We start from the raw sequence: 109,401 nt of genomic DNA, 5'->3' as shown, positions 1-109,401 counted from the left end.
CCCCAATGCAAATCATGAGCTTTTAAATGCTTTATTGGGAACCTTCTGTTTGGGGAGCAGCCTGTCATTGTGGGATTCTTTATTTGTTTTTAAATATGTCTTTTCAAAACATTATTGTTCAAGGCACTGTAATTTACATCTACAGATTAGCAGTGCACTTAAGAAAAATCCTAACAAAACAACCCACTGCCTTTCCAGGCTGCATTTGCCAGTGTGGGAAGAGACTGCCACCCTGTGGGCTCCATCCAAGACACAACTGCAAGCCCTCACACTCAATACAAAATTGTTGAAAGTTTTATTTTTAAGAAAGTGAGGTTATTTTTAGGATTTTCCCCATCAATATAATAACGTTTCAAATACATAAATTCACTTGTCATTCTGTACTGCACCTGAGAAAAATCAACATTTCATGAAGGCACTGTACATAGAAAATTTTTGGAATTACAAGAAAAAAACAATCTACCAAATCAAGCGTTGACCATAGTTAACTAGTGCAATCACTCAGTTCACAAGTGAGTTATGTTCTAAATGCAGCTTGTGCCACCCTTGGGAAGGTTTAAACACCTGTATTATGGCAATGCTGAATCGCATATATAGATAGTTTAACACCTCTTCAGGTCTGGAGTTCATTTGTATTTGTAAAATCCTTCTCCAGTCTTTTTACCCAGCTTCTTTTCTTCTACCAGTTTATTCAGGAGTGGGCTGGGTGCAAAAAGAGGATTGTTGGGCTCTAATGAATGCCATCCTGGAAAGGAAGGGAAGTGGATGAATTAGTAACAGTTCTCTTTAGATGAAAAGATAATAGAGATTTGCATGTCCTCAGAAAAATATTCAAAGGTCAGAAAATTGAAGGAGGACTGGAACTTATTCTAGGCTCTCTGAGACCCAGCAGTACAGCTTCTTAAAGCCCAGGTCAGTACTGATGATTATGCACAAATCTAAGAATTAGTCTTCAGGCCCAGTGCACTCCAAACACCTTATAATCTCCACAATTGAGGATTTTTTAAAACACAGTTCAGTACAAGGAAATAAAATAAAGGCTCTGCTGAAAAGAAATTCAAGTGCAAAGAAATTCCAAATTGAATTTCTACCTGTGAAACACACGGTTACTCAGAACAATATAACACAACTCCACAGCACTGACTAAGAGCAAAAGAGGTTCCACTGAAAATGCCATTATCAAAGTGACATTCTGCCTCAGAGAATGTTTAAGCTCCTCATTCAACAGAACACAACAACCATCAACAAGCCATCACCAGTTATGTATGGTTTTGTTACTGTATTGACATTCACCCACTTATTAACTGAAGTGACAGGGAGATGGTTCACTTACATCTTTTGAGACATTTGCTGGGTTTCCTATTAATTAAGAATGAAAATATGGCTGGTAGAAAAAGGATAGGGAGTCTCAACATTTGTTGATTTTCACAGAATTTCTTACCTCCAGTACATGTCACCCTTCCCACTGATTCTTTTTAGTAATATAAAGTACCATTAATGTTAATATTATTATTATTATTTTCCAATAGCACTTGATGAGGTCAGCAAAGCCACCACTGTTCTGTCCCCATGTACAAAGGGCACAGGCATGCAGTGCAAATGCTGTACTCACACAGCATTCTGAGCTGAATCCTAACTCCTTTCTCCTCAGCAGTTCAAAGGCTATACCAGAAACATTCAGTTTAAATAATTAAGAGTCACATTTACATTAAAACATCTACAATTTAGCTAGAAAGTGGAAAGGTAGAAAAAAGAAGCATGCAGTACCATCTATAATGTATTTACTGGTATCCAACCCAACATAGTCCAGCAGTTCAAATGGACCCATGGGATAGCCAGCCCCCAGCTTCATAGCAACATCAATATCTTCCTTTGATGCATCTCCTAGAGAAAAGATTGACAGTTTGATGAACAGAGAAGATTCCGCATCTCCTTGGCACCACTTATAAATAATTAACAGGGTGTTATTTCACCCTGGTGCAGCTCTTCACAGAAATCTCTGCATGTTTCACAGCCACAAAAACTGGAGTCAGCATACACATGGTGGAGCATACAGCTGAACCTCTCACAAAAAAAGAAAAAAAAAAGCAAGCCCTGCAGGCCTGCTTTCCATTTTCCTGGTTTCCTCTTGCATTTCAATCAGAGCACTGCACTGCTGATGGAGCCACAGCTACCATGCTGACCCTATCAGAACAACTAAAGGAAGAACTAGTCACTATGAAGAAACAAGAGCTTCTTTTAGAGGCAGCAGGACAGGGTAAGTAAGGAAACAACTCAATTTTCAATTTCAGCTTCATGAGATCAGCAGCAGCTTTTGAACGATGCACAGGACAGAGCTATCCTTACACTACAGCTGCCAGAACACAAGTGATATCCAGCTGATGGGTAAGGCAGGCATGAAGAGGGGAGCAGGAGCATCTGAGTAACCTGCTTAGCTACAGCACCTATCACCAGAGGATATCTGCTGGAATCAGAGATGGCAGATAAGATAGACCTGAAATGACTGCGCAGGTACAGCTGCATTCATGAATTCCAAAATTATTTTAAAAGAAATAATCAAAATTATCAGAAATTTGTTACTTCTACTTCAGTCTGTGCTTATAAAAATACAAATCCTGTGCTGCCACATCGTCACACTTAACTTTAACCTCATTCTTTAGCTGGGAATACATATTTTAGACTGTCATCAAAGCAGATGCACCTCTATTGCATATCTCTAACCCAAATTTTGAGAAAGGCAGTGCACTTTCTCTGCAGATGCTACAAAAAGGATGAAGTTATACAAACCCCAGAGGTCTTGTTAAGTAACCTCCATGCTCAATGCATACAGGCACACACGGTGTCCGGCAGCTTGGCAGACACAGCCTGTGCAATTGATATGTCTAAGATCTGAGAACCCTAGAAATAAATTTACAAAATCTCTTGTAAAGGTAACAACTTCAGTGACAGTTCTGTATGAACTAATAATTTATATAAACTGCCTTTTACTCTTTAAAGCTGACAATGTTTTTTTTAAGCCACATTTTATTTCTGAGAAGCTGCGGAGACTAGCCTTACCTAATTCGAGCATAATTTCAGTTTCCCAAATTCAAACACAGCTAAATCCTGAGCTCATTTTGAGCTGATGCAGGTATACAGACTTGTTCTCTCAACAGATTTGTCCCACTTTGTCAAACTTGGGACTTGGCCACCTGACAGTTTAATTACAACACAATAAAAAGCAGTAAAAGGGCAAACAAGGGCTATATCCCTAGCTCATTCTAGTCTGTCCTAGTATAAAGCAGACTTCCACAGAAACTTAGTTGATTGCTTTTTAGTTTATCCACTAAGGACAGAGCAGTACAGACCACTATATATTAATATTTACAATACGCCCCGTTTAAGTCATTGTTAACATACTAAAGATATAGTGCTTATGCAAAAGTGCACCTTTAAGAGAATGAGATTTTGTACAAATAAAAATGCAAGGACTAGTCCAATAAAATGGCATTTTCAGTGCTTGGGGTTACCAGGAAAGAGACACAATTTCATTTAATGTAGATGACAATCTGGCTCAAGTGTCTACTCTGAGAATAAACACAAAAGGATATTATAGAAATTTAACCTGATTCACTGGAACATATGAATTAAAAGACAGCCATCAATCTTCCCAAGACATCAACTAGCTTATTAAATAGATTTCATTAAAGTTAAAAAGTCACAAATGAATTTTAGCAATTTTGGAAATATCATACTATGAGAGAAGATACGAAAAGAATAAAGATTAAATCAAAATATTGTTTTACTCAGGCAAAAGCACTCAGTTTTAACATACAAACTCAGTAACTGTTTTCTTCTGCATTTAATTAAAAGTTCTGTTGTCTCCTGAAATATGCACAATGATACATGTCACTTAACAAAGACACCTCTTTTAAACACACTGAAACACCCATACACTTTATTCAAAATTGTGACTTTTTCTAAAAGAATAATGTCCCCTCACATTCATGCCTTTGCCTTTCAAGTCACTAAATTTGCTCTTTTCTCCCTTTGAGATGTAATTAGGTACATCTGTTGATGGATAAACAAGTAGTGTTGTTTTAGGTTTTTTTTTTAGAAATCAAACCATCCCTTCCATGTGCTTTAAAAGAGATTTTTAATATTTAAAGCATACTTGGTGGAATCCTGAAAATGGAGTGCTTTCATCTGTAAAAAGGCAGTGATTTCAAAAACAAAATGTTTCAAATGACATTCTTAGTAGCACAGAGCTACAAGCAGAGCACTTGAAATAAAAGCAATTATAATCTGTAATTTCATCTTTATCCACTACATTCATTATTGGCTTCTTTTCAAAACAAGCATCAATGCTTTGAAAAATTCAGTGGTTCTTTGGGGATTCATAATTATTTTTACCTACATATTAATGTAAAAGAGGCCAGCAGTGAGACTGGAGTTCCTGAAGAACCTATGTTCTAAAAATCAACACCACTTACCTCAAAACTGGTGGTTTGTTTCACAAGCTCCATGTAAGTGAACTCAGCAGAACTTTACTAATGGTCCCATTATGGGACTTTCAATCACTTTTATCAATGTCTCCTGGGATAGAGAAAGTTCCTGAATAGCTGGCAATGGATATTTTTACAATGGCACTACACTCACCTTGTCATCTCCAAGCCAGAAACATTTTACACCATCAGGAATTTCACACACAAGTATCTTCCAACTCTGCATAACCTGACATTTCAAAATGAAGGCAAGGCCTTTCCAGCTACACATGTTGGCTCATATTTAACATTTTCTATTCATTTCCAGCCTTTAATGTCTGAAAATTTTGAGGGAACTCCATGGCTTTTCTGAAGCAAAGTAACATTTAGTAGTGTTATGTGTCAACATCCCTTGAAGTCAATATCCCACCAAGTACCTCGCTCAAAAAGACGAACAGCTTCCATCATATATGGCACCAGGAGACGGTTTACAATAAATCCTGGGGTATCCTGTGAAAAACAAAAAAAGGGATCCTAATAAACACTCTTTACCAGAAGAGTAAACTACACTCAATGCTACGTGACAAATAAAACAAGTGGATGAAGACGTATCATTACTTAAGATACTCTCTGAACTGTATTTTTCATCTCATTTATCTGCTCAATATTAAAGCATAAAACATGGTGAAATTCAAACAAGGAATGTCACATAAACAGTCATCATGACTGAGAACAATAAGACTACTACAAGGCAAAGCAATGAATCTGGCTAGTCTTTTCTTTAATATGGCTAGTCTTTTCTTTATCAAGTCTAATGATACGATTTCCTGAAGGTTAGGAAAAAAGTAGTTCTTCCCTAGAAGGTTTTTTTTATGTGTGTGTGTCCACTACCAGAAGCGCTCCTGACTAAATAGTCTGCTTTTCCCCCACTGCTCATTGGTGATCCATACTTTTGAAAGTCTGGATAGATTTAACAGCAAACATCAACACTAACAATGAAAAGATAAGACACATGCTGCAAGAAGGTAACAAATGAACACAAAACTTCTTTTGCACAAGCATCAATCAAAAGCACAATCAATCAATCAAACACAAGAGAGTTTTGCAAATATAGCATTATTTTGAATATTATTACTGTTTCAGATGTTTATTATTTATTCCACTTTATCTCAATATTTCATCCAGAGAATCCCAAGCAATGTTTCCCCTATAGGCAAGAATTAAAAATAAAGAAAAGTTCAGATGTGAATACTGCATTACTCTCTATCCAAGCTAATTTATAACAATTCACCACATATTCTACATATTGCATAGGACTAAACAGGAAATAGGAAAAAAGTGACAGAAATAGGAAAAAGTCAAATAAGGCCACAGAACAATTTGTTCAGAATTTAGAGAACATAGCCAGAATTAGAGTCCAGCATCCAGAAGCTGAATTAATTAATCCAGTAACTACCGGATTGCAGGCCCTTCTTTTTATTATCAACTGTCTCCTGGGGACTGTGAAACCCAAAGCAGTAGCTTGCATAAAGCTATCCAGACCACAGCTTAATGGATTCAGAAAAAGTGAGCTTTCAAAGTAGGGTGTTTCTCTAGAGAAAAAAACCCAAAGCTGAGAACAAATTAAGATTAATATGTGTCTAGTTACTGCAGTCTTAAGAAAAACTTGCAATGAGCACACACCATGGAGGATTCAGCCAACTGCTTCACAGTAAAAGAGGCAGCAGTTTTGTTTCTGGCATGGCTAAAGCTGAGCTCCTACTTAAGCTCTCCAGTCTATGCTTCTGCAGGACTTGAAAAAAATACTCCTTAACAGTAAGCCCTGATACCTGTGAGTTTTGCTGCTCTAGACAAGATGACTACAGTCACTGGACTTTGAAGAATTTGTGGTAAATGTGGGTGTTTTCTTTGTCAAATTGCTCTTAATTATGAAGACAAACAGGACAAGAAGCAGCCTGGAAAATTTTGAAGTGTGCTGATGCATCTACTAAAACCTACCACCTTAAAATTAACAGCCTACAAGGACAGACCCTCTGAACACTATACTGTCAAAGCATACTCACCTTACAACTGACTGGACTCTTTCCTACTGCTTTGCTGAAATCCACAAGTGATTCAAAAGTCTTTTGGCTGGTCATTGGAGTCTTGATGACCTGGGTACAGGGAAGGTAGAGAGAGCATAAGCATATTTCTGAGACTCTCTCCCATTTCCCCATTGCAGCAATGCAATCCAGAACTCTTCCAGAAATTCACAAAACATTTTGCAGAAAACCAACTTGAACGTAGAGATATGTAGCAGACACAAAACACTAGTTGACACATAGATACAGCATTTTGCAATGTTGTGTTTCTTTAAGACACTTTCCCACTCAGCCACTATGGAAGGATGGTAAAAGGAACCATTCTTTGAAAGCACACTTAAGAGATTATAGTGTATCAAAATAACTCTAAAAGCTACATAGTCTCTTGTCTTGGGAAACACAAAGACATCACTCAAGAGAACCATTTAAACAGCCTTAATTCCTGATATAGGAAGTTCTAGCAGCTACTCCACCTCTCTACAACCCTCTGTCAGGTAATTTTAGGGAGTGATAAGGAGTGGCCTCCTTTTCTCATGCTAAACAGTCCCAGCTCCCTCACTGCTCCTCATGTGAGTTACTCTCTGGACTCTTCACCAGCTCTGTTTCCTTTCTCTGGACACTCTCCAGCACCTCAATGTCTTTCCTGTAGTAAAAGGCCCAGAACTGGACACAGCATTCAAGGTGTGGCCTCACCAGTGCTGAGTTCAGTCATGGCCCTGGTCATGCTGGCCACACTATTTCTGACACAAGCAGGATGGCATTGGCCTTCTTGGCCACCTGGGTACACACTGGCTCACATTCAGCAGCTGTCAGTCAGCACTCCCAGATCCTTTTCCTCTGGTGAGATTTCCAGCCCCTCTTCCCAACCTGTAGCACTGGAAATATTGAAACAAACACAACTGACTTTGTTTCAAAAGCGACAAGGCAATAACATTTCATCTCCTGACATTTTCTATTTATTTCTACAATGGTATCAGCAATCCTTATGAATGAGCCTCCCTGCTTGAAATGATGGCTCTAAACAGCACCTCTGTTGGCAGTTCAGTGGAAAACTCAGGAGCCCTGAGACTGAAGGAGTTCCCTCTGCCTCTTAAAGCCGCCCCTCAACAGAGACTGCAGCACCCTCTAATGATTAGAGGTAGCAAATTCCACAGCAGAACAGCTGCAAACTGAGATCTGCTCTGTCAATCTAACTGAAATCCCACTGCTGACAATTGTTCCATCAGTTACTGCTGGGCTACAGCAGTAGCTGATGGAACATGATGGCAGCAGCCCCTGTAAGGCGTGCCTAAGACACTCACCTCCACGAGCTTCATCATAGGCACAGGGTTGAAGAAATGCAGACCCCCAAATCGGTCCTGCCTGGTGGTTGCGTTTGCCATCTTTGTGATCTGCAAGGATGAAGTGTTGCTTGCAAATATCGTATGCCTGGGAATAAGAAATATATAGACTGCATAAAGGACAGTAGGAGACTGAGGCACCAAACATAAATAGACACCCATTGGCTAACCATCCAAGAATCCTCAGAAAATTTCCTGCAGTTTATCACGGTCCTTTTTCTGAGGTCTAAGCAGAGCAATAATTAAATAACCACTGCAAAGAGGTTTGTCACTGTGTGACTTTCTGATTCTTGAGGAATTATACTGAATGCTTCTATTAGGGGCTAGAAAAAAGGACCGTGCAATTAGAAAAATTGATTGCACTCCCCAAATCCATTCTAGGTAATTCCTTCAGCAATCCAGGATTGCTGAAGGGTACCTAAAAATACCTAAGGGTATTTTTGTTTGTTGTTAAACACATTTACACATTTATTGAAACCCAACCATATGCCATGTCAAAAATGCACTTTGGAGTCCTACAGAAAATTTGCAATCTACTTTGTTTTAAAATTATCAATGATAGACATGATGAGCAAACCTACCACCAGAGGAAAGATTTAATAGGGAAAAAAAACCAAGAAAATTTAAGACCTGCCATGCATAGGACACTGCAAAAGATCTACAAAATGCCAAGAATTTTAACATACATGAAGTCCTTCTCCAGACATAAACCGCATTTACTAACTGCAAGTTATAATGGTTTGAGTTTCTTTGTTTTTTCTTTCCAGAAATATCTCAAAACCTCAACAGCTCTGCTATCACACCATAACCTTAGAGAAATGGCTTTTTCTTCAAATCAGAAACTAAATTAGAGATTAAAACCTACCTTTCATTTTGGGCTGCATCCAACTACCCCTTCAAAAAGTTATCATGCTGGACCCAGCAAATGTTTATCTATGTTGATATTTTGCTTACATTGTACTAACATGTAACAGAGCTTTACAACAGAGCTTTCAGAAAAGTTATGTCCAAGTCATGGCAAAATTTTACAGTGGCATTAAAGAAAACATTTCAAGACAAAAACACTCACTTTGCTTTCCATATTTATTATGTTTTCTTTTTTGTTATAGTGAAGGAGAGAAAAATTCCTGAAAATTCTTGTTTACTCTTCTTACAAATATTCTTTTACTATCTCCCCATCATAAAGTGGCCTTATGCTGTTCTGAGGTGAGGTACTAAAAGGAGCATTTTGCATTTCACAGGTTTGACCTTGCAAGGTCAGTGCATACAAAAGTCTCACCGAAAATTTGCCATTGTATATAAAAATTAAAATATTCATATAAAAAGAAACACATTGATTTGTGAAATACAGTCATTGCTAGGTTTATATCTGAGTTCACTTAAGAGATTTTACCTCAGTACCTCTTCCATAGCCTCACACAATAGAAAGTCTTGGAAAAAATAAAATCATTGGATTTGCACGTGAACAAGTGCATTTTAGTTACACTTTATTCTCTGACCAACCACTTGATTTCAGTTGAGTTTAGAATAAAATTTTCATGCCTCTGTGACTTAGAATGACAGAATCCATGCTTCAGATGACAGCAGAGTCGGGAGGCTTTGGGAAGCCAGAACTAGTGAAGCCATAGAAATGGCTTTCCCAGCAGCAGAGTGCTTTTTCTTGGTGCCATCTAGTGGCTCAGGGAAAGATGTCGAAAGCAGAGCCCAACGCAAGAGAAAGGTTAGTAAATATTTCCAATAAATCCCACTCTTAAGTCCAGCTGCCTTACACAGCAAACACTGAACAATACTTCTTTTATTAACAGTTTTATAACACATCCATTCTAACACAGTGAACAGCTGAAAAACACTGGCCAGGTCCGAGCTGAGTTTCCACACCCAAAGGCAAATCCTAGACCGAGGAATATTGATGGGCATTTCCTACATCCCAGAAAAAAACAGAAATCAAGTACAGAAAAGTGCTTAAAGTGGATACGCAAAAGTTCTTTTGTCATATTCATTACAACCCTCTTTGGAAAAGTGCTGCAGTGTCTACAAAAATCCTAGCCTGACCTTTTTCAAAACTGAAATGCCAGACTAACCCCATTCAAGAAAAGGAAAACAGAATGAGGAGTGGGTAGCAATGCTTTACTCTGCTCCAAAGATGATAACCATGTAACACAGTAATAAATATCAAATATGGTGAGTTTAACACTGAGAGGAACAGAACATACAATTCTGCCTTCTACATTTTGCAAAGTTTCAAGAACATAAATTTTTGCAAAGTTCCAAGAACATAAGCCAGTATGTTCTCAGACTAATGTCACCCAAGAAACAGCATTCAGTGTTTCACCTGCACAGTTATCCAGATGAGGAATACCTTGAGTTTCCAAGGTGCTCTGGAGTTGCCAAATGCTCCTGGCTTATTTTATTTGATTTGAACACTTAGGAGAAATTCACTCCCCACTCACAAATACAACTTCTCTGAATAAAATAATAGCTTTCCCATCCCCTACATGTTTAGATCCATTTTCAGAGGAATTACAGTTACTTTATAAGAAATGGAAAAGGAATTAAGTTAACTGTGCTATTGTAATATTTTAGGTTTTTTCAGTTCCCAGACTTAATTATTTTCCTTGCAGATGTCTCCATAGTGCAAAAATGGGAGATGGACAAGTACATGTTGCAGCTGAGAAAATGCACGAGACATGAAATACATCACAAAAGAAGAAAAATGCAGGGTTTCACACACCTTGTATTTCACAGACACAATTCATCATCTTGTCAGAACAACTGCAATACATAGCCCCTCACATTTCAACCTGCTATCATCCACCCCTCTGGGAAGTCCTGGGATTTGAAAGAAGCCAAGTCATCCCTCCACAGCATCCTGATCTTTCCTGATCTCTCCCTGTAACCCACACTTCAGAGGGCCTTCAATGCTCAGAGCCCCTCAGAAGCAAAGCTCCTCCTGAGACTCAGAGCTGTCTTTAAACAAATCCTGTCTTTGTTACCAATTAACCACAAGTCTACAGCCCCTACTGAGCTGACACAACAGTTAGTCCATACAATAGGTTTATAAATTTTGAACTATTCAGCCTTAGAAAAGGCTGTAGAATGCTTGCACTGACAGGGAGAGCTTTCCATTGCAGCACAGTGCCGTGTGGGATGAGTAAAGCTCATGCTTCCTTCTAACACAAGGCAAAACAATCACTACAGGTTCCACCATCTGCAATCTATTCTCTCTCACAGTTACAAATTACCTTTTGTATCCAAAGCTAATATTTTAAACACTTGCCTACTAAGTGTCACTATTTTACCAGTTTTTCATCTAGACTTTCTACACTGCAACCCATTTTTTTGCCATCCACTTAACCTTCTTTTATCCTACATATAAGATATCTGTATGCTTATAATAGCCTCCAAATTTCCTCTTAAAAGGAAAGGCTTCTTGTCTTAGCCATTTTTTCCCAACTCTGCAAAATCATCCCTTTTGCAATGGGCAGGAGCATATTTGAACAACCCCCAGTATCTTTTAACACTGTGATGTAAAATTAGATGTTTTACAGCAGCTATGCTAACAAACAGCTCAGTCTTGCAAAAAATAGCCTCAGGTGTTCCAAACATACACATTTTTAAGTGAGGTTCCAAGTTCCCATACCCAGATTTCCTTGCTGACTGGTTTTAGACAGCACATTTAGTACACTCCAATTTGATCAGTAAATACTCAGTCAACCAATGATCTGTTTGCACAAAATAGGCACAAACCAACCATAACAAAGTACTCTCATAAATGTCGAAGGCATCTACTTACTTTTCTGTGTCAGGACAATGGCAAGTTACCCTGTGCTCAGTATGTGGCTGCTTGTGATCATTTACCATTTTCAAAATTACCAGGTAATTTTAATTACTGACAGGAGGAGAAAGCCTGAAAATCTCCCCAGGCTGAAGTCAACTAATGATAACATCTTTTCTCCCTTCACATGATATTCAAGGCACAGCTTGCCCACTTGACAGTCTAGAATCCCTCTTAGTCAATATCCCCAAATTTACCTGCACTAGTTAAAATCTCAACAAGCAGTCAAGGTCTTGTGATCCTGACTCATCAATTACAAGGCTCAAATTTCTGAGACTGCAAGCTCACATTAACAGCATTTCTGTGTTTGGATACAATTCAACAGTAGCTTCCAGCAGTTATCAAATATAGTTCAAAGACATTTCCAGGGACTTTATATAACTGAATGAGTACTTACTAAAATCCTATTTACCCTTTTACATCACACACAATAACCAGCAATGGCTGTTTCCTAACTCTGACAAAGCAAAGTTAGTTCACTTAAGACATTACTGAGCTGACTGAGACTTCTTAAAACTTGTTTATGACAGGTGTGCTGGAAACAAACACTTTATCATTCCAATTCCCTATTTAAGTATGGGAACACAACATTAACAGCAACCCCTGTCCACTGGAACATGTCAATTCTACTGTTCTGCATTTGTAGTTGGATTAAGATTTGAAATTGCCAAGTAGATAGGCAATCTTAATGACTAAACACACCTGGAACAACAAATGAAGCAGTGCAACAAGCAAATGAAGCAATGCAACACACCTGAGAATGTTTATAACATATGCACCTGGCATAACAACTATTCCACACCAACATGATAGTCTGGAGCTAGTCTAAGACAGCAAAACTCATTCTTAAATAAAGCAGCAAAGAAAACAGAGAACTAACTGTGAGTGTAAAAACAGAAAATAGTCTAAGTTTCAAAACGTAACAGGAAAAATATACATACTCTGGAGCAAACTTATCCAGCGTCTTGAAGAGGTTATTTTTAACTTCCAGATTCTCCACAATGGCTTCTATCACCAAATCCGTGCTGTGGACCACTGATGCTGCATCTGTGCTTGTTGTGAGGTTCTTCAAGGTCTTCTTAATGAACTCAGCACCATCCTGAAACATTTTCAAGCAGCTGTAATGTCTATTTACAGTGATTTAATTTACTTTTATATGAATATCCCCTTATGTTCTCTGGTAGTTTTGAGCCCCCCAAAATGCAGGCAGGCTGCCACATTTCCAAATCAATAAAAAAGTTTTAAGTATGTAGAGGTACAATGCTTTCCACTGACAAAATTTTCCTAGCCAATCAAATCTGTTCTGAAGTAAAGAGAAGACCTTTAAAATCAATCTTTTAGGAAGACCATTTGCTGCAGTCCAACCTTCAGCAGAAGAGTCTGGGTGATCACCTGGTCGGTCAATCAGTAGCTATAGTTTCAGTAAAAAAGTGGGGAAAAATGTTTCCTCACTAGTAAATCTGTTGACATAGTTTGTGAGGGCAGAAATCAAACAGAAACACAAGACTTTTAGCCAAGGGTAAATGGAGACACAATACAAACAAAAAAAACCAAACCTATATGGTAGAATATAGTCATACAAAAAGTGCAAGTATTATGTGGACAGTTTTCTTTTTATTAAAAGGCTCTCCATAATTATATATGTGTGCTCTACTTATCCTGGCACTTCCATACCCCTGCAAACAGGCCCTTTTTATTTCCTTGCTCTGCTGCATCATTTTCTGGCAGTCATCAATACCAGTATACATTGTATATGTTAGTATGTATCAAAAGAAGAAATTAATCTGCTGTGGAATTTAGAGAAACAAGCACAGCAACAGTAACCCTTAGGATACAAAGCTGGACTCATCAACTGCACCACGGTGGCTGGCTGTATGCAAGATTCACTCAGCAATGGAACTGCTAAGCTAAACATCTAACACGGTCACTTGCACGCTCATTTCATTTGCAATAATCCTGTGCCCAAGGGTTAGGAGGAGAAAAAAGAAAAAAACACTCCTTACTCAGGTATTAAGACAATTTTGTTACTATTTGCTTTTGGACAAAACGGGTGCATTCCCAGGTAAGCATTCAAAGACTGCTTGCTTTTAAGTTGTGATGAATAATTTTATTCCATTTCACACTTAGCATCTGTTCTTAAAGATTGCTAAGTTGGTTTAAATCTTTAGCTTAAAGCTGAAGTTCATTAAGGAAAGAAAATGAAGTAACACATCTTTCAACCTCCCTAAATTAAAAATAAAAAACAAACTGAAAGTCCAGGTTCTTGAGCACACTGGGAAAAAAAGTTTCTTTTTAAGCAAGTATCATAACATGCTCTATAATGCATAACTGCAATACCATAATTTCAATATGTCAGGTTTTATTCTTCCGAGTTTTCCTAGAGGAATAAAGAAGGAGGTGTCAACCTCAGGCTTATCTGCAAACTTCTTCTTTATCACTCTCTTCAAACTCTCTTCAATTCCTTTTGTAGACTTTTTAAGGATTTCATCTGACTGGTCAACTAACACCACAGTGTGACCACTGGCTGCTGCAACCTGGAAGATAAAAAAAATAAAAATTCAACATCAATGTCACAAAACAACCAACCATACTGATTTGTGTTGACAGACAATATGCCAGGCATTTAGGCAAAAGAGAGCTAAAATACATTGAACTAAATGCACTTGACTAGAAAAATCATAAAAGCCTGTATACAGCTGGGGTGATGCTAAAGGGATAAAGGTCTCAAAAAACTTGAGGGAAAAGGAAAAAGAAATCTCTCCCTTACACTGTCTGGAGAATCTTTTGTCTGAAGGCATCTGAATTCTGTGGCTGTGGCTACAGAATAAACAGCTGTTCAAAAGGAAGTGTTTTAGCTGAGAGCCTTGGATCTTGTAAGGAAAAAGGGCTGTGGAGACCAAAACAGGAACACTGGCAGGGTGAGCAGGTGGCACAAGGGATGGCCAACCCTGTGTCATCAGAACACAGCTCTGCTGTCAGGCCATGAGCATGTCCTTGCAACAGGAAGGTGACAGTGAAGCTGGGAGCAGCAGTGGACATTTGTCACCCCAGGATTCCACAGAGACATGAATGGCTGCAAAGTCTCCTTACTCTGCACTTGGCTACACAGTGCAAACACTGGCACAGCACTACTGGATTGCCTTTTTGGTTGGTATTTAAATTAATTTCAAACACTTAACGTCACTGCCTCACACTGCATCAGCACATTAAAGATCAGCTGCTCATTACCTGTTACTTCACTTTATGTATGTTCCTCTTGTTAGTTAGCAATAACCTATCTTCACTTCCAGAATCCCTGAACTAACAGAGTTGTGGTTTAGTAACTGTGTAAAACAGATATCAAAACACAGTTCCACTGATGGTTTTAAAGAGACTCAACTTCAGAGCTTCCCTTCTGCAATCTTTTACCTTGCATATAACCTTACATGTGACGACTAAAGACTCATGCACCCACAAGACCTACTCCAACACAACTTGCTGAAACGGAAAGTACAGCTATCTCATGAAGAAAGCATTATGATATCCTCATCCAATTTGCCTCACTAACCCAGCAAATAAAGAAACGCCAGACACAATTTCTTAAGTGCTCAAAAAGGGATGAAAACCAGCTTTGTTAACAGGGTACAGGGGAGACACCACGTGTCTAATGTGTTATAATGACCTCTGCTTTGAGATAAGTTTGGATTGATATATTGGAGGCAGATGGTCAGCAAAACAATCGTGGGTCCTTAACAGTGGTAGAGGTCTGCAACCCCTGTTACTGTCAAATACCAGACATGTTTCTCTTAACAAGCTGCTCTCTGAAAATGTGCAGTCCACCAGAACAAGATCAGTGCACTCACCTGGAAAATTATAAGCTTTGCATAGTCTGCATCTTCCTCAAACACAAGAACAACTTTTTTCTAAGTTGTTCTTTGATGGTTCTCCAGTGGAAATCTCAAATATTACAATAGAGGCATGTTTTTATCAGAAAAGAGAAGAAACAAGGATTTTCTTAGCAAAAAAAAAATAAATTGCCTCTGTATTCCATCTGCAAGAGATTTTCCAGGAATGTAAAAAGTCTCAAGTTCTGAGAAGCAAACCTATTAATTAATTGAAATGGAGAACTGCTATTCATGAGCTCCAGCCTCACTGTCAGTTTCCGCTTGGATGTTTGCCTATCCCCCTTATTCTTTGTGAAGTCTGTGAACTACCCTGGTATCCTGGGCAACAGGTTCTTTCTCTGAATTAACTAAGTGCCAAAATTTTCAATCACTGAAAGGACACTCCAATTTAATGTCCTAAAGCTATCAAGTTAAAGGTGAATTTAAAAGCCAAAGGCCTGAGAATAAACTCTGGGAAAATAAGTGCTATTTAAATATTAACTACTTCATAATTCTGAAGATGACTGACAGCTAAATGCTGATTTCAGCTGCTGCAAAATGTATAAAATATCACTAGATATGCTCCCTTGCCAAGTTAGAAGAATCTTCTTTCCAGCCAACATTTTCCACAGACCCACCATCTGTTTACAATTAGTCCACGCGCTGTCTTAAGAACCACCTTAAACAATTTAAGTCATCAGCCTTGGTTCTTCTCGCCAAGCGGTCTGACCTGAAGGTGGGCGGATCAGCAGCAGAAGTGTGAGAGTTGAGCAAGCAGAGAGGAGCGGAGCAGCAATACTCTGCACCCCGCCTCGGCAGCAGCAGAACACAAACCCGCGGCAGTGTGCAGGGGCGCGTCCCGGCACGGCCGAGCGCCAGCGCAGCCACTGCTTCCCACACAAACGCAGCCTGCAAAAGCAAGCGCAAAGGAGTTTGGCCACGGAGTGTAACACACTCCGAGAAGCGCCAGGAGGGTGGTTACGCACAGCTGTGGGTTTTATTAATGCTGGTCTGCCAGCAGACCGCTCGCTCTCCCTAGAGCTCGCCCTTCCCGCCCGGGGACAGCGCGGAGTGCAGCACCATGGCCGGGCTCAGCTCCGAGCGAAGAGCGCGGGCCGCGGGAGCAGCAGCCCGGGAAGGGCCGCAGGGCTCGCCCCGGCCCCGGCCGCCATGGCGCCTCCGCCCCGCGGCCCGGCCGCCGCACCGCACTCACCTGGGCGATACCGGCGCCCATGAGGCCGCCGCCGATGATCGTGACATGCTTGATGAGCAGCTTCTTGGCGGCCGCCGTGGCGGCGTCGGAGGAGGCGGCGCGCACGAAGTGGCGGGTGGCGAAGGCCATGGCGAAGGCGCGGAGCGAGCGGCGCGGCCGGGACAGGCGGGGCGAGGGCCGCGCTCCGCCCCGGGGGAAGGCGGCAGGTTCCGGCTGCCCGATCCCTGCTGCCCGCAGTGGGGGAGGCGCGTTGGGTCTTTCACCTTCGCTAGCTCTGATTCCTTAAGAGCCAAGCAGCAAGGGCAAGGTCAGCATGGCCGGAACGCCCGGCTGGCGCGGGGCCGGCGGCCGAGGCTGCGCTGATGCCCGCCCTTTGCCTCAGAGGTCACCGCGTCGCCCTCAGCGCTCACCTTCCCGCTGCCCGTGCTCGTGGAATCAATGAGGCTGGAAAGACCTCCGAGACCATCGAGTCCAAGCCATGACCAAACACCACCATGTCAACTGGGCCATGGCACCAAGTGACACATCCAGTCTTTCATCAAACACCTCCAGGGACGGTGACTCCACCACCTCCCTGGGCAGCCCATTCCAGTGCCAAACCACCCTCCCTGTGAACACGGGGTTCCACCTAAACCTCTGCCGGTACAGCTCAAGGCTGTGCCCTCCTATCCCATCATTGGTTGTGTGGGAGAAGAGATCTACCCCCACCTGGCTACACCCTCCTGTCAGGGAGTTGTAGAGAGCGGTAAGATCTGTCCTGAGCCCACTTTCCTCCGGGCTAAACAGTGCCAGAGCCCTCAGCCGCTCCTGACAGGACCTGTGCTCCAGACCCTTCTCTGGACACCCTCCAGCACCTCAACCTTCTTCCTATTCACATCATTAGAAGCTCTCTCTCCACAACAAAAGCTTCCTGACTAGAAGGGGATGTTATTTCCAGGCTAGCACAAGATACATAATAAACAACTAAAATTTAAAAAAAAAAGAAAAAGAAAAAAATTCTTCCATTATAAACACTAACAGCTGAATAATATCAGATGCAGACTGCCCTGATTTCCATCTAATTAATTTATCACCAGAAAGACCTGCACTTCAGCAGCAGCTGACAACACTGCAAATACTACTTGAGTCAGCACCAGGGTAAACATTAAGCAGCTTGTTTTATTCAAATAAAGTGTTGTATTCTCATATCTCTGCACTTTGTACCACAAACTTACTGCAAAAAAATTCACCTGGATTAGGCAGGAGTAGGAAGTGGCTGTGGAAAGAGTTTTATCCAAAGACTCACCCTTTAATGATCTTTGTGTATACAAATGACAGCTGAGTGGTAATTAATGAATTTCCCCTAAAAACCAAATAAACCAACAAAAAATAGCAGTATGCCAAGTGACCTGCAATGTAACTCCAGGGCATAAGACACAAGATTTCCGCCTACAGCTCTTGTTGCTAAGTGCCAGCTCCTGGTTAACACCAGCGCTGTTACCCACCCCTCCCCACAAACACTTCGGTTGGCTCCTGCTCAGCCCTGCTCTTCCATAGGGAAGGATCTCCCACATTCCCCTCGGAGGCTCTTTGCCCTCTCCCCCAGACTCCCCCTTGGCACCCCTTTCCCTCTCTGCCCTCTGTCTCCTTGATGCCAGGAGTCGAAAAAAACTACACCTCAACTTCTGCCCAGGCTTTTTTTCCTGCAGACTGCACACCTCCTGCTGACAATTCATTTGCTCTTTTATCTTCCTCATCTCCCACCCTTCCCTCTTCTTCTATTCTGGGCAACTGTTTTTAAAAAAACCTCTATCATTTGATCTTCACATGCCTGGCAATGTTATTTTCCCAATTTCACTTTGTTTCCCCACCTCCTTCACTCCTCATCCAAAGCATTTTTAACATTTTCTCACTCAGAAGCTTTTTCTGCAAGATGCAAGAAGCCAAACACCACAAGTTTAGTCAGTAAGTGGAACTCATTGAAATGACTTTGCAAAGCTGTGAAACACTTACTTGGGAATTACTTTATTCAAAATAAAAATACATTGAAGCAAAGTAATTTTAGAAATAAAGATATTTGCAGCATTCAGAAACAGTCATCCACTTATCTGAGCATACATTTTTCAACAAGGCATTTGAGATGCTTCCTCTGCTAAAAAAAGGAGAAGGGGAGGATACATTTACAAAAACAAACCAACTTTGCTACCACTCTTTACAGTTTGCCAAAGATGGCAACACACCTTGAAAACCACAGATTTTGCTGCTTTTATGCTATTGTTTAGTTACTTTTATGGTATCCTATGAAAATTTCAATGCACCTGGAAGGTATGAAAGACAGGTCTTTATTGTCATTTCCAACAGAATCCTGTATTCTAGCACACCTTGACGTGGTTGGAACTTCCAGTAGTTTTAGCCTGTCACACATTGCAGCATTTGATTACAGGTATCACCAAAAAACACATTCTCAAAGTAGTATTTGTAGAAGGCTAATTCTCAAAGGACAGTTTTCAAAGGTGACATTTTAAACTAAACTCAGCAGGCAAAACAAGCACAAATATGTACAGTTTCACATACCAGGGGATTATGTGAATTGCATCTTCTTTGGAATCTGTAAAAAAATACTAAAGTGCTTTTCAAATGTGTCCTCATTGATGAAAAGGACAGGTATTTTGTACAAGTGATCAGTTGCACACCATCATTATGTTGTTTAAAAAGGCATTTCAACAGAAAGATAAATATTATCAGCATTTAATTTTAGCTTCTCAATTAAGCATAATTTTAGGATTTCCAGACAAAAATCCCAACTCTACAGAATCTATTTATTCATTGGAAAATACAAAATTAAATTAAATAAAGTGCTTAATTCTCCAGTACTATCTGGTTTTAGAGCAAGTTCACTGGCATTGGTACCAAAATCAACTTTTTATTGTACTAAGTTTTCAAAAACTTCATACCAAAAAACCAGACCCACAAGCCTATACAGTCCAAAGTTAACCTAATTAAATTGAAAAGAATTGAAAGTTCTCACACAAACAGTGGGATACCTGACCAACCAAATACATAATTCAAAAATTAAGGCACTCTGTTATTCAAAACAGGTAACAGAAAACCTTAATTTGAATGCATAATAACTATCTTACAGTCTTTGTTAGGCACTACCTGGCTTATAAAACTTCAAGGTTAAAAGTGACAAAACCATACATTAATTTAAAGCTGAAAAGTTGTCTCTTCTTTTACAATTTAAGTTTTGTTTCAGCTATAAAATACCGAATTCTAAATTACATTCAAATTCACATTCCAGTCTTGTAAACTTGACATTAGGAGGGCTCCGGGTATTCTCTAGATCTTCAGTGAGGGGGAAAAAAATATTTAGAAGAGTATATAAAAACTCAATTAATGTGATATGAAATTCTGATAAATCAAAAGGAGTGTTAAGAGATTGAAGAATGATTAAGAACAACCATTTAAAGGTTAGTTGTTATACAGTCCCCCAAAAGATCACTTTCCATGTTTGAAACACAAAGCAAGACTGAGTGCCCTGTTCTGAAACAATTAATGAGGTTTCCTTGGCAGCTGGTTTGACAGTGGTTAATTGCACTAAGATTCTTCGTGTGAAAAAAGTACTGATACACTAATGCTGTATGAACTACAGATCCTTTTAGTCTGTATGGAGATAATAAGGAGAGAGCCATTATATCCAAACCTCGAGTTTGTCAGCTTCCTCCTGTTCCTGGTAAATGTATAAGCAGTACCTGTACTGCTGCAGTGATGCCGTATTTGAAGACTCCAGTTCCCAAAGCCAGAGGTTGTGGCAGTACTGTCCACACTGCCTGTGGATGAAAAACCTGAGCACCAGCCTCCACTTCAGAACTACACACTGTAGACTGTAGTGTTTGTGTTTTCCCAGTGAGCAGCTGCTGGTCCCGTCCAGCCTGCAGCCACTGCTGCCATGAGGTAAACAACGAATGCCAAGAGGCAGCACAGACGTCTTGAATATGTTTGGCACCAGAGAGAACAGAGTTCTGCTGATTCTTGTTAGAGAAGTCTGCTCTTGTTTGTATTCTGAGAGAAAACATCTGCATCCCGATGCTGCACACTCATTTCATGCTAAGAATATGGCATATTCAAGGATTTGGCCTCAAATCCTGGCTTTTCCAGCTTGGTACCTGCTTTTTTATAGCGAGCCCTGAAACTCAAGGATATTTGGATCCAATCGACTACACCTATAAGTTAGTTGCAAAAAATTATTTAAGCCCAGTTATAATCTTGGTTTTCACAGAAAATGCTAACAATCAATTAATTAATACTTTTAATATTACACAATGTGCTTCACTCCTTTGGTAAATGAAATGTTTATGTGTGGCTTTCACAATTTTTTACAATTACTATTTGCCAGAACAGTGACAAACGTTTTGGACCATTCTCCCATAATCAACATTTGACAAACTGACCATAACAGACAGAGGTTAAGCCCACCAAGTTTTAATATCAAATTAAAAACTATGCTGTCAGTTCATTTGTGGAATGCAACAGATGACAAAAAAAATCTTTTTTCCAGAAGGCTAAATGGATCATTCTCACTGACTAGGAAAGCCTACACAGCTGGGGTTATTTTCTGGAAAGAAAGTAATAAAATAAACTGGAAATAGTAAAAAAAAAAAAAAAAAAAAAAAAAAAAAAAAAAAAAAAAAAGCAGTATTTTAAAAGTGCAGTACTTCTTTGCTTAATCTTTTTGATACTGTATCATTTCTTCAAAGCTATTATGTTGAATGGACATGGAGCTAAAGTCAGACCAAACCTTCCCTCCATAGATGGTTTTGCAGCATTTTCAGGGTACATAAAGGTAAAACTTTGCATAAGACTTGAAAAAATCAAGAACAGCTCCATTTTTGCCAACTGCTCTCCCATGCACACACGTTTACCTAAAGAACAGTTAGAAGAGAGGTATTACTGGCTTTATACAGTTGACCTATTTGTTAACACACATGTAATTCCTGTGTTCCTGTGCTACCATAGTCCAGAAAATGCACAAACTACTATTTAGCTATGACCTCTGAAGCTCTGGTCTCCTGTATATGACTCTAAGCCTTGCTCAGCTGTACTCGTTCATATTAACAATATTTACATCCACAGCAAAAGTAGTATCAAACGACAATTCATAATTTCTGTCTGGTGACTGGCTGTTTAGGAACCCAAACCATTCTGCAAGCCACCAACTGTGATAATAAATCTACTTCTATAATTGGTCCTATGTGCAACTTCTACATCTCTCATCCCCAAGGCCCTACACTTGAAACATCACCAGCCACCCACCAAGCTAATGACTCCATGTGGATTATCTTACCCATTCCAAAAGGAATGAATGACTCTTTCTTTATTAGCTGGCCATTTTCATCCAGAAATCTTGATGGTTGAAATTCATCTGGCTTCTCCCAAATGTTCGGATCTCTGTGTACTGACCACAGGTTGGGCACAATCACACTACCCTTAGGAATAGTATATCCCTGGAGCACTTTAAACAAAAGCAGAGACACAGATGTGACAAGTTACTAGAAGGAAACATGGGGAAAAATAGCAGTAAAAAGACAACAAGAGTATGTCACAAAAAATTATTTTGATCCCTAGCTGTGGGCTGCAAATGTGGCAAAAGCTGAAGGCAAAAGTGAGCTCTGCTACCCTGCCTGAGTCATAATCACACAAGCCTGAGCAGCTGGAAAGACACCAAGATACACCAACAGCTTCTGCAGGGAGAAGGAAGCAGCAGTTGTCAGAAATGCACTCTGCAGCACCCCAATATTGTGACCCACTTTCCTCCTGCTCCTGTGCTGTCACAGAGCCCCACCACAGTCAAAGGATGGACTTTGAACTGTTGTGACACAAGGGTTTTGAAATGACTAGTCTCATTTCAGCTTGCTGCATCTCACTCTCCTGCAAATCAAAACATTTGGGAAAGCAGATCAATTCAGTAATAGGTTTTAAAGCTGAGTATTGCTCTCTCACACCAACTTTGGCCAGTCTCAGCTATGTCTATGAAAACACACAGATGAGTTGGAAGACTCATTTCTTAATATTTCCTGTATGTGTGGAGGTCAGTGGTATAAGACTTTAGCAAACCAATTACTCTAAACTGATGCTTTCAGACCTCTGTGTCAGAACACCAAGAACAGCTCTGCTCTATCAGGTACAAAGCTGCAGTCTCAGCTGCCAGCTATGACTTAGCACATTAGTCAGTACAAGCTGATCCCCAGAGAAGACATCACTTGAGATTAGAAAAACTGCTGGATGTCAGGTCAGACATGCTGCTTACATAGAGAACTCTGTCAGGGCCTCCTGCTTCCTATAAAGGACATTTTACATATTTGTTTTATGGCTCTAATACGTAAATGAGGTCTTTGTAAATTATCACTAGATGTCCCATCAGATTTTCAGCTCCAGAGGAAACGCTATAGTAATGAGTCTCTAGAAATGCTTACCAGCAGTTTCTGAGGCCATTCGAGGAATAGAAAGGGGAACAACTGCAGTCATCCTCTGCACTTCCATAATGGTTGCCTCTGTGAAGGGCATTTGAGCCTTGTGAGCAAGAGAGGGAACTTTGTCACGTCCTAGAACTGCTTCAATTTCTGCATGTACTTTCTCTATTCAAAGGAGCAAGAAAAATAAAGACATAATATGTGAGAAGACATCATCTCAATTTCATCTGACTGTACTTGCTTCACTGTTTACATAGATTTCTCAAGACTTACTTCAAGATGTGATTCCTAGCTGAAACACCTATGCCAACATTAGCCTTAGGAACAAACTCAGGTAAGAAGAAAACAACCAAGCACAATCTTGACAACACTCAAGAAAGCTACTGAGCTGACAGACCTTGCTAGCACTTCAGTATTGGAAAAGTCCTGCTGCTACTCCAAACATATACATAACCTTACTTTAAGAGTTTAATTATACAGTCGTTTGAATGACGAAAACACCAAGATTCTGCTCTGCAAATAAAAACTTGAACAGTGAGAGAACTGCATGCAGTGTGTGCCTGAGTGTGAAGAGATGGGAAAGTTTTTCATGCAGTTGATTTAGATACTTCATTCTGGAGCAGGAATTCTGGTGCTGTTACTGCAAACGTTGAAGCCATTTAACTCATTCTTGCTTTTTCCTACTTTCTATTCACAGAACCTAAACTCAGCTATTCCCCATTTCCCCCAAAAGCAGCAGAAGATGCTCCTTTCCCTTTGCAGCCCTCCTGCAAAGTCAAAAAAATTCATGAGCTTATCAACTTCCTCATTCATGGGGAGAAAAAAATATCAAATTATTTCCTTGTCCCTTTCATTTCACTGAAGGCTCAGCACACAAGTAATTCTCTTCATAGAAGTTTCCAAGATTTGCTTCACCTATATACACACAGATGATGCGCCTCTTCTTGCAGGTAACTTGCAATCTGGCTACACCACAAAAGACAATCTTGAAAAAGGAGACCTCAAAACTAACCTTTATTCAATAATAATAAAAGACAGTTTTTATGTTTTACCCTTTATATCCTGCATACTTTGTGGTTGTTCCACTTGTCTTTTCCAACCAGGCTGCTGCTACTCTGAGTTTTTTCTCTTTTCTCTCTTTAGCAGTGATACAAGATTAAATAAAAGCTCAATGCAAAAAAACTGTCCCAGTTTCCCCAGCAGCATCCCCAAGTGCTGCCTGAACTGTCTGAGGAGCCACTGCTGCCACCTACTGGGTTTGCCCCAGAAGAAAAGCCCATGCATGAGGAACATTAAAAACCACAAAAAATACAGCAAGAGATGTGCTGACAGAGTGGCTCTCCAGTACTTTCGTTGTGGGGGTTTGCTACTTTTATCAGGAACACATCATAGCCCTATATTCAGGCATGTATGTTCACAGTAATCTAAACAAATAAATAATTTTTTTCAATATTAAAAAAAAGAGACTGTCTCAAACCAAATGTCACACCAGTGCTTTATCCTGAACAACTCATTTGTTCAGCGTTTCTAAAAATACAAGGAACTATACAGAGAGCAGCCAAACAGCAGCCTCTGCAACAGCATGTTAATTGAACTGCTATACAACTTTTCATATATTTAAAAATCTCAATGATCTTCAGAAGTCAAGGACCAAAACAAAGTCAGGGAACAGAACAAACCAAATACTACCCATGGCTTCAGCACCATATTGTCCATCCACATCATTCTCTATTTCCGTGTAAAAAGCAAAACTGTTTCCAAAGAGAAAAATATTTTTTTTTCCTCTGATAGCTCTTAGTTTCCCTTCCATGACTGCAAGCAACTTTTGCTACTTCTAAAGGATACACAGTTCAGGTATTTTCTGTAGGGAGGAAATACATTTAAGAGAAATGTATTACCTAGAATAAAAAAGGGGGCCCATACATAGCTCCAAGGCAATCAGGATATAAGGAATGGGATACTAAAACTGATACAGTCTGGACTACTGAGCATATTTAGATTGCTTGACAAGAGCCACAGTGTAAGGGGAAATCAGAGAGAGGTAATAAAGCTGTTAGAGATCAGCAGAACAGTGAAAATTGACTAGCACATACACATACAGTACCAGGCAGAAGGAAAAAATGTTAAAAAAAAACAAACACAAAACTCCTCTGGATTCCATTTCTGTAATTTAGAATACATCTAATCCATGTAACTGCATATCAAGTCAAGCAGTGATAACACGCAGCATTAAAACAGAAGAATAAGCCTGTGCAATAAAAGTTTACTTTACATTTGTCCCCAGTGAACTTTCTCCCATCTACTGCACTGGGGCCCAGTTTTGCAGTTTGTTTGACTTTGTGCAATAAACTATGATCTTGACCTATTTGAAGAGATTTTTCCAAACAGATCCAACTCAGTGTAGGTGAGACTACTACCAGTCATGACCCACTTAGTTTTGAAAAATTCCAAAACCAGAGATTCTGTTAACTCTCAGGGCAATCTGCATCACTCCTTTGCTATGTTGACAGGGCAATTTCTTTTCCTGGTATCTGATCAAAATTTTCTTGTTGTAGGCTGTTTCCACTGCTTCCCTTCCCTTCCCTGCACACCTCAGGGGAGACTGCCTCCATTTTCTTAGCATCTTTTGATCAGACAGTTGTAGACAGCATAAGGTCATCCTTCCCTAACACTGGGCCAATTTGTTCTGCCTCTGTTTGTGTCCCCCCATCCCTCATCCTCCCCCACCTGACTGCTCTGAGCACTCCAGACTGATGGGGAGAGGCCCTCTAGCAACACTGGCAGCTGGTGCTGTGCATTTGTGCAAGTCCAGTTTGCTTAAGCTGTCTCTGATGTGATCCTGCTCTACAGCAGGCAGTGTTTTACTTCCCCAGACTCTGCTACAGAACCTCCCTGCTCAGGGGAGCCATAAAAGCAGACCTTAGCACTTTGGTCTTCATACATGTATCACTACTACATGCCTGGAATGTTACAACTGCCAAAGTCTTTCAAACGTGCTAAAGTTCCCTGGAATTGCATGGGAATGATAAAGTTGTACCAAACCAGAAGAAATTCACAGATTAAAGAGCCATTTAGCACTTAATACACAGCACTAACCCAGAAATCATCATAGAACAGCAGGATAGAAGATGTCTGATTACATACCAGCCTTTCAAATCACACATACAACATGAACCACTGGCTCTCCAAATGATTTCTTCACTGTCACTGCTTGCTTCTGTTTCTGAGCATCCATCTGGAGCTTTACAGTCAGGAATAAATCACCTAGAAGAAAAGTAATCATACCTTGTACTTCAGGGTAAAGAGACATGTAGAGCAGGCACCACAGCAACGTGTTGGAAGTAGTATCTGTGCCAGCGATGAAGAGATCACCAATGATAAAAAACAGGTAATCATCATTAAAACTGCTCTCCTTGTTGTTCTTCTCTTCCTCCGCGTGGATGAAGTACATATCAATGAAGTCCCTGGGATTTGCTGCATCCAGCGTATCCCTGTGCTGGGCAATTATTCTCTTCAGAAAAGCAGTAATGTCTAACTCCGTTTGCCGAAGCTCCCGGAAAGGCCCAAAGGGAAGGTAGTAGAGCCACGGGCAGATGTTGACCAGGATCATGTAGCTGTTCACGCTGAGCTCCAGGGCACGGGCCATGTTCTTCAGCATCGTCTTGAACTCATCATCCTCGTAGTTAAAGCGCTTGCCAAAGGCCATGGAACAGATAACATTGGACACTGCGTTGCGAATGATTGGGAAGGGATTAAATGAATCCTTTCCATGCTTCAGCATTTCTTCCTTTACAAAGTTCAGCTCCTCGATGATTTTAGGCTCTAAGCTGTGTCTCCCTACTCCAAAATGACGCAGTGTTGAGAGAGAGAATTTCCTCTGTTGCTTCCAGACAGGGCCATAAGGTGCAAAAATAACACCTGAAAGAAAAACGGAGAGACTGAAAGCAAAATGCCAACTTTCAATTAGAAATAGTTAGCCATGCCTGCAACCCAAGAGCAAGAAGAGAAGGAAATCATACACACGAAATCTCTTCCAAGCACCTGTCTAGGATCTAAAGGAAAATCACAAGGTTCTTTATTAAGCTTTTGGGAAATCCTGTCTCTCCTTTTCCTCATCACTGAAACAAATATCCAAGTTACATCACTAGTTTCACTAGACTTTGCAAGACACAGATGGAGAAGAGGGAACAGTTAATCTGGGATATATGTTAGACATAGCCTTTTCTCCCCAATGTCCTGAGATATGAACTTCTTCAGCAAGGTATAACAGAAGTCATTAAAACACAAACTGATTTGTGTTTTTTCTCCTTCGTGTTATACAAACTTCTCAACACTTTTTGCAAGTGTGTCTATTACAAGAGAGCTTTATCTTTAAGTTATAATAAAAATACAGGACACTCACACTGCAAGAAAACTGGGAAGGTGAAAACAGGTTCAGAGACACTTGGCAAAATCCTGCTTGATATGCATCTCAACAGTTTTGATGCCTGTAGGCAATTGTTATGCATGACTGTGTCATTATGAAACACCATTTAAATTAAATCCCTATTACTCACTTTCAAACAGAAACATCTCTTATGTTGAATTAGAAGACCACACCAAAGACACCATAGGGTAACAAATACACAACCTGCAATTTCTAATGTACTCCATGGTTAACCTGAGAAAGTTTAGTCATCACACATGATCTGGTTCTGGATTTGTTCTTCTAGCAAAACAACACCACTTTTTATTTTTATTTTTTTCTGAAAACAGAAAGTTACTTTGTAAAAGCAACATCAATTCCTCTGTCAACTGTAAACCTTAAAGTTGAATTTAAAAGGAGAAATGACCATAAGAAAACAGAAGTAGTACATAAGTACTAGAAGATGCATCATATTTCTATATTTTACTTTTCTATATTTTACAAGCAACACTTGTTAACACAAACACAGCATTGCAGAGGCTCAGTCGTCTCCTCATGCCAACATTTCTATTACAAGTTAATGTTCCTAGCCCTTAATGCTAAAATAATACAAACACATGACCTAGCTTCAAACATCCTAAACAAGAACATTAGGAAGAATCAGGACAAGCTCAGAGTCAGCTGAATTTCATCTTCTCTGCATGAAGACATTCCTCAGGCAATCTATTCAAATGCCCACTCCCTGGCCCCTCAAAACACAGAACCAAAAACTTTCCAGATTTCCTCTCTCAACTGTTTCCTGTTAACCTACTTGAGGACACCAGTGCTAAGTGAAAAAACAGGAGTATTTGGGGCTGCATTTGGCCAAGAACAAACCAGACCTATTGTCTTGAATGTAAAAGAGACTTGCCTAGGCCCACAGAAAAGCTAACACCAACAACAAATGTCCCCACACACAGTGAGCCTCTCCAGCAGTCCTGCAGAAAGCATCAGTGTTTTCTAATGTCCCCAACCCCAAACTACTGCAGAATACTAACAATTGATCTGTAAATTGGGAAAGAATTACATAGAAGACAGATTAAGGAAGAAGAAGAAGAGCATAAATACAAAACAACAGAGGTAAGAGAAGAGAGCAAACTCTCAACTGCATCCTGAACAAGCTACAATAATGGAATAGTCCTTTGCTGATTTCAAAGAAAATCTGCCTGCCCTAAAAAGTGAAGTTACTGAGCACAGACGTCTCTACTCTTAAAAAAAACCCCAAACAACAAAAACAACCTCTCTTGTAAAGAAATTAAAGCAAAGCAAAACAAAAAAAAACCTGAAGGCCATACAATAATAAATTCTGAAGCAACAATAACTAGGACCTCATGCTCACTACAGAGGCCTAATTTTTATGAGCTGATAATGAAACCCTTTCAATACAACCAACAAACTCAGAAAACCAGAGAGTTTGTTTTATTCCCCCTTTTTACACAAAAAAATTCAAACCCTCACAAGTGGCAAAGGCTTACTTATTCTTCATCCCCTGCATTTTTTACTGCTAGCTCTAGTGCTGCTACAATCCAGAGAACGTTGACAAATACAGCACTCATGACATTTAATAACATTCAGCTTCTGTGTTGCCAGATGTCCACATGTGGATATGCACAGGGCAGGGCTATAAAGGCAGACAACCACTCTGACTCCACATACTCTGAAGATTCAGTCTTTGCTACCTCTCATAGCTATAGAATACAAAAAAGTAAAATACTAAAATTAGACCACAGAAATATCTTGTTTCTCTCCAATCTACTACCTCTCGTTCTGCAAACATATTTGATGATGAATTAAGACTGAGAATTGACTACTACCTTCTCCCTTAAGGTCTTATGGCATTTTCTATCCAGCCAAGAAGGCCTCCCTTAGTTGCTAATCAAGTTGCTGAAATGTAGTATTTGCCATTTCTGATACTTCTACCTGCTCTCCCCCAGGCACAATTATTTTCTTTGCATCTTACTTGCAGCAGAACCACACAGCTGACATAAGCCCCTCTTTCTTCTATACCATACCTGGCAGGGCAGCTCAAGGTAAAGACAAAACTATTCCAGCAAATGTAGCTTACAAGAAAATATCTCTATAATAGCTCACTTATAAAATGAAGGAACCCAAAATGGACACTAAACCTCCCAGAGCTGTAGTACCCAAATTGTAAGTGGTAGAGCTGAAGTTACCCATCATCCTGCCCTGTTTCCTTTCCTAGTACATACTAACACAACTGCTGCTGTCCTGACCTGCAGAAACACCTCACCCACAAACTCCTGAAATTATCACCCAAACCCATCTTAAGAGGCCTCCAGTTTGAGCGCTGTAACCCATCTGCCACCCCCACGAACCACAGATGAAAAAAGCAACACTTGTTAACACAAACACAGCATTGCAGAGGCTCAGTCGTCTCCTCATGCCACCACTAAATCCAGGGCTGCACAGGGACAGCATCTGCAGCTTCCACTGGCATTTGGAGAACCAGCTTGTGGGGGCAGTGGCCCCACTCCCACATTGACCCTTTGTGCCCTCAGAACACACCAGCCCTGTGGTTCACTCGACAATACGCCTACATCTGGGGCAATCCAGCATGCTGCTAACATGAGCACTATGGAATAGCTGGGGATGTTCTATGGACCACTGGGCAGCCCTGATGCTGCAGTCCTCACGCCTGAGCACAGCTACGGTGACCCTACAGATAAAACCAAAGCCAGAGCAACACAATGTCCCTGCCACAGTGCAACACAGACAGGCACAGTCCCTGGGCTGCTTGCAGCATGCTCTGGCTATGGACATCAGGTTCCTGGCATGGCCAGCTCTCCTGGAGCACCCACTGGTGAAGCTGCCAGCTGCCCTGGCTACTCTTTGCTTCACCATATTCAAACGAATCTGACAGAGAACAAGAAACATATGAAATTCACAGCATTCAAGGAGAAAGAAATCTACCATGAGCCTGAACATGAGGTTTTACAGCACTGCTAAAATTATCTAACTCCTCTTCCCCTTTCCTCCTCCAGTTCTTGCTGAAGTACTGTACCTAAAAATACTCATGCATGATAACAACGTGCCAGTAAGATCTGTCTTGGAACAATATCATTAAACCAACAAAATTAATTTTTTTTTTTTTAATTTTATTCTTTAAACTAATTTCAGCAATGGTGCCTGATAGCATTTTAATAAACATGATCTAGCTCACTCACTTTCTTCTCTCTTTACTAGGGCAATTCTGGTATAGGAACAAAAAAAAAAAAGAAAAAGAGATAAATGTTTCATGCACTTAAAAACCAGATTTCCCTGTCCTTGGAAAAAAATAAAAATAGGGAAGATTCACAACAAGCTAGCACACTAAGAAGCCTTCTGGGGTCCACCTCCTAAACTCAAAAAGGGTAAGTATATTTCCATAAACACTGAGATCAGTAATGACCTAAAAACTAAACATGAAGAAATTCTACCTGCAGTATTGTCAGCATTTGTTTAAACCCCTCATGCCTTTTTCCTGCAAAAGCTATTAACTCTCCTTTGGACTCTTAAGAAAAAAAGACAACCAAACCCAAACAGGCTCAGTAAGTTCTGACAAGCAGAATAACACATTTGCAAATATCTCAGCAACAGTAGCTTGTACATAGGCAGCACGGACTGTGCAGCCATGGGACTCCTAAGCAGTCTAATCTCTGCCACCCCTAGTAAGACCTGGGGGAGTGAACAGTTTTGTACCACTGCCCAAGTACTTGAAATTTCTTCTCCTCACACAGCCAAAATCAGAAAGCCCGCAGGTGACAGACCAGCTGTGCCTTAAATCCCTGCACAAATGCCAGTCACAGAAACAACGAGGTTGGAAAACACCTCTGAGACTGATTCCAACCCATGACCGAACACCACCTTGTCAACAGGACCATGGCACTGACTGCCACACCCAGCCTTTCCATGAACAGCTCCAGGGACGGTGATTCCACCATCCCCCTGTGCAGTCCATTCCACTGTCAAACCACCCTTTCTGTGGAGAAATTCCTCCTAATGCCCAACTTAAACTTCCCCTGGTGCAACTTGAAGCCATTTCCTCTTGTCCTATCCCTTATTACCCAGGAGACCAACCCCGCCCTGGCTACAAGCTCTTTTCAGGCAGTTGGAGAGAGAGATAAGGCCTCCCTCCCCTTGAGCCTCCCCTTCTCCAGTGTAAACCACCCCAGCAGCTCCTCAGTCCCTTTAGAGCACACAGAGCCAAAGGCATCGGGCGCTTCAGTCACCCAGAGATGCTCCGTGCTGCACCGCCAGCTTCGCGGGGATGCTGCACCTCAAGGCAGGGCGAGGTTCTCTCTGTCTCCTTTCTGTCAGCAGCAGGGCGAGGGACACACGCGAGGAGCAAAAAGCAAGCAAATAGTTCAGTCCACAATTCGTGGGAGTTATTTATAAATTTCGGCAGAGCAGCCCTCGGTCCTGAGCACCCTGGTCCCGAGCACCCCTGGCCATCACCGGGCGTGCGGCAGCTCCCCGGGCAGGACTCGGGGTGCCCCGGGCACTTACCCTTGTGGTGGGTGATCATGAGGACGATGGGCACGGAGGGCCGGTCGCTGAACACCTCCGCCTTCTGCACCAGCGCCTCCCGCACCGCCCCGAAAGTGTTGAGGATGATGAATGGGCGGCTGCCCACGAAGAGCCGGAAGATGCTGCCGTACATCTTGGTCAGGCCGGTGAGGAAGACATGGGGCGAGAAGGCGGGGGAGATCCGGTCGCCCTTCACATCCATGGCCCACCTGCGCAGCAGCGGAGGCGGCAGAAGGGCGAAGGCGAAGTTGCCCACCAGCGGCCAGGGCGCGGGGCCCGGCGGCAGCCCCGACAGCGCCCGCGGCCACCGCCGCAGCAGCCAGTAGCAGCCGAGCCAGCACAGGGCCACCAGCAGCAGCTCGGTGGCCGTGGGCGGCCGCAGCAGCCACGTCCGAGCTTCCGTGCTCGTCCCCGCCATCTCCGCGGGCAGCGGCACCGCCGGGCTGGGCCGGCCGCCGGCGCGTAGCGGTTTAAGATGGCGGGGGCGGGCGGGAGGCGAGGCCGCGGCGCCCTGACCCCGGCCCGCCGGCTGTGGGCGGGAGCGGGCCCGGCCCGGCACCGCCCCGCGGCCGGCAGCGCGCCGCGGAGCCCGGCTTCGTGAGGGATTGAACGTAAACCCGCGTGTCCTGCTCCTGTAAATAAACCAACAATAACAACGAAAGTGAGCGCTCCTCCCCACCCCCCCCGCAGGACTTGCTTTCAAATGCTCCTCACGCAAATAGCTATTTTTTTTAGCGGTTTAGAAGGGAAGGAAATGCAGATGACCTTTTTTCCCGTTTCCCAAACACAAAAACCCGCAGTTCGAAACTTTCTGTTTCCAGGCCAAAGACGAACCTAGAATCATGTCCCAGCTCTGAAATTTTAGAGGAAAGGGCACTTGAAATTTTTTTTAGGGCACTTAAATTCTAGAGGAGAAAGACATGTAGCTCTCCTCCTTTCTCTCCAATAAAATAGCAATAAAAACCCCCCAAACACAGACACAAAAACCCAAAACACACCCAAACACCCCAATCCCCCAAACCCACCCAGAACTGGTTTTGAGGGTAACTTTCCCCTCCCTCTAGTAAACACCTTAGTGCACTTTTCCCAGCGGATCAGCAATATAAAATTTAACCCCTAGAGAGGTAATTAGATGTCAAAACCTGCCACTGTCTGCTCTTCCCAATAATTTACTGCAGCACCAGTGGGTTTAGTAAGTGCTCTTGATATACTCTTACTAATAGAGAAAAGTATTCCTGTTTTGCCCTCAGTGCTCCTTCTATAAGGTGATCCCCAAAAAAATGGACAGAATAAAGGGAGTTTTCCCATTAAAAAGGGTTTTGCTAAACAAACTTTTTTTTTAAACAGTTGAACATTCAGTAAAGATAGTGACAAGTTGCTTATAAAATAGTGGCTGAACTGTATTAAAAAGGTTTTATTGCAATTATACAGAAGTTACAGCAATTTCAGAAATACATAAAGCTTTAAATGGTCAAGGTCAGTTTTCCTCTGAGCAATTAAGGCAACTGTCTCTTTAATCTAAACAGCAAAGGGACATTTTACCAGCCATGGATTGAACAAAAGACAAAAACTAGGAACAGATTTAGACTGGCAGAATAGAATACAGCGTTTATTTTGTCCATATTTGGCAGAAATTCAGCAGCTAATTACAATGTACACAAATAAAATGCATCTATTAGAAAAAATATATAAAAACAGATCAAAATTTAGCTGAACTAAAGATATTTTAAATCTGAGTCTCCAGAAAAGTTTAAGTTCTGTAGTGTGAAAATAAGAAGCTAAGGTATTCAGCACAGCTGAAACACATAACTGTTTTTGTCTGTTTTCTTTGTACAAGAGTAATCTAGCCTCACTTCCTTCTCAGTCTAGTCAAGAAGCTGAACTAGATTTTAAAAATGCCTTCCTTCCCTATCTATGCAGCTGAAAGTTTGGTTTCAGTGGTATATGGCCAGGATGTCCAGAGATTAAATTGCACATTAATTTTGATAAGGAAATATGATAAATTTCAAAATTTTAAGTGATAAAATAACTTTTCCTCTAACATACCAGTATATAAGTGGATATTTCAAGTTAAAATAATAGCTGTTGCAACATTAAAATCTGTTTCTTCAATTTAAATTAGAACCAAGTAGCCTCTTTTTAAAGCATTAAATTAACAGCAAAACATATCCAAGTACTTTACTAATATTCTGCATACCCCTAATAACTACATATACAAGCTTTAACACTACAGTATTTTCCATGGAAATCCTTCCTGTTCAGTCCTAGTAATAAAAACCACACCCCCTTTAATTCTGCATTTAAGGAAACACCATTCTTCAAACTCTTTTACCCCTAACTAAGTAATCAAAGAATTTGGTAACTCCACTTTTAACAGGTCAAAAAATAGCTCCACATAACAAGCAAACAAAAATTCCCACCAGAGTAAAGACTATAATGAAAAAAAGCATTAAAAATAGAGTAGTTCAAAGGAACTAATTTTTCCTTAAACATAACCAAGTTACAGAGTTAAGGCCCAAGAAGAAGCATTGGAAGTTTAATTAACAAAGTAAACTCTCAAAAGCAATATCATATTCTTTGCTCAAACTTTATCTTAATCTTTAAATTCTATCAACACTTAGGACTATTGACCAGCTGTTCTCTGCAGCTGCTGACAGCACCCATTCTCTTCAAGTATGGGCTATGGTTTTATATGCTTTATTTGAGCTTGCAGGCAACTTAAGGATTTTTACTTCCACAGGCACTTCATTCATAAAAACACACTCCTCACCAAAAGCACACTGAAAATATTTTAAAGTTCTGAGTTACACTAGTGCACTGAAACATGTTTCTGTAAAGCTAAAAATCTCCACTTTTGGTCAAGTGCATGTCACATGCTCATAAAGGTTTTGTTTTTGCAGGGCATTGAAACATGCAGCCATTTGCCTCTTAATATTTCTGTAAGTATTGCACTTTTTGGAAATTAAAAAAATACAGTCCATTTTCTCTGAAGCATCTAGTAATTAAGACAGGAAAATTATATTTCAATGTGGCTTAGAACTATTATGGATGACTTTGTTCAATCTTTGGCTTTTCCAAGGGTCCTACTATAAAAACAGGCACAGTGAAAGTAGGAAGACAACCCAGACTATTGTTCCTAGACTATCCACCTTCACACAACAAAAACCCCACCCAGCCCTAGATAGTGGGCTTGTTTCTGCTTTAAATTAAGTTACTCTAAACATGGAATATTCTTTGCACTGATACAGAAATTCCATCAAACAGATCTTAGGGAAGCCCATTTACTTCTTGAAGTACTAGGTGGAAGTGGTTAAAGAGAATTTATTCTAGTACATGAAGCATAGCAACTTGGGGTACAACCACTTCAGAGCAGAGGGGTGTGCTGCAGTGCCACCAGTGCACCTGGGCATGGCACCCGCTCCGCACGCTCACGTGTCCAGGTGAATGCAGGGCATCATGCTCATCTAACAGCTGACTCCAGCAGGAATGCCATACCTACCACAGGCAGATACTTTCACAACTGTAAGCTCTCAAGTAATGGCCTTTAACAAGAACTAAAGGCTCAGTGTTCTCTGTGGATAGAAAGTATAGGTACTGCTGCCCAAAAAACGCCTGTTGGAACCATCTGGAAGTGCACTGTCCATTATATACAATAAAATCACAACCAAAGGCAGGGGGAAGGCAACAATAACTTCTGCAACAGAAGGCACAAGATAGTTTTCCTTCTTAAGAAAAAGTTGCTTGTGAAACTTTCAAACAAAGCTAGAAAATTACTTTGTTGTTTCACAATCTAAATAATCTAGTTTAAGGTTCTTTCACATGTTTTTACAATGTCCTACTGCGAACTGCCTTGACAATTATGTTGTTTCACTTCTGTTCTTTAGACAGCTACATGGTCATATCCATAACAAGTTGTTTGGGGTTTTTTAAAGTTTCAGCAAATTATACATCTACACTGTATAACCAGTGTCCTCCTAATACAGCTTTGTCCATTTCACATCCGCTCCCTCTGTCTCCTAGGCTTCAACAGTGATAATGAAGTCAGAGAATTATTTTATTAAAACTACCAGCCTGTCCCTTAATCCTACCTAGTGAAATTCTTAGATTTTCGACTGAGTTTCAGAAGATTAGCTATCCTAAATGTATGAAAATTTAGAATTGGACATATAATTTAGAAAAATGTACACTCCTAATGTTTTCCTGCATTAAAATACTATTTTTTGCCATTTTTATATATAACAAATAGAAAAGTGTTGTATTTATATAAAAAACATTTAGAGCAGGCTTAAAACGTAGAGAAATTTTATTTTATTGAAAGGTGTCACAACTTTCCTTAAGTGTTCATGTGTAATAAGAGAATACCAGCTCTTTATAATAGTTGAGATTATTAGCACCATAAATGGATATAAGGTTTTTGATTTTTAAAGATGTGGGTGGTTATGTAAATAGTCCACCTGTATTCATTAGTACACAGGCTGACAGTAAAAAATTTCAACTTGTATGTGACAAGTAAACCACATAGGACAATTTCTTCAACATGTTTTACCAAATTCACAGTTGACAGTGAAGTGACCATGACAGCACCTCTGGAGGGGAAAAGCTACAAGATGCTCCCATTATTGCTTTTTTTTAAAGTACAGCTAGTGCAATAGTTGGTTTTGGTTTGCGTTTTTTTAACAAAGTGAACAGATTGCAGCACAAATCACAACTCTAGCTCTAGTACCTTTTGCATACATACAGCAAACTGTAACACTCAGTTACCTGACAAAGTATCAGTTATAAAGTGTCATCCTGAAAGTTTTACAACATAAAAAGCCAACTCTGGCTAATTGTGAAGAATTTCCATGAAAATGACACACCCAATTTGCAAAGACCAAGTAGAAACTACAGCACCAAAGGTTTCTCAGTTTGCCAGTGTAATAGTCTGCTGCATGGTGTTTGCAGAACTGGACCCTGAAGCTACAGAACAAAGCCATTTTATCAGCTTCTTATCATGCACACATTACAGCGTTCTCATATTGCCTTGTAGGGTTCCTCAGCAGCCAGTGTCTTTTCTTGCCTAGTTTTTCCAAGGTTGGATATACAGCTCCAATTGACATATAGAGCCTATGGATACCAGGGATCCAGCCTAGGAGAAATCCTGCAAGAAAAGCTGTCAGCTGACAAGGATGGAACCCTGTTGCAGCCAAAGTGAAGTCCTGTGCTGTTTTTAGGGAAGTTTTGAGTTTTCAAAGTCATGTGGAAATCATGAGAACCACAGCCATCAAACCATTATTTCTGCTTCTACTTTCAGGTTCCTTGGTGTAACCTTGACCTCAAAAGCTAGCAGAACCTTTTTCACATCTCACACATGCTCTCCTTAATCATGAAAATGAACACAAACAAATGTGCAAAACATTTAAGATGCAAGAATTGATTCCTGAGGGAAAAGAAGTCCTAGCATGTTAGGTATTGCAACTTGCAATTATTTTCAAGTACTAATTGTGCAAAGATGTGTCTGACAAGAATGTCTTTGGCTTTAGAATTAATTTTGAAACCTTTTCAAATGTAAATTCTACTCTTTTGTATTGAGCCATTTAGAAAATACAATAAGTAGAAGCAGATGCAGTTAGACGGAGTCTAAAGCAGCACAGGCTTCAGCAGAAGCAGCATTTTGAGCGGCAACAAACTGAAACAAGCAGAATGCAAACCAAGTTTCTACAGAAGTAACAAAACACTGCTAAATTACTCAAAATGTAAGAGGGGTTAGAGTTCAGTAATATTGTTTAAGGTTCATACACAAACACTTCAATGGCAGAGGTAAAAGTAAGCAGGGAAATAAATTTCCTCTTGGTATTCTCAGCACACCTGCCATCTTTAATAATAAAAAAAATGTAGAAAGCAAACAGTCCCACTCATCTTAAATGCACCTTATACACCTGAAGTAATACCCAATTGTATGCTCTGCTGAATTGGATCGCAGCTCTCTGATGAGTGGTTTTACTGCCTTTTCAGCCCCATTTATAGTTTTGATTTTTAAGTGCCCTTCACTTTTTAACTATTGCCATCTTTAGTACAGCACTGTGAGTCCAAAAGAAGCTCAAAAGGACAGGTAGAGATGGCTCACAGCCATCTGTACTGTACAAGTACAACCTGGTTTGCCTTCCTAGGGAAGCTGCTGTGCACTGAATCCAATATTGCTTATGCCAGAGAAACCCTTTCCACACCTGTATGCCTGCGTGGTGCCTGACCCCAACTGCTTGAGATGCTTTTATTTCAGACTCATTTCTGACCACTTTTTCTCTTAATTAAAAAACAAAACAAAAAACCCAAAAGTCATCTTCAAGCATATTTCAAAGATACATGGTTGGCACAAAGGTTCTTTTGTAGTAATTCTGTGCAGTGTCACAAATGCTAACCTCCTAAAGACCATATTATTCTGAGAGAAAATGCAAGAGCTAACATTATAATTTAGGCACAGCTTGAAAGATTATTTCCCCTAGAAGAAACCCATGCACAGACACCTCAAAACACCTTATGTACTGTATCCAAGGGATCTGCAATTTTTGCATTGACATTTACCAGAACTAAAACCAGTTATATTTAACCATACAGAGAGCAAGTAAAGGACAAAAACACTCACTCCTCATCCAGCAGAAGGGCTGGATCAACCACTACAGAATAATTTTTAAAAGTGCAAACACTAACAATAATAGTATAATACAGCATCTTTTTTCAACTGTAGTATAGTTAAGACTACACGTAACATGCAGCCAGTATAATTTTAATTCAAAAAGTCACATACTGCTCCTCCCAGTAAGAAGTGGTCTGCCTCTCTTCCCACCTAGTTTGCATCTTAAAGGTTAGTACACAGCCAAGTGCCACAGAAAACAAACAGCTAGCTATTTGCTCAACTCCAAGTCCTTCGCAATTAAAAATTTTCACTGAAAATTTTGTGGTTTTTTTAATCACTGATTTACAGTAGAAAGAAGAAATCCTCAACACCAGTATTTCATATACATGTTAGAGACTGCACAGTAGTGTTACTTCATCTTTAAAAATCCTTCAGGCATTGAGTGTTTAGTTAGGAAAGATGAGTTCAGAACTGGAAAGTTTCCTTGAAATACATGAGCTACCTGTATTCAGCCTGACATTCTTATGTGCTGCTTTCTAGGTTAAGAGGATTTAATCATATGGTTAAATCCATGGAAACTGAAGCCAACTAGAAAAAAGCTTCAGTATGTTTTAAGCATTGCAGCACTTTGTTCTTGTTTTAGAAGCTATTAGTGACAGCTTGTAGGAACAACTGATAAAAGACTGCTAATAATATTTAAGTTCTTTAATATCCAAGCATTTCTCACTGAGTTGGGTTTTCTTTTTATATTGTAAGTTATGGATGAGAGCCAGCACAGATCCACAGCTGTACCATAGAATGATGTGCTTAATACTGCTGCTTCCTTATAGGTCTGGTTTGTTGGGTTTTTTTGCAGAACTATTAAATAATTTAAATCTACACTTTGTGCAAGTTAGGTGTAGTTTTAGCTCAATTTCATGCAAAAAGCAATATATGATCACCATCTACTTCAGTGTTTTCATCTTCCTTCCTTTTCTTTATAAATACTACAACAAATGCCTTTGTCTCTATTCTCTGTTTCACAGCACTTTTCTCTGGATTCCAAGAAGCATCATAGAGTGGCACATGAAAGCTTACTTTTAAGCAAAGTTACTTGAGTGGCATGCTAGGATATTTTTCTCATGTGTACTTAAGCAATACTCATTTGAATTATGCCTAACAGTAGTATTTACTTTTAAGATACCTCTTCTCAGTAACTGAATTTAAGACCTTGACTTTACAATGCCTGGAGAATTGAATACGTCTGTGTTGAAGTGTTCTGTCTCATAGCATCACACTAATTTTGTGTGCCCATATAAGAGTTCTAGGTAAGTCCAAGACATGTATATTGTGAAAATATCAAGATGACAATGGAGTTTTACAACCATTACATCTGCCAGTACGGCAAAATGGTTCCAATCCATCTGGCAGCTTGGACCCATTTTCAAAATAACTCATTTCAAAATAATTCATTTCAAAATGAATCTTTAAGATTAAAGGTTTATGCATTAAAAAACAAAACAAAAAAACCCCAAAAAACCCAAAACCCAACAAAAAACCCCCCAAAACCAAACCAACAAAACCAAAACCACAAAAAAAACCAAAAAAAACAACAAAACCCACCAAAAACCCCACTAACAAAGAAAAAAATCCCACAAGCAAACATGAAAACCAACATAGAGCCATGGGAAAGCTCATTTAAAGTTAATGGAAAGACTTCACCTTGCACTGAAGCTAATGGATCTGTCTCTAGAACAGTAAATCCCATCTAATGAAATGAGAAAAAGAATTTGGGTTAGTACCAAACAACTCAGGATAAACTGTCTAGTCAGATAGTGCTGATAAGAGAAAGCCAGAGATTGAACAGATTCTGAATTAAGACCCTAGTAAGTGGATTTGCAATAATCCAATTAAGAGAATGGTCTCTCATCTCTTTTAAGACTCCCCAGTTCTCTCTCTGTTGCTGAGCTTTATTTCTCTATTACCTGAAGGTAGTGTATTTTAACATAAACTTTTTTTAGTTTCCTTCTCTCCCAACCAGTTTTTTTTTTAAGGAGGGCAGCAAATCCGGTACCAGGGCTCATAGCAGTGTTTAGCAGAGCTACTTTTGCTAGTACGCCACCTGTGGCGATCTTTCCAAGAAAACAGCAGTGAAGGATGACTAACAGTTAGTACCTTTTATGTCCACATGGGAGTGCTAAGCACGTACAGAAAAAGATGTTCATTTACAGTGCTTCCAAGTAGACGTTAACAATTTCTGGCATTAGGTGTAAGCATCTGTAGCATGACCACTTAGCAGCATACTTCTTTAAATGTTCAAGTTAACGTTTAAAATCCAGATTTAAATTTATGTTAGGCATTTTAAGAAAGCCCATCAGCATTTAAGTCATACTGATGGGTTAGGTATACAAATGTAGTGGATTTTTTTTATTAAGTGTCTGTAAAGCTCAACATGTAAATGCTCTTCAGTCGAGAGAAGCATGTTATAGTCACAGGAAAGGGGCAGCTCATGTGACATCTGAGAAATATTACTGTAACTAGGAAAAAATAATTAGTGACACACTGCTAAGTATTGGTCATATACAGACCAAATAATATACCAACCACTTGATGGTAGGCCTAAGGAAAAGTCCAAGTTTCTCCTTTTTACCTCCTGCAATTTCTTGCTTCTTATGATGAAATTATACTTTAAGCTTCATGGTATTTTTATACAATGATCACCAAGATATTACAATTATTAATTATTACATAGCAGTTGTGGTTTGTATTGGATAAACTACTGTAACAGTAATAATTAGAATATACCATTACTTATCCCATTTTATCACCTTGCATATAGGTCTAAAGAGTCATCAAATACAGCTATATCATCCAAGTTTGTAAAAGCACTTGAAAGCTATTGAGAGCATAGAAAATTGGGGCTTTCTGCTAATTAAACACACATATCCCTTTGAGAGCTTTCATACAAAGGATAAATATATTAAGTACTTAAGGGAGGACTGAGCCAGAACAGGAATCACGTATTTTGAGCTGCTACTTAAACTTTCCTGTTGAATTACAACAGAAGTCTCTATCAAATTCAGCAGTAGAATGAAAGCTCACACAGCCCAACAGAAGTAGAGGCTTTACTTGGTTCTATTTAATCACTTTCACATTTTTTTCTTTCAGAAACAGGAATAAGTGTAAAAAACCCCAAACACCTCATCCTGCATGAAGAAAGCCTGTTGAGCAGATCTATTACAGAAATCTCACTGTCAAAGTGTTTATTTTTCAGCCACCAGATGAAAACCACTGCTTAAGGCTCCTTAGGTAAAGCTTTTCATCATGCTATTTTCAAGGCACAGTGACTACTAATGAAATCTGTAACTCCTAAAAGATCATTTTACTACAAGTGGATTAACATGACCATACTTAAGGTATCACAAAGCTTAGATTTCAGCTTTAAAAATTATGATCCATGAAGTAGTACTAATATAATAAGTATCTTGGGAGATCTACTGACTGGTGTTGAGCAGATTCATATTAATGACAGAAGAAGGATTTTCAAAAGTTTTTTGATACTGGCTTTGTAGCTGTTCAGGGTCTGCTAGAAGCAAGGAGATGGAAGCACAGATATGCTCATATGCACACAACTTCAGGGGCACATTATCAAAGTCTACTAAACTCATTTTAAATAACAAAACCAAACCACAGCAGCATTTCTTTCTTAACTAAGTTTTTCCAAAAATGTATTGAAAGGAACACTTTATTGTATTATTTTGATAATGCACAAAAATATTTGAAATGCACAAAAATATTTTCATGTACAACTCAGAGAAGTTATCCCCCTAACTGAAAATTATTATATTTGAGTACTCTGTATTTCATTTTATAACTTTAACTTTGGACTTTTTAAAAACAAGCTGTAATTATTTAAATTGTGTTCACACTTGTCACTCACTTCAAGACATTCTTAAAATATGCAGCATTTTGTTTATATTAGTATCACCTCAATACAATGCAGTTTTATGTTTTCATTAGGTTTTAGTGAATATCTGAAAACAATATTGAGTTAACTGCAGAAATTAATACAGAATACAAATGGATAAACATGGTGTGCTAATTTTCTACTCTGCTTTCACAACAATACGAAACAACATAAACCAACAGGAAACAGGCAGCTGTTAATCTGTGGTTTTGTTACATGTTCACCCCATGGTAGTTTCCCCCTTCTCAGCCAACTTGTTTAGATAGCTATTTTAGCTGGACTGCAACCCTGGGAAAAAAGGTCACCTGTTCTTGAGTTCTACCACAGTGTTATTTAACATGAAATTATGTTGTAATTGAAGAGATGCTGCTGTTGTAGATACTTCATCTTAGCACATTTTTGGTTGGTTGTTTTGTATTTTTTTTTTTAAAGTAAGTCACAGAAACATATGTCAAGAGGTAAAAGACAAAAAAAGAAATTCAATGGAGAACCATGGCTCCCAAGCAAACCTGCTACATAGCTTCAGCAAGAGATTGCTACTAAAATTAAAATGTTAATTTTAAATCTAGCCCCATTTTGGACCTGGCCTTGCAATCCTCAAGCAGGTGAGAGCTGTACAACTGCCTACATCAAGAACTCTAGGATTACTCTTCCCAGTAAATAATTTTGTTTAAGGTATGTGCTTTTGTGTATATCTGCATCTATATACACTGACAGGCACTGGTAGAGCTATATACACAAGGCCAGCTGTAATTCAAGATTCAGATGTTGAAACTGTGTCTCTTACTAAAAATAAAATTTTAGGCTCCTTGAGCTCTGATGCTAGCAGCTGTTTATAATTAGCAAATTCATCAGGTAACACAGCTATTTAAATAGAAAATTACTAATAAAAATGTAAAAATTGGTATATAGTAGAATACATGGGAGTTAATGGTGGTAAGTAGTATTTTAGGGTCCTAAGATATTCATACCCACAGTGTGTAAAAAATTCAGACTTGCTTCCAGCTGTACCAGTCACATAAAGGCCTTACCTTCATTAGCAAGAATAATGCAACAAACCACTTCCCATAATTGTGTTATTTTTTTATACACCTCAATATGCCAATATCATGCCTTTACATGTTAGCATGTTTTTGCCCTTATGCACTCCAGAGCTCTGAAGATGAGACTTTTGGGTGCTTCTGTGGATGAGTGATAGTAATGGAAGTGTTACTGTGGTCTTTGGCACCTCTATCTCATTAATAAAGCACAGTCCTGCTCCATTTTTTTCTTTAATAAAAAAATTCCATCAGTGGTGCATTTCATTAGCACTGAAGAGTAGAATAGGTCTGTACAGCCGGATGAGAGGAAAACATCTGAAATGCAATATATGCGTCTACAATTGTCTTTCCATCAATTGCACAGAAGCTTGGTCCACTTCTTCAGTTACAGTCTTCTTAAGACCTTTGGTTACAGCATTTATGTTTTGGTAAAAAAAAATCAAAAATGAAAAAACCAGAGCAGATGCTTTCCTTCTTTTCTTCAGGTAGATTTTTCATTGTCCTCTCCTGTCTTCTGAACCCGTGAATACTTTTTGCATGAAGATTTGAAGCAGCTGGGAGGCCAAGATATTGGCCAGGAAAAACTGCAAGGAACAGAGCCTTGCACATTCTTCTCGAAGAAATAAAATATTGGATACCACCATGCTCGAGAGAGAAAATTCGTCTGCGAAGACACCTTTAAAGTCTGTATTGGCATAAGCATGTAAAGAGGAAAAGGCAACTGTCAGTTTAAAGGCTTACAGTCAATCACATTGAGTCAAGACAACAGCAAAACCACAATGCATGTGCATGAATTTCCACAAAGACAATGAGTATTTAGCCTAAAAACACAGGATTGAGAAAGACATTAGAGTCTAAATACATGCTAGAAACTGAGCATCTTTACCACAAAGGGAGGCTTTGTTGCTGTGCAAAATTTGGGGCAACAAAGCACTTAAGCCTTTTTCAATATGAGTGCTTTCAGGCATGTCATGTTTCCACTGATGAGTAATAGTTGAGAATTAGATTAAATGGGCTTAACAACAATGCTTCTACTTGAAAGTGTGGTTGAAACAACAGCAGCAACAACCTTCTGAACCGTGTACCTTTAACGACAATTACACAAGAATTGTCATTAGAATTGTAGGAATGTCTAGGTAATTGTAGGAATTTCAGTTATCCAGAAATTTTATTGCTCAACTACTGTTTATTCATAAGCTGAGGCAAAGAAGGGCTATTCTATACACCAACTACAGCATTAAAACTTCAAAAGCTCAAAAGAGACAATATTATTTGCTTAAGTAACAATGAAGTTAAACTCCTTGCCCATTCTGTTTCAGCTTTGATATGGAACATCTATTTTTATTCTGAAATTAGAACTAACTTTAAGTTTCAGGCAATTTTAACAAATGCAGGCTACACAATGATTGTGAAGGCCACTCACCTTTTCATTAGCCATGGAGTGGTACCACCAGAAGAGCCGTGTGGTGATATAGTAGGCAATGATGACATCTACAGTGTAGTGTTCATGAGCAACCAGGATACAAATGATGCCAGCAGCGCTCATCAGCCAGCAGATTAAGTGATACCACCAGAAATGACGTGGTGAATCTGTGGGACAGGTAGGTGATGGGGAAAAAAACACAGCAAAAAGCCATCTGTTATTCTAAGAATCCACAAAAGCAAGGGGAAAAGAAAGGAAAATTAATTTAAGGCTGCTAAATTTGAAAACATAACTCATATCACACTGGTACAGACCCCCTACTATCACACTGGTACAGATCCCCTGTTTTGATTTGTATGAATCCACATAATGAATTATGCAAACTTAATGTGGTGTTCTTAATTTTTAAAGTGAATACAAGATGGGTTAGTTAGACAACATTGCCACCCATTTTCTAGTCAAATTAAGTTTTCCAGTTAAATAATTTCTAGGATTTAGGGTGCAGAGGAAGAGACAAAATTGAGGTAAAACATACACTTTGGTTATTTAACTTGGTTGTATTTAATCTTTTCAGTCTATATTTGAGTAAACTGAAAGCTCTAGAATTGATACAACCTGAGCAGAGATCACAAATTAAACAGAAATAAATTAATTTTAATTCTTAGGTTTTAATTAATCTGCATGAACAAAATACACCATACAAAAAAGGGAAGTACGTGAATTTATACCCTTTAATGAAAGATTTAACAAATGGGAGCAAAGCTATTCAAAATGCATTTCAGCCACCTCAGTGGAAAAGTTCTCCTGTACTTCTTTCCCCATTGAAAAAATGCCCCAAGTGTCACAATGATCATTCATAACTTCTGACAGGCTAACTGGCTTCATTTCACTCACAGTGGGAGGTTTTGGCACCTCTTGCCTTGTCAGCCTTTACTTTCACACAATACCAGCAGAAAAGCTACTGATCTCAACAAGCCTACCCGGCAGAGGCCTGTGCAAAACAATAACTGTAGTGCCACTTTTTGGTGCAAGTGTCCAAACAAATTCTCTTAACTCTTCCCAAAACCCTGCAGACAGGTCTCAATCTACTAATTTAATTTTTTTTTTTAACATAAGAAGGCAAGTAATCTCAAGAAGTTGATAAAAACAGCATTGAGCAAGACAGATATACCAAGGCTAAAAATATGAATAACTATTCTAGTGAAAAATGCAGTGTGCAGACAATAAGTGAAAAAGTGGCAGAATATGAAAGGAAGAGAAGAGCAGAGCAACAACTCCACTAAGCCAGACATAAAAACCTCAGAATATACCTTACACCAAAGACATGTTACTGAAAGAACAAAAAAGACCGCCACAAGCAGCCTCTAATTCAGAGCAATTATAGGGCTTATGCCCTGGTTCAGATAACATTTTGATTACATGGGAGGTAAAAAAAGGAAAGCTATGCCTCTCATTTATAGAGCACAATTTCAGTGAAATATATGCCTAGCAATTAGGAAGCAGTCAAAAAGCTTATTATAAAAAATTGTATGATAAAATTGCACCAATCCCTTATAAAATAAAGTACAGGAGAAAGTAGCCCAGAAAATACTGGGTTGTCTTCATGTTTCCTGGTACAATTGAGTATGTGAATAGCATTAAAATACAACATAATGGATAAAACAAGGCAAACAATGATGACTATAATCAGCATCTTAAATCACCGTTCAAAGAAGAACATCTCAAATCTGCAATTTGGAGTCTATCGCATTCAAGAGGCCCTTTTATATTGGGGTTTTTCTTTAAGGCAGAATGCAGCACTGCAGCACCTTGTTCTCTCAACATTTCAATAAAAGGAAGGCATCAAACTAATGCTGGTTAGTCTTAATTTTGTTTCAATAAGAACACATTCCCATGAGCCAAGCTAGCATTTGCATCGTTTGGGATACAACAATAGGAGGGAAGACTCCAACTCCAAACATGTGAACTGAGAAGGGAACTCCCCACTACATATTCATGAGCAGCAAAGCTCTGAGGATAGAAGCACTGCTTACCATATATTAGATTTAGAAGTCCATGCTAAGTTGTCTAACACTTCATTAGATGCTCTCAGTGCAGCATAGAAGATTTTTTCCTCCCATGCCCCAGAGCAACATAAAGCAAAGGGAGAAACCATAACTGCATCTTCTGCATGCTTGCCAAGTTGTTATCATTCTTATCGTGTATTCTTACAAGAAGCACTAAGTAGGAGACTTGAGCACAAGACATTCAAAGATTATGAATTAACTTTTCATTGCTTGCAGTAACTAATGTATAGCACACCCAAAAAAAGTCACTTTGCTTCTGGATGCAGTGTTAAGTGTGCAATGATGCTGTGTTCAAGCCACAAAATTCCCTATAACCCCCTGCAGCTAACCTGCACAGAGCTAGTGTGCACAATTACTACAGCATGTTTTATCCAAAGTTTAAATCATCTGTCAACAAATGATGAAAAGCTATCTTGTTTTAATTAAGCAATAAACACTTACATAAAGATAGAGGTGACATGTTTAGCCACATTTAGCCCTTAATTACAGCCCATAACACTTTTGGTCAGCCTTACCATAATCCCTAGGAAGGTGATGGAACAGCTCACCCTTGAGGCCACCACTAAGCTTGTGGTCAGGAGTAGTTAGCATGGATTCACCTTAGGGAAGTCATGCTTAACCAGCCTGACAGCCTTTAAAATGTGGACAACTGGCTGGATAGCTAACAGGAAACAACTGGATTTATCTATGTGAACTTCAAACAAGACTTCTGACACTGTCTCCCATGAGATCCTCACAGGCAATGCTGGACAATTAGTGAGGGTGGGCTGAATGGCAGGGCCTGGAGGGTTTTTAATCAGTGGCACAGTCTAGCTCAACCCAAAGGTTCATACTGGGTCCAGCATTGTTTAACTTACTCATCAGAAACTTAGCAAGTCTGCTGAGGATACAAAGCTCAGAGGACTGGTGCTGTGCTGTCCTTCAGAAGATCTCACACACTGGAGGGATGGGCAGGGCAGAACCCTTTGAAACTCAGCAAGGGCAAGTTCAGGGTCCTGCACTTGGGACAAAAGAACGTGGGGCACCACTACAGGGTGGGTGCCAACCTGCTGGAAAGAAGCTCTGCTGAGAAGGACCTGGGGGTCCTGGTGGCCAAGCTGTCCATGAGCAGTGCCCTTATGGCCAAAAAGGGCAGAGTAGCCTGGGGTGTATTAGTAAGGTAATTGCCAGCAGGTTGATGGAGGTAGTCCTGACCCTCTATTCAGCCCAGTGAGGCACATTTGGAGTTCCAGGCTCCCTAGTACAAGACAGATGTGGACCAAGTCCAGTGGAGGGCTATGAGGATGATTAGGAAACTGGAGTACCTCTCACTTGAGGAATGACAGAGGAAAATAGGCCTGCTTAGACTGGAGAGGAAAGTGTGAGAGGAAACCTTATCAATGTGTGTAAATATTTGAAGGAAGGTGTCAACCAGGCCTTTCTCATTGGTGCCAAGCAATAGGACAAGAGGCATCAAGCAGGAAATAATGCACAGGAAGGTCTACCTAAATGCAGGAAGAACTTGTTTACTGTGCAGGTGACCATGCACTGGAACAGATTGCCCAGAGAGGCTGTGAAGTCTCCCTCACGGGAAACATTCAAGAACTGTCTGGACACAATCCTGCATGAAGTGCTCTACAGAACTCTGCTTGAGCAGAAAGGGCTAGATAACCTATAGTGATACCTTCCATCCTTAACCATTTTATGATTTTACTAAGCCACAGTTCCATTTCCACTCAATTTGTGTTTCAAACCCATATATATGTACAGTCTGTGTACAACTGACAAGTAACTTTTGGAGGGCAGTAGTTTTGCACATACTTCTGTCATTTGTTTTCCTGGTACAATGAATATGAACAAGAAAGTGCATTGAAATACAATCACTTACACTCTTTGATGAATAGATAGACCAGCGTTAATACTACAGTGTGTCCACTAAACAGGAAGTCTCCACACAGGATGTGTGATCCAGTTATGGATAGACCACCACCAGAAATCAGTCGCAGGATTCTCTGAACCTTTGCCTGAGAGTCTCCGTTCAACTAGAACACCAGAAAGAAGTATGGTAAGTGACTCAAGTAAACTTCTTGCCCAAACATACATAGAAGTCAGGGAGACAGGGATAAAAGGACAAATTATCTTAATTTCTTCAGTTTCTTCCACATATTCTTAAATAAGCAAGCATTTCAAAGTTGACAGGTGATAAAGATCAATTTGGTAACACTAGCATTCTGTCTATACTTTCCCAGGCTACGTTAAAATACACCTTGTATGAGAATGAGATGCAGAATATACCAAAAAGGTAAACATTTAAAATTTGTAAGGTCAGAGCTCTCATCTCAGCAATTGACAGAATCAATGAAACCCATTAAAAACTGGTAAAACCTTGCATACAAATTCTGTTATTCTGTCCAGAGCTGATCAGTATTTCTACTGAGTAAAACCCTCAAACTCGCTTCATTTTATATTTCGTTACAAACTCATTTGGGACTTAACTCCTATTTGGAGGATGTAAATTTTTAAAGCATGTATTAGGAGCCCGTTTTGATTTCTTACAGATACTAGGCAGTTTTATCTAGCTGTTTTAAATTAATTCTAGGGAAAAAAATTGATAACTGTTTTCCATAATCAGAAAACAATTCACATTAAAAAATCCAGAAGAATTATCATCAACTTTTTTCCGGAGTTCAAATAATTAATACTGGTTTAATGCTAGCAAAATGCACTTTCAGCAGAGATATTTGCATTTTCCTTTGATTACCTCTTCTCACTCAATACATTCTATTACATAGTCATTTCCCAAGCTGTTAGAACAAAACCATTAAATCTTTACAATAGTGGCAGTAAAATAAAGCATTTTCAAAAAGACACTGATTTTTAAAGAGAATTATTTCATCCACTACATCCCCAAGTTGTCTCACTGTACAAGACAACAGCCATGATGCTGTAACTCAAGACTAGAAATCTTATCCAAGAGGTGACAAATTTACTCCCCTCTAAACTGGCAATACTTTTTTCAGTACAGTTAACACAATGGAGTTTGTTCTCAGGAATTTTAAGTCTACAACTTTTTATTAGTAACCTAAAGTGGGAGTAACAACTCCTTTATGTCACCACTTAACTCCAGTGCCACTAATTTTTTAAAATATTTTTGTAAACTATTAGTACAGCCATGTTTCTGTATGTATCAGTTCATTTATGCAGCTGAACTTGTTGAAGTCACATTCCTATACATTTTGCAGGGTGGAAACCAAGACAGGCGTCTGAATTCAGGTATTGCAATAGCTCTTGACCAAATAGTGCGAGAAACTAGGCAAAGCACATAACAGTGGGTTTTCACAGGAATACAGCAACAAAAGCTTGCATATCAGGCTATGAGTTAGAGTATTGACCTTGGGCATCCTACCATATATGAAAAAAATATTGCTACAGTATTAAGAGTGATTAGCTTGAGCCTCAGAAGCAAGTTGATAGTAGCAGCACTATTTCAACCTAAGATGTGCTGAAAGGGAGCAGCCAACTGCATCAACAATTTGAGGCTCTGTTATCACACAAGTTTTGGTTTATCACAACCTATGTTTCTGAAGGCATCAGCTTCAGATGAAGTAATTTGTGTTATTTAGTAATACCTGAAACATTATCTTCCATTTGATCTAAGGAGCCATTGGGACTGATGCAGAGACTAAGGCAAGAAGCAAGAGGCAAAGACTCTTACCTTGGGCGCACACTGAAAATGCATTCCAGGCACAGGTAAGGTGGTGACGTACATGGTAATACAGCGGTACAGATACAAAGTTCCTATTATAAAAAAGAACCTGCGTCCCACTATTGATCTGAAAGTAAGGAAAGGGGGGAAACATATTGAGTGCAAAGTTTACATGGAGCTCTAGCTTCATTAGATAGCTGAATCCTTAGAATGAAAGGGCAGTTCCACCCCAGCTCTTCACCACACACTTCTCTGAATCATGTGTTACAACATCCTTCTTTAGCTTTTAGTCTTGTTAGCTACTTATAGTGTGAAGCTCCCACCAATTTAAGATGGCCTCAGTCTAACTCACAGGTGTGGCCAGGCAGTTCTCCTCAAATCCGTGACCTTTTCTTTTTAGTCCATACTATAACCCCATTCTTGATTTAAATACATACAGTTTAAGACAGGCACAGGAGAAAACTTCTATTTAGCTGTAGAGGACAGTGGGTTCTTCCTCAAATTTGGATGAGATTTTTTTTACACCATCACGATTTCCCCAGTTTAAACATCCCCAGGTCAGTAAACACACTTTCAAAAGCCCAATCTCAGAACAAACTTGACTGGTACAACATAGGTGTCAGAAATTCAGAATCCAAAGACATTATTCAATAATCAGAAAACTTGTATTTCCATATCTGGCATAGACACTAGAACATTTTGTAAACAAAACATCCCTTTGTTATTTTCTTGCCAGCCCTATTCTACAATATTGTTAAGGATTTTACTGTCTGACTACTTCTAACCAAAATGAGCAATGTAAACATATTAGCAGACAAAAAAAAAATATTGCTTACTCACTTGTATCTAAGAAACAACCACTGGAATATCCATAATCCAAGTAATATCATTCCATTTATTTCTGATACAGAAAAAGCCCATTTCACACGATCAATGTAATCAAAAAATTTGTCAGGCAAGGGAGGGCTTAGCTCCTTTGGAGGTACTCTCTCATGGACCACAGTGATCATGACAGTTGTTAAAATCAAGTTGAAGAGAGCATAGACAAAGGCGATGCCTGTTTTCCACCATTCCAGAGGAAATTTGTTCCTAGATTCAGCAGGCATAGCAATCTGGATGTAATCAGGATACTTCTTTGCTTTTTTTCGCAAGCTATTAGACAAGCCCTTTGGTTCGCTAGTGCCATTTTTGTTCTCTTCACTGACTGAGAGAGTAGGTCGTGAGTAGCCATTAGAAGTCTCATTTGGCTGACCCTCCATGTGCTCTTCAAGCTTTGCTGTCTCAATGGTATTCATTTCCAAGCTGTATGGCCAAAGAGGCTTTATTAGTGACCAATTTCTGGGCTCTCTGAACTCTGTTATTCCTCAAAGTCCAATGTTCTTATTCCTAGATAACTTCTGTAGAACTCTAAAATGCATCCATTGTGCTTTCAAAGGAATTTGTGAAGTCCAATCTTTCTTCTAGAGATGAATCATCTGCAAAAAAAACACAACCCAAAACAGATACTGAGGGCCTTCATAACTAGTAATGTAACAGTGAAGAAAATATTCTCAGAACAGGCATTTTTAAGTATTTCAATTCCATCCAAGTCTACTTAGAAATACAGTCAAAAAGCAAATTACTGTGAAATAATTCAAGCCAACTCCTCTTGATAAATCTCATATCAGTTTAAGAACTAGTACCAACTTAGGCTTGGGTTTTTTTTAAAGGACAAGATCCACAGACTTTAATGATCATGACATCACTTGCTTTATCAGTTATCAGAATTAAGGCTAATCCATATTTGCAGCAACATTGAATTTTACTGCTTAGAGATATTCCATGCAAAATATCCTGATTTTGACCACAGGGTTGCTACAGATATTATGGGTTGTCCGTATAGATCAGACAAATCTTGTCAGTTCAGGTGACGGGACAAAAACCAGAAGGGCACTACAGAATTAAATTTTGTAGGGCATAAATTAATTTAGATTCATCTAGAAAATCTACTCAATAGATAGCCCCATTAAATTTCATTAGCTCTAAATGAGTATTCCATCAAGTCAAAAATGTATTTATATAGCCATTGTAATACCCACTAAATGTCTGAAATTTCAGATAACTGAGAAATATATCCCTGGATTAGATTTTTAGTTATGGTACACTACACACGGAACAGATGACAAATGAACCTGTGTTTGTCCTTTAGCTACTTCAAAAACAAATCTATTTAGATGGTTTTTAAACAGGAAAAAATAGAAAGTCATTATTACTCAGGATTTATTTCAGGCTGCATTTGCTAATTCAGAAAAGTTTTGCAAGCGAAAAAACCAGGTAAGTGCATATGTTTTATAACAAGTTTTTCTACAAGGAGCAAAGAATGAAGTTCATTTCTAGTGAGCAGACATCTCACTAGTAAAAATAAAGGCCATTTCTCCATCTTTAAAGTTCTGTGAAACCACTTACTCACCATAGCTGTGATGTACTTATTTTTCTTACTCTGTTCAGCTCCTATGGCAAAAATAGTATTGCCATGTACAAATTGCTCCCCATCTACCAGTAAATTGTGATTCTCTCTTATTTTAGTCGCTCCTGCAAGAGAAGTTCAGTACTGCTACCCCTTCAAGTCTCTGAATGCCAGCTGCAGGCAGCTGGTTTGCCATGCTTTGTGTACAATTAAGTCACCATGATGGCAGCCAGAGCTGCTAGTCTCCTAACTATATACCACAGGATTTGCTTCACAACATGCCACCTGCTTACAGAACAATCTAACCAAAAGGAGCCTGGAAAGTCAAGTGATTGTGTTTTGGTCCTTCCAACCTCATCCCACCCAAACAGAGAAGACATTTAACATGGTCAGCACATAAATCTCACTGATTTCCTGGCTGTTGCTCCAACCACTGAAAAAGAGAATTAAAAGAAAAAAAAAGAATCATACAAATAATACCAAAATAGCTGAGAAGCATTTGTAAATTTATCCCCAGCAGTGTTTCTGAACCATTGTCATTGGTTGACCTTCTCCAAATTCCTGATCAACAAGCATATGATAACTATCCATACACAACATACAAACAATAAACACCCAAGAAAACAAGTGATTTTTGATGCTTTTTCTCCCTCTTACCAATCATATTGCAATCTCTGCATCTTTAAGAAAAGGGCATGTTTAAGCCATCAGCCAGACAACAACTTCTCTCATGCTTCCTACAACTAAAAATACCCTTTCAGAGCATCTACAAAAACAACAGCCTTACTCAAAACTATACCAGAATAGTATTTCAGCTTTCACAAGTCCTTTTCTTAACACACACACACACTTGTATTCCTTCTGTCTACTACTAAAGTTAAGCATATGACAGAACTATTTAGTGACAATAGAAAAAAAAACCTGAACCTAATTGCTTATGTTTTGGAATGCATGTACCTAGCATTCATCTACTGAGTCAAGACTCCACTTCTCACCATTATGTTCCATATAGCAGCCACTCGGGCAACAATCAGCAAAAGCTGGCAAATTTTACATCCTGTGCAGTAGAAACATTAGTAGAATTATGCATCAACTGAGAGCAAACTACCTTAGTTATTTCCTCCTCTTCCCCACAAATACCTAACCTAGTGTGCCTAGTGACATAAGTAAATGATTTTACTTTCAGATGTTTAATGACATCCAAGTAAGCCTTAAAGATCAAAGAGTATCTGAAATACAGATGAACAATAACATAAGAACCTAAAAAGTCAAATAGTGCTCATATCAACTTATTAAGCAAAACAATTTATAGCTACAGCTTGCAGGAGAAAGTTGTGTTCCTTCCTGGTACTTTTAAATGGATTGTAAGGCATATTGATCTACCACTTCTGATGGCTCATCAAGATTATTTCAAGCAGAGTCCATACTGCAGCCAAAAGTTTGTTTACATTGATAATTGAAGCTGCTATATATCATATGATGAGTGAGCTGTAGGAAGGTAAGTGCTACCCTTTATAGTACCTTTTCAACCTCTTTCTCCCATATTCTAAAAGAAATTAGCAACTCTATTGATGAAAAAGACAAAAACCTCTCCTGAAGCTCTCAGTCCACTGCTGCCAATGTGACTGGCCAGAGAACTGACAGATACAGAGCACCAACAGCCTAACCACCCTCTGCTACTGGCTGTAAAGGAGCTCCCCAGAAGTGCACAGGTTCTTCTGCCAAGTTCCTGTCCTCAATTCAAATACCCATTCACACACCCATATAAGTGGTGTGGTTCCTTTTAGCTTCATGTTGTTCTTATGATCCTTTTCAAAAACCAAATATCCATTTGATTTTTTTGTCAAAATCAAAACATCCCCATATCAAAACCAGAAGATGCCCACAAACTGCCTGGTAGAAGGCCTTCAGCAACGCTTATATCTTGCCATCTTGCCAACATCTAGGTCTGAAAAGCATACAAAATTGCTCCAATATAGGGAGCAACTACTGGGAAATTTGCAAACTCACAAAAAACTGGCCAAGTAACCCAAAAGGATAAATAAAATACCTATAAGGGATACCTCCAAGTTTTAGGAACAAGTGTTCTTTTTGGAACCACTTCTACACCTTTTAAGAATGAATGTTATCAAGAAGCAGAGCTTCTTAAGAAGCAACTTTACAGCAGAAATCACAACTGCCTCAAGGAACAACATACTTCAAAGAAAATCTTTAGATTTAAAAAGATGCTAAAAGAGGAAGTGTCCTAATATTCTATCCTGAGCCCCTGCCTGCTCCCATGCAAATAGCATCCCTTAGTTTTCTGCAGCCCCATTTCACTGTCATTTGAAAGAAAATAGTTGATGGGGAGCACAGCTTTGAGACAAGCACCAGAAAGCATGTCTGCATTTGGCTCTTTATGCTACAACTTAAGAATAACAGAGTTTTATTTAGCTTGTTAGTCATCCAGTTTTCATCTAAAGGTCATTTTCACATAAAGTTAGCTCCCAAATGGTATTTCTCATCCAGTATTGGAACTTGAATGTTTCTCAAAATATTTTAATTTCCATAATTTATGAAGGACTGAATTGTCACAATTTGCACAGGGTTTTCAAATAAGCAGTTCTTAACCTGCTGTTTAAATACTATTTGAACAAGAGTATCCAAAACAGTGAGACTGATCTATTCTGACATAGAGAAGCTGTACTTTCATATACAAAATGGAAAAGACTTCTGATAGCACTATTTTAAAGCTCATTCACTTTTGTTAAGGCTGGCTCAAACATTTGATACAGCTGTATTCTTGTACTTGGTAACTGAAGAAAAAGGGTCTGCAAACAAAGTACAATTTGAAGTAACTTGTCTATATCACACAGTTACTGGGAGACAATTTTTAGCTAGCTTGTATTTTGATCAGTTACATTTTCAGGACTACCTATGGAACTAGAACTAAAAAAGAAGCCAGGTTACCACAGTTATCTAGACAGCAATGAATAAAAACTTGCTTTTAGGAGTTTCTCCTTAATTTTGATTTTTGAAAGCATTCCAGATCTCACTATCCCTTCTTCCAAGCTATATGTACATCTCAGAGCATGCAGGCTCCTAGAAGGAAGGAAAAAGAAGCCCAACACCACCCAAAACCTCCAGAGGACAACTGCTGTGATGCTAAAGAACTGCAAGTAAAACAAAGCTGGATTATAGAAGTACTGTTCATTATCATCATATTACCACTTGCAGCAAATGTTAGATTTTTATTAAAAAAAGCATTAACTACTTACATAGTACAAAATTATTTTCAGCAGTAGAAATAGAGCAGTTACTCTCTCTACCTTGAGAGAGGGATTTTGCAAGTCCCTCATTTAGAATTACTAATGTACCAACAAAAGACATCTTTAAGGACTAAATCCCTACACTAAATAGAGAAGAAAAGATTCAAAGTTACAGGTTATCCATTTGTTCAAACCAAGTTTTACCAGTCCTGTGGAATTCTGTTTCTTCATACCTCTTAATAGTAAAAAGTACGTTAGGTTTCATTTTCCTAGTAATTCATTTTCCAGTGTGTTCTATATCAGTGCCAAAAAAAGCACACACACACCACCCCCCCCACCCCCGCCCCCCAATTTGTAGTACCACAGAATGGTTTGGGTTGAAAACAGCCTTAAAGGTCATCTAGTTCCAATTCTCCTGCCATGAGCAGGGACGCCTTCCACTAGAGGAAGTCCTTAAAGCCCTATCCTACCTGTCCCAAGAAACCAAGCAAGCAAGGAAAAAAAAAATCTATAAGCTCTTTTATAATTTTGAACACTGCTGAGTAGGTTTGCCTTAACTGCATGAAGGAATCTTCAAACTCTTGAATTGTTTGGCCCCCAGACTCTAAAGGACGGTATTTGGTAACTAAGATGTCCTTTAAAGGTGATACCATGACATGGCTAGATTTTCCTTGTGATTATTATTACCCTTATCTTAGAAGAAACAAGATCACAACAGCTGTCAAATATTTGTTATCTTTTAGTGCTATTGTGACTTGTTCTAGAAATAATCCACATGTACATGACAAAGTTGGTTTTATTTGAATGTTAACAGTCTTCCCTAAAGCAAGTGTTTTGAGAATGGTCAGTTGTACATCTGTAGAACCAGCAGAACAAACAATCATTCAGGTTAGAAGAAACCTCAGGAGGTCCCTGGGCCTCTGGCCAGGATCAGCAGTGACTCAGGGTTTCAATCCAGCTGTACTTTTCATGCCTACAAAGAAGCACAACCTCACCATGCAGCCTGTTTCACTGCATGGCTGTTCTCACAGTGAAAGCTGGACTGTTATTTTTGCTGTTTTGCTTGGTTTTTAATTGTTAAATCTACTGCTTTTGTATCTACTTCTTATTAGAAGTTACAGCTTTTTATCTCATCTTCCCACTGCTGTGAAGAGCCTGGCCCCCATGTTCCTGGTGGCATCCTTGCAGGTATGAAGGGGCTGCAGTCACACACCTCTGAGACTGCTCTTCTTCAGGCTGAAGCTCCCCCAGCCTCCCCTCCCAGGCCTGTGCTCCAGTCTCCTGACCACCCTGATGGTCTCTCTGCTGGGCTTGTTGCCATTTCATGTTTTGCCTGGCTCTAGGACTAAAAACCAGGTACAGAATTCTAGACAGCCAAGTAGTACTGATCAGAGAGGAATAATCACTTCCCGATAAATAATAACTATGCTCTATTAAATACAGCTCAGGACAGGGCTGGCTGCCTTCACTGTCAATGCACACTGCTAAATCCCTTTTCAACAGTGCTGAGAGAAGCATTAGTGTTATTCCAACGTTAAAGTCCAAAGCCTAAAGACTCCCTCACAACTTTTTTATATCAGAAAAATAAGATTTAGTCTTCTTCCTGCTTGACCCATACTCTCTAAAATGAGACTGTTTCAGTATTTCAGATCTGCACAGAAAGGTCTGCTAACCTGAAGTGATATTTAAGGTCTGAATCAGCTGCTTTTGAATAAAGGCAAAAAAGGTTCTCTATCACTGCATATTTTATAATATTGCAAAAAAAAATGTTTGGCTCATAACCTTCTATTCATTAGAAAACCTTATTATAAACACTGCACAAAGTATGGAAGTCACTGTACTACCTCAGTTTCATCAGACAAAATGCCAAAAATGAGTGCCAAAATAAGCCTCTGGATCAGGCTTTTATGTGCAGGCTGGCTTCTTTAAGTCCAAACAGACATCCACAGCCTTTCCCACAAGCAAATAAGAGGTCACATTTCTGAGAACATTCTAGTCTACTTTCTGCAGCAACAAGAACCCTCCTCGTTAGAAGTTTAAAGTGAGAGGACAGTAATTGCTTAAATCTGCACAGCATTTTACAATATCAGCAGTAATACATATAAAAGTTGCACAATCCAGAGAAAAATGTTTTTAGCACTGAGGTGTACACAGAGGCTCCTACCTCAGAACTCACCTTTTAAAAAGCCTGAAACAGATGATAGCCCTTGCAAAGCATAGGACTGTAATCCTCACCCCAAATGAGTTCTTAGGACAGGGCATATTTAAAACTAATTAGTATCATACTATAGGCTGGTTTCACATACCCCTCAGTACATGTGGCACATTACAAATTGTGACTCTGCACATAGCAGCAACACTTGCTGTGTTCCAAGATGCAAGCAGCAGAAACATCTCCTTGCAGAAACACCCATATCAACACACCCACACACACCCTTGTCTGATGGTATTCTGACCAATGTTTTACCCTCTATGCCAACAATAGAAGTCTAGCACACCACACACCGTTAAAACCGGTCAGGAAAGAATTGATGACTCGCTTCCTCTCTTCCCTAAGAACAGTTTTTAGCTTGCTCAACTCTGTTGATGTAGTTGCCTGGCAAGCTTTATGAATATTAGTTAAGAGGGATGGTACTCACAGTAAACAAAGTGACTAAAACTCACCAAGAAACATGATGTAGTCCCTATTTTGGTCTTCCCCTCTACATTCTTGCCATGCCTACCGCCAAGCAGCCTGAGGCTTGTGCATCACAATCAGCAACCCCAGTCAGCTAGAGATGGGAATACACAGATCCCTCATTCAAGCTGTTTGTTTACAGGCTCAGACATCCAAATCTACATCTAGCTCATACACTACATGCTTCCTTACCACTTCCCTGCCCACCCCCCCCGCACCCCAGCTTTTGTTGACACACTTGCAGAACTAAAACCTGGTAAAATTAATTCTAACACCAAGAAGTCAAGAGTACTGAGCAATTTCAGCAATTACCATTGATGAATCCAGACATGTTTACTTAGGGGATTAGAAAAGAAGCAAAGAACCCTTTCATAATATATTCCTCAAGTTTCCAGTTTGCAATAACCAAAATTATATTAAGCTTTCTATATGTAACTGGGTTTCTCACTGAAGTTCTATGCACCAACTTGAAGCACTACACAGTTAAAACAAGGCATCACAACCTAAGCTTCCAATGCAGTGCCATGGTTTTCTTTAAACTTCAACAAGTATTCCATTAGCTCAAAGCTTTCTATTAATAGAAGAAAATACTTTCCACATTATGTTGGCAAGAAAAAAAAATATTTCCTTCTTATATTATTTAATTCAGAAAAGACAGTGTTTAACTTCAAATAATAAACACTTAAGTACTACGCACTTCAACACTTCCTTCTTCATTTTTGTTTCTGCCACAGACCGATGAACAGAACACTCGTTTCCTTAGGATAATCACTTCTCCTGCCTGGCAAGCTATATCCCCACAACACAGCATATCATTGTTAAATAAATTTTCTGAGCGAATGTTAACAGTGGGGCAGCAATGGAAAATAATAACCATTATAATCTAAAACCTTTCTGTAATACCTTTCCCATATATTTTGCTATCTCCATTTCAGCCCCACCCTAGAGGTCATAAAAAGAGGCCAAGAATCCTATTAATGTGTTTTTACTGCCCCTCACAGAGCTACTATTTAAGAACCTAACTAAACATCTCCAAAATAATTCCAACCTCTCTTCATTATTCCCTGCTGAACTGCAGCCTTTGGTAAGAACAACTTTGCATTGAACACCAGGGCAATAACGAAATTCCTTCATGCCAAGCAGCTCATGAGGCTCAGCATAGAGGCTTTCTACATTCAATACATTCACACCAGTACTTTCATTTATTTGTCTTCCCCTTCTTGCCTAATAGTTTGAGAATTCTTTTTGCTTTTTTAAGAGCTTTTAAAAAGGATTTAAAGAACCAACTTAGAAAGGACTGAAATGAGGAAGTTGGTGATGTTCAAATTCCCACTTATTAAAAAAATAAGATTAAAGCTTGTTTCTGCAAGAAAACAGCTGAATAGCATCTTCAACTGAAAAGTCATCATTGCTCCTCAAAAGCTATCATTAGAGTCTTTCATTGTAACATCACACATCTGCTTTGTACCACCCACATCTTGCCCATCATGCACACACAGCATAACTAAAAAGGTACAAATTAAATTAATGACTGAAATTACATCGATCTTATCCTACCAGCTGGTAAAACCTGGTGTGAAAGTACTGAGGTGACTCTCAATCTACACAATGATTTATATTACACTGTATCATAGTGTATGTCAAGTAGCAACCTCCACACCTTAAACTATGTGTTGTACTCAAGGAAGGCTTCTGGTCGTCACTGAACCTGTTATCTTTAGAAGCACAGGCAAGCAAATGATCACTCAAATCAATCAAGGCTGAACGTGAAGTGGAAATAAAAGCTGGCCAATCAAACTGCCTGATAAATGGCATTCATACCAGCTGCACTAAACATTATTTTCCATTTCTTCATTTAAGTAACATTACTGTAACTTATGATTTTGAGTCAAGAGATCATTTCCAAAGGGGAAAAACCCCCAGGCTGGAAACCAGAACCACTTCTGACCTTTGTCTTACTGTCCATGAAAAATTTTGGGGCAGAAGAAGTAAAGAATAGGTGATCAAAAAAGATGTTTCAGGAAGGACATCTGGAAAAAGTGATTTACAAACATACATCGTAATTCTTGGTCACATTTTCATGGGAGGCCCTAAAGCTTACTTTAAAATAAAGTATTCTATAAAAATTATCCAAAAGGCATTTTATAGCATTCTTATCAATGCCCAGCAGACATCTATATACACATTGATTTGAGAAGAGGAAGGGAGGCCAAAGAGGTGCCATGTAGACTCTGTGAAACACGAAGGGCCAAACATTCTATAAACTGTTCCCCAGTCAGAACTGCCACTGAAAAAACTGTTTAGGACAAAGTCTCATCTCTAGACTCCCTGAGACCAGTGATGTGAATGTGTGCTGAGTAGCCATGGTGTACAGTAAATAAGTGGTGAATCAACTAATTCCACATGATCAGTTACAGAAGTCTAAGGACAGAACTAAGTGTTCAACTGGAAATAGTGCCAAGCAGTTTTAAAATAAGAGAATTAAGAGCTTGGCAAAATCAGGGCACAGTAAAAACAATTATTCTGGTGTACCAACTGTCTTTTTTCCATGAAGGAGGCCACTATCTTATTACATACTGCTATTTCTGCAGTGCTCCTGCATAAGTTTTCCTCAAAAATACCAAATATGTCAAGAGATCTGCATCTATCAGCAAGGACAGATCACATTCTACCTCTATAAGTAACCTTCTAAATTTAGGGCAAATGGGCATAATCTGGGAAAATTGTTGTCTAGAGCATAGCTTGAAATAGAGACCCAATAGTGGTTTGGATTTCAAGAGCTTTCATTAACACAGCACTACAGCAAGCCAGGCCACTTTTTAAGGTACTTACCTGGCTAAATGCAGGCCAGGACAAGGGCTTGCACAACACAGCCTCTGCTAAAATCAGCTGTTGCAGGAACTGCTCCTGCATGGCCATTTTGCAGCTAGAGCCACTGCAGGTGTCTTTGCTGTCAACTACTCTCCTCTGGGTGAGTATCATCTTGCCAGGAGCAGGATGGCACATCCAAGTATCAGTGGCATCAAGAATACCCTGAATTCAAATCTACTCTAGACATACAACAAAGGGAATGAAGGGAAGTCTCACAGGGACTTACCCTAGAAGATCCCTACATCAGTTGCACTTGAGCATTACTTTAAAAGATGGGTAACTTGACCATTTCGAAGGTGCACAACTGAAGCACAAAACATGCACATGACAAGATTATATGTCAATATTAAACACGTGAATGCCACACCCTGCATGACAGACATTGTATAACAAGAAACACCCCCACAGGAGCAATTACAGGTCTGCAGAGGAGAGAGGCAGCAGCCTTCTAGACTCATGCAAGCCAATTAGGAAGAAATAAAAATTCCACATTATATTAGGCTACAATCGTAACTCAAGAGGTGTGCTAAGATGTTAATGACAGCTGGGGCAAACCAAGATGGCCTGAAACATTCCATACCAATCCCAGCTCATGGAATTTCTTAACACTGCTTTATCAAGACAACATAAAAGATGGGGATGGTTCAGGACTGGCTATAAAAGCTGCCACCTAGGAAGGCATATTTTATTTATCTGGAAGCAGAAGTCAGGCTGGAATACTCATATATTCCAGCCCATGTTAAGCTGTTCCACTGCCAGTGCAGAAGAATTAATTAGTTAAGCTCATGCAAATAGTCTAGGCAATGCATGTTTAACTTATATGACAGGTCAATGTTAATTTTATTGAACCACATGAAATGCAGTTATCCATATTGTACACATATATAAACAAAAAGAATGGATCACAAGTTACCCATGCATTGGTAAGTTTTGTTGGTAAAGAACAGACGAAATGTATCTGAAATCCCAGAGCAGATCCATTTTCTCTCCTTCCTAGTACTTTAACTTGAAAAAAAGTTAAAAACCGTTTTAAAAAAGTCTTTTAACACAAGGAATGCAAAATGCTGTTCCAGCATAAGACAAAAATTGAGTCAGAATTTCACAGCTTAAGACCTTCAGAAAAGAATCTGTGCCCTACAGCAGGTATATTATTCCTCCCTGAAACCTTCCAGATGAGCTCCATATCTCATGCAAGACAAATAACACTAAAGAAATAAATTTTATATACAGCAGTGTTACAGTCCAGCAAAGACTGTAAACAAATCAGCCCAAAAAAATAAGTCCAACCTCTGAACAAAACTGATTGCCTTTTCAGATAATGTACATTGTGAGCTGTCTTAAGTATTGAATACTCAGATGTGTAGGTCTGATGCAGAAAATAAATGCCATATCTCTAGAATTAAGGCATCTGCCATAGCCTACATTTTCCTGTACTCCTGGGAGAGCTTTACAGAATACACTCAAACAAGTTAAATCCAACAGCATGAGTAAGTACCCTAATCTAAAAAGGATTGTTCAGAGAAAGTTCTTGGCTTCCCCAAGTTTTCTCATGTCTGACAGTAAGATTTATAAAACTGATTTAGACAGAACTGACTCTTGCTCAATTCTGCTTCTATGGGGCAGGAGCATAAACTGATCTCTTATTCTACAAATAGGCAGTCAGGACAATCACCTGAAGTGTCCAGGATAAAAACCTGCAGTAAAATTCCTTAAGCATATTCAGACACCAGAACACTGAATATTCATAGACACATACTGAGACACTTACAAGGAAGAACCTGAATTGCCACTAACCCTCAACATTTGAGCTAACATGCAGACTTCACAGCAGGCAATTGAAAAAACAAACACAAAACAACAAACAAATCCAAACTTCCAACAAACACCAACTGGAACTGGTACTATTCAGTCTAACTACACAAACCACTTTCTTTACATATACAGGAGACAGAAATTCACAAGAAAAGGGACTCACACACCTCACAGACTCTTAGAGCTGTAACTGTTAGATTAAAAGCTACATGTTCTTTGACATGTACCAGCATGAAAATCTATTTGCCTTACAGCTTGGTTATCTGCAAACGTATCTCATGGGCAATCACTCTGTGGGTGCTGCCTGGATAAGAGGTAAACAGACACAAAGGTCCTCTCAGACCTTTGAGCTCTCCTAGACCTACAGGACTCATGAAAAGAGGAGATGAGAGGTGTGGAAACAGTGTTATAAAATAGTGATAATAGTGACAAGACAAAAATATCATCCTAAACAGCAATACATTTTCTGTCCACTAAGATTGTCTTTCTCCATCAAATCACACTATGACAAATACACAACACTAAAAATACCATCCTGCAGTTTAGAAGCCTTTTGATGAAAGAAAGCCTTTTTCTCTGATTCTAATTGGAAACACTACAGAATATCACCATAAATGCATGTGTCAGGGCAGTTTTCATGCTACATTCCCAACAATGCATGACCAAATTATAAGCTATGTAACATCAGTCTTAAAACCTTCTGAGCAATACAAGCCATTAAAATCAAAAACATCTTCATAAGAGTGTTATGGAAGATTAATCAAGATAAGTGTTCTTCAAGCAAATTTATAGAAGCCAAAGTACAATAATCTTCCTGTAGCTGTCCTTGTAACTGCAATAGAGACTTTCATCAGAACGAACTTTATCTGCACGTTACACCCATCACAGTCAAATTTTGACTAAGCTGTGTTGCCTCTGTCATGTTCTAGAAAGGCTTGTAGTGCTAAAAGCTTTGTTCCTGATTCTACTACTACAGGATACAGCGGGAGAATAGGAAGAAAGCACATATGTGTGCACACTCAAAAGAGTTACAGGTAAGGTAGAAAAACATGGTTCTATTGCCCTTACTGCAGCATAAGGGAACAGAGCTTCTGCTTTCCTACGACTCTCCTCTGCCCTCCAGGCCCTGGAAGGGGACTAGCATCCCATTGTAAATTCAGTCATTCAGCTCTGAGCTCCTCAAATATAGGACAGGTAAAGAGTTTAGTCAACCTCTATGATGTTTAAGACTTTAATATAAACATCATCATACTACAAAAATTAAGGGAAAAAACCCCAAACAAGAAACTTTTTATGAGAACATTCATTCTGCATAGTAAAACTAAGCCATGCACCTTACCTTGTTCAGATTGTCTAGTGACTAGGAAGTAATGCACAGAACTAAGTATAAACTGCCTGCAATCTGTCAAATTACACTTTAAAAAACCCCAAGCACTTCGTATCAAAGAAAAATACTTTAAGATCAAGAATTATAATTATTTAGCCCAATAACTTGAGCTTTGCTATTTGAGGCGTTGTCTTGCAATGTTGACTGTCAGCTGAGGTTTCTCATCCATCTTAACCTTTAAAAGTCAGTACAAGTTACTGACTTTACCAGAGAGATACACATTATTCCAAACAGAAGAATGAAGAAACATTACACTTATGCCTGTTTGCACCTATGGAAATAGCAGAGCCATTTTTTTAAGACCTGCATGGAGGAAGCTAATGACCATGGTTACTGCAGAACACAAAACAAAGGCCAACAAGAAAATCATTCTCACTGGAAAGCACTTGCCATTCAGCTGTGTAGCATGTGTAGTATTCAGTTTCCAAGTCATAGTTATTGCTAAAAAGATGAATTCTGAATAATCTGAAAACTCAGAACACAATCACTGCAGTGGACAGAAGTTTAAACCCATAACACTAAACTCTTCAATAAGTTGCTTTAATATTAACTTACAATTTAACTTCTAAGTTCACTGTGGCACCTTGAAAGGAACAATGGCTTTAATTCTCCTTGCTTCAGTGCCAAACAGGATGCCACAACCCTTCCTCTCAAGACTGAAGTCCACCATGAAAGTTAAAAAAAATTTTAGAAGAACAAAAACATTGGAGTGTTGTTTTTCTATGTTAGTGCATGAGAACTTTTAATAGTCAATAATAGGATTCAAACAACTTCAGCCAATGTGCAGTCTCACAGAATGGAAATAAACAGTTTCACTTTGGAGAACCACCTTTAGCTTTGTCACATTTTCCACATCAAGTGGAGTTGATTTTTTTCTCCCAAAAATTTCAAGATCATTCCCTATAGCTGCATGCAAAGTACACATGCTTTCAAAAGCAATTTGCAAACAGTTCTGTGAAAAACAGCATCTGCATTTCAGTAACAGCAGCTTAAGCAGGTGTATTAATTTTTACTTATAAATTAGAGCCAAGTTTTGGCCTCTAGAAGACCAAGATGGTATGCCAGAAGACAAGAATGAACTCTTGTTGAGTGACACTCAAACTAATATGTAAAATCAAATGAAGACAAGCTCATGGTTTGGAGACTGGCACTGTAAGGAACTCTTACCTGGCATCCTTACAGATTAGTACAGTATTATGAAAACAGGAAAAACCACAAGCTTTGGTAGGACTTTTGTCAGGCTCCTAATACACAGGAACCAAAAGTAACAGGAGTTAACTTTTTAAGCTACAACATATCCATAGTTTCTATACTCGGGAAAAAGTTAAGTCACCAGAAAAAAAAATAAAATCAGCAGCTAAGAAGTAATCCAAATGAGGGTCATAAGAATTCCTATCTCTCAGTATTACAGAAGAAAATCCACCAAAACAAAACAGGGCTTTCAGAATTTCAGCTCAAATGCTTTTGATTTTTTACTGAAATTGTAGCACAAATTTGAACCAGAATAACTGTCAGAAGATGAAACAGAATTCTACATTAAGTGTTGTTTTAGCACTGTTCAGACAGTAATACAGCATTACAGCTTTAAGATGTCCTTTTTGAGCAACTGCAGTGATGGGAACACTTTGCTCCAATACAGCCTGTGTTCAGTCTCAAATCAAGACACAGGCAGTAGGTATTCGGCATAAAGCATCTACAGACAACAAGTGCAGTTTCCCATTTACAAAGCTGATGTGGGGGAAGTAAAAAAAGAAATTAAAAAATAATCAAATAAACTGTAATTACTGTAGAAGCATACGAGAACTACCAACAAGCTACAGGATTGTATCATGCCCGCCAGATGAAAGACAGAATTAATGACTATGAGGCATGACCTTTTCTACTGCTGCTTCTCTTCAGCAAATTATGTCACCTAAATAAGGAGACTGCCTCATTATTTCTGATTTAGCAGTAGTCTGGAATATTAAATGAAGCATATAGAGTTGAATTCAGTATTTGGAGAGGAAATAAGCATAACACAGCTGAAACTGGATAAAAAAAAAAGTCTGGAGACACTGTCTCCTTATTTAGTTCTGCTCCACTAACCAACTGGCCAGCACTAGAGTGAACATAAGCAGGAACTTGGGTGTGTGCAAAAGTAAACATTTTGTCACTTATGTACATTTCACATGGCTGAAACTAACTGTGAGAAGTCATTCAGCACCCATCACACAACAGTTTAAGATCTTAGGAGGTTAAGCAGAATACACACTCTAAAAAGAGAAAGATTAGAAAATGCAAACATATTTCGACATTAAAAAAAACAAGTAGCGAGAGCAGGTGACTTCTTAATAAAGGACTTTTACAGACTCAAGAGTTCTAGTAAAGATTTTCTGGGGAGGTAGCATATACCAAAATACTTCTAATACATACTAATAATACTTCAAAAAATGGAAAACATTACCTTTTGCTTAGGGCTTTAAGCTAGGTCTTAAAAAATCCAAGAGGCCTGTTCTTTGAGGCTGGACAGATTTCTGCACTCTGATAGGATTAAAGACTCCCATTTATTTTAGAGTTAACTCAGATTAAAAAAAAAAAACAAATCAAAACAACTACATACAATTAAAACCAACCAACCAAAAAACCCAATTAAATTTGAGTTCTATTATTAGAGGCATGAACTATGATCATGGATGTTTTTTTGTTTTGTTTGATCATACATCTTTCTCTAAATTGACACTACAAACACAAACTCTAGTAACTTTTGATAGCTCAGAGTGACACTTTGCAATCAGAACTTGTATAAGACAGACATAAGATACTAATTAGACAGAACAAATGTACTAATACTGGGCTTTTTAATTTATATGTGTTTAGTCCATATTAGTACTTAAAACTTCCCTCTGTGAATATTTAAGCTTACAGTAGCAGCAAGACTGACACACACCTAAGATATCAACAGGCAGTCCAGGCAAAAAGGCCTTCCCCAAAGGCAAGGAGGTTACAGAACTTCACACAGGCCATACTGGCTTATGACAACTAACAGGTAAAGCTGCCTCTGAAGCATTTCACAAAGAACATGACCAATTGCCTGGGGACCCTTGAAAACCTGTGATCATAAACTGCTGCAGGCAGTTTATAAATTCTCAGATGGGGGGTTAGAAAAAAAACGCCTTAAATATAAATAGCTTCCTGGGGTTTATTGCTCACTTCTGTTGACGTCTTTTGTGATATCCATCTCTTCCAAAGTAACCAAAGTAACCCTACTGTAACTGAAGATACAGTTAATCATTATTTGTACCTTAAACCTTCTTTCCAGTTTTAGCCATGATATGCTTACATCTTGTGTGAAAAACTGAATCCAACTCTCTAAATTCCATTTAAGATTTCAGATTACTGCTAAATCAGAAATAATCCAGAGGGAATTTATTTTAAATTTAGCCATTCTTAAGCAAACATATTCCTAAATGCTTTGCATCAGTTCAGCTTAAACCAACCAAATTAAGCTGATGCAACTTGTGAAAACATTCAGTGCTGTGCTCAAGAGACTCAGCATTTCCCCAAGAAAGAACAGGTGTACAACCCTAATCCTAATTTGCATCAGTAACCACAGACACAACAACACTGCAAAGTTTAGTGTAGAGTTTACTGCATGGCACAGGATCCTAGTAAGATTCAGCCTGAGGACATTACTATATATAAAAGACTAAGGACTACAGAACAGAGCAGAAAGAGATGAACTCTAAAGGCAGGAGAAAAGCTAGGAACAGGAAGACATTGCAATATGTAACTTCCAAGATCAGACTTTGGAACCCCCACAGTTCTACTAATATCAGCAACTTCATTTTTATATACAAACTTTATCAATAATAAGTGAGATGTTATTGAAATTTATACATGGCAGTTGAAAGTTAACTTCTAGCAGCTGGGGAGGGCAAGTGACATGTGATTTTTTTTCAGGTACCTTCAAATAAACCGGACATTCTTCCATTCTAGAGTTACATATCGGAAAAACTATTTTTTCTGGAAAAAAAAAAAAGCAATACATGCTTTTTTGCTGTAAAATTCTCCTGTCAGAAAGAATGCAGTGAAGTTCTCCTGATTAATGATGCTCATTATTTTCTCTGATGATCTAAACCCAAACACTGTTTCATTAAGAACCATTTTATTTGAAATCATCACCTCAACAACCTCAGATACTCTGATAACTTTCTTCATCCATACAACAGACTAGACTCCAAGATTTTTAAATGCCATCAGGACCCACCTGACACACAGTAAAGAAAAGTTTTACTCAGCAACCACAAGCATGACCTCAAAGCACAGCAGTCCCCTTATTTTACAGATACTGCTTACATGTTAGCTGGAGGGTAAGTACCACATTTCCCTAAAGCTGATTCACTTCTACTTTATATTTTGGTCCTATTAAAATTCCTATCAACAGCCACAGACTTCCAAAACCAATTATATTGGTAAGAAGTACTTAATTCTCTTTATCACCCATATCCCCACAAGATCTGTTCTGGGGGAAAAGAAACAGTGATACCTGTTAGTGTTAACTTAAGCAAGCATCCTCATACAGGAGACACTTGTGGCTGTTAACTGTTCTGGAGCCTCACTAGAACAGCTGGGTTTCAGGAGAGTTAAGAAATGCCCAGAATAGACTTTGTTTGAAACATAACACAGAGCTTTCTGTGTTATGTAAAACTTCCCCATTAGCAGCTCTGAAGTTCTTCAGCATCTGCTGGGACAGTGGTGCCTGGATGCCTGACATTCTTAGTGTGCACAGCATCTTTGGGGACAGTGGTGTCCATGGTACAAACAATTCTCCCAGCAGGGAGAGAGCTCTGAAGACAGTGGACCTAGTGTTACATTAATCTTCGCAGCATCTGTGCAGACCAGTGCAATACCACAGCCATACTAAATGATATGTTACAGCATCTGTATTGTCCACTCTCCACAAATGGTATCAAAAACTATCGTAGGCCAACAGCCCACCAAAATTAGGAAAAAAAATCCAAACAGAAGATGCATACAAATACCTCTGTCTTCAAAGACCACTTGTGTTCCATGAGATTTAAGTGTAATGAGCCATTTCTTCAAAAACCTTCTACATTTTCTGCTTCTTTTAAAAGGCCACTCATTTTTTAAATCCATCACTTGTTTCAATACTTTGAAAATTAGTGTATTGATTTTTAAGGATTAACAATCTTTATACCTTTAATATGCTATACTCCTACACTGAAAATAAATAACTCCAGGCTTCAGAATTAAAAATACCTAAGATTAAGTCTCTTATTCACCTCTTCCAGAGATAGGAAGGTACATGTATGAGCTGAGTTTTTTGCATTGATAAGGAAATCTTCAGTTTTTCACTATACTGAATCCCTGATAGAACACTTCTGATGTCTACTTGAAACATTAAGTTCTGAATTCATTTCTGTCTTACAATAGTACAACTAGAGCACACTTCTACAATGCAGAAAAGCAGATGCTTATCAACATGCCATCCATAGCTCAATATTTAAAATTCAGGAGTAAAGGCATTCTATATTGAGAGTGCCAACCCGTGACTTAAAAAAAAATCTGTTTTTGCTCTCTTCAAGTTGTCATTTCTCTGTTGTGCAAGTTCACCTCAAGGACAGCACAGAAATCTACCTCATTAGCGGCTTTTATCACCTCACTATTGTTCTCCCCTTAGATTTTCACCTAAAGTTTCTCCTGATCACCACTTGATTTCTCCAATACTCTAAGACTGATATACTACACAGGGTACACTGGAATATTTTTTCTGGAGGACACAGACAAGTATATGTATTTCAGCAGAATATGATAATTTGTGTCTGATTTTGAACTAACAACCTAAAAAGAAAGAAATATGGAAGCAAGCACATTGACCTTTCTAGTAAATTAAGCTCTAGAGTATTTAAGTTAGGGCAAAATAAGGAATAAAAGTTATTAGTTTCACAGCAAGAAAGTATTTAAGGCTATAGAGCCTCAAAAAACCTGCCTAGTCACATAATAATACATCTAAGCAACTACATCAAATATAATAAAAAAGTAAATTGATTTCAGACAAAGTATTTAACAAATGTGGTTTAAAGTGAAGCCTGCCAAACTCCTGTAAGGCCTGCTGTCTCAGATGAAGTACCATGCACCTGTTCAGTTTATGCTAATACTCCTACAGAACCATTCACTTGTATAATTGTGCATAAATTAATAGCTGTCAAGTGGTTTGAGGACAGATGTTTGATTTCCTAAGGTGTTCAAATGAAACAAAATAAAATGTTTAGAAACTGACTAAACTGAACAACAGATATTCTACATTGTATCCTAGTTTTGTTACTTTGCCAGAAGACTATGCATTAACCACTTTTCACAAGGATTTAAAGCTAAATTTACACCAGAAACATACAACATTAAAAGAAATGCAACCTGCCACTAAGTCAAAAGTTTAGTTCAGCAGCAGTTCAGGAAGTTTAACAGTGGCTTCAACACAGCAGACATGCAATAGGAAAAAAAAAAATCTATAACAAAAGACCTTTACAACACCCTTAAGAGCCTTATAATATTACTTTATCTTCCTTCCTGAGCTGAAATTGCACATTTTGAAGTCCCCTCCTGAGCAGCTAGTTATGTGGTACTGCTCTAAGAGGTATGTACACACTGCCCACACCAAAAGCATAGAATTTTACTCTCAAACTCGATATGTTCCACGTTGGCAAGGGAAATCAAAGCAGCAGGTGCCCTCCTCAGCTAGAGGGGCCTCAAACTCTAGAAATGGAAGAGACCACAAGCGTGGGACTGCTCTTCCCAGTCTCTATCCAGCTGACAGCTGTAGGTCTTCTGTGAAAGAGGGTCTCCGAGTGGGCACCTGTGGTACGCCACGCTTTAATCCACCTATGCCGCTCCCAACTTACCTACTCAGCCGTAAAAGCAAAATCTCGCACTGCTGGCAGTTCCTCCTCCAAAGGCGGCTGGAAGTCGTTTTTGGAGCCTCAGGGCTCCTAGGTTTGGGCTCTGCAGGTCCTTATGGGCAGACACTCCCACCGGTGAGGCGGCAGCACGCAGAAGCAGCTAGAAAGTTTGCCACAATCTCTACCTTCCCCTGCAATCTGCTCCTCTCCCAGCCTCAGCCTCTTCTCCCTCCTGGCGAAAGGGACCGGCTTTAAGGGCGGCGGCGGAGACGGCACTTCTCGCAGAGGTTCCCCGCCTCAGCAGTGCCGCAGCTGGAAGGGCTCTCCCGCGGGAGGGCGGCTCCGGCCGGGGGGCGCCGCGGGCAGCGCTCGTTCGGGGCTGCGGCCGCCGCCGTGTTTGCCGCGAGCCTCATGCTCGCCGCGGTGCTCCCTGACATCATTCATTCTGCTACGCGCACGCCCGCCCCCTCCATTTCCAAGCAGTGACTCACCCCGGCGCCGCCGCCGCCGCTGTCCGGGGCAGGGCCGGCCGGGCCTCTCGGAGCCCCCGCCCGCCGCGCAAGGTGCCGGCCCCGGGCGGGCACGGCCCGGCCCCGAACCCCTGCCCCGCCCGGCCTGGCCGTGCCAGCCCCGCACGGCTCCCCCGGGACACCGCTCCGTCCCGCTAGTCCGCAAAAGGGGCGCCGGCACCTGCCCTGCCCACCCTGAAACGCCTGCTAGGGGAAGGGCACCGCCCGCCGCCAGCACGGGGCAGGTGCCGGGGCCGCCCCCGCAGCCAGGCCACAGCCGAGCGCCGCCGCCCTCGCAGCGACGGGCTTCCCGCGTTTGCCGGGGGATTTGATTTCCCCAAATCTGCTCATGTGACAGATGACTGTCACTGAAGCCCCCTGCTTCTCAAGTGTTTCCCCCCCGCCTCTGGACTTGGCTTTCCTCGGGGTTTAGTTTGGCTTTTTTTTTTTTTTTTTTTTTTTTTGCGGTGGGTGGAGGGGTATTTCCCCCCCCCACCCTTTTGTTTTCAAGAGTTCCCCCATCACTACGTAGCAGCCAGATTTTGTTGGGAGTTTTCCAGCGTAAGAAACACGTGATTGGCGGGGGAGGAAGGGAGGCAGGTGTCAGCTCATCCTCACCGAAACTGGCCGTGGCCGATACACACCTGTCCTGCCTCGGTCACCCGGCTGCAGCGCCGAGCGGGCACATGACAGAGCGGCGGCCCGGCACACAGCCCTGGCTCGGGGAAGGCACCTGACCCTCTGTTCGTCACCCCCCTGGAAAGCCCCCTTCACCCAGCTATTGGCTTTTCTGCTTGGGTTGCTCACACTTTGTTTTTTTTCCACAAAAGCTTGGGGGAAGGGAAGAGAGAATCTGCTTGATTCCAGCACAGAGTGGAAAAATTTTCCACACTCAGTTTTCTGTGGGACAGGGAAACTACTCTGGTCCAACAGTGACAGCCAGGGCACTGCTACAGACAGAATGCCAGGACTTCCAAGTTTTATCTCCTGCAGGCTTAATGCAAACAGACTCTTATAACTTGTTAAACAATTTAGCAAGGCTACTGCTGTTCCTGTTGCTAGGTGAATGAACATACACACCTGTAGTGCTGAACCAAAGAGGTCTGCTGGAGCCTCACAGCAATCCTTAATGCCATCTCTACTGTAATCCCTCCTCCCACCACCCCTCCAATTCTCCTAAGTAGGTAATGCTTCCTTTAAAATAAAATCTGAAGGGAAAAAAAGATACCATGGGCAGGGCATTTGTTTTTAACTGATTACAGAGATATCTACCTATGCCTTATTGCATACACAATCACATGCATGCCTTTGCAGAATTGTATCTACAGAGAAGACAATAACAGACAGTAACAGTTCAAGAGTAGAAACAGCAATGCAATTGGAAAAAAAAGTATCTACAGGCAAAGCAAACTACAGCAAAGGCTAAACAGAGGCCTCCCCTAGTTTTCTTTAATTAAAAAGAGCCACTGAAGAAAGGTTAAAAGCAAAGACTGTAAATTTTACTGGCATTTTTCTAAATTATTTAGATAGATCAGTAAGCTGAAACACTGGCGTTACTCTTAAATAATATTCTCTGAAGCACTGCATTTGAGTAAGCAAAAAATAGCAGCTCATTTTCTTACTCCATTCAAGGCTACACTTCACACCCAACCCCACAAGCCCACCCATGCAGATGAGAGGTTGAAGAGTAGAGCTCAGGGGTGGATCTGTGATGAGCAGCTTCCAGGAGAGGGTTTTGAACTAATCTGGTAAGAACTGTTTGCAAGTCCTGCATAACAACACACCTTCAAAAGCAAGCAGCAAATTTGTGAAGTCACAAAATTTACTAGAGGAAATAGCAGCACATCTCTTGACCTTTACTTTAAACTAAATTGACTTCAGAAGATTGTTTTCAGACAGGAATTTAGTGAGAGATAACAAGACTTACAAAATGATAACTTATTTCGAGGTAAAAGAAACCTTGCACACACAGAATTACATGGGGAGACTCACAAGTCACATTCCCCTTCACCTCCCAGGGAGGCAGATGAGAGGGAGAGAATACAGAAAGAGAGCTTTGAGGGGAAAAAAAAAAATTACTGTTTCTTTCACTTGGAACAAACCCAGCATCTTTTTCATTACTGTTTACTTTTTCCCCCTTTCATGAGATCAGCAGGGATATTATTGGAAACAGTAATTCTATAAACGAACACAGCCAGCTTGTGCATTAAAATTCTGACTTTTCCAAAGAGACACTTGGGCAGTTTTCAGAAGTAGCTACCACCAGAATCCTGTTCAGTCCTACTGTGGGAGAACTGAAGCTGCAAGATCTGGTTTGTGGTGGGGGAAACCAAGAACCATAAGAAATTTCTAGTTCAAACTGACTTCACAGTTTATAGACAGAAAAAGTTGCAGTTGCCTTTTTTTTTTTTTGTAGCCAAGCCATAGCAGAATTCTGTGCAGAAACTGATAGCCAAAAACTATGTACCTGTGCTCAGCCTAAGTAGTTTCAGAACTAATTAACCGTATAAGTACCTATGTACTTAGAAGCTCACATATATTTGTAGCCTTTACTGCAGCTATGTTAAGGGCAGATGAAAACCTATATATTTTATATTGAAGCATGCCATACACTCCAATAATTATCATCACTTATAATTCTTCCTTGTCTTTTTCCCAAGTAGCATATAAATCAGGGTAATCCTGCAAACTACTTCTAGTCAGGTCTAACGTTATATTCTGTACCTTGGCGCTCATGGCAGCCCTGTTATATCTGTGAAGGTGCTAGTTGATATTTCTACCTTAAAACAGATGGAGTAACTCTAGCATCATTTATTATTCCCACTCAATTATGAAAGAGTAAAACACACTAAAGCCCAATGTAAGTAGATTATACCATTAAGAGATTCTTCATCAGTATACACTTCCTAAATCCTTAAACACCCCCTAACAAAAATATGTTATACAGTTTTTTAATTAGATGCATTTCAGCCAGGGCATGAATTCTGGGTCTCCAGATTATAATTTTTGATCCATTCACTAGCTCAGTTTCATCATCAAGCGCTTTAGAACAAGAAGAAAGCTTACCTTGTAAATTCACCATTAATGTCACTATTTTTTTGGCAACTGAACAAGTAGATGAAAAGATAAGCCCCAAAAGAAATCATAAGACAAGTTTTTCCATCACTCCTTCATAAGCACCAGTTCCAAAGTACACAGTCCTGCCCTACTATTGGAGAGGCTGGGGCCTTAAGAAACACGTTTATAAATCACCACAGCTGGATCACGCACAAGTTCAGCCGCTTAGATATCAAGCCTACCTTAACAGGTCAACCCCCAAAAAATAATTGGAAAAAAAATTTAAAAAACAAAATTCAAAAAAAAAGCCACCAAACAAGGCAGACTACTAGTTACTATAAAGCACTAAGCTGTCAAGCCAAGCACTGCCATACTAAGCACACGAACATTGCTTTACCACCTTGCACGAAGAGCCCGCGAGCAAAGCACCCCAGTGTCGCTGCCTCAGCTCGGGGGAGCCCACCGCAGTCCCCAGGAGGGACACCCGGGGAAAGCGCTGCCCGGCCTTACCTGCGGCCTCCTGCGCTAGCCCGGCCCTGCTGCCCGACTGCCGAGGCTCAGCTGCCGCCCGCCCTTCCCGAGCTTTCAAAGGAGGCGGGAAGCGGCCCAGGCCAATGGCAGCGGGAGCCGCCCGCCCGCAGGTGCCCGGTCGGGCTCGGCAGGAGCGGCCGCCGCCGCCTCCGAGTGCGCCGCCAGCGGTGCCCAGCCTGGAGGCATCTCTGGAGACAGCAGCTGCTTCCTCCAGCCCCTTTCTTTCGACTTCCCGAGACCAACAAATCCGTGATTATTGTCTCCCGTTTGCTTAACCTTGGTGATTTACACAGTTTACATTCCCCAAAAATTGCTGTATGAGCTGTTTTCATAACCAACAGCTAGGCAGAGATATTATGTTTTTAAAACTATTTTTTTTTTCAAGGGCTTATGTGTTATTCAGAACGTTCCTGGATAGTTTCAGGGGAAAAAAAAAAATGAAACTTTGTGGAATTATACTCCCTGCTAAACCTCATAAGGAGAAAAAACAGATTTAGACTACAGATTTTTTTTTAAACAAAGCAGTAAGTTAAAACAAACTTTTTATTTTTCCCTCACTATTTCACTTTCATAAGCAGAAAAAGCTGTACCTCAAATTTATCCTATTTTTTTCTTCCTTTGGATATATTGTGGGATCAAAGAATCATAAAATCATAGAATGGTTTTGGGTTGGAAGGGGACCTTGAATATCAAGGTCCAACACCCTGCTGTGGGCAGGGCCACCTTCCAATAAACCAGGTTGCTCAAAGCCCCATCCAGGGATGGGGCATCCACAACTTCCCTGGGCAACCTGTTCCAGTGCTTTACTACCCCCACAGGGAAGATGTTTTTTTTCCTAATATGATTAGGAATGGGACAGAAAGGGTAGGGGAGTGTGTGTTTTCTTGTTCGATTTTGGTAATTCTTTAAGTATTCAAACAATATGAAATCAGACACACCTTAAAAGCTGTGAAATAAAGAGATCTTGGTTCAGTGTTTTTCAACCAGTTTCCTTAAAAGCTGAAGTGAAAATTGATTTTCTATCTAAAAATATGTGCATCCAAAATCTCCATCTCCAGCTTCAGAGAGCTTTCTGTACACAACAGTGGCATTCAATAAATGCTTTTCTCTGATGAAGCAAGGCTTTGGCAAAAACAGGAAGAGTACAGGTACTTGACACTTGACAGAGGCTGTAGGGGGGTAATGGGAGATCAGAGAACAATGAAAATAAATTCTAATTTATCATCTCTATATTTGTGCAAGGTGATTCTAGGAAACTAGATGCAGATGACATCAAGTTGGGTGATGCTGCTGACACACCTGAAGGACAGGATACCAACCAGAAGGACCTAGACAGGCTCCGGAAGTGGGCCCATGGGAATCTCATGAGGTGCAACAAGGCCAAGAGCACGATGCTGCACCTGGGCTGAGGCAATCCTCAGCACCACACAGGGGGAGGAACAGATCAGAGCAGCCCCGCTGAGAAGGACTTGGGGTGCTGGTGGGTGACAGGATGGACATGACCCAGCAATGTGCACTCACAGCCCAGAGAGCCAAACCTGAGCCACCAGAGCAGCGTGGGCAGCAGCTGAGGGAGGGGATTCTGCTCCTCTGCTCTGCTCTGCCCTGGTGAGACCCCACCTGCAGGGCTGCATCAGCTCTGGGGTGCCCAGCACAGGAAGGACATGGACCTGTTGAAACAAGTCCAAAGAAGGCCACCAAGTCATCAGAGAAATGGAGCACATCTCCAGCAAAGAACTGGGATTTTTCAGCCTGGAAAAGAGAAGGCTTCAGGGTGACCTAACTGTTGCCTTCCAGTACTTGAAGAAAACTTACAGAAAAGATGAGGCAAGATTATTTACAAGTGAATGTAGTGAAAGGACAAGGGTGAATAGGTTTAAATTGGAACAGAGTACGTTTAGTTTAGATATTAGGAAAAAACATCTTTATTGTAAGGTGGTGAAGCATTGGAACAGGCTGCCCAAGGAAGCTTTGGATGCCCAATCGCTGGAGGTGTTCAAGGCCAGGTTGGATGGGGCTCTGAGCAACCTCGTCTAATTAAAAGTGTCCCTGTCCACAGGGATGTTCAAGACCCCCCCTACAAGCCAAACCATTCTGTGATTCTATGAAGCTGCATCAAGCAGAAGTATGGGAAATATTCTCAGTCTCCTTCAGAAAAGAGGTAACACTTTTGGCAACAACTAGAAGATCATAAGAATGATGCTAGGCAGCTAAAAAGGCTTATTAAAGCTTTTCTGTAACATCATAAGGATTTCTGGATATGATATTAAATGCATGAAAAATAAGACAAGACTGCTGCGCTGTAACAATTGTCACAAAGTCAACTGACAGGTGAATTAGCCCATTTTCTTTGCTACTTAGCCTTACCTACTGTATCTTCCCTTCATCCTCCTGAACAGCTTTCCTCTCTAACTCCTGTGATCCCTCCTTTCCCATGTAACTTTCTTTTAATTTCTCACCATTGGGATTTTTTTTTTGCAGCAGCAGGCCTATATTCTGGAATAGAATAGTTGGGCTAAACCTTTGACTACTAGACAACATCCTCTTCAATAAAAAGTTTATACGGCTTTTCCCCAGTAATGCAAAACAGAAACCCATTAATTTTAATAGAAACTGAACAGTAGCTGAACAGATCAATAGAAGATCTCTATTTGTCTCTCTGTGTGTGCTTTTTCTATGATAGAGAATTTTATCTGATTCAGCTGGAAAATGAGAAAAAAATAGAGGGAAAAGGAAATAAGACTGGAACATGAATGAGCAATACAAAACTGCTAAGACTTACCCCTCCCCATTGAAGCTTAGGAGCAATATAATTTTTGTACCATTATCTTACATTTGAGGATTCTATTAGTGTGAGGAAGATTTTTAAGCAAAAATTATTTTTAAACCTAAGCAGCTGACACAATTGCATGAGGGACAGGTGGCCTACTTTAAAAAGGAAAAAAGTGACTGCTGTTACCATCTGAATGTAAATTCAGTATGAAACACAGGGAGAGCTCTAACGTACCAGGGTAGTCTCCTGTCTAATCTTCTGTCCTGGCTCTGATAGCAGGCAATGCAAGAAGCTTCAGAGGGGCAATAGCAGTAGAAACTGGGAAAAGGACAGAGAGGTGTAAAGCATCCTTCTGTCCTAGCTGCTTATCCATTTACCCTTCCAAAGGAGAACAGAATCATTAAAGTTGGAAAAGACCTCTAAGATCATCAAGTCCAACCATCCACCCAGCACCACCACCATGTTCACCATTAAACCATGTCCTCAAGAAATACATCCACACATTTTTGGAACACTTCCAGGGATGGTGCCTCCACCACTTTCCTGGGGAGTCTATTTCAATGCTTTACAACCCTTTCCACGATTTTTTTTTTTCTAATATCTAAGCTAAACCTCCTCTGGTGCAACTTGAAGACATTTCCTTTTGTTTCCTTTCTGCCAAGCATAACAGGAGATGCATTTTCTCATTTTAAATAAAAAGACCAGCAACCAACAAGTAAATTTTAATGAAGTATGCACTTAGCACCAAAAGATTGTTGTTTTTGGTGCATTTTTCTTGTGAATAAGTTGTGATACTCCTCAATTATGTACAACCTTAATACGATCCCATGCCTATTTGTATAAGGGTTCAAAAAGGTTTGAGGAAAAATACCAGAAGATGTACAAAATAGTGTCAAAAGAAAGTTTGCTATTATTTTGCACTAGACTGTAGAATAAAGTTTGAAATAATGGCTAAAGACATTCTGACAGATATCCTTCAAGTGAATGAGTCATGAACCTCAAAGGTAAAGAAGAAAAAGACAGAACTGACTCATATATCAATTCTGAATTTTAAATATGACATGCTTTTTTGATATGCTGTGTATTAGCAGGGCCTTAACATGTCTTCTTTTTCACAGAACCAAAAGATAGATGAGTTGGGTAAAAAGGCGTATGTAGACTTTTGCTCCACTGTATTTGAAATGTATTCAGAAGTAATTTGGTGCTTATTCTTACTTGGAAGCAAAAAGCCCTGGTGTCACTTATTAAAAAGTTGTGGCCATGAGATTTAGCACAAAGGCCACAGTCAAGAAAATGTTGTTTAATGGATGATTTTTTAGACTGAAAAGCGTAAGTCTTTCTGCCAGTTTCTATGTATCATCACCCAGATATGATTAGATGGTTTCTGAAAGCATGAAGCCAAGGGATCCGGGTATTGTTATGTCCTGCCAAATGTACATTACTGTTGTAAAAACATGTTCTAAAGTGTCTTTTCCTTTGATTCATGTTTTTAAATTGACTTGGAGGAGGATGCAGAAAGAACGAGTTATAATACAGGGAGAAAGGTTCTTCCTATCTGATAAGAAAAAGGCTGAAGCATCTTCTCAAGTGTCTAGCTTGAGAAGAGGGGCAGACCTCAGAACAGATGAGGAGGCTGATAGTTTTCCATGGAGTATTTCAATGGAAGACACAATAGCACAGTCTTGACTTAGGTGCTACAAGCTTATACATGGGCAGACCTCTGAGATATCTTCATTGTTAAGAGTTTAGATTCTTGTTCTGCTCTAATAAATAAATCACAAGGAGTTGTAAATATAGATGTCCCCAAATTTGCACACAGTGGGAAAGGCAATAGAAAGTAAGATGGAAATGGAAGTATATTCAGCAATCTGATGTTGATGGAAATCTTGTACCTAGTATGAATATAATTGATACTGATTAATTATGCACCAAGTTGATTTAGCATTGTGCCAGTTCAAGGATAGGCATAAAAAGTATGAAAGCATTAAAAATCCACAGTGTAATAGGCTTTGAAGAAGGAACTATACTGAAATCAGAAATATGAGGATCCTGAGCTTCTTTTCAGAATAGGAAGAAAAGCAAAGCATGAATTATACTCTGACTGGAGAGTAGTATTTCTTTCTGATCAAATAACAATGAGAAAATGGTTGCAGCCACTGCCTTCACAATAACAACCCTAGTAAGTTACTGACCAAACATAATTAATGAAAAGAAGAAGCTTTTAAAATGTGTTTGCCTGAACCAAAAGAAGCCTTTGTCAATCACCTCATAGAAATAACTACAGGCAAGCATTTTCCTAGCCCATCAGGAAAACCTGCAGTACTTATTGTCTCTTCTAAGGCAAAAAACCCCAAAACCAAAAAACCAACAAACCAAAACCAGGAAAAAACCACTCTGCAAATATCCAGTATGCACTTTCACTCAAATATCTTATTTCTACTCTGCTTGATACTTGTATTTTCTAAATATTATTTAACAACTTTATTCATTTCTTCAGAAAAATATTGAGGGAGTAGCTAATGAGAACACCAGAAAAATATTGCAAGAGAGAACTATGCCACAATAGGCAGTCATGGCTAAACATAGTACTGTGGTCACTGGGACTCCGACTAGTTATGACCTGTTTCTTTACCTTTCTTCTGGGGTCTGGGACACATGTCAACTGGGAATGGCACAAACCACAGCACTGGAAAAGTATTTTCACATCACCCAAGAGTTTTAAGTGGAGTCTATGTAATGATTCCTGAAGATTTCATGTTGCAGTGATTATACAAGTTGATTAAACATTGTATTTAGAGGTACTGAGATTTTTTTATTCTCTTTTTAAAGCCTTTTGCTACTTAATTTGATATGCCTTACTTTACATCTTAAGGCGTTGTTATTTTGCTGTCATATGGAAACAAGTACAAAGACAAACTAGAAACAGTCCCATATATATATATTCTTATTTGTGATTCTGACTCCTGTTATAGGCAGAAAGAGAGGGAAAACAGATATTTAAATTAGGCACAGGATACCTCCAGCAGCAAAAAATATTAAATCTGGGATGTAAGGTGGAATACAAGTGTCTTATATTCCTTATATCTCTGGAATCATCTGGGGATTGACAGCCTTTGAACCAGAGAGCTCTTGGCTAAGAGCTGATCTGACTTACACTGGGCATCCTGGGAACAGAAGAACTGGAGCCCACCAGGGCCAGTGTCAATCACTTCTACTTCGCTCTTTTCCTATACATCACAGCAGTCCACATGCTGATACTAACAGGTTTATGGTCATGCAGTCCTTTATGCAGCCATCAGCTCCTGGGATAATTTTTGTTTCCTGTGTTTTTGTCTTAAAACAGTTGCATTATTTACTGGTAATTTGTACAATTACATTTTACATCTTATAACGGATTTGTGGCAATAACTTTTGTAGACAGTGAAGGTTTTATGCCACTATCCTTTAAAAAATGCCAGGCAGGCTAGGGCACAAAAGGGATGAATGCAAATACTGCTGACTGTGACTGCCCAATAAAGCTTGAAGGAAATATATTTGTTCTACTTAGCTAAATTTTCTTCCTCAAAGTTGAGCCAACACTCAGTTCAGACCAGACTGCCCAGAGCTTTGTCCAATTGGGTCTTGAAAACCCCTGAGACCTCACAGTCTCTCTGGGAAACCTGCTCTAATACATTTCCCTTGTATCTACCTGGAACTCCCTTTCTTGATTTCTGATTGCTGTTTCTCATTCTCTTTTCTTGTCCCTCTGTGGAGCCTGGCACCAGACTTTTGGTTGGTAACTTTCTCCTGAGCATTGGAAGGTTGCTCTAGGGGTTCACTAGGGCTTCTCTTCTGGCAAAGTTATTGTCTACTTTAACTGAATGTCTGCTAAATCTGTAAACTGTTTAGGGAGGTACTGGATAAAAAAAATCCATGTAAATCCAGGAAGTTCTGCAGGTTACTGATAATATTCTTGAAGTCTTACAAAATGCATATAAAATATTCAGAAATATTTTATGTACATAACATTTTTAGGAGAAATCCATCATTTTAAAGAGAAATACAGAATTGTATTTTATTGCAGTCCTTAGCAACCAAGTAGGTGGTGGGTCATAATTGCCAGCTCTTTGTTGATCTAGGAGGGAGTTTCCAAAACAAAATGGAAGAAAGCCCCATATATCTCCTTCTGTATTTTGGGATAATGTAAAAAGGTTGAGAACAACAATTTCTCTTCCGCAGGATTTAAAATGACTACTTAAATTTTCTTAATCAAGAATAGAAGCTGTAGTATGAGAATAATAGTTATAAATACTTCATTTTCACACTGACTATTAGAATCCAAGGCAGTCATTAATGCACAAGCTCAGAGTCCTGAGGGATATACATTATGACTGCTTCTCCTCCGCCTAAATTTACTATAATTTTCCCTGTTCATTATTATTTTCATCATCCTCCTCTGCTATTCTTTCCCTGTGCTCTGCTGATTTTTGAATGGCTGAGGTGCTTTGTGTATATTCTCGCTTTCATTCAAGGTTTGTATGACCTGCCTTCTTCACACAACTCTCAAAGTGACAAAAAGTTAAGATTTTGTTGAATAACAAACACTTAAGTCAGTAAAAAAAAATGAAGATATGGTTCTTTTTTTACATATTGTAAAGGTGTCTTGTTTAAGTGTTAACCTAAGTCTCACATCACTTTAACATTTTCAATCTTTCTTCAAATATTGATATGTAATGGACATTCAGTTGATTTTTCTAATAATTTCTTACCAGCAATAAAATATTCAGATTTCTTATCTTTAGGCATCCAGGCTTTTGTAGAAAGGAAAGTATGTATGATTTTCCTGGTTACTAGGTAAAAATGGGATTGTACAACGGGATTCTTCAAAAATGGGATTCTTCAACATTCAGCTGCATTTCAAAAAGAGGATGAGGTTTTCTGACTGCAGCTCAATTATCTATATACCACAAGCAAACATTACACTATTTTTTATCAGTAGGAAATCTAGTGCATCTAGAATAAATAAATCTTGAAAATTTGAAAAAAGCTCAGAATGAAAACACATTGGGATAGGAGGAGTGTCTGTGTGTGTGCTTGCACTGTGGGACAGATCACGCCTCTGGTATTTGGAGTATGAGAAGAAACTTCAGAATCACAAAGTGCTGGAGTAATCCTTTTAACATAACTATATTATCATATTATTCCAAGAATATTAGAGCAGGAAAGAAGGCCACAGAAGCACACAGTGTTATGCTAAACATTTTTAGCCTACCAAAAAAACTAAAATCCCAAACTTCATAGAAGATAAGGAGCACTGCAAATCTAGTATTTGTCTCAGGATTTTCAAATACAGGACTGGAATTCTATTTCTAGGTCTGCTTTGCAATGTCTAGCAAGTTGCTTTTAATTATAGTTTATATATATTTTCACTGGTTTTTGACAGCCCAGTTACCAGGGAGGGCCCTTTGACCAGCCTCCTCTATTAAAGATTTAGATGGGTTGTGATTGCATTTTGAAACTCTCAAATAAGTTTCTACATATTTTTTGGGGGGGACCCATCCCCTAATTTTTCTTCCCATTGATCTGTCCATTTTTAAAAATACTTTTGAAATGTCACCTAAAAGTGAAGATCTGGAAAAAATGACTGTATGCCTGTACTTGTATTTCTGACTAGGAGGACAAAGTTTATATAAACTTTATATAAAGTTTTTTGACTTCCCAGGCTATTTCATAAGTATATACTAAAGAGGTTGGTTGTTCTTTTAATATACAAGTAATTGCTTGTATTGTAAGCTAACATTAGCTCAGCTAAGACATGGGCCATAGCATCCTAAGCCCTAATGGATGGACACTTGTAATTAGTTGCAATCATTACAGCTTTTACAAAACCCATTTTCAGTTACAGAAATTAACTGTTATACAGGAAAATGCAGGAACCTCTATGTTTCAACAGTATCTCCTGTATGGTTTATAAACAAATAAATAAAAATTTAAAAACCACCTTGACATCCCTTATACCAAATACAAGCACCAATAACAGCAATGGAAAAAAAAAACATGGATTAAAATAATGTTTCTTTCCATCTGAAAACTTGTATTGTACAGCAGTTGTGGCTATTTCCTAAAATTACATTAACAGCAGCACTGAAAAAACAGAGATTCACCTTGCTAATGACCTCTGTTTTTGGCAAGATAATAAGTACGAGAAAAAGAGGAGATCATTCTTACCATAAACAGGAAAAGAGGCTTTATAACAGCAGCATTTGCTAGCACCTCTAAAATTAACTCTGGGTCAAGCTTTCCATGAGAAATGCTTTTTTTAGAATTAATACAGAGCAGCTCAGCTACAGACACATCAGAGAATATATTTTAAATCAGTCAGTCTGGAAAACGGGTTTTAAAATAGTACACATGGAAACAAAAACATGAATTTGTATGGAATATCCATTTTCTCTTATAAATTTTCTGGTCTAAGGTGTTTCCATATTTCCCTGTGATTGAAACGTAAGGTAATTTAGGCCACAGAGTTCTCTTTAAATCATAGCAGAGGTTAGAAGGCATCTCTGGAGGTCATGCAATCCAACCCATTGTCAAAGCTGGGCTATATTTATGCAGTCAAATATTTATTTTCTCTGAACTTTAAAACGTTTTTAAAAAAGTATATTTCATGCTATTTTTGGAACAAGGCAAATATTTACTATGATATTATTTTGTAGTGATGGGTGGTAAACTGCATATACATGTTCTAGAAAATGGTTGTGAGGTTTCAGAGTAAAAAACATGAATCTATCCTAATCTATCCTAAGATGCTGCTGTTAACAGCAACTAACCACGTACATTGTTTTCTGCCCATTTTTAAAGATCAATCAGTTAGATTCCAATCAGATATTAATGTCAATTAAATTTTCAGTTAAATGCTAGGGCATCACTGTATTCTAGATTCTCCTGAATTCTGTTTGGGTGAGTTGCTTCAGTTATAAAACTTAAATCTCATATGTAGAACTTCAGATCCAAATAATTCTAGACAGAGCCATCTATCATCTTTCATATCAATATTAATTTTTCAAGTCTAATCATAGTATGAAGACTAATCTATGTACTTTGTAGAATTTGAATATTCACAGACAAAGGCCTTCCTATGCATTTTGCTGCCTGTTTGTAACCAAACAAGCCATTTGAGCCAAATAAGTGTAGGCTGCCTAAATAACTGCATTTCCTTATGTCCAATTTTCTCTTGTGCATAAATACATAAAAGCAGAAATATGATGAAGTATGTATGAAACATCTTGCTACTCTCATTATGAAAATACAGTTTTTAATTATTAGCATATTTACAGAGACTTAAAATAGAAATAAACCCTGAAAAATGAATAGCCATTATTGTTCTTCCCTAAGCAGAGCATTGAATAGCAATTTATTTTCTTCTTGTATCTAACTCTGTAACTAGAAGCAAAATAAAAGAAAAAAAATCACTATTAACTATTTAATTAATGGATAGCTTGTATGATTTAAGGAAAATATTCTGTATTGAATTGGTACATATGTTTGGAATTTGTTCTGCAAAAGGAACACTTATGGCATTTTGCATTAGCTGGCATATACAGCAGTGGGTATGTTTGTATCTGAATTGATCTTTTGTGTGTCTTGTAAAAGACCTCTTTAAATTATTCATGTCGAAACCAAATTAGATTCTAGAAAAATACCTTTAGTGAAATCTATTTTAAGGGCTGTAGAATTGTGAGGTCAGCTGGCTTAGCTACAGTGATTTCTAACAATCACTGGGTTGCTAGTAGTATCTCAGTCACCATGTAAAAACCACCCTCAGCCACTGAACATAAAGGCAGTGGTGCAAAGTAAGTTTAGATGAGAGGCCTCAGAAGGCAGCTTAATGGTCTATCCCTTTATCTCAGAAGTACTAGCTGTTACTTCAGGGTGGAAACAAAACCATGTGGACAATAAATGACCAGTCCTAAAGCCTTGAGATTAACACCCATCAACAAATTGAGGGGTATCTTATCATGTCTATTCCCCTGAATAGGGGCTTCACTATAAAGCAACTTAATTAAATTATTCACGTTTACAATTCTTTAAAGAAATGGAATCAGGCTTTCAGTGGGCACTCTGAAACAGTACTGGCCCAAGTCAACAGTCTTCTTGGGCTCCTCAGTTTAACAGTGCAGAAACAAAACCAAGTTTGTGGAGTGCTCATCTGAATGATAAAATCAATATGCAAAATAAATTGTTTATAGGGAACATATACATACAAGAAGTGGTAATATTATTTGAATACACTGATAATTGTTATCACTTACTCTATAATGGCAGATATTTGAGTACTGGGGAGGGAAAATGCACTGACTGCTCAAGACTAGGAATAAGCATCTGTTAATCTCTCTTGACCAAGAGATTTCTACACAGATGCTCATAAAGAACTGGTAGAGTGTTAAATTTGTTTTTCTTTTAATGAGTGCTTCCAAGCCAATTGTGCAAGGCACTGAGCTGCCAGCAGGTATAACTATGCCATCTCCTTAGACTGAGGTCATCCTGAGTGGCACATAAAATAGCTGAAGTAATGTAGCTGTTGTAGCACAAGAACTCTGTGCCAGCAAGTTGTCCAAATATTTACTTACCTTTACAAGCAGCTTTTACAGCTGACATGAACTGCTTGCTGCCATGGCTACACTGTTTCCAGTAGCTGAGCTAGCTCATTTGAATCTAGTTTGAGTTTCTCTTTAAAACTCTGCAGATATATCTCCATATCTCTACAAGGTTTGTGACCTTAGTTACCAATATGCAATTTGTTTCTGTTTACTTTCTACAGCATGTAAAACATTGGATTAGGATTAAGTTAAATATATCACAAATCTTACATATAAAACACTATTACTCTGAGACAATGGTAAACCTGTAAAACCAGCTGAATTTAAAGGTGTTTCTCAAGATGTCTTAACACCATTAACTTCTCAATTAACTTTTCAGGATTTAAATTTTTGCTGCAGAAAGTGTCTAGAACCTGCAAGTGTCTAGAACCTGCAAGCATAGTCTGTACTGTTCCCTTTTGTTGGTGGCTTGTTTTTGTTTGTTTGTTTTTTTTTACTTTCCTGTTATGTATTGTTCCAGATCTAACATAACCCTCTCTAGTGCTTTAACACAACACAATTCATGTTACTATTAATTAAAGCTGCACTGTTGAACTGGTGAATGGATTAGATGCTGGACATTGAGAGTTTGATTTCTGTTCACTACTCTGTACCAAACCCAGCTGTTTTTACTCACCCTCCATTTTAGTGAAGCATGTCTGGAAAGACCTGCACGGAGGGAAGAGATGAATAAAATTAATGTTAATTACTACAATACAAAGCCCCCCATTTTTCAGTTACTTCATAAACTCCTATGTAACTTGTAGACATTTATCAAGGTAAAAATAGATCAACCTTGTTCAAATTGTTATGGTTTATTATTTGACTTAAATGCCCTGTTGCAAACTTCCCTTGGATTGCCTCGTTCTACATATTCTTCACTATAAACTCCTAAATATTTATATATTAAATATTTGTTATTTATTGTGAAATATTTATATATATACAGACAGACATTCATGCAGCTAACTTTTGAAGGATTAAAGCTGTAACAATTCCAAAATTGTTACTCTTCATATGAAAGAGATGTAGCCAAGTTGCAGACTATGAAATTCATCTTGTCTGGTCTGGCTTTCAAAAATGTTGGTATTTATTTACTGTAAGGCTTTCTCTACCCAATGCAAAAAGACTGAAATTAATACATGCCATTCAAAACCAGCTCAGGTAAATATTTTCTGTTCTCTTTCTTATAACTATAGCAGAAGAGCAGGCAACTAACCTGATATATTCCCAACCAAAGTTAAATGGGATGAAACTTACCCTATCAGACAGATCTGGGTTTTCTGAAGAACATGTCAAAAGTAGTTTATTTTCTTTGTCCTGAAAGAGGCAATGAGGTACAGCTTCAATTTAAAATAATCTGGCACTGAAATTAGTGAATAGTAGCAAACAGTCTCTCACTTTGAACTGAGCTTTATTTTCTCCTCACAGTGTGTAGCACACTCAATTTTTGGTATTGAGAGGGGACTCTTATGTTCTGATTGCTGTCAGTGGTGTTCTTCAATACAAAACATTTCTCTTGACTGTTTTTAAAGTGTTTCAGTGCACATAAATAATGTTTTGGCAACACCAATTACCAAGTTTAGAAGTTTTTAGGTGGGGTCGGTATTTGGAGGAGTATTACATTCCAAAAAATACCTTCTTCAAGCATCTAATAAGGAACATTGAAAGACAAAAGGAAAGTATTATTCCTGAAGTCTTTCTCTGAGCTCTACAGAGGATCATCTTTGTTTCATCTTCATAGTTATATTTATTAAGGTACAAATATTCTCAATAATTTTAGATGGTGATCTGATATGCAGTATTAGCAGCATGCCACAATTCAATTAATTGAGTTTAATATATACATGGTATAGGGAGAGACATACTATCGGAAAATTCTACTCTCTTCCTTGGCAACTGAGAGCTGAGAACTCCTGAAGGTATGATAAATCCTAGGGCACATTCACAAGCACCCACACTTATGCTCCTGAATAATCTCAGTAAATTATTTGAGTCATTGCAGTTGATTTAGTGGTTTAAACTGGTCTAGTATTACTCCCTTCTTTTCTAAAATTGCAGAAGAGACAATTTGTGTGCTCTTTGCTAACTGCAACTTTCCATTGCAGAAACACTAAACTTCAGGTCAGCTTGCCTATAAATACCTCCTTTTTAAAAATACCATGGCATACGGGGATGTCTGCACGACATGTCTATCAATGCTGCCACATACCTATGCACATTGCACTAAGATTTTAGTCATTTTTAGATTCATAGTACAAATTTTGCCTGCAGAGACAAGAGAGTAACTGTCAGAACTGCTTGAAATGCAGCAACACAGCTTCTACTAGGAAGAATTCATATAATACAGTAGAATTATTTGCACTAAGAATTCCTTTAAACCCATAGTAATCTTCTGATGGAAACATTTGAAATTTACTGTTAGTGCATTTCTGTTGACACAATGTTTCAAACAGGCATTACAAACTCAGTGTGGTTTCTTCTGTAATTAAAAATATTTTCATTTAATAGCTAAATATTTTTGTTCTTGTTCCAAGAACACACCACTGCAATCCAGTGTTTAAGCCAAACGTTTTCTTTTAGCTTTCCTCAAATACTTAGCAGCCAAGCTTCACATGAGTTCAGTGGATGCTACTCAAGCTTTCCATTATAAACCAAAAAGCTTTCTTATAAATGGAGCAAAGAAGAAAAGTTGTGTCACACAATAAATATCAAGTCCTCTCCTGCTGGAAAATGTTACCATTTGTATGAGAAATAAGCATCCTTCAGCCAGCACCTTGCTGAGACAATTCAGATTCATTAAGGGGTTTCCATTAACTTCAGTAGACCAAAGTATACTGGAAGAGGTCTGAGATTTAACTCATGTTGAGGTAAATATGCTGATAATATTCTAAAGAGAAATCACAATGTAGGATGTTTATCTTAACCAAGAGTGCAACTTTGCTTATGTTGGGAACAACACAGAGAACTGCAAATGAGATACACTGTGGAAAAAAACAGATTAAAACACAGAGTAGGCAACCTGACAATTTCCTAACACAGCAACAACAGAAATCTGGTCTGCAAATATAATTCTATCAGCTGCAACATTAGAGTCTGGTTTTGGAAGACACAACATGCTACAGTCTGGAACATAGTGAATTTAAACAGGGAAAGGAAAGGAAATCTTCCTAATCCTCAGTTTTGCTTTGTTGTATCATTTGGTAAAATTAGATCATCTGTATCAACTGCTGCCTTCCATGTGCTCCCAAATGAGCAGAAGTACTACTTGTCTGTCTTTTTTGTGTTTTGATTTTTTTAATAATGGGAACTGAGGTCAAAATTACTTTTAAAATTTAAAACTTTTTTGGTGGAGTCCTAGGAATAACATCCAGTGTGAGGAAAAAAGGAGAAAATAGGTGTATCAGATCAAAGGTTTCTCTCTTCCCACCAAAAAAAAAAAAAAAAAAAAAGAAAGAAAAGAAAAGAAAAAAAAATTAGATTAAAAATGTATTTTGATTTTATCATCCAAGTACAAGTCAAAAAGTACAAGTCACAAATACTCGTTAGCATGAATTTGCTTTTGGTTACTGTTTTTGTAATCCAAATAACTTGAAAATACAATTCCCCTTAATACTGTTTAGCTATATAGCAAAAAAATGGATTTGAAAACTTGGTGAGGGAGTGGCAGGTGGCTAAATAAATACATAGAAATCCCAGTGTTTTGTCATATAACAAACTATAACAGCACTTCAAAGTTTTGGACAGATTTCCTTATATTATGGGTTTAGGGTGTAGCTGTGTGGAAAATTGTAAATGTTGTCTTTTGGTATTTACTTTACAACCCTTTGTAATCTTCAGCTGTATTTATAGCTTCAAGTGGGAAGGAATCAAAATTAAAGAGGCCAGCTTGAGCATCCTTTGTAATCAAATGCTTTTCCCATTTCTCCTTAAAATAAATGCGCAGCCTGTACATTTGGCTGCCTGAGGAGACCACCCGAAGAGTTTACAAGCCCTGACCTTGCAGAGAAATAGTTCTGTGGAAAAGCACAAGTTGCAGGAACACACAGAGAGAGAGAGGAGTCGTGGATAAACCGGAGTTTTGGAGGGGAGAACGAACAACTCGGCTTTGAGTTGGAGGGTTTAACTAGCGATAAAGAGAAAGGGGTGAGGTTCTCATTCCTGAGGCGCTGCGATCGCCACTCACTTTGTTTCAGCGGCGCAGGCCGTGCCCCGGGCCGGGCCGGGCCGGGCACGGGCTGGGACCCCGGCTGTATCCCGGGCCTGGCACGGGCTGGGACCCCGGCGGTATCCCGGGCCGGGCACGGGCTGGGACCCCGGCGGTATCCCGGGCCTGGCACGGCCTGGGACTCCGGCTGTATCCCGGGCCTGGCACGGGCTGCGGCCCCGGCCGTGCCCCGGCCCCTCTGCCCGGCCCTGCCCCAGCAGCCGCCGCGGGGCCGCCCAAGGCGGGCCGCGAGCAGTGGGGTCGGGCCGGCAGCGGAGCCAGGCGGGGCCGGCGAACCTGGAGCTCGGCCAGAGCTGACCCCTCTGAGCCGCTGCCCGAGCCAGGCACCGACCCAGAGGAGTTCTGCGTATCCTGGACTGGAGAAACGGGAGGAAAGGCCGTTCGAGGGGAAGTCACTGCTGTGAGGGCACGGCTGTTGCAAGGGGATGAATCCAGTGCAACTGGCAGCGCAACTGTGCCAGCTGGCGACAGGCAGCGACGAGCGCCCGGGGAAATAAGGGCACCAAAATGCAGAGCCCAAGGCCAAGAGTGAAAATTTGGCCAGGAGTTACCTGAGAATTGCTTCTGTGTTTAAAAAAAAGGGTATTGGAGAGCTGCTTTTAGGTCTCGACTTTGCCCTGTTGTTTACTCAATGCTCAAGGCATGGCTTTTAAAGAGAATTGCTTTTTATTGGACTAACTGCACTTCTTGGCAAAAACAGCTAAGCTTTGGGGCAAACAAAACCTTCAGACTTGTGCAGCTGTGGAAAGGTGTCATGGGTACATAAATTACAGGATCTCCTCTCCGTGCTGCCAAACACGCTTGGTCTAGGACTTGAAAACTGTTGCTACATAGGGAATATCCCTGGGGAGCAAACTGGGGGAGTTTGAGGTATGCAGGAGACTTACCAAGAGAGGTTTTGGCACTGGGCTATCTGTGTAGTGAAAATACTATAAGTGAAACACAAGTAGAATTGCTAAGAATTTAGCTGCCTTAGCAGCTTTGGGAACATCCCAGAGCTGTAGTTGGAAGAGAGCAGGGTATGCTGTGAAGGAAACAGAACAGGAACATCTTCCAAAATTCCAAGTAAAAGAATCTAGCTTTTTGCCAGCTAACCTAGGTCCAGGTGATCAGATCACAGCTACTTTTCATTTAAATTTTGTTCCTTTATATTTGGCCTGAAATGTCCATTTTGCATTGTGCTTGCTCCATTGCTGAAGCCTTCTCATCTGCTTTATTTCTAAACAGAACACGGGATCAGAAAACTCATGAACTCCTTCCCTGTATCAGTTAAACAGGTCATACAACCCCATTTGTAAATTTACCAAGCTTTCATCTTAAAACAGGTTAGGGGGTTTTGCCCCCATACTCCTATTGGGAAGCTGTTGCAGCACTTTATGTCCTCAACAACTGGAAACTTTTTGAATCTCTGTGATGAATTTTTATGTCAATTTTCTCAGATGGTTTCATGCTGTGGCAAAGTTCTACTTCAAGTATCTTTCCTTTTAGTGTTTTTCTTTCCCTCCTTTATCTCCAGTATAATTGAAGAGAAATAATAAACATTTTCACAGATTTTCATTAGATAGCCTCAACAATGTAAAGAAATGAAGGTAACAAAGCTAAATGAGATAAGGTAATAAAATAAGATAAATCCTTTTTAGGGGAGGGTTTCATAGCTTCATCTCCCTTGTAGTACATAGTTTTGCTGCAACAGATGTATATACTAGGTTTTTTACCTAATTAACTTTTCTAAACTATGAACTATCATCTGGTAATAGAAAATTCCTGTTATTAATTCCAAGTCTGCAGCCGTGCACTTTGTACACTCTAACCTCATCCCCTTTCAGTAACTGAAGTTCAATGACCTGTATGTTATTCCAAGCCTTTTCTAGTTTGACACTGCCTCCAGACTTTGTCATCAGAAAATGTCATAAGCACACACTTACGCTGTACCAAAATTAGCCATGATACTATCTGCTATTTTTAGTCTCCCAGCTAATCCTAGAAAATTCTGCTGGTAACTTTACTCCAAACATACACTTTCCCTTTGAATGCAACAGATTGAATCTTTGTATTTGTGAAGACAGTAGAGTCAGTCCAACTCCAAGGAATTCGTGATTTTCTTTGTAATTTTGATTGATTTCAGTTAATTTCCTTCCTCTAAATTATTATTTTGTCTCACATTATTTTGCCTTTCTCCCATTGTGGGCTAATTTTTGATGGGCTAATGTATAAATGGTTATTAAGGTAAACTGGAAGAAAAAGGCATTGCTTTTATCCGGTGGAAGGCCACTAGCTAGATCTCTCATAGCCTGTTTGACATAAAATGATTTTTTATCCTTCACTGTTTCAAGTTTCCATTTACATGGATGTAAATTGTAATTGTTCTTTCCCATGCTGTATGATTTTAAATCTTTCATAATATTAAAGTCATCTTAATAGGGTTGTTGTTTTTGTTGTTTAATTAGTTACTTCGTCTCATCTTCCATACTCCATTTGCTCATCTTTAGTAATATGATGCAATATTTGCCTCATTCTCTTAGCTAACCCTCTGCTGTTCAGTTCACCATTTCAGGCAAAGGAACAGATTTAAAAAAAAAAAATTGTCATTACAAAAATAAGCTTTGTAAGGAGTAATGTGCTATTAGGAGCAGAACTGGGGAGCCTGAAGCAACAACTATACAGAACTCCCTTGGCTCTGTGCCAAATGGTCACCAAATTCACAGGGTTGTATCTAAACTGGGGAATAGAAGGAGGAGCCTCACTGTAACTGTATCTCAATACATTTACAATTTTTACATTTTTACAATCTCAAGTTAATTGCTGAAATGCCTGGTTTTCCTAGTCTGTGTTACTGGAAGTCACTGTGATTTGCCATTACAATGACTAATCAGTTTGGTCTGAATCATTCTTCACTATCATGTGCTATGTTTTTAAAAAGTAATACTTTTTTCAGTTGTTTATATTATCTTAACCTTCTGAAATATATTTCGTAATTAACATGTGATATTTTTTTTCTGTATCTACACCAAAACAGGAAAGATATGCAGTGTTCTGACTGACCAGCATTCTGGAGAATCTTGTTGGAATTTTCAAGGAGCACAAGTGAAAATGAAACTTAGGGTATTCTCATCAGCTGTAGTTCATATGGTTCAAATCTTACTCCATAGCAAATATTTAAAATTAAATTTTTCTGTGTTGACAGACCACTGCAGAGCTCAGACATCTGAAACTGCTGTCTTGTTTTAATGTGAACAGTAAAACTTTTCATTTAGATTCTTACAACATATATCTCAAAATTACATAAACATTTTATTCTATGATAAAACAATAATTCCATTGTTTGTCTTATGTTGTAAAAAAAGAATGAAAAAGGATAAGTACAAAATTTTCAGGAAGGAATCTGAACTTGTGCTCCTTGCCTTGAGAACTGGATTTTTCTTTGTGATACCCACTGTAAATGATACCACTTAGCATTTCCAGTGATGACTCCAGAGAAATCTGATTTTTGGTTAGTAATGAAAGTATGTCAAGTTAGAATTTCTAAAAATCATCCGTTTAAATTTTGACCATTATCTGGTAATATGAAAGGCCTTAATATTTTCTACTAGGTTCTGACTCTCTCATTTATTTGTCTGTCTTACTCTGTTAACACTATTGGTACAAAGCCTTAGCCACAAATCAGGAGCTGTCTCTCCTGAAGCCAGAGAATATGAAAAGGAAGCTCTCCTGGTCTGATGCCTGCCTTTCAAGGACATGTAGTAGCTTATTCTGCATCTTTGAACAGCATGTCTCCTGACGGTTGGTTTCTTTGGTTAATGTCCTAAAATGTAAATAGGAGGTCAATGTGTACCGTGTCTGCTATTTCAGGGACATAGCTATTAAGATGGAAGAAGGCCTCTGCTTTGCTAGGCACCAGACAAATGGATCAAAAGGGCCCAGAGCCTGTGGGTTTCCTCATTGCCAGAGAATGCAGTTTGCTTCAAAGTCTCATTTTAAATCACAGTGAATCAAGGGCTTCAAAAATGAGCTCTGAAGTGAGAGATTACAGATTCTGAAGAGAGGACTGGCTTGTATAGATATATCACGCGAGTTGCTATAAATGTTAGGTCTACAAAAGAGCCTTTCAAGCCACTGGCCTGAAAATTATAGTCTTAGATGGAAAGGGTGAGGCTGAAATGGGGAGTAAAGGACATTATCCCAATCTGCCAAACTGTATAGACTCTGAGGAGCATGGAGAGGGTGTGAGTTACATTGTATGGAGACAGTTGATCTCGTGTTTTACTTCAGTCAGAAGATACATCGCTGTGTCAGCTTGGTACAAGATGCTCGCTCTTTTTGTTCTTTGAGCTATGAATCTTATGTGGTGTGAGGCCATAAAAAGCCACCTGCTGGAGCTCAACTACATTTTTCAGAGTAAATAACCTTAAAAGCTTGCATTGTTTAAAGTGCAGAGGAAAGTCTGAGAAGTTGAGTTCTACAGGTTGAACAGATTATTCTTCTTTACGAAAGATTTGTCAGCAAGCCTTGTGGTTTGAGCCCTCTCATGACACAGTGTCTGTAAAAAGAAATTACTGGCTTTATAGTTTGGTTTAATGCAAAGTTCAGTTCTGCACTTCCCTGATAGACACATGGATTTTTTTGAAGACAGGTGTGTAAGTTGATTATCTTTGCTTTTTCCTTTCTTCTTTTCTGTTTTTGACAGGTTAACCCATACCTCCTTAGTTATAACTTTGAAAAATTTCCCAAGAAACCTAAAAAATTCTCTGAGAAGAATGTGTTTTCTGAGCTAAAAAAGATGCATTAAACTGTACTTCTATGCTTTCAAATTATACAGGAAGATTATGAAGGTCATACTCAGATTTCAGATCTGAATAAAATTTTATAGCCTGCTGTGTAAATATACACAGAGTAGTTCTTATGTGGTTTCCCGTAATAGTTACTCTAGGCTTTCATCTGGTGCAATTTCACTGAGTGCCATAATGACAGGTTCCACAAAGGCCTCCTCATTCATTTTTAGCTCTACCAATTCAAAAAAGAAAAAAAATTCAGGACAGAACAGCCAGTATGTAAACCAGACTCAGAAACAAGAACTTCTGCTGGTAAATCCTGTCTCCCCACAATGGGGACTGGTCACTCCAACTCTGCTGAAAAGCTGTATGTGTAGACAAATATTTAGAGTGCAGTGGAATAGAGATGGTTACCAGCACATTAGGCAAGGTGAATGCTGAGTAGCAGCAAGAAATCAATTAATTTTATGGGACAGGTCAGTTTAACCAGATCAAAGGGACTAAGCACAAAGCCAAAGGATCAAATGGAGCCTGCCCCACAGCAGGTAGGTGGCTTTGAAATCATGTTCTGAATGAAGTCAAGTAAGAACTTTACCAAGATAAGCAATTAAAATCAATGTGAGTTAAAACTAAGTCTAATGAGTTTGCTAGGAAGATACTATTCTTAAATAAAAGAATTTTAATAAAGCAGTAAAAATGCTCTAGAGGATAAAGAAAAGCTTATTAAGCAAAATTAGAATGATTCAGTTAGAAGGCACTTCATCTCTGTCCAAGCTATATTTTTTGATTTTGGTGAATTGCAGGAGATTGAAATCACAAACAGTAACATAAACAAGGAATGTGCATTTCCTGTCACAATCCTTCCCCTGATCATCGCAGGTTACCTTTCTGTGACAAAATTCTTCAAATCTTCACCCCCACACAGTAAATAACAAACCAAACAAACAACCAAAAAAGTTAGTTGAAATATGCATCAAACAATCTGGCAATACTCTTCCTTGTTCTAGTAAGATCATGCTCTCCACTCTGCTCTGCTAGCCAGTTCCTACAGAGAAAGATTTTAAAGCTGCCTTATCTCAAGGTGTAATTATTTGGTAAGTTATTGAAATTAAAACTCTACATAGAAGCCTTTGGCTTAGAACCTAATCAACTAATCATCATGCTTCTGCCACTCTGTACAGTAGATTGAATTTAGGTAGCACTCTGTTGAGATATAAAGGTGATATTTACATGGGGCAAGCTAAACCTCAGTGTAACCATTCTTCCTAGTCAAAACAACTATGGTATTAAATCATCAGTGAGTATGTAAACTCTGGAAGTGTTGAGATGATTATGGAGCAGTGATGTTTGTCTCTAAAATTAGCTCAGGAAGAACAATTTTCTTGAAAGAATGGTTCTGTATATGAATGCTTGTATTTCAAGCAATATTGATATCAATTTAATATTGATCATCTGCTTTTATTTACAGACTAACAAGATGGGAGGCTTTGTATAAAGGAAAATTTGGATAGGAGTACAGATAAGATTCTGCAAAAGGTACACCTTGCTTTACAAATTCAAAACTTTCTTTGTTTTCTACTTACTTAGCTTCTTCACTTTGCTTCCTATTCAAATATTCCTCGTATTCAATGTTCTCTTTTTTTCCAAATTATTGTGAGCTTTATTTTTCCTTCTCCTATAACAGCTTGAAAAATTGTTCTGCAGCACAGTTTTCTAGAGAACAAAAGCACACTGCTGAAACGTTCTTTTTCCTGCATGACTGTATTTTATGTCATTAAAGCCAACTCTGGGAAATAATGTTAATATGATAAATTATTCACCACAATAAATAAATCTCATAAGATTTCTCTAATTACTATTAGGCATTTTGTTGAACATTACCAGAGTCCTTTGTGGGAATTAGCTTGTAAGTGAATACATATTAAACCGTGGATTTCAAAGGCCATACACAGACATAACCTTTAGGAAGATTTAGAAATGTTGAACAAACTGCAGGCTCACCTGTCATGACCAGATGAAACGCAATGTAACACAGGAGTTCCTGCTGCCACAAACCAGGTCAGTCTGTCCCTTGGACACTTACCAGATTATCTTTTGCTCCCTGTCCACTGCCACTGGGCCTGGTATGTGTTAAGCTTCTGGAGTCTGAAGAGAGTCCAGGTACTTCATTTGTGTTTGCATTGTGAGGTACAAATTTTAGTGCTCCCTTCTGAAACTGAACATACAGTTCAACAATCTGACTCCCATGCCTGTTGTTGGCTCTTCGGGCTTTTTTTTATTGTTGTTTAAGCGCACTTTCAAGAAGAATTTGACATCTGGGGCTATGTTTCAGTTCTTTGGGCATACATAGATATGAAGGAAAAGACTTGGTGAGCTGCAAAAGAACTAAAATATGAACTCTCTTTATTTACAATGTAGCAGATTTTTTGGTTAAAAACCAGTATCTAAATGCAATTCACTTTTAAATTTCAAATTATTAGAAGTCTGTCTGTTCAATGTGACAGGACTTCCTGCAATTTCTCTACGTGCTTTGGGTGAAAATGCCCATGTAGGTTAGTTCTTAGTATTCTTTAAGTTCTCACCCCCTCTTCCAAAAGACTTCTTTATCTTAGTCATCACCTTAGGCAACCAGGTAATTTATAGCTTAAATACCCCATCCTTTTCTCCTGCTGTAGACCAGAAAGGGTGCCCTGTAAAATAAGTATCTCCTTGTATAAAAGATAATACTGAAAATGTTACAATTTTAGGTCAACTTGCCTTGGAATTCTTGCTTCAAAATGCAGGTATAAAAATGGCATATCGGCTTGCAATCAATGTTTTGAGATACGACAATTCATAATCAGGTTACTCTAATTCTTATAACAGGTACATGAGTACAGATGTTTTACACATAGACACAGAAGGTATGAAAATGGCATATGGGCTTGCAATCAATGTTTTAAGTTTGAGATACGACAATTCATAATCAGGTTACTCTAATTCTTATAACAGGTACATGAGTACAGATGTTTTACACATAGACACAGTATATTCAGTATATTAATAACAATTTTTATCAGTTATCCAGCTTATCTGATTGGATTCTATATTAAATAAACCATTTCATATTGAGAGGAAGCTTGATATGGTTATAACTATTTAGGGCAGAAAGATATTACAAGAAAGAAAGATTCATGATAAGGACACATGATTACAGTGCTCACGAAGTAATGATTTATTTTTACTGAGACACTTCGCAGACAGAAATTTCAGAAAACTTTCCTGCCAGGTATATATCTTCTCTCCTAGTTTTTTTCCCTTCTTTTCTTTCCATTCTTCACATGATAATGAAAAGGCCTCTTTTTATTCTTCTCCTGCCCCAGTATATCTTGAATGCCTCCAAGGCATCATTCTTGGTATTATACTTTTTTTTCAGGATTTCTTCCCTCAATTCAAAATTTAAGCCTTTCTGAACAGCCAAGTACTAGCCTGGAACCATTAGCTGGTGTTGATGAATGAAATGTCAGATTCTGGATGCAACCCCATCTGGTCTACTTGTTGAAGTATTTGCCCAAGATGTTTCAGTCTTTTATAGAATAATCCCTGATCTTTTTCCATGGGTCCCTTGACCCATTTAGCTCTACAGTTAGGGAATACTAGTGACTCAAAATATTACTCCAATGAGTTTTTAAAGTTCAAAAAGTCTCTGTTTCCAAGACCTTTATAAAACTATTTATCCATTTTTTTTACATTGTCTATGGTCACAAGAGAGAATTTTTAAGGAGTTAGAGAGGAGTCAAGGTCACCAGACAAATGGGTCTAACCAAAACTGACTGTGCCTATGGAAAAGAATAGTTAAACTGTCAGCTCTTCTTTTGTTGTTTTTCTTCTATTTCAATTTTTCAGGTCAGCATAGCAAATAGTACTGTTCTTGGACATCACTAGGAATAAAAGGAAATAAATTATTACTGTAGCATTTAGAGACTCATCTCCTGTTAGCTACTGGGCTGAAAGCCTCTTTAAAAGGGCTAAAACCTTCAGCTCCTTTTGATTTGATTAAGTGCACTAATCATCTGTTCAGCTTGAGTCAGTGTGAGATCCAAGTACAAGCACTTCACATGCTGTTCCGTGTGTCACTCTGACCACAAAGCCACAGTAAAGTCAGGCTGAGACCAGCACCTGCCCAAGGCTCCAAGGTGAGAAACTGCTCCTTGGGAACCAAGTCAGCTCCCAGTTAACAAACCAGCCAACCAACTGCTGCTGCTGCCACCTTTAACCTGAAGAGGGGACACAGGGAGTGACCAGCTCTAGGGTCAAGGTGTCACCAAGACAATGTGCAGCAGCTCTGCTCTAAACTCTGCTTGGTTTTATATCCCCCTGGGGATTGAAGCAGTTCTTCTGGGAAAACATGAATTCTAAGTTCCTTAGAGATGACTCAAAGAAAGTACATCAGTTAAAGTTGCTTCACAGTTGCACGTCTGACAAATAATTCAATATTTTTAGCTTTTAGGAAAATGTCTGTACTTTAATTAAATATTTTAGATTAGAGAAGGGTTTTCCCAGCTCTTAAGTTGCTGTATTTAAGCACCTTTTAAATGGAATTAAAAATGTGTTTTGAGTCTCTAGTAACTTTGGCCTTTCGGTGTTCTCCACCAAAATACATTTTATAATTCTGTACTAGTAAATGCCAGCATGGTAGAATAACTTTATTGAATGTATATGACATAATGATATTTTGGATGTATAAGGAGTCTTTGGTTTCAAAGCATTTTCCTCAAATTAAGCAGCTACAGCCAGAAGAATGATTATTCATATGTTACAGAAGGAGAAATTGAAACACAGAATTACAAGCCAAAAAAATTACTATTAAAAATTAGTCATGTAGTAATTTTGCAGACTTATTTAAAGCATTCATTTTTCAAGGATGTTTGGCATCTACATGGCTTCAGTAGTTCTGTGTAGTCCACCAAAACTTATGTCAACAGGTCTGACCAACAAATAATAGAAGTATAACGATAAATTGCTTTTTTCCCTCCCAGTACACATTTCATGATCCTAGTCATCTTTTCTAACAAGCCGACTATTCTTTTCTGGAAACCTTCAATGTCTCACTTTTTCAGTGGTGATTCATACACAGCTACATTTCAAAGTCAATGGTTCTGCAGCAACTCACCAATCTATCTTACAGTACAACACTTTTAACACTTTCCTACAGAATGTTTTTCCCATCTTTTCAAGTTGTTGTGGGCAACATTCTAATTAAAAATTATCTTGGAACTTGCTAACTCCATTTAGAAAAAAAGTAGAACTTTAAATTACATGTATTTTCTTCAAAACTGCTAAAGCAAACTAAAGCAACCTTTCTGAAAATTTCTTTAGAATAAATAATTCTTGGGATAAATATCAGTTGGATTCTCAACATATGCCATGGTTGCATTGGCAGTCAGGTAGTGTGGCTCCTACAGCTCTTTCCAACAGGTGGATGTTCATATGATACAGTCCTCTAGTCAGCAGTCCAAAGGTCTTTTCAAGACGAGATATATATTTTTTGTCCTAAACATATTATTCTTAGAAGGTGGATTTGCATGTTGAGAACAATAAGTTATTGAAAAGCATTCTAATAGTTCACTTCCCATTTGTAACAAATTTTAAAAAATTGAAATTGTACTACAAATACTTCTGAAAAAGGGGTCTTCCTCATTAAAGAAAATTTGTTTCAATTTTAATGACAAAAATTATAATTTAGTTAAAAGATGTATGAAGTGAGTAGCAAACAAAGTGGTAGAAACTTTTAGCTGGTGAGAAAGCAAATCAATAATAGATAGACATTAGAAATTACTTTGCAAATATTTATGTACAATACATTTACTTACATTGAAAACCACCTACTCTTGGAAGGAACTTCCTTTTCAACAGTTGTGATTTGGCAAAAACAGCCCTGGGGACATTATGTCCTGACATTGTTGACAGATGTGAAAGTCTTCTGTATGTCTTCATTCCTAACTCACTGATAGCTCACATTCACTTTCCTTCTCAGCTTGTGTCTCCTACTAGGATCATAGCTAAAAAGTGCTGGTCCTTCTTGGCTTTAGGATAAGAACTGCCACATGTAATTTCTTCATTTTTTTCTCATCTGACAGGAGCTTTGACTGCTCATTCTTCTCCTTGTTGTCTTCCCTAAGCAATTTCTGATCTTCCTGCCTGATAACCTTCTCCTGTTCCACTCCTACTTCAGAGATCCCACCAGGTTTAGCTTATTTACAGATTTGCCACAATACTTTTTCCCCCCACCTACTGACATGTGCAGAGATGTGGAAAAAGAAAAGAAAATATGTATTTTTCTTCCAATGTTGAACAAAGGCTTTAATAGGAATAGGAAAACACCTTCAAAGTTATACTGTCTTTACTTCTGCTTCACTAGAGGTCTCTCTCTCTAGAGTTTATCAGTTTTACTCCTGTTTAAATAAACAATACACCTGCCCTTTCTTGTATCTGCCAAAAGTGGGGTGACTATACGGTACCTAAATTCAAAATAGACCAAGTCATATGGAAAAAAGACATCTGTCATACAGACAAATATTTTTGAAGTTTTGAACACTGGAATTAGGATTTTTTGGGTGTTAATTAACTAAATACACAGAGGAGCACACAGCAAAGTATTCAGGTTTCTAAGTGTATGTCTAGTTCCCAATCAAATTCAATTTCACTTGTGAGTGTCAACAGTGACATAGGGCTACCTAAAATCCTTGTGTACCTACAGAGCACACGGAGAGTCATTTATCTTCAGAATTGTACTACTTAGCTCTCTTGTAAAGTTAATTCTTTATGTTGTTAGTGACAAAGAACAAAATAAAATAAACCCCAAGAACATCACCCAACAAAAAGCCTGAATGATTTCTTATTCGTTGAATGACCTCTAGTGGTCATTCATCACAGCTTTGACAGCAGTCGAAATGCCAGCTTGGAACATGATAAGCATTTTTTTGTGAAATATAGAGCAAGAGAATCAATTCTTTTCAGAACTGTGCATTATGAAATTTTTCTCTACCTCTTGCACTGTTAAAATCATGTTTTATTTCACTTTATTCAGTGAGCCCTGGGAACTCTGTAGGAGTTTTAAGTCAGAGTTTTAGCACCTGCATTGCCCCTTGCTGTTTTCTCTTTGCTAGCCAGTGCCTCCCTCAGTCTTTGAAATCTCCCTCAGCCGCTTTGAAATTTGTCAGACACCCTTGTGTCGTCCAACACAGCCTTGAGTGTATTCTGTTACCTCAATAACCTCTGTTCAGCTTCTCATAACATCATTGTATTACCTGAAAAGGGCCACCAAGCATCACCCCTCACTGCTGGCCAAAGGAGACCACTTCATTCTGAACACAGATGACACATGGAGTGAGTTTATCTGTCTAAAGAGCAAACTCAGCAGATTTCATACTTGCAATATAATTGGGAAGAGAGCTCTAATCCTCAGCATTGTGGGACATGAAAAGAAGTCTGAGTTAAACATTCAGCAATATGTCAGAAAACAAATGGTATTCTCATCACTCAGGGGTTTTATCAGCATTTCTGCTGATCTTTCTGTGGCTTCTTTAAACAGTTGGGCCAGATTGTTCTGCTGGACATGCATATCAGTCCAGATATTAAAGAATTTATTAAAAGCTTTTGCAAAAGACAGAAAATAGGTTCTGAGAAATATCTCCTCTATTCCTGTCTTTCTCAACTATGGATCTTATACAGATCTTCTTCTATTTTATTTTTTATTTAAATGATCATATAATATGTGCAACACAAGCTGCATTACAGGTGAAGTATCCACATGCTGATTTTGTTACTCTCAGGCAGCTTTTGATAGTCATTTTTTCCCCTACACAAACCTGGTAACAGTAAGAATAGAACCCCCATAGAAGATCAACGAATAAGGAATTTATGGTTAAAAGCCTTTAAAGATTGTTTCATAGCCCTACTTCCAGTATGAGATATACTTGAGAGGAACTTGAACAAAATGTTTAAGCAAAATTGTGAAGAGCCTGTATGAGTGCCTGAATTTCATTGCTCTGGATATTTTGCAAGGGAAAAAAAAAACAAAACAGATCTGTAGATGAGCATGAGATGCCATCACAATTTGATCAGAATGCTTACCAGAGGAGCAATTCCAGTATTAAAGGAACTTCTTCCCTAGTTTCTCATTAATTTTATTGTAAGTGACAACACTAGGTGGATTCTAGAGAATGCTTCATTAATATTTTTTTTCCTCCTAGAAATAAGAGGGCATGCATCTTAAAGGTAATATTTATAGCTAAGGCATTTCTGGGCTTGTATACCAAGTCATTTATCTCTTGTTTGGTGACACACTGTAGTAAAAAGTATCAGACAAAATAATTTTTTTAGTATTGTAATTAAATATTTGTTCTTTGAAATGCTGTTTTTTACCACTGAAAATTTGCACATTTCTTTGGAATATAACCTAAGAAGAAATCTTCTTGTCTTGTTCCTAAAATGATCAGTTGCTCAGATTTTACTGGAAATCAAAACTGTATGGTACTATGTGTCTCTCTCCTCAGTAATTTTAAATATACATTGGGATTCTTACTATATGTTTGGGATTGATTGGTATTAGATAATTGGCTTTGCAAAAGCTTACTCAGCAGAAAATTATTTTCCATGTAAGTGGCCCTATGTAGAATTGAAAGGTTTTCCCTGAGTTGGTCTGGTCAGCATGTCCATGTGTACAATTTGCTCTGGGCTGAGAGTCCTTCTTCAGGGGTGTTGTGTGCATGTAGCTTTGCCTAAGACCTCATCTGTGCTCAAAGACTATTTTTTTTCCCAACCTTCATATCAAAATCCAAAATAGTTTCTTTAACTTGTCCCTGTGTTGGCCATGAAAATCCTAGTATTTTGTTTTTAACAAATAAATCAATTTTAATGTAACTTCCCTCTTTGAAGCTAAGCCCAAAATATTGGGTTTGTTGCTTCTGCTAGACATTAAATCCAAATTTATTTTTGTCATTTTATAGAGTAGCTCTTTGACAGAAGTCTTCAGCATCAAAATCAGCTCAAGGATACTAAATCCTGGTGGTTCTTTCGGAGGTTGAGTATGTCTTCTTTTTGGGGGTTCAGACTAGCCAGAAATACAGCTCATGAACTTTTAGCTCTATTGTCTTAATTCTCTGAGCAGAATTTAAAATTTAGCAATGGCACAGCCTTAGCACCTTATCCAGCTCTATTAGCTCCATAGAGAGGGGTTGCAAGAGCACTGTCATGAGAGGAGTTTTTGAATTCAGCTTGGATGAAGATTAAGAAATACCAGTAATTCATATTGACATGAATTTCACTAAGGGCTCCCACAGAAAAGTGCTTTTGAAGTTCAGAAAACACCTGACTTGCATATCAAAATCAATCCAATCACGAAAGATTTCAGGAAAGTGGAATTGGAGCTACCCCTTAACAACCCTGTAGAACATGCACATTACCTTACAGAGAATTCATAGGTAAAGAATTAATTCCCCAAATCTTTGTATAAATTAATATATACTTGCTTCCTATGTTTAAAGAAACCTCTTTTCATCTCCCTCTTTAATAGTCTGAGGAGGTTAAGAAGTTAAAGATGCAAAATGTGTGGGCAGCACTGGATGAACTTACATGTCAAACTTCTGTACAATAAAATTACATTTACATTTCCACTGAAACAGCTTTGACAAGAGCTGATGAAATGTGACCCATGCTTGTGACAATAGCCTCTGTAAAATATGTAAAAGTTGGTTATTGTCCGATATATTGCATTAGGAGGAGCATTGCCAGCAAGTTGAGGGATGTGATCCTCACTCTCAGCTCAGCCCTGGTGAGGCAAATCTGGAGTGCTGTGTCCAGTTCTGGGCTCCTCAGCACAAGAGAGACATGGAGCTCTTGGAGCAGGTCCAGCGGAGAGCTATTAAGTTGGTGAAAAGTCTGGAGCATCACTCTTAGGAGGAGGAGAGGCTGAGGGAGCTGGGCTGGTTCAGTCTTGAGAAGACTCAGAGAGGTCCTCATCAGTGTCTGTAAGAATCTGGAGGGAGGGTGCCAAGATGATGGATCCAGGCTCTTCTCAGTGGTGTCAAGCAATGGGACACAAGGCAACAGGCAGAAGCTGATGCACAACAAGTTCCACTTGAATATGAGCAACTTGGTCCCTGAAAGGTGTCCCTGCCCATGGCAGAGGGCTCGGAAGTAGATGATCTTTGAGGACCCTTCCAACCCAAGCCATTCTGTGATTCTGATTCTGTAAGGAAGAACTTCTTTATTGTGCAGGTGAACACTAAACAGATGGAACAGGGAGGCTGGAGGGTCTCCTTCACTGGAGATACTCAAGAACCATCTAGATGCAATCCTGTGCCATGTGCTCCCTGCTTGAGCAGGGAGGTTGGACCAGAGGAGTTCACCAATGTTCCCTTCCAGACATACCAATTTTGTGATACACCTCATCCAAGTGTGTGCCTTTACTATAATATTTTAAGATACTATATATGCATATGTAATTATACATTATTTTAGAATGTTAGTGTAATCATAAAAGGTGATTTTTTTTGGGAGTTGCTGTTCAGAAATGGGTTTTTTAATTACCTCTGAGATTATGTCATCTGTCTGACCACTGGTGTCCACATTTGCAGACATACTTCACATTTCACTTGTATGTAGTTCATTCATCAGGGTTTCTTCAGCAGTTTCTGGAAAAGAACCTTGCAGCACCCCACCTTCAGTCCATTTGGGCAGTATTGTGTATATATGCTGATCAATATAACTGCATTTTCTTCTCTTGTGGTTTTTCAAACTGTAAATACGATTGCCTAAAACCTCATCAGTGCTCAATGCCTTGTTTTCTCAACCTTCAAATCAGAATGAAACATTTATTTACAACGTAGGTAGCAGAAAAGATCCTGTGATGGGATGGGACTTCTTGCTGTCAAAGAGCTGACCAAGGCTGAACTCCTATGGAGACTATTTTAAAAAATTCAGTGTTTTGCTCCCCGCCCATCTATTACAGGGGAGCCAAATGGACCTGTAAGAACTCACTGCTGCATAGTTAAGTGGGTTGCCTTTGGTTTTGGATTTAATTTACAACTCTTGCAAACCACTGTTTTCCCACTATTGTATCTTATAGTGCAGAATGAAGAGTACCAACCTATATCAATACAGTCAGAATAAAATAACAGTAGAATTTAAAGAACATCATGACCACAAATAACACTGAGAATTACTCTTAAGCATGTAAAACAATGTTGTGAAAGCACACTAACCCAGCACATCCTAGACATAACTGAACAGTCAGTTAAGCTCTCAAGTCACTGTTCCACAGCAGAGTGCTGGTTCTCTTTCTATAACATGGGAGAGCATAACATGGGAGATTTTGCCCTGGCTCTGTCATTGTTTGTCATGATCACAATACAGCCAGAGACCATCTGTTGAACAGTTACTTGCAGGGCAACATGTGGTATAACATTCAAGCCAAGCCTAAATAAATAACTGTAATTTTTGAATTTCTTTGTTACTTTGTATTATTCCATCAGACCTTCAAATTGGCTGAGAGCATTTCTAACTATTTTTCTTGATTTCAGAGACATTATCTACTTTGCGTAAGGATTTTAATCTGAGTAATAATACCTGTTTTTAAGCCAACACCTTATTTTCTTTGGAAGGATGTTTTTCTGATATAGCAGGAGTAAACATTGATCCACAAAGGGGGATTTTTATTTCCTGTTTAAACTGTCTGTGAACAAACACGCTCCAGATGTTGATTAGCCTAACGTTTTTACAGTAAATGCAACTCCTGTGATTACAGCACCATTTCCACCCACAACACTTAAAAGTGCTAAAGTACTTCCTTTCTTGAACTATTGTAAATGGACTTCTATTTATACAGTAAATGCCACTCCTGTTAGCATGGCATCGTCTCCACCTTAAGATTAGCACCTAACTGATAAACCAGTTCCGTTCTGGAAACAAGAACCTAAGAACTTCTGGTTCTAAATCCATAGTAAGAAACATTTCCTAGAGCGCTGCACGGGGTGAGCTTTGTTCGTCGGGGAAATTTTTGTCGCGGAATAATGCGACAGCCACATTCCCCGTGCCGAGCTTTTCCCAAGGGCGCAGCAGCCTCTCCTCCGTGCATCAAGTGCAGGTGGGGAGGACACGCTCAAGAGGGAACATCTCCGCTATGCCGGCCGAGCGGAACGCTGCAGCGCAGAGCGGGAGGGGAGCGCTCCATCAGCGGGGCTGGAAAAGACCTCTGGGATCACCGGGTCCAGCTGTGACCCAACACCTCCTTGTCATCCAGACCACCAAGTGCCACATCCAGTGTTTCCTTAAACACCTCCAGGGACCGTGACTCCATCCGCTCCCTGGGCAGCCCATTCCAGTGTCTCATCCCTTTCCGTGGAGGAATTCCTCCCGACGTCCCAGCTACACCTCCCCTGGCGCAGCTTCAGGCTGTCTCCTTTCGTCACAGCTTAGGACTATGTCCTCTTGAATGAAGCGAGCTGCGTTGGAGGGCGCAGGGCCGGGCCGCGGGGGGTCACAGGGACATGGACACGGGCAAGGACAGGGGAATGGACATGGGCAGGGACAGGGACACGGACACGGACG

The 109,401-nt window shown here is 39.2% G+C and overlaps 3 protein-coding genes across 5 annotated transcripts; all 3 read right to left on the bottom strand.

Annotated features, from left to right (window-relative positions):
* Positions 1-369: 369 nt before the first annotated feature.
* Positions 370-17,061, bottom strand: HADH (hydroxyacyl-CoA dehydrogenase). Its single transcript, XM_039710720.1, has 8 exons — positions 16,796-17,061; positions 14,125-14,253; positions 12,661-12,818; positions 7,846-7,972; positions 6,527-6,616; positions 4,901-4,973; positions 1,768-1,884; positions 370-745 (listed from the first exon to the last, which is right to left on the bottom strand). Exons 1-8 carry the CDS (start codon positions 16,922-16,924, stop codon positions 627-629), a joined length of 942 nt encoding a protein of 313 aa, XP_039566654.1. The 5' UTR covers positions 16,925-17,061; the 3' UTR covers positions 370-626.
* Positions 17,062-18,783: 1,722 nt separating this feature from the next.
* Positions 18,784-32,749, bottom strand: LOC120502779 (cytochrome P450 2U1). The gene is made up of 5 exons (XM_039710544.1): positions 32,195-32,749; positions 26,530-27,162; positions 23,248-23,409; positions 22,119-22,286; positions 18,784-21,696 (listed from the first exon to the last, which is right to left on the bottom strand). Exons 1-5 carry the CDS (start codon positions 32,631-32,633, stop codon positions 21,518-21,520), a joined length of 1,581 nt encoding a protein of 526 aa, XP_039566478.1. The 5' UTR covers positions 32,634-32,749; the 3' UTR covers positions 18,784-21,517.
* Positions 32,750-43,153: 10,404 nt separating this feature from the next.
* SGMS2 (sphingomyelin synthase 2) lies at positions 43,154-76,439 on the bottom strand. 3 transcript variants are annotated; one of them, XM_039710629.1, is made up of 6 exons: positions 76,402-76,439; positions 51,829-52,463; positions 50,998-51,115; positions 49,171-49,324; positions 45,238-45,404; positions 43,154-44,499 (listed from the first exon to the last, which is right to left on the bottom strand). In XM_039710629.1, exons 2-6 carry the CDS (start codon positions 52,281-52,283, stop codon positions 44,296-44,298), a joined length of 1,098 nt encoding a protein of 365 aa, XP_039566563.1. In that variant the 5' UTR covers positions 52,284-52,463; positions 76,402-76,439; the 3' UTR covers positions 43,154-44,295. The 3 variants fall into 3 exon arrangements, with proteins under 3 accessions (XP_039566563.1, XP_039566562.1, XP_039566564.1); XM_039710628.1 differs by lacking the exon at positions 76,402-76,439 and adding an exon at positions 72,329-72,855; XM_039710630.1 differs by lacking the exon at positions 76,402-76,439 and adding an exon at positions 72,817-72,853.
* Positions 76,440-109,401: the final 32,962 nt, after the last annotated feature.

The sequence above is a fragment of the Passer montanus genome, unplaced genomic scaffold (assembly GCF_014805655.1).
Source record: "Passer montanus isolate IOZ18808 unplaced genomic scaffold, ASM1480565v1 scaffold23, whole genome shotgun sequence".
Classification (NCBI taxonomy): Eukaryota; Metazoa; Chordata; class Aves; order Passeriformes; family Passeridae; genus Passer; species Passer montanus.
This window is presented reverse-complemented; position numbering and strand designations above follow the sequence as displayed.

Bases quoted from the DNA above. Each gene is read 5' to 3' on its own strand.
- LOC120502779 (XM_039710544.1), bottom strand. From the start codon at position 32,633: ATGGCGGGGACGAGCACGGAAGCTCGGACGTGGCTGCTGCGGCCGCCC. The intron at 27,163-32,194 runs GTAAGTGCCCGG...TTTTTCTTTCAG, and splicing joins CATGATCACCCACCACAAGG to GTGTTATTTTTGCACCTTAT. The intron at 23,410-26,529 runs GTATGATTACTT...TCCTTTGAATAG, and splicing joins TCTTTACCCTGAAGTACAAG to AGAAAGTACATGCAGAAATT.
- HADH (XM_039710720.1), bottom strand. From the start codon at position 16,924: ATGGCCTTCGCCACCCGCCACTTCGTGCGCGCCGCCTCCTCCGACGCC. The intron at 4,974-6,526 runs GTGAGTATGCTT...TGTTTTTCACAG, and splicing joins AGAGTCCAGTCAGTTGTAAG to GATACCCCAGGATTTATTGT. The intron at 1,885-4,900 runs GTACTTGGTGGG...TCTTTTCTCTAG, and splicing joins TGTTCGTCTTTTTGAGCGAG to GAGATGCATCAAAGGAAGAT.
- SGMS2 (XM_039710629.1), bottom strand. From the start codon at position 52,283: ATGAATACCATTGAGACAGCAAAGCTTGAAGAGCACATGGAGGGTCAG. The intron at 51,116-51,828 runs GTGAGTAAGCAA...CCTTACTTTCAG, and splicing joins TGGTTGTTTCTTAGATACAA to ATCAATAGTGGGACGCAGGT. The intron at 45,405-49,170 runs GTAAGTGATTGT...CCTGTCCCACAG, and splicing joins CTATCTATTCATCAAAGAGT to ATTCACCACGTCATTTCTGG.